General features: G+C 41.3%; 2 protein-coding genes across 2 annotated transcripts in view; one reads left to right on the top strand and one right to left on the bottom strand.

Moving 5' to 3' along the window:
• The first annotated feature begins 7,571 nt into the window (after positions 1-7,571).
• MAP3K15 (mitogen-activated protein kinase kinase kinase 15) lies at positions 7,572-113,502 on the top strand. Its single transcript, XM_018043632.1, is given in 18 exon segments — positions 7,572-7,601; positions 7,603-7,656; positions 7,658-7,716; positions 7,718-7,754; positions 7,756-7,836; positions 7,838-7,940; positions 38,530-38,669; positions 41,055-41,078; positions 60,115-60,308; positions 64,254-64,422; positions 66,429-66,535; positions 93,511-93,681; positions 97,816-97,928; positions 98,392-98,551; positions 103,105-103,255; positions 104,083-104,190; positions 111,278-111,327; positions 113,403-113,502. Coding segments are annotated over 18 exon segments (1,851 nt in total).
• Positions 113,503-119,584: 6,082 nt separating this feature from the next.
• SH3KBP1 (SH3 domain containing kinase binding protein 1) overlaps positions 119,585-121,093 on the bottom strand; it is a 237,624-nt gene continuing 236,115 nt past the window's right edge. The window contains 3 exon segments of the mRNA XM_018043705.1: positions 119,585-119,629; positions 119,887-119,961; positions 119,964-120,017. Of these exon segments, the coding sequence (XP_017899194.1) occupies positions 119,585-119,629; positions 119,887-119,961; positions 119,964-120,017 (174 nt within the window).

Genomic DNA, 121,093 nt, shown 5'->3' with positions numbered 1-121,093 from the left:
CCGCTTAAAAATTTATTTATTTATTTAACTTTTGGTTGCACTGGGTCTTCATTGCTGCCAAGGTTCTCTTAGTTTTGCAGGCGAGGGAGCTACTCTTCGTGTGCAGTGCACAGGCTTCGCATTGCGGTGAGCTTCTGCCCGTCGCCGGAGCATAGGCTCTGGGGATGCGGCTTTCAGTAGGTGTGGAAACCCGCTGTCCCCTGCGTTACGGCAGGCAGATTCTTAACCACTTGGACCACCAGGGAAGTACTAATGTTTAGAACTTTCTCAGTCTCGGCTTTAAAAGAATTTTTGGACTTTTCCAGAATAAAAGTTTGCAAAAAATCATATAGCACAACAGCAGAAACAGAGATCCTTGGAGAAAGGATGGGAACAATAGAACCCTATAAATTGCCCAGCTTAGTGGGCCTAGAGAGTTTCTAGGCATAGAAGGAGAGAAAGGGCAGTCTAGGAGCCTCAGGATCATCCCTGAGTTGATGAAGCTGGAATCCAGTGAGGCCCCCCTCAGAGGCTCCAGTTGCGTTTTTGGAAGGAGAGAGCTGCACCAACTCATAGAGGGTGTTGTAGATCTGAATCTTCAGCTAGAGTACTGACCAGCGCTTGGGGCGTAAGAAAACATTCAGGGGGTGGCGGCATGAATTACCTGAATGGATGAGAGGACAACCTTGGAGGTCCCACAGGACCCAAATAGTTTCTGTTTCACTGGCCAGAATGCGAAACAATCATAAATCATAGGATATCGTGTAGAATTAGAATAGCATCTGCCTCCGTAGTAGAGGATTAAACCTAGTTAAAGTCTGCTGTGGTGTGTGTTATCCACTTCATATTGTGTCCAACTCTGATTGCCGACCCCAGTCCTGTAGCCCACCAAGCTCGTCTTGTCCATGGGATTCTACCAGGCAAGAATACTGAGTGGGTAAGCCACTCCCTTCTCCAGGGCATCTCCGATCCAAGATGAACAAGGTCTCCTGCAACTGCAGGTGGATTCTTTACCCTGTGAGGCACCAGCGGCAAGCCCCAGAAGCGCTGCTCTGATCCCTCTGGTAAAGCTAAAACAAGCCTCAAAAGGATCAAACAGTTTTCCAAGCATAACTGTGTCCAGGTAAAGGCTCAAGAATATTTATGAAAGTAAAAGCTAAAGCTTGAAAGTTCATTCAGTCAATGGTCCAGGTGTTGTGACCCATGGACTATACCAGTCCATGGAATTCTCTAGCCAGAATACTGGAGTGGTAAACCTGTCCCTTCTTCAAGGGACCTTCCCAAACCCAGGAAATATAAAGGAATATTTATAGCGAATATAAAAATTGTCTATATATTCCCTATTATAGGAGACCTAAGAATATATAGAATATTTATAAACAATATAAAAAATTATACAGTATTCATTAAAGTTAAAATCACAGTCTGTAGCATCGAGATAAGAAGATCACGCCACGGCATGTGAGGAAAGTGGGAAAACATGCACCAGAATTGATGGAGAAAATCAACATGAGGAAAAGACCAGTAATAAAAAACATGATAGTATTCATAAACAAGCTTAGTAAACAGTTATTATAAATATATCTTCAGTTTCAGAAGGTGGAGGGCCACATGTAGGACTAAGAATGCGGACCATGTGCCTGGTGTCACAATGGGTGATCAATTTAAGGGGTGCACTTGTCAGTTCAGAGATGCAATGTTCGTACAAATTGCACTTTCCATCCTTATCTATCGTATAAAGTGTACTCTTGCTTCACATCATTGTATTGTTTCTATCTGCCAGCATGTTTAAAGGGGAAAATAACTATTATTCTTAGATAAATCTTATGAAGTCACATTTTGTTTCTTCATAACTCTACTTTGATGTTCACTCAGGGTGTATAATTAAAACAAGCTGTGAGTTTCACCTATATTCATAACACTATATCTTACACGCATTCTATGCTTAATGCTCCATCCAATTCTGTTTGGTTTTTGTACTTTATGGCAGATTACAATCATTTATGTCCATACAATATTTATAGCATCTATACACAGTATATCTGTCTATAAGCATATCTCTTATCCATATCTCTTAATCTTGTTTATAACATAATGGCAGACTTGTGTGTCTTGTTACATTCTTGATAACTTCTGCCCACCAAGGAAAATGCTGACACATATAGAGCATGCTCATAAATTCTTGTTGAATACTTGCATGTTAGAGTTTTTCCAAAACATTAATTATAGTGCAAGCCTGTTGTTTCCCTTTTGTTCACTATTTACTTGCGCCCTCAAGTACAATGTATTTTCTTAGAGAAAAGTATTAAGATACACGCAAATGGTAACTAAAATTTTTTTTCTAGATCAGGAAACTTAACTAGATAGAACTATAGTTGGTATGAATCAGTCAGGTTCAGTCGTTCAGTTGCTCAGTGTGTCGCACTCTTTGCTGACCCCAGGACTGCAGTCACACAGGCTCCTTCGCATCACCAAGTCCAGAGTCACTCTCAAACTCGATGTCCATAGCGTCGGTGTGATGCCATCAACCATCTCATCCTCTGTTGCATCCCCTTCTCCTCCTCTCAATCATTTCGACAGCATCAGGGTGCTTTTCCAAAATGACCTATTACTCTTGCATCAGTGGCAAAGTGCTGGAGTTTCAGCTTAGCATCATTCCTTCCAAAGAAATCCAGGTTTTATCTCTTCAGATGGACTGGTTGATCTCCCTTGCGTCCAAGGGACTCTCAAGAGTCTTCTCGCAACACCACAGTTCAAAGCATCATTTCTCAGTTGCTCAGCTTTCTTCAGTTCAGTTTCAGTGGCTCAGTCAGGGTCCGACTTCTTTGCGACCACCATTGAATGCAGCATGCCAGGCCTCCCTGTCCATCACCATCTCCCGAGTTCATTCAGACTCATCTCCATCGAAGTCCGTGATGCCATCCAGCCATCTCATCCTCTGTCATCCCCTTTCCTCCTGCCCCCAATCCCTGCCACATCAGAGTCTTTTCCAATGAGTCAAGCTCTTCGCATGAGGGTCCAAAGTACTGGATTCAGCTTTCAGCATCATTCCTTCCAAAGAAAATCCCAGGGCTGATCTCCTTCAGAATGGACTGGTTGGATCTCCTTGCAGTCCAAGGGACTCTCAAGAGTCTTCTCCAACACCACAGTTCAAAGCATCAATTCTTCGCCTCAGCCTTCTTCACGGTCCAACTCTCACATCCATACATGACACTGGAAAAACCATAGCCTTCTAGACGGACCTTTGTTGGCAAGTAATTCTCCTGCTTTTAATAATGCTGTCTAGTTGTCATAACTTTTCTTCCAAGGAGCAAGCTCTTTTAATTTCATGCTGCAGTCACCATCTGCAGTGATTTTGGAGCCCCAAAATAAATCTGGACATTCGTTTCTATGTTTCCCCATCTATTTGCCATAAGTGATGGGACTGGATGGCCATTGATCTTTGTTTTTGAATGTTTGAGCTTTAAGCCAACTTTTCACTCTCCTCTTTCACTTTCATCAAGAGCTTTTTAGTTCCTCTTCACTTTCTGCCATAAGGGTGGTGTCATCTGCATATCTGAGGTTATTGATTTTCTCCCGCAATCTTGATTCCAGCTTGTGCTTCATCCATCCAGCATTTACATGATGTATCTCTGCATATAAGTTAAATAAGCAGCGGTGACAATATACAGCCTTGACATACCACTTTACCATTTGGAACCAGTTCATTGCTTCCATGTCCAATTCTAACGTTGCTTCCTGACCTGCATAAGGTTTCTCAGAAGGCAGGTAGGTGTCTGATATTCCATCTCTTTCAGAATTTCCACAGTTTGTTAGTGATACACATAAGTCAAAGCTTATGGCAGTCATGAAGCAAGAATAGATGTTTTCTGGATATCTCTTGCTTTTTCCATGATCCAGCGATGTTTGGCAATTTGATTCTCTGTTCCTCTTGCCTTTTTAAACCAGCATTGAAATCTGGGAAGTTCATGATCCACGTTATTGCTGAAGCTGGCTTGTGAGAAATTTTGAGCATTACTTTACTTAGCATGTGAGACTGACTCAATTGTGCAGCTAGTTTTAGCATTCTTTGGCATTGCCTTCTTTGGGATTGGAATGAAAACTGACTTTTTCCAGTCCTGTGGCCAGCTGCTGAGTTTCCAAATTTGCTGGCATATTGAGTGCAGCAGCTTTCATACCAATCATCTTTTCTAGGATTTGAAAACAGGCTCAACCAGGAATTCCATCCAAGCCTCACTAGCTTTGTTGTAGTTGATGCTTTCTAAGGCCCCACTTGACTTCACATTCCAAGATGCTTGGCTCAGATTAGTGATCACATCATCATCATTATCTGGGTCCGTGAAATCTTTTTGTACAGTTCTTCTGTGTATTCCTTGCACCATCTTCTTAATTCTTCTGCTTCTGTAAGGTCCATACCATTTTGTCTTTATCGAGCCATCTTTGCATGAAGATTGTTCCCCTGGTATCTCTAATTTCTTGAGAGATCTCTAGTCTTTCCATTCTGTCTTTCCCTCTTATCTTTGCACTGATCACTGAAGAGTCTTTATTATCTCTCCTTGCTCTTCTTTGGAACTCTGCATTCAGATGCCTATTTTCTTTCCTTCTTCTCCTTTGTTTCTCCTCTCTTCTTTTCACAGCTATTGTGTAAGGCTCCCCAGACAGCCATTTTGCTTTTTTTGCATTTCTTTTCTTTTGGGATGGTCTTGATCCTGTCTGCCTGCTACAGTGTCACAAACCTCATTCCATAGTTCATCAGGCACTCTATCAGATCTAGGCCCTTAAATCTATTTCTCACTTCCACTGTATAATCATAAGGGATTTCATTTAGGTCATACTTGAATGGTCTAGTGTTTTCCCTGCTTTCTTCAATTTGAGTCTGAATTTGGTAATTAGAAGTTCATGATCTGAGCCACAGTCAGCTTCTAATTCGTATGAATAAACCAGTCTAAAATAAAATAGAGGAAATTAGAAAACACCTAGATTTAACCTTTAGCTATAGCGTGTCCACTCTATTCTTCAACTCTCCATTCCAGTCCAAATGAATCTCTCCATTGAGGCAAAGTATTTTCCAGGGTATGTGCTTAGTAAGGGGCAAGCAGAAGTAGAACGGAACAATTGTCAACTAAATGGAAAGACTAATCCAGAACTTTCAGTTTTCTCATCAGTGGGGCGGGAGCAGCGGAGGTAGGAAGGACATCAGAAGAAGGACTCGGGTATGTTTTAAGGCATTCAAATTACTGGAGACAATGAGAAGGTGGCTGTGTGTTCCACCTGTGGGAAGGTGCCTGTTAGCCAGGTCCTTATTCCACAGGGATTGCATTTAAAGAAAGATATTATTCAAGCCAGAATTCACAGCTCTTATGAGGCTGCGCTTAGTCATCAGGGCCAGTAAGAGCTGAAGAAACATGGAAGATTGAAGTGTGGCACAGCAGGATACTGGCAAGCAATTGTGAAATGGGCATCTCTGCCCTTCTGAAGGCTGCGCTAGTCATTGAAATAATCTCAGATGAACAGGCACATTAGGAAAATTACTATTATTATGCATTACAAGGTTGCAAAGAAAATGTGTCCTTTTATAGCATAGTATTTTTTAAAAGTCTTAGACAGAAATGTTGAAAGTTTTCTCGTAGCTTTCCTCTTCCTAATTCTGGTTTTGCTGTTCTTATAAGTTTTCCTTGGAGCCCATTTTCCATTCATTGGCCACAAAAGAAGGTGCACACTGACGTCACTTGTGAAATTGCTAGTTTGTATAGGCCAGGAATGAGGATCTCCAAAGATTTATGCTGGCAGTTTCTGCTTCCTGTTGGGGTGAAGTGGAGGAATGGACTATATTATTACTGAAAATGAAGAAAAGGCAAAGTGTTACTTTTATAAGTTCTATTCTCCTTGTGTCAAATGGCTTGTGATATGCTGCAAGGACACTGCAAGAACGTAAAAACATAGCCCATAGAAGAGAAAAAATATTTGCAAGTCACATATCTGATAAGGGACTTGTATCCATAATATATAAGAGCTTTTGCAACTCAATAATAAACAGATGATTACCCTATTTTTAAAAGGGCAAAAGGTCCAAATGGACTCTTTGTCAAAGAAATTATGCAAATAGAAGATAAGCACATGACAAAATGCTCAACATCATTAGTCTTTAAGAGAAATGCAAATCCAAACACAGTGGCTATCACTTCATATCCAGTAATCAAAAAGACAATAACAAGTGTTGGTGAGAGTGTGGAGAAGTTGGCACTCTTGTTACTGCTGATGGAAATATAAAACCATGGAGCCATGCTGAAAAGCAGTGGTAGTTTCTCCAAAGCTTAAACATGGAGTTGCCATGTGATCCAGAAATCCATTCCTAGGTATATACCCAAAGCGAAATGAAAAGCTTTATCCACACAGTGTATGATTCTATTTATGTGAAATGTCAGAATAGCCAAATCTACAGAGACAGAAAGTGGATTAGTGGCTGCCTGGGCGTGAAGGGTGTTGGGGAAGGTGGAGAGAGACTGGTAATGGGTACTTGGGTTTGGGGGGTGTGATGAAAATGTTCTAAAACTGAGTATGGTGATGGCTGCTCAACTCTGAGAATAAGCTAAAACCCATTTAAATGGGTTAATTGGAAGTTTGTGAATTATATTTCAATAAAGGTTTATTAAGGGATTCCCTGGTGGTTCAGTGGTTAAGACTTCAACTTCCAGTGCAGGAGGTGCAAGTGTTAGTCCCCGGTTGGCGAGCTAAGATCCCACATGCCTCACAGCCAAAGCATAGAATGGAAGCAATACTGTAACTAGAAATGGTCTATTCGAGATTTTTTGTATTTCCATACAAATTGTGACATGGCGGATTCATGCTGATATATGGCAAAACCAATACAGTATTGTAAAGTAAAATAAAGAAAAAAAAAGAAATGGTCTACAGGCCAACATAATTTGATGCTGGTGCATCATGGTGCTTCTGTCAAGGTCACAGTGAGAGTCAGGATGAGCAGCCTTCAGGGCATGGGCTCAGAAAGGCCCTGCTCTCCCACAACAGGGGACACGCAGTACAAAATCAGTAGTGTTTTAAATGAGCATCTTCTCATCTTGATTCTGAGTTGAAACTACGTCTGGTATTTAGTTTGGAGTTGAATATTGACATCCAACCGGCGCTTTGAAAGAGCTTTTTCAAGTCTGTTTGAAAAGCCTCAAATTGTTTCGAGGGAAAAAATCGGGACCCCCGAAGGCTGGAGCGATGGCAATAAACAACAAAATCCTGCAGTTCGTGAATCCGCCTTCTCAGAGCGCTGGCCGGGGGAGGCGGCAGGGGCGCCCGGCGGGCTCCTGCCCCGCCGCCCTTCCCAGACCTCCCCCCGCCCTGCGCTGGCCCTGACGTCCCGCCCCCCGCCTCCCGCCTCCCGACCGAGCCTTCAAAGGGCGCCCGGGGGCTGCGGGGCAGGAGCTTCCGCGTGCGGCCCAGGAGCCCGCCATCACCTGTCGCGTCGCGGGGGCCACCGGCGGGCGCTGGGTCCCTCTAACTCCCTTCCCGCGTCCGGGAGCAGGTGCCGCCGCCGGTCACTCGCGCCGAGGTGGGACCAGGAAGGGCGCGCCGGCGGCCACATGGAGAGCGGCGGCGGGGCGCCCCCGGCGGGGGGCGGTCGGGGCGGCGGCCGAGCCCCCACAGTGCCCGCTGCAGCCGGTGGCGAGGGCGTGGCGGGGCCGCCGGCCCGCTGGAGCCCGAGGGGGCGGCCGAGGGCGCCGGGGGTCGGAGGCGAGGGCGCGGGCGCGGGCGGGCCGCGGCGGGGCGCTGCGGGCAGTATACGTGCGCAGCGAGAGCCCCCGGGGCGGCGCGGCCGGCGGCCCCGAGGCGGGGGCGCGCCAGTGGCCTGCTGCGGGCCTGCGAGGCGGAGGGCGCCCACCTCATCTCCGTACCCTTCGGGGAGCTAGACTTCGGGGAGACGGCCGTGCTCGACGCCTTCTACGACGCAGGTGAGGCGGGTTCCCCTCTCTCTCCCACCCCACTCCTCCCAACTTTCCTTAGCACTCGCGCCGCCAGAGCACCAGCTCCTCCCTATCCTAGCACCCCCTGACAGGACCGGCCCTACCTTCTGGAGAGGCGAGAGCAGGGGGCATTGTACCCTTTTACACATAAGAAAACAGAGACCCCTAGCATTTATATTTCTTTATTCTTCAGTTTTCTTTAACAATCAGATGACCCAAGAAATAGCCTGTGACCCAGACGAGGCCTTGTCCCCTCCCCTCTAGGTATTCTACTCTTACTTTCTCCCTTCTATGGGTCCCAACCCTGGCTCCACATTAGAATCCCCTCGGGGCGCTTTAAAAAGCTTCTGTTGCCCAGACCAATGACAGCAGAACCTGAGGCCTCAGGATTGTTGAATGCTTCCCAGGTGATTCCATTTTGCAGCCAAGAATGGAAATCGATGTTACAGTGGGGGTGGGGGTGCATCTCTTGGAAATATCCCCCGTGTTCTTTTTTTTTTTTAAGAGTTTTTTTGGTGTGGACCATTTGTAAAGTCTTTATTGAATTTATTACAATAGGGTTTCTGTTTATGTTTTGATTTTTTGGCCACAAGGCATGTGGGGGTCTTAGTTCCCCCACTAGGGATTGAACACTGCACCTCCTGCATTGGAAGAAGTCTTCGAGACTGGACAGCCAGGGAAGTACCCCCCCCCCCGTGTTCTTTTGCACACTTATCACAGCTGTGCTGTACACCAGTGTGGCAGATGTATTTTGTTCTTTCTGAAGTGTTCCTGGCTTTAGGATCTCCTCCATTGCTGGAATGGGACCCTCAGCTCACTCAGCCTTAAATCTGTACTTGTGGTTGGCACGAGTTACTCCAGGTATAGAACGGATTGTTGCTTGGCTGTTTTCCTTACGTAACCTTTAGAAGCTATGTGACAAGCTCTGGCACTTGGGTGACATTCACAAACATTGCATTGTGAAGACAGTAGTTTACCTGGGAGCCTGTGCCTTGGTTTCTCCACGGGTCAGACAGGAGCACCATGCCTGCCCTAACCCAAAAGCACCTGAGAAGGGAGATGGAGAATCTCTTTAAGGGGCCAGCCACACTGTGCTGATGAGGTGGTGAGCTAGCTTTATTACCGTCCATTCTTTGCTGGGATCTGTTTTCTGGCAGAGCAAATGCTCCCCAGCTGGAAGGGGGGCGGGTAGCAGGCTTGTTCAAAACAAGTGGCAGCTGGGCCCTTTGAAAATGCTCCCTTGACTTTTCTGACCACTCGGAGTTGACTTCAGCACAGCATCTTTTTTAGAAAAGTTGTTCAGGAGCCACTTCACTGGGAACCACTCGGTTTTCTCAACTTCTGTTCATTCTCTTCTGAAAATGAAGTTGAACAGACTCTTCTCTGAATGGTTAAATGTCGCTTTGACCATTAGGCACAACTGTAGCCTCCTGCCTGCTGGTGCTCTGAAAATTGGCGTGCAGTGGCTTTGCTTCTCTGTGGTGTGGGTGTGGGTGTGGAGTGAGTGTGTAAAAAACAAGCCTCATCTACTACCAGAACTGCTTCTGTCAGGTTGGGTGTGATGGTTCATTCAGGCAGAGATCTTGGGCTTTCAATTCCAGAGCCACACAAAGAGCACATGGTCTTTTCTTGTTCTGGGTCCTGATTGCCTAGAATTTTCAGCTTCATTATGTACCCCCTTTCATTGACCTGGGCCTGGTCTTGAATAAATTATTTTTCAATACATCATCATAACTAATAATTTCTTCTCATAGGTTTGATGAACAGTACATAAAACTTGAGTAAATGGGTTCATGGATTTAAAACAGACGCCCCACCACCACTATCACCACCACCTTCCACTGGCGTCCTAATCTCTGCCATTCACACAACATTTTCGTGTCTCCACCAAAAAGATACAAATCTGTCACTGGCTTCTTTGTAAAATTTCTAAAACCTTGCTGTCTGATATGTTAGCCCCTAGCCACAGGTGGCTTTTTACATTTAAGTTAGTTTAAATGCAATAAAATAAAAGTTCCTCATTTGCCGCATTTTGAGTACTCCACACACACAGTGAGGAGAGTGTTTTCCTCATTGAGGAAGGTCCCACCAGACGGTGCTGTTCCAGAAAAATGCTTGTAGGAGAGGGGAACTACCGAACTGTCCTAAGTGTGTTTGGGGGGATCATAGATGTGAAATTGAAGCACTTCCTGTCTCCTGAGTCGGAGCAAGTCAAGGCTGGCTTGGATCATGTTTTCCCGTCTCCTTGTGCAGTTTTCTGTAATCCTTTGTGGGTCAAAAACAGGTTATATGTCACCAGTGCCTGGGTGATTTGATGGGCTGCAGGAGAGCCATCAACCTGCAAGGGCGCATGTGGGCACTGCTTCGAGAGACAGCCCCTGCAGGCCACGAGGGCTGAGGACCATCTCATCGGCTTTTTTTAAAAAATTATTTATTTAGTTTTGGCTGTGCTGGGTCTTTGTTGCTGTGTGCTTTTCTCATCGTGGCAAGTTGGAGCTACTCTCTAGTTGCAGTGCATGGACTTCTCATTGTGGTGGCCTCTCTTGTTGCGGAGAGTATGGGTCTGGAGCTTCAGTTGTTGCAGCTCCTGGACTCGAGAGCACAGGCTCAATAGTGTGGCTCAGCGTCTTAGTTGCTCCACGGAATGTAGGCTCCTCCTGCACCAGGGATCAAACCCGCGTCTCCTGCATTGGCAGGCAGATTCTTTACCACTGAGCCACCAGGGAAGCCCTCATCGCCTTTTTGTTTTTTTAATTATGGCAAAGTGTATGTAACATAAAATTTGCCATTTTAACCATTTTTCAGTGTGCATTTCAGTAGCATTAAACCCAGTTGCCCTGCTGTGCAGCTATCACCACTATCCATCTCCAGAACTTCTTCATCATCCTGAACAGAATCTCTGTACCCCTTAATAACTCACAACTCCTCACTCCCCCAGGCCCTGGTAACCCCTGTCCTTCTGTCTGTCTCTATGAATTTGGCTGCTCCGGATGCCTTGTATGAATGGACTCATACAGTATTTGTTTTTCTGTGTCTGGCTTATTTCAGTTAGCATGATGTCTTAGGGTTTTGTGAATGATGCTGTCATAGGTGGATAATTTCTATTCAAGTCTCTGCTTTCACATTTTTGGGTATTTACCTGTACATGAAATTGCTAGGTACAATATGGTAATTCTGTGTTTAACTTTTTGAGGGACATTCTTTTTACATTAACAGAAGTGGTGGTCATCTCTGTGTGCCTTTGACGGACCCTTTCTTGTTTTGTTTTTTAACATCCATCCTCAAAGATGAGAGTCTCAAGTGCAGTAAAACTATCAATTCAGCAAGTGTGGATCCATCACTCGATTACTTCTAGGATTTGGAGAGCAAAGCATATCTGGTTTTTTGTTTTATAGGAGAAACCCCTTCTTCTGGATATGCCTTGATGCCTTTTGTTGAGGTGCCCATTTCTGTACTTTAACAGAATTCATGATCATGACTTTGCCTGGCATACTGTGTGTGTTGGGTACCGAGCAGCCTCCCTCCTGGGGGTCCTCAGTGCTTGTGAACATACCAAAAACTCAGACATCCTGCAGGAAGGAAACCTGGGTAACTGTCTCAGGGTTTCTAAATGTTTCAACCAGGGAAACTGTTCTCCCACAATGCTGTCATTGGATACACTTATAGTGTGAACTCTTAGACTGAGCTCTGGCCCAGCAGAGCACAATGCCTGTATCTCCTGGGAATGCACCTTATTATTGATGTAGGTGTCCTCTCCAGTTAGTTTCATTAATGACCAGTCTAAGGACCTACACCTAGATGCTGAAATGGAGCTGTCTTGAGTTAGCTATTAACTGCTCAGATGACAGAACAGCCTGTTTACTCAGGCCCAGGGACTGGGTGAGCTTCCCATTCCTGGTGTGTCTGGCTCTGCCTACCCTCTGTCCACTCTGAACCTCACTTGCAAGCTACTTTCCTGACTCGGGGCCCTGCTTTTGATTTTTTGTTCAGCAATGTTCACAGTGATTTTAAACGTGAAGCAGTATTGTCACCTGTGACAGGAAATCCTTGCATTTCCTGGACATTGATTCAAAGACTACGACATCAGTATCCCAGTTAGTTATTTGACTTTGATGATTCCCTTGTTCTGGCAAGAGTCATTTGGAGGATATCAAGTGTGGCAGAGCTAGGCGAGGGGTCAGGAGATTGATTTTGCTCATTGTTGCTGGGAAGTGGGGACTATGTTTTCAGCACCCAGTGAGTCTATTGTGGGATGTATGAAACTAGCTTTGGCCAATGAGGTGTATTAGTGATGTCTGTCACTTTCAGTCAAGGCATGGCTTGTATGTAGATCTTCACATACTTTCTTATCCCTTTCTGTGGTCTCCATGGGGACCTTGGAGGTTGACTGCAGAAGATAACAGTGACACGAGATGGAAGGTACCTGGATCCCTGAACCACTCTTTTGAGGACAGTTGTTGGACCAGGATCATCCACTTTCGGATTTTCAATAAGCAAGAGAGAAGCTTTTATTTAGTCAGGTTCCTAAGACTTGGGGTGGTTTTTTGACAGTGATAAGAGAGTACTACTTGGGTTATGAAAATATAGCCCAACAGCTAGAAAGTTGTCTCCTAGGGCATGGCTTTCCAAGAGAAAGCCAAGCCATGTATCATCTCATGTAATGGATTGTCACTGGTAATAATATATGCCAGTCATGGGGCCCCTAACTGTGCTGCTGTGGACCTTGAAAATAGAATGTAAATGCTTGGACCGTCAGGTTCATGCCAGCAATGGGAGGAGACATTCTAGGTTCTCTCCTGGTTTCCCTGGTATTGGAGACGAGGTTATTTTTTCCTTCTGATTAAATGATACTGCACTGGAGAAGGAAATGGCAACCCACTCCAGTGTTCTTGCCTGGAGAATCCCAGGGATGGCGGAGCCTGGTGGGCTGCTGTCTCTGGGGTTGCATGGGGTCAGACACGACTGAAGCGACTTAGCAGCAGCAGTAGTGCTTCTGTTAGTTTGTATCTAACAGTAACATTGAAACTTTTGCAACAAAAAAGAACATAAAATGGTTTAAAATAAGGCCAGCTCCAGTTCCTTTCACTCCCCTTTATGTGGGTTGTGTCTTGCTTCACCTTCCATGATGTTACTCATAAATTTATTAGCTTTATGCGTTATGTAGCATGGAGAGTGCCCACCAGGCTTCCATAGATGTTTCCACATTGCCTGGTCTCCCCTGCAGTTAGCTGGGCTTCTTATGATGAGCGCTGCCCAATGGAATGTGAGCAGCATCAACAAGTGTCACTTGGAAAGCAGGCGAGTCAGATGATACACCACCACCAAATCTTTGCCTCTATCAGGACAGACTTGAAGGCTGTGTGTTCAGGATGGTAGTTAAGCCCCTGAAATGTGGGGGATTTGTCTGAGGTAGCAGCATCACCTAGCTCCTCCTGACTCAGATAGCTTGCTGTGTATTCTGCTAGAAATGCTTGCATGTTTCTCAGCTAACTTTAATCCACAGGTGCATTGGCTCCTGCTTGCGAAAGAGACTTAAAGATGTCTTAATACTTCTAAGAATTTGGTACACACTCTTTCCTCACTGGGCTTCCCTGGTGGCTCAGAGGTTAAAGCCTCTGCCTGCAATGCAGGAGACCTGGGTTTGATCCCTGGGTTGGGAAGATCCCCTGGAGAAGGAAATGGCAACCCACTCCAGTATTCTTGCCTGGAGAATCCCATGGACGGAGGAGCCTGGTGGGCTACAGTCCACGGGGTCACAAAGAGTCGGACACGACTGAGCAACTTCACGTTCACTTTCACTTTCCTCACTGTTCTGGAAAATGCATAAATTTCAAAGGAAGACAGTCCTCTGGGACACGTGGCAGTGTTTTTTCTAGAATGTGTGTCATCTATACCTGCCCAGGAGACTGGCCACATCTATTTCCAGCAGAACTTAAGGGCATGAAATCATTAGTTTAGCAGTTCAAGTCAGAAATCTAGGAATCAGTCTTGACTCCACCCTGTCCCTCATTGCCAAATCCAACCTACTGCTTCCAAATGGTTCTCAAACCCGCTTTACTTCTCTCTGCCTGCCCCCTCCCACCATCGTAGTCCAAGCATTGGCTTCTCTCATTCAAGTTACTGCCAACAGCTTTGTAACTGATCTTTCAAGGTTGGGCCAATCTTGGTGGATTCCAGTCCATGTCATCTGCTTAGAAGCCACTGTATCCTGGCAGCCTCCACTGTCCCAAACGCATTCAGCCTTCACATCTCAGGTCTTCAGAGAAGCCTTCATGGACTTCTATCCCTGTCTGTTCATTGTGTGCACACTGTGGTTTTGTTTCTTAGCAAGTAACACAATTGTGGTTACATAATTACTGACTCAATGTTAGATGTTCTGTCTGACCGTGAACTCTTCAGTGACAGGGAACCAGATGCAGTTTTCTTTGTGACTCTTTCCTAGGATTATCCATCCAGTTCCTTTTTAGACTGTCTCAGTGGACACAGACAACAGTTGGTTTCTCCTGTTGAGATAAAGCAGATCTGTCAAGGACTCCCAAAAGGAGTCAATGTAACTCCTTGTAGAAACTGTGTTGAAAATGGTGGCCAGGCCTGGATACAGTGCAGTTGTGATTTTGTTAAAAAATAAGAGATATCCTGATGACACATTTCTGGGTCTGACTCTTTCTCCTGGGTGGTACCTATGAAACAGAAGAGACTGGAAGGACTCTGGACACACTGGACTGGAAACAGTGGTTTGGACTGTGTGCTGTGAATACTAATTCTTATTGTTTGTCAACATTTTCTATAATGTTTATTTTCTGTGCCATGAATGTGATTTTATTTTAAGAAAGTGCAGTAGGAGATTAAAGATGTGGTTGTAAGTCAGAAGCCTTTTTCCACTCTCCCTTCCTCCTGACTGGCTCAGGCAGCAATGATTGTATGTCCAGGGACCAGAGCACACGAGCTCCTGGCTGGGCCTCAGCTGGATTTGACTGCTGGCTTGCCCATGGGGGCCCTTTGCTGACCCTCCTTCCTTTTGAACCACTTTTTCTGCTACTGACTCAGCCTTGAACCTGGAACTTTCCCCAACTCTTAGTCATGTGAACTGGCTGATGAAAAGCATCACACCTGTAGCATTGAACTGAGGCATTGCTGTGGAAGCCTGGAGTACGTGCAGTGGGTAGATGGATATTTGTGGGCTGGCCTGCTGTGTTACTGGCTGTATATTATTTGTTACAAGGGAAAACACATTTTCAATTCCCAGTAGTCAATTTACATGTTTTTGGAATACAAACCATAAACTATCTTTTAAAGCCTCCTAAGTATCAGGCTTTAAGAGAGGTGCCATGTAAATCTTAGGCAGACAGTACAGGTGGGAGATGACTGAACTTCTGCAAAGCAAGCTGGAAAACTTCTTGTTTCCCAGTCCCTTCAACAGGTTTTGAGCTCTTTGGTGTGACAGGGCTTGGCAGAAATGCCTGGTGGTTACTGGGGCTTGGCTGGTGGTGGAGAGTTGTAGAGCAGACAGGAGTTGAGCTGTGGCCCTTGGCAAGAAGCAGAGTTCACTCAGGAGTTGAGGTCTGTGAGAGGGCAGCGCAAGGGGGAGGCAGAGCTGGACACAGTGGTGGAGGAGTAAGCAGGAGCATTCAACATAGAGTTTTTTTTCTTCTCTTCAGTGTTTTTAATTATGGTAAATTTCAAGCATGTACATTACCCAACTTCAACAATTATTAACATTCTGCCATCTTTTCTTCTTGATCTTGACCCACCCCTCACCCCTTACTTGATTGCACTTTTAACCATTTTTAGTGCAGAATGTATGTACATTGTAATGCACAATCTTAGTTGTACAACTTTGAGAAATGACTAAACCCAGGTAACCAAAGCCACTCACAATATAGTTTCCATTTGCCCAGAGAGTTCCCTCATATCCCCTCCCATTCATTCCCCTTTTCACTCCCATTCATGGCCCCAGGTAATGACTGTTATGCTGTCACTTTAGATTAGATTTGCCTTTTCTAGTCGAGAAGGAAATGGCAACCCACTCCAGTATTCTTGCCTGGAGAATCCTATGGACAGAGAAGCCTGGCAGACGACAGTCCATGGGGTGACAAGAGTCGGACATGACTTAGCAATTAAACTGCCTTTCCTAGAGTTTTGTTAAATGGACCAAGACGGTGTGTACTCTTCAGTATTGGACTTCCTTTATTCAGCATGACATTTTTGCAATCTGTCCATCTGTATTGTTGCATGTTATCAGTAGTTTGTTCCTTTAGAATGCCAAGTGCTATTCCACTGCATGAATATTGGTTTAGCCATTCTCCTGTTGAAGGGCATTTGGGTTGTTCCCAGTTTCTGGAATAGAGCTGCTGTGGACATTTGTATATAGGTCTTCTTGATGGCAAATGTTGTCACTACTTTGGGGTAGATACCTAGGAGTGGAATGGCTAGATCAAAGGGTTGTTGTTGTTGTTTAGTTGCTAAATCTTGTCCAACTCTTTGTGACACTATGGACCGTAGCCCACCAGGCTCCTCTGTCCATGGGATTGTCCAGGCAAGAATACTGGAGTGGGTTGCCATTTCCTCCTCCAGGGGATCTTCCCAACCCAGGGATCAAACCCAAGTCTCCTGCATTGCAGGCAGATGCTTTACCATCTGAGTCACCAGGGAAGCCCCAGATTCCAGATCAAAGGGTAGGTGTAAGAAACTTCCAAACATTTTTTTTCAAAGGGGTACCATTTTATATCCCTTGCACCAAAAGCCACCAGAGTTCTGGCAGCTCACAACACTTTGTGCTAGTGAGCTTTTCTATTTTGGCCCTGCTAGTTGGGAAATGTGGTGGTTTCTCATTGTGGTTTTAAGTCACCTTTCCTTGACGATCAGTGATGTTGAACACCTTTTCGTGTGCTGTTTGGCCATGCAGATACCTTGCTTTGTGAGGTGTCTATCGAAGCCATTTACCACCATCCCATTCCCCACTCCACCCGCACACTGGGAGCCTGCCATCTTAACCACTCAACCAGCAGGGAAGTCCCCATTTACTGATTTAATTGCATTGTCATCTTATTATTGGATTAGAAGAGTTCTTCATGTGTTCCAAATTCAAGTGTTTTGTCAGTTTATTTTCTGAACATTTGGTCTCATACTGTGACTTGCTTTTTCATCTACTTGTGATATTGGATGAGCAGCAAATTTTAGTTTGGGTTAAATGTAATTAAGGATCTTTGCCTGTTAAGGTTGCCTTGTGTGTCCCCTCTAAGAAATCTTTGCCTATTTCCAGGTTGTGGTCTTGGAGCTACTCTTCTTCGTGTTCTTTTAAAAGCTTTATATTTTGAGCTTTTACTTCGGGGGCTGTCATTCATCTCAAATGAAGTTTGACACAGGTGACTTTGGATAGACCCATCCTGATACCTTGATTCAAACATCTGGGAGATGGGCCTTGCCCAGGAGGAGTACTTCAGGCACTTTGAGTCTAGTTGGCAGGACCATGGCTGCCTCCCTTTCATCTCTCCATCCAGCAACATATATGAAAGGCAAGTTGTCCTTTAGGCAAATTGCCTTTCTGACTTCTGGAGTAAAAACTGACAAAACAGATCCATGATGAAACTTTGCCAACATATGTTCCATCATCGTGTTCCACTGGGCCCGGCAGTGTGAGTGGCAGAGGGCAAAGAACATTGGCTTTACGGATCAAGTTTTCATTTCTGTCGTGTCATTTATAGACTGTGTGATCTTGGATAATTTACTTAACGTCTCTGAGCCCCATTAAAAAACAAATTGTATGTAGAGATTCAAGCAGAGTGCCCTGAACTTAGTAAGTGTTCAATGAATGTCAGTCCTGCATGTCTTTGCCTTCTTGCTCCCAGCGATAAACACATCAGAACCTCAGTATGGAAGGAAATCTGTATATTGAAATAATGAAGACTGGAGACTCAAATCCTTTGGACAGTAATCACATTGTAGGGTCATGTTACACTCCTGCAGTTGGTAAAAAATAAATTTTTTCCCTTAAGTTTTGAGGTTGGAAATTCCACTGTAACTCTGTTCCTTGTCCTGTGCTCCAGAATGAAGGTGAGGAGAAGGCACAAAGCCCTGCTTAGTGAAGAGCTCTTGATTGTTTCTTTCAGTTGAGGTATAGCATCTATACAGAAAAGGGCACAATCCTGTGTACTGTTCTATGAGTTTTCACTAACTGTATGGTAACTGGGGTAACCCAGTACCTGGATCAAAAAAGTGAATGCCAACAGCAGCTCAGGGTATGACCACTTCTGTTTTCCTGCCTGGCCAGGAATAATAACTGTTTCTATAGGTTTGTTTATTCATATAAATGAAATTATTATAATACTAGGTTTTTGGTGGCTGTCTTCTTTCACTTACTGCCTTTTCCAGATTCATCCATGTTATGGCATGTCAGCCCTTCATCGTCTTTTTATTACTGTACTGTGGATATACCACATTGCGTTTTCCCATTTTTCAGTTAATGGATGTTGGGGCTGTTTCCAGTTTGGGCTATTGTGAATAATGCTGCAAGTTATTGTGTGGACGTATCTTTGAATTTCTCTTGGGTTTATATCTAGCAATGGGATTTCTGGGTCATATGGTTAACTCTGATATTCTTTTAAAAAGTTTTTTTATTGTGATAAATAAACACATCATAAAGTTGACCATCTTAATCATTTCTCAGTGTACCATTTAATAGCATTAAGTACATTCATATTGTTGTGTAACCAATCTCCAGCACTTTTTCACCTTACAAAACTGAAACACTGGACCCTAATGGGTCCATGTTTAATAACCATGATTTAATAAATCATGATTCCCCAATCCACCCATTCCCCAGTTACTAGTAACCACCATTCTAGTTTCTGTCTCTGAATTTGATACTCTCAATGCCTTACGTGAGTGGAATTGTACAGGGTTTTGTGTGTGGGAGCTGGCTTTTTTCATTTAACATAGTGTCCTCAAGGTTCACACATGTTATAGCATGTATCAGAATTTCCTTCATTTTTAAGGCTTAGTAATATTCTGCTGTATGGATAAACCACATTTTGTTTATCTATCCATCCATTGATGGGTACTTGGATTGCATCCATTAACCTTTTGAGGAACACCTTTCCAAAAATCTTTTCCAAAGCAGTTGCACCATTTTACAGTCCCATCAGAGACATACAAGCATTCCAATTTCACTACATCCTTACTTGTTACTTTGTCTGTCTTTTTAAAATGACAGCCATCCTAGTAGCTTGAAGTGTTACATCATTTTGATTTCGCTCTCCATTTCTCTGATGACTGAGGATGTCAGATGTCTTTTCATGTGTTTATTGGCCATTTGTGTAGCTTCTTTGGGCTTCCCTGGTGGCTCAGTGGTAAAAGGACCAGCCTGCCAATGCAGGAGACATGGGTTTGGTTCCTGGGTCAGGAAGATTCCCTGGAGAAAGAAATGGCAGCACACTCCAGTTTCCTTGCCTGAAAGTGTTAGTCAGTCAGTTGTGTCCAACTCTGTACAATCACATGGACTGTAGCCCACCACTTTTCTGTCCATGGAATTCTCCAGGCAAGAATACTGGAGTGGGGTTGCAAAGAGTTCACCACGACCTGGCGACTCAACAACAGTATCTTTGTGGAAATGTCTGTTCAGGTCCTTTGTCCTTTTCTTCACTTGAGTTATCTGTCATCTTGCTATTGAGCTGTAAAAATGCTTTATTTAATCTGGAGACAAATCCCTTGTCAGATATATGATTTGCAGATATTTTCTCCCATTCTGTGGTTTATCTTTGAACTTTCTTGAAGCTCTTCTTTAACACCATGAGTTCTTAATTTCAGAGACCAACTTATGTATCCCATCTATTATCCCATCTATGCTGTTTCCTCTAAGTTTTTTTAGTGTCTTATTTATCCTTCCAAGAGTTTCTTTATGTTAGCTGTCAGCAAATTGCAACCTGCAAGCAAGCTGCCTTTATTTTGTAAGTACAGTTTTAGGAACACATCCATCCATCTGTAGCCACTTTGGGGCTGCAATGGTGGAGACTGTGTGGTCCACAAAGTCAAAAATATTTATTATCTGACCCATTACAGAAGTTTGAGCACTTCTGCTGTGTCAACATAAGCACATATGACTATGCATTCTTATTCTCCCTTTCTTACTCAAAAGGTACTGGACCAAACACACTGGTCTACACCTTGCTTTTTTAAATTAACAACTTAGCCTGAATACCTTTCCAAATCAGAATGTGGGAATCTTCCTTATTATTTTTTATAGCTGAATAGTGCTTCATTGGGTGGATGTATTGTTTATCAGTACCTTTTTAAAGGGACACTTGAATGTAGAGTTTTTTGCTACTAAGCCGCAATAAACTGTGGAAAATTCTGAAAGAGATGGGAATACCAGACCACCTCACCTGCCTCTTGAGAAACCTATATGCAGGTCAGGAAGCAACAGTTAGAACTGGACATGGAACAACAGACTGGCTCCAAATAGGAAAAGGAGTACATCAAGGCTGTATATTGTCACCCTGCTTATTTAACTTATGTGCAGAGTACATCATGACAAACGCCGGAAGAAGCACAAGCTGGAATCAAGATTGCCAGGAAAAATATCACTAACCTCAGATATGCAGATGACACCACCCTTATGGCAGAAAGTGAAGAGGAACTAAAAAGCCTCTTGATGAAAGTGAAAGAGGAGAGTGAAAAAGTTGGCTTAAAGCTCAACATTCAGAAAATGAAGATCATGGCATCCGGTCCCATCACTTCATGGCAAATAGATGGGGAAACAGTGGAAACAGTGTCAGACTTTATTTTGGGGGGGCTCCAAAATCACTGCAGATGGTGATTGCAGCCATGAAATTAAAAGATGCTTACTTCTTGGAAGGAAAGTTATGACCAACCTAGATAGCGTATTCAAAAGCAGAGACATTACTTTGCCAGCAAAGGTCCGTCTAGGCAAGGCTATGGTTTTTCCAGTGGTCATGTATGGATGTCAGAGTTGGACGGTGAAGAAAGCTGAGTGCTGAAGAATTGATGCTTTTGAACTGTGGTGTTGGAGAAGACTCTTGAGAGTCCCTTGGACTGCAAGGAGATACAACCAGTCCATTCTAAAGGAGATCAGTCCTGGGTGTTCTTTGAAAGGAATGATGCTGAAGCTGAAACTCCAGTACTTTGGCCACCTCTTGAGAAGAGTTGACTCATTGGAAGAGACTCTGATGCTGGGAGGGATTGGGGACAGGAGGAGAAGGGGACGACAGAGGATGAGATGTCTGGATGGCATCACCGACTTGATGGACATGAGTTTGAGTGAACTCCGGGAGCTGGTGATGGACAGGGAGGCCTGGTGTGCTGTGATTCATGGGGTCACAAAGAGTCAGACACGACTGAGCAACTGAACTGAAGCTGCAATGAATAACTTCACACATGGGCCGTTTAATACATGTATGGGCATATTTGTGATTGGGTAGCTAAAAGGTATTTGTGAATTAAAAAATAAATGCACCTATAATTTTGGTAAATAGTGTCAGATTCCCATCTGTGAGTTCTGCCAGTGTCTTTCTTTATAGCCTCACTAACAAAACAGGTTGCCAGTGTTTTAGACTCCTGTTAGCCTGATGGTTAAGAGATAAATCGATTAGTTTTTTGTTTTTTGATTTATTTTTAGGTGGAGGACAATTGGTACAATATTATGTTGGTCTCTGCTGTACATCAACGTGAATTAGCCATAGGTGTACATATGTCCCCTCCCTCTTGGACCTCCCTCCCACTTCCCACCCCTCTAGGTAGTCACAGAGCACTGGGTTTGAGCTCCCTGTGTTACACAGCAAATTCCCAACCATGGGGGGAAGCCTCCACAATTAAGAGGAATTACGACCTGCAGGCCTGCAGAAAGGAGACCCCAAACACAGTAAATTAAACAAAATGAAAAGACAGAGAAACATGCAGTAAGACCAAACAGGTGAAGAGGAAATAAGCTGCTACTTTCGCTTCCTTGGGTTAATTAGTTTTAGTCTGTATTTCTCCTATCCTGAGTGAAGTTGAGCATATTTCCTCTTTTTCTGAGAGCTGCCTCTTCATAACTCTCCCCACTTTTTCTTATTGGTTTATGGGCCTTTGGGAGAGGGTCTTAATTTCTAGGAGATCTTTATTCGGGCCTCAACCCTTTGTCTTTTGTCTCTTGTTTAGATTGTATCATTTCTATTGATCCATCTCTTAAGTTCACTGAACCTCTGTCACCTCCATTCTTCTTGTGAGCCAATCTAGTGAGTTTTTTCTTTTGTTTATTAAAATTTTCATTCCTAAAATTTCCATTCAGTTCTTTAGTTGTTGAGACTTTTTTCCCATTCTTTTCTGGAGTGTCTGCCCTCACTTCTTGGAGAATTTCTATAATAACTTCTTAAAGTCATTGTGAAATCATTCTGATGTCTGGTGATACCATCTTGTCACTGGAATCTGTTGATGGTCTTTTCCCGTGAGTCGAAACTTTCCTGCATCTTTGAATGCCAAGCAACAGGTTTCCCTCTGGAGCATTTTGAATATTATGTTAGGAGATTCTGGCCCTTCTTTATATCCTATGGAGTCTGTTGATATTTTTGCTTTAGCAGACAGTTGGCCTAGCTGGTTTAAGCTGCCAAGTTCCATTTCAGTTGTGGTGTCAGATAGGGTTTCCAGGCCTTGTTAGTCCTGTTCAGCATTGCACTCTCTGGTTTACTGAGGCTCCCCTTTTCAGTCCTGTGGCCGGTTACTCCACTCAGCCTCACACTTCCTACAGCTGGGCCCATGTCTGGGGCCAGGATTTCAGAAGGAGAAAAAACCAATGAAGAGTCACAACCAGCACCTCCCTTGGGACCACAATTCCTTCAATTAGAGCACAAGATTGCCCTCTCTCAGTTCCCGACATCAGAAGGCCCCTTTTGCCACTGACCTGCTATCACCGCTGCAGGATTGCAGGGGGCCTGGGGCTACAGGGGGACAAAGGAAACAGTAGAGAATTTCCCTCACTCTCTGAGCATTAGGAGCCTCCTTTCCTGCCTTTTTTTTTTTTTTTTTTTTAAGATGGTGTCTCCTGGTGCTTTTTGTGTCTGCATTTAGCACCCAGTTCTGAATTCATGCTGCCTTTAGGCCAGGCTGGGGAAAACCAGGGGAACTTGCTGTTGACTTGGTGGCACTCAGAAACCTGGTTGTCATCTCCAGTCTGCTTGCTTCCACTTACTCGTCACACTCCTGAAATAGCTATTCCATCCACTCTGTCTAGTTTTTGTAGCTACATTTGTGGAGAGACAGAGTGGAATGTATTTATTCCATCTTACTTGGAGCCAGAACTCAGACTTGTACCATTAAATTTTGAGATGATTTTTTTCATGCAGCAGTGGTAACCAGAATATGATAAAATATGTCTGCATCCAATAAGTAAAAATAGCCTCAGTGCCAGCTGCATTTTATCAGACCAGTTCTGTCCATACCTGATACTCTGTGTGACTAAAGGTTGCAGTAGGGGGGTGCAAAAGAAGTAGAATAAATGAAACGAAATGATTTACATGATAAACGTTCTTGATTGGCCTTCAATGTATCACTCCAAATACATTAGTTATGAGCTGGAAGCAAAGTCCATCTGGATGTTTAGAATGACTGTTGGATTGTCAGTTGGATCTCACAAGGCCAAAGTTTCAAGACTTATTGGATGGGTTCATTAAAAAAAAAAATGTGTTCTCTGTCCTGAGAATAAAAATCTCGCATCCAAAATACTTGTTCTTGCTAAATAATTTTTGTAAAGCTTCTGGCTAGTAAGGCATGCTTGATGAGAATCATAAGCTCTGCGTATTTCTTTTCAGAGAACCACCTAAGAAAAAGGAAATTGGTCCATGGAAAACAGGAAATTAGAAGGGATTAAAAGAAAGAAAATGGCCCCATATCTAGCAGTGAGTCACCATCACCACCATGAAATGAACTCAGTTGCCCCCCACAGAATGTGGTGGTGGACACCACTTGGGAAGCTTAGAACGCAGAATGGGGGAACAAATCAGTAAAAGTCCTGGCACCTAGCGATGACCTTGAAGGAGCAGTTGATTTTGTTAAAAACAAAGAGGGTATTATGGTCAAAGTTAATGTAGAAGTCAAGGGTCCTCTTGTGTTGACTGGTGGTCATTTTAAGGAGATGATTAGAGAACAAATTAAGGAAATTTCTGCAATTTTGCCACGCTAACAGAAAAGCTCAGCAGTACCCTCTTGGCAGTTTGCAGGGTGCGATAGCAGCTCATCTCTAAAACTGCCCACATCTTGAAGGTAATGTGTGACACAGACCTTTTAGACGACGAGGTCACTAGCTGCTGGTCAGAAAAGGTTTTAAGAAATAGGTTGCCCAAAAATCTGCCAAAGAAAGTCATGTCAAAGCAGATTCCTTTATAAAAGAGTTGAAGAAAGCTGCTAAAAATGACAGTATGAGGTAGTGTTTTCAAAGGGAACCCAAAGTCAAAACTGTGAAGTGTGAGATCACAGGATATTGTTACCATCTGAAGTGATGAATGCACCCTAGCTTGCAGTATAAAGCTGCACATTTTTTTTGCCTTGTTAGTTGGAAGAACAACATATGTGTGGCTTAATTCATGCTGCTGCTGCTGCTAAGTTGCTTCAGTCGTGTCCAACTCTGTGCGACCCCATAGACGGCGGCCCATCAGGCTCCCCTGTCCCTGGGATTCTCCAGGCAAGAACACTGGAGTGGGTTGCCATTTCCTTCTCCAATGCATTAAAGTGAAAAGTGAAAGTGAAGTCACTCAGCTGTGTCCAACTTTTCAGGACCCCATGGACTACAGCCTTCCAGGCTCCTCCGTCCATGGGATTTTCCAGGCAAGAGTACTTGAGTGGGTTGCCATTGCCTTCTCCGTAATTCATGCTACACTTGATATTATAAATATTTCACTGCAAGTGATCTGAATTTCAGCCCAGTGACTCCATTCACCTCTGTGAGTAAGCATACTTTGCTTATATATGGCATCTTTCTTTGGAAAAAACTGGTAAATGGACATATCTCAATCATACCTATAAAATATAAAAAACTGGTAAATGGACATATCTCAATCATACCTATAAAATATAAAAATGACTTATTTTTTGGTCATTCTTACCAAAAAAGATACTAGAACGCGAAATACAGGGGACCAGATATAAGTTATGGACATCCCCCCTCTTTCCCACCCCACAATCCCAGTTGAAACTTGATACTCCAAGCAACTAGTACCCATCCCACGTGGCACTTGATTAGGATTTGTTGACTTCCTGACCCTGAACTGATAGGCTGTCTCCTCCTTAGGAGATGGGAAAATTGGATTTAAATGACACTTTGCAACATTCTTTCCATTGACCTGCCCTCAGATATGTTGGTATTGAGCAGCAGTGGATAAAATTAGGTCTAAATTCCGGTTGGGATTAGTGAAGGTGCCTCCTGTCCAGTGAATATGGGCTCTGTTGTTTTTTAGGTAGTTTTTAGATGACCAGTGTTGCCATAAATCCGATCAGATTTTTTTTAATGTCTTTGGCAGAAATATTAATTCTGAAATCTCATTGTTTTCATTTTGGCACAGCCAACCTTAACTTGAATATTCATCATATCCTATTTTCTGCTGGGAGATAAGCTTATAGATTACCTAGAATGTATTTAAAGCCTGGCATGAGCCAGTACAATCTTACTATATGGTAAATCATTTGCCATCTTATTGTTGTACTGACTAATACTTTGCTTTGAAAATCAGATACTTTTAAACCACCATAGAAAATTTATAGTTTTACTTATTCCTTTTAAGGCATTTCACTGAAATAATATTCAAAAGTTTTTAGTTAACTAAAATCCTCTACATCATTCATTTTCTTATTTCATGTAAACATGTAATGAGGTCATTAAAATGGATTCTTAAATTGTTGCAAGGGCACTTTGCTTTTAAATTCAGATACTTTCCTGCTAAGAGTAGATTTTAATGGATCCTTGGCTGTTTGAAATCCCTGATGGGGTATCACTTCTTAAAGTTTATTAAGCCAAGATGGGGCGGGGGTGGGGGGGGGAGAGAGAGAGTGTGTGTGTGTGTGTTCCATGATCAAAGAGGAAGATTTATTCTGTATAGGCTTTTCCTCTGAGATTGAAAATCTGAATTTGACCTCTTTTTTTCTGTGATCTGTTTGCTTTTTGTTGTTATTCAGTCACTAAGTCATGTCTGACGCTTTGCAACCCCATGGACTACAGTACATTAGGCTTCCCTGTCCTTCACTATCTCCTGGAATTTACTCAGATTCATGTCCATTGAGTCGGTGATGCTATCTAAACTGTTTGCCTAAGATTGATAAGCTGTTTTGCCCCTTCTTCCCAGTGACTCAGTTTCAGAAAGTGAGTCTAGGAAGTTGTAAGCCTCATCTGGGCCCTGGGGAGCATAAGATTTGGCTTGTTTCGAGCCCTGAGTGCTGTGCCCTTGCTGTGTGACCTTGGGTGATTCTGTTACTCTCTCTGCCTCATTTTCCCACCTACAAAGTAGAGTCAGTTACCAAGCCTGCCTCATGGGCTAGTTCTGAAATTCAACACAGATGTCTATGACAGTGTTTTGTAAATAGCAAAGCAAGAGACCACTGTGATGATTAAAGCTTTTAGGTAATTTATAGTCTCTTGGAAATGGCAACCCACTCTAGTATTCTTGCCTGGAAAAATCCCATGGATGGAGGAGCCTAGCAGGCTACAGCCCATGGGATCACAAAGAGTTGGACATAACTGAGCAACTAACATACTTTAGGGGAAAAGCCTCAATTCTGCATATATAATAAAGAATTCCAATTTGATGTTTTATCCTATTGTCATTTATAAATCTGCTAACTTAGTGTCTTAAAAGTTCTAAAAATAAACTGGTCAAATATTGTGGTAGAACTTTTCCAAGTAAACTAACTCAATTGGGCCAACTGAAAAATGTCAGGCAAATGTCACCTTTGGGTTTCAGGTGTTTTTCCAATTGAACATGAGTTACTTGGAATTTTTTTTGTCAGTGGCAGTATCATTCTGTCCTTTTCTTAAAAAAATTTTTTATTCAAGTATAGTTGATTTACAATGTTGTGTTAGGTTCAGTTGTACAGCAAAGTGATTCAATTATCCATTCTTTTTCTGATTTCTTTCTCATATGTCATCAGAGAATATTGAGTAGAGTTCCCTGTGCTATACAGTAGTCTTTGTTGGATATCTGTCATATATAGTGGTGTGTGTATGTTAATCCCAAGCTTCTGATTTATCTCTGTCACCAAAGTTTCCCCTTTGGTAACTATGATTATTTTCAATATCTGTAAGTCTCTCTCTGTTTTGTAAATAAATTCACTTGTATCATTTTTTAAAAATTAGATTCCACAAATGAGTAATAACATATGATATTTGTCTTTGTCTGACTTCACTTAGTATGGTCATCTCTAGATCCATCTGTGTTGCTGCAAATGACATTACTTTGTTCTTTTTTATGGTCAGGTAATATTCTGTTATAATATGTACCACATCGTCTTTATCCATTAGTCTGTCAATGGACATTTAGATTGCTTTCATGGCTTGACTATTGTAAATAACGCTGCAGTAAACATTAGTGTACATGTATCTTTTTGAATTATGGTTTTCTCTGGATATATACCCAGGAGTGGGATTGTTGGGTCATATATGGTAGTTCTATTTTTAGTATTTTAAGAAACTTCCATACTGTTCTCCATAGTAGCTGTACCAGTTTACATCCCCACCAACAGTGGGGGTGTAAGAGGGTTCCATTTTCTCCACATCCTCTCCAGCATTTAGTGTTTGTAGATTTTTTTAATGATGGCCTTTCTGACCAGTGAGAAATGATATCTCATTGTAGTTTCAATTTGCATTTCTCTGATTAGTGATGTTGAGCATCTTTTCATGTGCTTTTTGGCCATCTGTATGTCTTCTTTGGAGAAATGTCTATTTAGATCTTCTGTCCATTATTTTTGATTGGGTTTATGTTTTTGACATAGAACTACACGAGCTATTTGTGTATTTTGGAGATTAATCACTTGTTGGTCACTTTGCTTGCAAATATTTTCTCTCATTCTGTGGTTGTCTTTTTGTCGTGTTTATTATTTCCTTTGCTGTGCAGGAGCTTTTAAGTTTAATTAAGCCTCATTTGTTTATTTTTGTTTTTATTTTCATTACTCTGGGAAGCGGGTCAAAAAAATTGCTGCAATTTATGTCAAAGTGTGTTCTGCCTGTTTTCCTCTAAGAGTTTTATAGTGTCTGGCCTTACATTTAGGTCTTTGATCCATTTTTAGTTTATTTTCGTGTATGATGTTAGAGAATGTTCTAATTTCATTCTTTCACATGTAGCTGTCCAATTTCCCCAGCACCATTTATTGAAGAGACTATCTTTTCTGCATTGTATTTCTTGCCTCTTTGGCATAGTTTAATTGACCATAGGTGCTTGGGTTTATTTCTGGGTTTTCTATCCCATTCTGTTGATCTATATTTGTGTTTTTGTGCCAGTACCATACTGTTTTGATGATTGTAGCTTTGTAGTATAGTCTGAAGTCAGGGAGTCATCTCCACTCTGTTTTTGTTTCTGAGGATTACTTTCGCTATTTGGGGTCTTTTGTATTTCCATACAGATTAGAAAACTTTTTTGTTCTAGCTTTGTGGAAAATGCCATTGGTAATTTGAAAGGGATTGCACTGAATCTGTACATTACCTCAGACAGTATAGTCATTTTGACAATATTGATTCTTCCAATCAAAGAACATAGTATATCTTTACATCTGTTTGTGTCATCTTTGGTTTCTTTCATCAGCATCTTTAGAGTTTTTAGAGTACAGGTCTTTTGTCTCCTTTGGTAGGTTTATTCCTAGATATTTTATTCTTTTTGATGTGATGGTAAATGGGATTGTTGTCTTAATTTCTCTTTCTGATCTTTTGTGGTTGGTGTCTGGAAATACAAGAGATTTCTGTGTATTGATTTTGTATTGTGCAAACTTACTGAATTCATTGATGAGCTCTAGTTGTTTTCTGGTACCATCTTGAGGACTTTCTATGTGTAGTATCGTGGCATCTGCAAACAGTGACAGTTTTGCTTCCCCCCACCGATTTGGATTCCTTTTATTTCTTCTCTGATTGCCATGACTAGGACTTCCAAAACTGTGTTAAAGAAAAGTGGCAACAATGAACATCTTTGTCTTGTTCCTGATCTTAGAGGGAATGTTTTCAGTTTTTTGCCATTGAGAATGATGTTAGCAGTGGGTTTGCCATATGTGACCTTTATTATGTTGAGGTAAGTTCCCTCTATACCCACTTTCTGGAGAGTTTTTGTCATAAATGGGTATTAAATTTTGTCAAAATCTTTTTATGTATCTAAAGAAGTGATCTTATGGTTTTTATTCTTCAGTTTGTTAATATGTGGTGTATCACACTGATTGATTTGTGCATATTGAAGAATCCTTGCAGATAAATCCTTTATCTCAGATAATTCCCTGAGATAAAGCTCCCTTGGTCATGTTGATCCTTTTAGCGTATTGTTGGATTTGATTTGCTAGTATTTTGTTGAGGATTTTTGTGTCTGTGTTCGTCAGTGGTATAGGCCTATAATTTTCTTTTCTTGTGTTATCTTTGTCTGGATTTTGGTATCAGGGTGATGGTGACCTCATAGAATGAGTTTGGGAGTTTTCCCATCTGCAATTTTTTTGGATGAGTTTGAGGATAGTGTTAACTTTTCTCTAAATGTTTGATGGAATTTGCGTGTGAAGCCATGTGATCCTGGACTTTTGTTTGTTGGCAAGTTTTTTAATCACTATTTCAATATCAGTGCTTGTGATTGGTCTGTTAATATTTTCCATTTCTTTCTTGTTCAGTCTTAGAATATTGTATAAGAATCTGTGCATTTCTTCTAGATTTGTCATTTTGTTGACATGTAGTTGTTTGTAGTAGTCTCTTATGATCCTTTGTATTTCTGTGGTGTCAGTTGTAACTTCTTTTTCATTTCTTTTTTAATTATTTTATTCTTAATATTTCTATATTTGGCTGCATCAAGTCTTAGTTGCAGTGCATGGGCTCTCTAGTTGTGGTATACAGGCTCCAGAGCATGTGGGCTCAGTCATTCTGGTGTGTGGGCTTAGTCACTCTGCAGCCTGTGAGATCTTAGTTCCCTGACCAAGGACTGACCCTGTGTCCCCTGCAGTGCAAGGTGGATTCCTAATCACTGGAACACCAAGGAAGTCCCTTCATTTCTAACTTTAGTGATTTGAGCCCTCCCTCTTTTTTTCTTGATCAATCTGGCTAAAGTTTTACCAATTTCATCTTCTTAAAGAGCCGGCTCTTAATGTCATTCATCTTTTCTGTTGTTTTCTGTATCTGTTTTTCATTTATCTCTGTTCTGATCTTTATTATTTCTGTCCTTCTACTTTATTTGGGGTTTGTTTGTTCTTTAGGTGCTTTAGGTGTTGCTTTAGGTATAAGGTTAGGTTGTTTATTTGAGATTTTCTGGTTTCCTAATATAAGATTATATTGCTATAAAAGAGACACAGATGTGAAGAATAGACTTTTGGACTCTGTGGGAGAAGGCCAGGGTGGGATGATTTGAGAGAATAGCTTTGAAACATGTATATTACCGTATGTAAAGGAGGTGACCAGTGGGAGTTTGATGCATGAAGCAGGGCACTCAAAGCTGCTGCCCTGAACCCAGCAGGATGGGATGGGGAGGGAGGTGGGAGGGAGGTTCAGGATGGGGGGACACATGTGTACCCATGGCTGATTCATGTTGATGTATGGCAAAACCCACCACAATGTGTAAAGTAATTACCCTCCAATTAAAATAAATTAAAAAAAAAAACTTCCCTCTTAGAACTGCTTTTGTTGCATCCCAAAGGTTTTGGACCGTTGTGTTTTTGTCGTCATTTGTCTCTACTTTTTGAATTCCTCTTTGATTTCTTCAGTGATCCATTGGTTGTTTAGTAGCATATTGTTTAGCCTCCACGTGTTGTGGTTTATTTTTTAAATTTTTTTTTACAGTTTTTTTTCCTGTAATTGATTTCTAATTTCGTGGCATTGTGGTCAGAAAAGATGCTTGATATGATTTCAGTTTTCTTAAATTTATGGAAGCTTGGTTTGTGGCCCAATATGTGATCTATCCTGCAAAATGTTCTGTGTGCACTTGAGAAGAAAGTGTATTCTGTTGCTTTCAGATGAAATGTTCTGCAAATATCAAGTCCATCTAGCCTAACGTGTTACGTAAGGGCCGTGTTTCCTTATTGATATTCTGTCTGGATGATCTCTCTATTGATGAAAGTGGGGTGCTAAAGTCCACCACTGTTATTTTGTTACTGTTGATTTTATATATTGAAGTGTTCATATATTGGGTGCATGAAGTGAAGTCGCTCAGTCATGTCTGACTCTTAGCGACCCCATGGACTGTAGCCTACCAGGCTCCTCCATCCATGGGATTTTCCAGGCAAGAGTACTGGAGTGGGTTGCCATTGCCGCCTTCATATATATTTACAATTGTTATATCTTCATTTTTGATTGATCCCTTAATCATTATGCAGTGTTTTTGTCTCTTATAACATTCTTTATTTTTTTTTAATTTTTAACTTGAGCCATTCTAATAGGCTTATCACCTCTTTTAAAGATTTTTTATTTATTTTATTTTTGGTGGTGCTGGGTCCTCACTGCAGTGCACATGGCTCTTTGTTGCTGTGCATGGGCTTTCTCCAGTTGCAGCTAGTGGCAGCTACTCTCAGTTGTGGCACATGGCCTCAGTTGCCCCATGACATGTGGAATCTTAGTTCCTAGACCAGGAATCAAACCCAAGTCCCCTGTGTTGGCAGGAGGATGCTTAGCCACTGGACCACCAGGCAAGTCCAGCATTCCTTATTTTAAAGTCTATTTTGTCTGATATGAGTATTGCTACTTGAGCTTTCTTTTGATTTTGATTTGCATGGAATACCTTTTTTGATCCCCTCATTTTCAGTCTGTATATCCCTAGATCTGAAGTGGGTCTCTTATAGACAGCATATATACAAGTCTTGTTTGGTTTTTTTCTTTTTATCCATTTAGCCAGTCTTTGACTTTTGGTTGGAGCATTTAGTCCATTTACATTTAAGGTAATTATCACTATGAATGTTCTTATTGCCATTTTGTTAATTGTTTTGGATTTGTTTTTGAAGGTCTTTTTTCTTCCTTACCTCTTCTGTTCCCTTGTGATGCGATGTCTGTCTTGAATGTTGTTTGGGTTGCTTTTCCTTCTGTGTGTATCTATTGCAGATTTTTGGTGTGTGCTTCCCATGAGGTTTTGATAGATAGTCTATATATATACAAGATTGTTTTAAGTTGCTGGTCTTTTAATTTCCAGTGCATTCTGAGGTCCTGCATTTGTACTCTCTCTTCTCATGATTGCTGGTTTTGATGTCATATTAGTGTGTGAATGATTTTCTGCCTTTACTTTATCTTTGCATTTATTGGTGAGATTTCCCTCGTAATTTTCTTGATTCTCACTGTGGCCTTTTCCTTTCCACCTAGAGAAGCTCTTTTAGGTTTTATTGTAAAGCTAGTTTGGTGGTGCTGAATTCTCTTAGCTTTTGCTTGTCTGTAAAATTTTTGATATTTCCATTGAATCTGAATGAGAGCCTTGCTGGGTATTCTTGGTTATAGATTTTTCCCTTTCATTACTTTAAATAAATCATGTCACTCTCTTCTGGCCTACAGATTTTCTGCTGAAAAATCAGCTGATAACCTCTTGGGAATTCCCTTGCATGTTATTTGTTGCTTTTAATATTTTTTCTTTGTCTTTAATTTTTGTCAGTTCGATTAATATGTATCTTGCTGTGTTCCTCCTTGGGTTTATCTTGTATGGGACTCTCAACACTTGTTGGACTTGAGTGTTTCCTTTTTCATGTTCCTTTTCATTTTTGGCTATAATCTCCTTAAATATTTTCTCAGGCCCTTTCTCTATGTTTTCCCTTTCTGGGATTCCTATGATGTAATGTTAGTCCAGTTAATATTGTCCCAAAGGTCTCTGAGACTGTCCTCATTTTTTTCCATTATTTTTTCTTTGTTCTGTTCTGTGGCAGTGATTTCCACCATTCTGTCTTTTAGCTCACTTATTTGTTCTTCTGCCTCAGTTATTTTGCTGTTGATTCCTTCTAGTGTGTTTTTCATTCCAGTTATTGCGTTGTTCATCTCTGTTCTTGAAATCTTCTAGCTCTTTATTAAACATCTCTTGTTAACTTCTCAGTCTGTACCTGCATTCTTTTCTGAGGTCTTGGATCATCTTTAGTATCATTAATCTAAATTCTTTTTCAGATAGGTTGCCTATCTCCACTTCATTTAGTTGTTCCTGTGGGTTTTTATCTTGTTCCTTCACCTGGAATACATTTCTCTGCCACCACGTTTTGTCTGACTTTGTGTTTGTGGTCTCCTTTCTTCAGGCTGGAGGATTGTAGCTCTCTTGCTTCTGGTGTCTGCCCTCTGGTGGGTGAGGTCAATCCTGAGACTTGTGCATCCTTCCTGATAGGAGGGCCTGGTGCCTTCCCACTGGTGGGCGGAGCTGGGTCTTGTTCCTCTGGTGGGCAGGGCCATGTCAAGTTGTGTGTTTAGAGGTGGCTCACAATTGCACTCATCTCACACGCTAGTAAAGTAATGCTCAAAATTCTCCAAGCCAGGCTTCAGCAATACGTGAACTGTGAACTTCCAGATGTTCAAGCTGGTTTTAGAAAAGGCAGAGGAACCAGAGATCAAATTGCCAACATCCGCTGGATCATGGAAAAAGCAAGAGAGTTCCAGAAAAACATCCATTTCTGCTTTATTGACTATGCCAAACCCTTTGACTGTGTGGATCACAATAAACTGTGGAAAATTCTGAAAGAGATGGGAATACCAGACCACCTGACTGGCCTCTTGAGAAATCTGTGTGCAGGTCAGGAAGCAACAGTTAGAACTGGACATGGAACAACAGACTGGTTCCAAATAGGAAAAGGAGTACGTCAAGGCTGTATATTGTCCCCCTGCTTATTTAACTTCTATGCAGAGTACATCATGAGAAACGCTGGACTGGAAGAAACACAAGCTGGAATCAAGATTGCCGGGAGAAATATCAATAACCTCAGGTATGCAGATGACACCACCCTTATGGCAGAAAGTGAAGAGAACTAGAAAGCCTCTTGGTGAAAGTGAAAGTGGAGAGTGAAAAAGTTGGCTTAAAGCTCAACATTCAGAAAACGAAGATCATGGCATCTGGTCCCATCACTTCATGGCAAATAGATGGGGAAACAGTGGAAACAGTGTCAGACTTTATTTTTGGGGGCTCCAAAATCCCTGCAGATGGTGACTGCAGCCATGAAATTAAAAGATGCTTACTCCTTGGAAGAAAAGTTATGACAGAGACATTATTTTGCCAACTAAGGTCCATCTAGTCAAGGCTATCGTTTTTCCTGTGGTCATGTATGGATGTGAGAGTTGGACTGTGAAGAAAACTGAGTGCCGAAGAACTGATGCTTTTGAACTGTGGTGTTGGAGAAGACTCTTGAGAGTCCCTTGGACTGCAAGGAGATCCAACCAGTCCATTCTGAAGGAGATCAGCCCTGGGATTTCTTTGGAAGGAATGATGCTAAAGCTGAAACTCCAGTACTTTGGCCACCTCATGCGAAGAGTTGACTCATTGGAAAAGACCCTGATGCTGGGAGGGATTGGAGGCAGGAGGAGAAGGGGATGACAGAGGATGAGATGGCTGCATGGCATCCCTGACTCGATGGACGTGAGTCTGAATGAGCTCCAGGAGTTGGTGATGGACAGGGAGGCCTGGCGTGCTGCAATTCATGGGGTCGCAAAGAGTCGGACACGACTGAGCGACTGAACTGAACTGAACAGAACTGAGCTCAGTATGGCTTTAGGCTCCCTGTCTGCTGTTGGGCCCGGAGGGTTAGGAGGGCTGTGTTCTATCCTGCTGGTTGTTTGCCCTGAGGCATTCCAGCACCGGAACTTGTAGGCTATTGGGTAGGCCCCATCTTGTTGCCAAAGTGCGGACCTCCAGGAGAGCTCACACTGGTCAGTGTTCTCTGGGGCCTCTGCCATCAGTGTCCTTGCCCCTGCCCTCACCACCCCCAGTCTCCTCAGAAGACCCTCTAAGACTTGCAGGTCGGTCCTATGCAGTTACTGCTTTTCCCTGGGTCCCAATATGTAGAAAACCTTGTGTGTGCCCTCCAAAAGTGAAGTCTGTTTCCCCCGTCCTGTGGAGTGCCTGCACTCAAGCCCTGCTGGCCTTCAGAGTCATGTGCTCTGGAGGTTCCTCCTTCCAGTGCCAGAACCCCAGGTTGGGGAGCTGATGTGGGACTTGGGACTCTCAAACGAACAGGAGAAACTCTGCAATATGATTTCTTTCAAGTTTGTGGGTCTCTCATCTGGTGGGAATGGGATTTGATTGTAGTGAAAGTGGCCTTCCTACCATCTCATTGTAGCTGCTTCTTTGTCTTTGAATGTTAAAAAAAAAAAAGTTTTTTGGTAGGTTCCAGTCTTATTTGTTGCTGCTTGTTCAGCAATTAGTGATTTTGGTATTTTCACGAGAGGAGGTGAGTTCAACTGCTGCTACTCCGTCTTCTTTTCTGGAGTCAAGGGGCTGCCTTTGGTTTGGGTGCTTGCTGCCTCTCACCCCAGTGTTTTCTGGTCATAATCCCCTTTATACAGGGTGCACAGGTACGGAAGCCCTTGCTTACTTCTGGGATCGGGAAATGCTTAGAGTGTTGTTGCAAAGGATGACACGAAACTGTCTTGTTCATTTTCCATCAAGCATGTCTTTGTTTCTACCCTTTTTCCCTTAGTAGTTCACTATGTAAAAGCTTTGCTGAGCCATGCCTCTTGAAAAGGATTTCCTTTCTGCAATAGCATGACAAAGTCTCATGCTGTCCTGCCGTCCTGGAATGTGTCCCGTGTCCTGTGTTCCCCTCCTGAGTCACCCAGTAGCCATTGTGCTTCATTCTGCCCTGTTTTAAGGAGGCACTGAGAAAAGTCTCCATTTCAACCCTTGGTGGAGCCCCAGACAAGCTCCTTAGTGGAGATGGTGAGGCCACTGTGCAGGTCTTAGCACAGAACATTGACAGGGCATGTTCCTCTCAAGTTTAAGTTTAATCAAGATTCAAGTTTAATCTGCTTAGCAACAAGCCGCTCTACCAAGTTGCAGCTTTCCTATGAAAATGGCCTGCATGATTTGGAGCTGATGTCCTTCATTCACCTCTGCTCTGCCCCTTCCCACTCTCGTTTGCTTCCTTTCCTTTAATTGCAGAACTTCCCATGGTCCTAGAATTAGCATCTGTGTTGCCACTTCTTAATAACATCACTGGGAAACACATTCTTTATCATTTGAATAGGTAATAGAGTCCAGGGGAAAATCATATAGGCAAAATGTCTAGTTAATTCCACTGCAGTGTGGTTTTTGAGCAGATGTCTGTGGGGGGCAGACATCCATTTGAGATAAATTAACCAGGTTGGGTTGTAAAAGTGTTTCCTTGGCATATGCATTTGTCCTTTCTTGAGCAGGAACCTCTAAAGGGTTAATTTAGATATGATAGTCCCCTGTTTGAGCCATTCATGATATTAAAAAAAATAGACTTTAAAGTGTTTGAGGATGAAATTATATGCTCTGAGGGATTTACTTCAAAATAATATGAAAGGGGTGGTGTGGATGGCAGTTGAGATGAAATTAGGGTGGTTGTATTGATAATTGTTAAGGGTGGTGAGGGGTACAGGGGTTTCATTATGTTATTCTGAACTTTTACATACAGACACACATATATTTTAAATTTTCCATAATAAAACAAAAACACCCTACTGTAGGTTTCCCATTGTCTCAAGCTAATGTCCAGCCCTCTTTAACATGCCCTTCAGACCCTGCTTGACACCTACTAACCTTTCCAAGTTCCTCTTCTCAAAGTGTTCTGGGCCCATAAAATGATTTGTAGTGGCCCCAACATCTATATCCCACCTGACCTCTGACCTTTGCACTTGCTAGCCTCTCTTCCTGTGACACTTTTTCCTTCCCTTTCCATCCCCACATCCTCATCCCAACTTGCCTGCCTCTTCTGCACCTTCAGGTCCCAGACAGCACACATCCTTTCAGCCTTCCCTGATCACCCTCCACCTGAGTGTGGGTTCAGTCCCCCAGGGGTGTCGCTGGTCCCCTCACTTTAGCCTTCTTTACCCTGATTCTAATCACTGCTTCCTTCCCATCACCCCTGTTGTATTAAACATGGTTTTGAGAAGAGGGATTATGCCTTGTTCACACTTCTGTCCCTGGCACCAAACACAATGCCTGGCATTTATATAGCAGGCAACCCATAATTTAGAGAATAAAAGGCCCACCCGAGGCTTACCGATGCTCGATCTCAGATCTCCCAGAGCCAGGGGTACCTGGTGCTGAGGCGGCTTCTCTCTGCCTTTTTGTTTCTTCATGCCCCTGCTCACCTCACCTCTGTTCTGTTTCATTGGGATTTGCAGTGACTTCCTGTGAGTCACAGCAGCACAAGCCTAAGTTTGGACATTATTTCCCCAAGTTTCTGCTGCACAGAGTGGGGAAGTCCAGTCGAACTTGGAGCTCTTGATACTGTCTGGAAAATGACTAGGTTTGAAATGGTGACCAATGCTGCTAGGCAAATTTTACTCTTTAAAAATTTTTTTAATTTATTTTTTAATTAAAGGATAATTGCTTTACAAAATTGTGTTGATTTCTGCCAAATAGTGTACTGATGTGCCATGTTGCTCCTCTGTTTTGATTGAAGTCTCTCTAGTTCACAACTCGAGGGGCATGTGATCTGTGTTGTCTATTATCTAGTTGATGGTAACATGGGAACTGGAAGCATGGTGCAGGAATGGTCATTACAACAGTTGGGAATAGGAAAAGAAACATTGAATAAAATGTCTGTAGACAGGGTGGCTAGTGAGATTGCCATCTAGTTATCATAGATGCTAAAGTGAAAATGTGTAAACTTAAAGCTAGACATATAGCTTGGTTGTTTTACACCAAAATCCAGCAAGTCAAAGAATATATATGGTGTAATACTACTTATATAAAGTTCAAAAACATGCAAAAATTAAACAATATACTGTTTAGGAATTCATAACTATAATAATCTATGCATATGTATATGCAGAGAACTGAAAAGTGCAGCAGTCAGGATAGAGACACTCTCCAGGCAGGAGGGAGAGACGTGATTAGGGGAGGCACATGGAGCTCTGACAGTACAGATAACACTTTGTGTCTTGGGCTGCATGCCGGTTGCATGGTTTTTCATTTCATTACACTTAATACTTTGTATATAAGCTAAATATATTCTTTGAATATGATAAATTTCTTAATAGAAATAACATTTAAAATAAATTCACAAGCAGTTTTTAAGTGATACTATATTTTCAGCACTTTGAATAAGGAAGAGAGTTTCAGTTTTGGGTGTTTATTCCTATTGCTTTTCCTCCACAGTTCATGGTGGTAATTTTAATCAAATCATTCCTTATTTTGGACTAATGGTAGAATACAGATTGCAGCAGCTCACCATTGGTGATCATCAGGAAATAGAAAGTAGATCACCTCTCTCTCTGCTGACCTTGTCTCCTTGTTCATTGTAGATGTTGCTGTGGTGGACATGAGCGATGTCTCCAGACAGCCTTCACTCTTCTACCATCTTGGAGTCCGTGAGAGCTTCGATATGGCCAATAACGTGATCCTGTATCACGACACCGATGCTGACACGGCTCTTTCTTTGAAGGTAAAGAGTATTGTTCACCTTCTCCTAAATACTTCATTTTGAGAAAGCAGTACTGTGAATACTGTGTGCTCAGTTGAAATGAACATGTAGCAGATGAGGTTGGAGGAAAACAATAAAGATTTCCTTGTGCAGTTCCTTCCTCCCCACCCCAAATTCTAGCTCATGCAGATAACTTCCTGACTACTGTGTGAGCATATGTGCTATTGATGTGTGTTTGCAGGCAATTTGAGTGTGTCTGAGCTCATTAGGAAAGTGAAGGCAAAAACTCCTGATGGTTTCCACTGAAGCAAACACAGCCTTTGGAATCCTATATTGGGCAATTTGATCCAAACGTATACATTCTAAAAAATTTCAACTTGGACGGCAATAGGAAAATGTTTAACATTTACCAAAATGGGTAGGAACTTTTAGGATCGCACATGTAATCAATGTTCAATCTGTTATTTTCTCCCCAGTTTAAATCCAAGCAAAACTGAAAACTTGTGTGTTCATGGGTAACTCAGTAATTATTGAGAAGTTTTTTAATGTATTTTTGAAAATTTGATACGAACTTTTTAGAATAGCGGTACTTTTTTCTTAAAAAAAAAAGGTTGCTGTTTGTAAAATTTGAAGGTTGAATGTGAGTTATTACAAAATTTAGCTAATACTAATATGTTTAGATGGTTAAATAGCATTACCAACTCAATGGGCATGAATTTGAGCAAACTTCAGGAGATAGTGGAGGACGAAGGAGCCTGGCGGGCAACAGTCCATGGGATCACGAAAAGTCGGACACAACTTAGCAACTGAACGATAATATTGTTTAACATCTTAACATCAGTCAGGAAATCCTGGTCTATGTTAAGTCATTTCAGGAATAAAAGATTAGTTTGTTTACAGCAGTGTTACTCAACCTTGACTGCACTTCAGAATCATTTGGGGAGTAAATGTCCCAGTACCAAGGCCACACCAAGACCAATTATGTCGCAGTCTCTAGGGGATTTTTTTTACCCCCAAAATGTGCATCCAGGAGTGAGAACCAGTGGTTCAGCCTTAACCTTCACAGACATCATTTCTAAATGTCCAGCTCCCTTAGCATTAAAAATCACTAGTATATAAATGACACAGTTTTGTGATGGCAAATTGGACATTTTTGTGTTTCTTAAGGTTAAATATTAACCAGATATGTGTGGGTTCTGTAATAATTTGGAATTATTCCTAGTAGAAATATTACCTGTCTCAGATGTGTGGCCTGTATGCGTTATATATCACATATGCCTGACACAGGATGTCCTCTGGCACCCTAGCACAGTACTGTATTTTAAGAGTCATCCGTGTGACAGTGGAAGAGGAAACTGTTTTGTTGTTACATTTTACATTGTAAAATAGTTTCCCGAAAGGCTATAAACCAATCTAAGTTACTTTCGGTATTTACATTTCTTTTCTTTACTGATTTTAACTAAAGTAGTTACGCTTAGTAATATTTAGAATTAGAAAATGTGAAAGGGTGGCTAATATTAAGCTGTATTTTGATGAAAAACATGACATGAAATCTGAGTGTATCATATTTTCCCCAATTCAATCCTTTTTTTCCTCTTTTGTGCCTTAGTGAACTCCTCTGGAAAGTCCCATGACCTAGATAAGTTTTAATTTTTAATGATACAGAAAAATACTTCCTAAAATGGAAATGAGTACTCAAAGTGATCTACACTTGTCAGAAAACAGAAATCTCAGAACACACAAAACACATTTTACAGGACAGCTATTTAATTCTGTTTTCTTTTGTCAGCAAATGGCTTGCAGCATATAAATGAAGCACAGCTGAGGGCTGCATAACGGTGATGCTAAGTTAACTGAAACGATTGTCATTGAATTTGAGTGTGAAAATTCCTATTGAGAAAATATGTAAATAAAATGCCTACAGTGCGGTGTCAGGAGTTCTTTCAGCAACACCTCTTCTGTCGGAAGGCTGACTGGGGGCGGGAGGGTGACCTGCAGCCTTCACATTGATGACACGAATGGTTCCAGACCCAAGGACACAGTGGGCCACCCGTGCACTTTGTTGCTGTCCCCGAGGAGGCAAGGTGCAGGGAATTCAGAGCCCTGAACTTAAATCTCAAAAGAGCTGGACAGAAGTATGGCCACTGCTACAGGAAAATCCTTATAACCATATATGTCCCCAGGAGTTCCAAAGCTAACAAATCATGGTAAATTTTCCTTAGAACGTGAATTTTACACATCTTGGAGCTCCATTCTATTTGAAGCTTTTTATGGGGGGCGGGGGGAGGTCTGAAATGAATAACTCTTGCTCTAAAGTGGGTTTCAAATGATGGCATGGGGACAGAGTGCTTTGGGAAATTAACTGTTCTGGAAAAAAGCTACATTGATCCTATCTTTTCTTTGCAGGATATGGTAACTCAGAAAAACACAGTAAGTATTGTATTTTCAGATTTTTAACTTTGTGAATGTGAACATGTAAAATGCTTGCCTTGGTTTATCTCTGGGCTTTCTACCCTGTTTCATTGATCTACATTTCTTTTTGGGTTTGTGCCTGTATCATACAGTCTTGACGTCTGTAGCTTTGTATTATATAATCTGAAGTCAGGGAGCCTGATTCCTTCAGCTAGATTTTTCTTTCTCAAAATTGTTTTGGCTACTTGGGATCTTTTTTGCTTCCATACAAACTGTAAAATTTATTGTTCTAGTTCCGTGAAAAAATACCATTTGTAGTTTAACAGGGATTGCATTGAATCTATAGATTGCTTTGGATAGTAATTTTCACAATATTGGTTCTTCCAATTCAAGAACATGGTGTCTCTCTCCATCTGTTTGTGTTATCTTTGATTTCTTTCATCAGTGTCTTATAGTTCACAGAGTAGAGATCTTTTCCCTTCTTAGGTAGATTTTTTTCTCGGTATTTTCTTCTTTTTATTGTGATACTAAGTGGGATAGTTTCCTTAATCTGTCTTTCTGATTTTTTGTTGTTAGTGTATAGGAATGCAAGAGATTTCTGTATGTTAATTTTGTATTCTGTAACAATACCAAATTCATTGATGAGCTCTAGTAGTTTTCTGGTAGCATCCTTAGGGTTTTCTATATGTAGTATTATGTCATCTGCAAACAGTAACAGTTTTACTTCTTTTCCAATTGAATTCCTTTTATTTCTCTTTCTTTGTGGATTGCTGTGGCTAGGACTGTATCTATTGGTTGTATTTCTCAGGGGGACAGCTGGAACCCCCTCCTCCTCAAGCTGCCAACTGGTTCATCCCCACTCAGCCTCCCAGCTCTGTCTCTGAATAACTTTGGTCAGTCACTCCATCCCAGAACCCAGTCCTCAGTGCCCTCATGGGTAAAATGAAAAGGTTGAACTCAGTCATTTCATTCATAGATAACTTCCAGCACTCATTGTCTGCGTCCCATATTTGTTGTACAAGTGAAAAGACGGGACTTGGATTTAATACACGGAATATCTAGGAAACAGTTATTTCTTAAAGCAAGAATTGCATTAAGGCCAGGTACAAGGAACACAACTCTTTCGCATCTTGACCGTTGGTTGTGTCAGAGCCTAGAAACCTTTTTGTTCTTCAGGAGACTTAGCAACATTCTGTTACCATTCCCCTATATAGTCTCCCTTTTGGTACATTCTCCCTTGTCTATAAACACCTAGGAATTCCTTCACATTCTTGGTAATTCTAATTAGACTGTAGCATCATTCTCCCTAGGTTTTTGTTTGTTTTGCTATTTTGTTTTAGGAACAAACTGATTCTAAAGGATTTGGCAACAACTGTCTCTGCTATGTTTGACATTACTTTAGAATTTGGTGCCCAGTCCTGGTTGTCATGCTTGATGGGGTGTGAAATTTTAGAGCATTCAGGAGAACAAAATAAAGGACCCAAGGTGACTGGAAGGGTTGAAAATAGCACCTAAAAGGAAAAGTTGAAGGGAGACAAATCTCAAGAGGTATGGTTCATGGTCTTTTTCAAAGGTTACCCCTTTTCATGAAGCTGGGAGGCAGTTATTTCTACTCCAGATGGCATGGAACTAGGGCAAATGGAAAAAAGGTTGGGATCAGCAGAATGGACATCTCACAGTAATGGTGATTAAACACTGAAATAGAATGTCAAAGTAAATCAGCTGACTTTTATGAAGAGTTTGTTCACTGGTCCCCTCCATATGGATGAGGGTAATGCTGCCTGAAAGCAGAGGTATGGTTTGTATGACACCAGAGGTTTGGAGAGAGAATCTGATGACGCTGTGGAACTGTGATAACTGGACAGCTTTAAGAGAGAGAGATACAACATAGTCGTGGTTGGTGAATTATAAAGTCCTATGAGTCAGGTACAGATTAAATGCCCCACAGTGAACATGGAGCTGGGTGCTTGAAGTGATTTATGAATGTATGAAAACCAAGATGCTTTGAGATGTCTGTCTTCAGGGAGTATTTCATGTGTTTAGAATTGTGCCTGATGATGTATGGGACTTGGCTTCACATGATAGAGGGATAGTGTATTTAGTAAGGGTTCTCTAGAGAAACAGAACTAATGGGAGATAGAGACATTTATTATGAGGGTGCCTGGGAAAGCCAGTCATGTAATTCAGTTTAAGTCCAAAGGCCTGGGAAGCCAATGAGGGTAGATCAGAGAAGATGATATGAGTGTCCCACACCAAGCAGTTTGGCAGGCAAAAGAGGCCGAATTCCGCCTGCCTCTGCCTTTTGTCCTGGTTAGGCCTCAGCGAATTGGAGGATGCCCACCCACAGCAGGGAGGGCAGTCTACTTGACTGAGTCCACTGACCCAAATGCTAATCACATTCAGAGACACCCTCCCAGACACGTGCAAAAATAATGTTTAATCTGAGCACCATGTGGCTGGTCCAGTTGACAGATAAAATTGGCCATCACAGATAGCTTACATTTGCTCCTGTTTCTGGGAGCAGTTGCTTTGCAGGAATGCAAAGGATGGGAAGCCAATCTGTAGTCTTCAGCCTGGACCAGACCTGCAGCCCTTCTGGGCTCTTCTGGTCTTTGGAAACATAGTATCACCTTTCGTGCTCACCTCTTTTTCAGATGATGCTCATAGTCTTGTCTTCCAGGTTTGTTTTTTAACTCTTTATTTAGGTATAATTAACATACTGTAAAAGTTACCTGTGTGCACAACATCCAGTGGCTTTTAAGAGTTGTGCAGCCATCACCACAATCCAGTTTTAGAGCATTTCCATCACCCTGCAATATACTTGTTTTCAGACAACCCTTATTCCTATCCTAGCCCCAAGCCACTAATTTGCTTTATGTGTTACAGATTTATCTTTTCAGGACTTTTCATAGAAATGGAAGGATACAATAATGTGGTCTTTTGCATCTAGTTTCTCTCACTTGGCGTGATATTTGTGAGGTTCATCCATGATGTAGCATGTATCAGTGGTTCCTTTTTATCGCTGAAAAGTATTTATTGTATGGATATTCCATGTATTTATAGCAATTATATTCTTCGATTGATGGACTTTTGGATTGTCTCCACTTTTTAGTTATTTTTCATAGTGTTGCTATAAACATTCTGGTGTTTGTGTTGGAAATATGTCTTCATTCCTCTTGTGTAGATACCTGGGAATGGAATTGCTGGATCATATAGTAAATATATGTTTAAGTTTGTAAGAAACTATCAAAATAATGTCCAGGGTGGGTGTACCATTTTACATTTCCTTCACCAATGAGAGATCTAGCTTCTTCACATCTTCATCAACACTTGGTATGATCTGTCTTTTTATTATATCCATTTTAGTATGAAGTGGTATCTCATTGTGGTTTTGTATTTCCCTAGTGAGTCATGATGTTGAGCATCTTCTCATGAGCTTATTAGCCATTCATACTCTTTTTTTGGTGAAATGTCTATTCAAATGTTTTGCTTATTTTTAGTTGGATTTTTTGTCTTATTATGGAGCTGTTAGAGTTCTTTGTGATTCTGGATGCAAGGCCCTTTTCAGAGACCTCATCACTTATTTTATGCCTCATGCTTTTGGTGTTGTATCTGAGAATGCTTAGCCTAACCCAAGGTCACAAAGAATTACTTCTATGTTTCCTTTTAAAGTTTTATAGTTCTGGCTCTTAAATTTATTCCTCTGACCCGTTTTGACTTAATTTTTCTGTCTGGTGTGAGGTCGGGATCCAACTTCTTTCTTTTACATGTGGCTATCCAGTCAAAGCTAGAGGAGGTGATGGAATTCCAGTTGAGCTATTTCAAATTCTGGAAGATTATACAGTGAAAGTGCTGCACTCAATATGCCAGCAAATTTGGAAAACTCAGCTGTGGCCACAGGACTGGAAAAGGTCAGTTTTCATTCCAATCCCAAAGAAAGGCAATGCCAAAGAATGCTCAAACTACCGCACAATTGCACTCATCTCACACGCTAGTAAAGTAATGCTCAAAATTCTCCAAGCCAGGCTTCAGCAATACGTGAACCATGAACTCCCTGATGTTCAAGCTGGTTTTAGAAAAGGCAGAGGAACCAGAGATCAAATTGCCACATTTGCTGGATCATGGAAAAAGCAAGAGAGTTCCAGAAAAACATCTATTTCTGCTTTATTGACTATGCCAAAGCCTTTGACTGTGTGGATCACAATAAACTGTGGAAAATTCTGAAAGAGATGGGAATACCAGACCACCTGACCAGGAAGTAAACTGTGAGACTGAGTTCAGTGAACAGGGAGTTTATTGAGGAGTGCCCTTGGGATCACCTGTGAGGGAGAGGAGGGCAGGAAGCAGGATTGGGCAGAAAGAGAAATCCCGCTGGGATGCAGGCCCAGTGGAAGCCTTGCCTGACCTCCGTGGGGAGCTGGAGTTTCCAAGTAGTTCTGAGTTGTGATGATGTGGTCAGGCCTTTATACTCCTACATCCATCCCTCACTGGAAGGAGAATGATACTGGGTGTGAGGTGCTCTCCGCACCTGAGGCAGTTCCAGAAGGGACTGACAGCAGGGCTGAGAGCTGCAGTGTTCTCAGTAGCTAGGACAATACATCTTTCCTTGAAAAGGGGAGTCTGGGTGTGCACCTAAGTGTCCGCTGCATTGTAATCATTTCATTTGAGAAATATATGAATCATATGTACCCTAAGACTAAGGCATGTACCTCGAAGGCAGAGATGCACAGAAATGATGTTTTCTTTTGAATTGGTGGATGATTATTCAGAAGCTGTATGTAGCCTCAGCAGAGAGGAAACATGGGGACATAAACCTTCCTTGACCCTCAGGAAAATGACCAGGAGAAGATGAGGTGTTCCACCCAGTACGTGGAGAAAAGATATTTCAAAGTAAACCGGACCTTACTTTCATTTGTCATGTCCTAAAGCCAGAGTTGAGAGCTAGTCCTTTAAAAGCAGAGTTAAATTTCCGAGCTAGGATCATGTTATTAAAAAAGTAATCTAGTTCTTGACCTCTGGACTAGGTGATTATTTTCTTTTCTGGAAATTCATTGAGATTTAAAAGACATTCATTGTTCCCATCAAAATAGTTATCTCTATGATGGCAATAAATTGGAAATTCTTTGAGAAACAGACATTGGTAGTATTGGGGGTATTGTCTGTGGTACTGCAAGTCTTGTACCTGGCTTGTAAGCTCACTGAGGCCTCAAGTTTCGAGTAACAGAATTTCTCCTAGTCTTTCTTGCCTTCCTCATTCCTTCAGTTTGCTTTGGCTTGGGATCCAAGATTATCAAGGATGATGTAGATTGCTTAGGGACACTGTGGTAAAAAGGCAATTAAATTTATTTTCTCCTTTCTGCATCCTTTGGGTTTCCTGAGTTCAGAGTCAGAATTTCTACCATTTTTGTTAGTGAAGACTCGATTTCAAATAAGAAGGCTAATTGTCATAGTAGATGGAGAGGGAGGATTTTATTCATTGAATGTGATTTATGTAAAAAAAAAATCTCTGCTATTTGAATATTTATTTCATTTGTGTAGCTATTTTGTATTTCTACCTCATCTTAAGTTCTCCCTTCAAGTCTTTTTGTCTTTTTTTCCCCTTCATGCCTGTGGTTGTGTTCTCTTTTAAATTGAAGTACTCTGGAAAAAAATAAAATAAATTTCAGAACTCTGGAGGTGTGAACCAAAAAATCTTTTCTCTGTATCTCTTGAATATGACAGGAATAGTGTCACATGTCACAGGGCCAATGTCAGAACCAAAACAGAAATATTTAATTCTGCCTACCAACTGAATGAGTCTTTAGTGTGCCATTTGTTGTTGTTGAGCCATTCATTTGTGTCCGACTCTTTGCAAGTTGGACTGCAGCATGCCAGTGTTCCATGACACCCATTTATTTTCTTTAAGATGTAATTCACATACCATAAACTACACCATTCACCCATCTGTTAGTGTTGGGCACTTGGTTTTGTATATCATGTCTATCTTGATATAAGAGTGTTTCAGGATTAAGCAGGATTGGCAGTTAGTGGCAGCAAGCCTACAGGAAGGGAGAGGGAGGACATGAGATTTGCCTGGCTCTGTGGTCATCTGTGGGCCAGTGGGTTAACCTTGCTGGGAATCAGTTTCCTCCCGTATAAAATGAGATGATTATTAATAAAGTGATCACTGCCATTTGTGCCAGCTCTGAAATAATTCTCTGATTTTATGATAGCCATTCTGTTATTTGAACAAAGCAGATGGACTGTTGGAATAGCTCAGTTGGTGCTACATGGCATGTTTCCAGCAGGGATGTCTTCATTCACCTTTCAGTGGCACAGTAGTCTGATTATCCAATTGAAATTGTTACTTAGCTTCTGTATTTTCCTCTTATGACCAGATAAATATAGAAAGCTAGCAATGTACATAGAATGCTGTTTGCATTGATCTTAAAAAAAAAAAAGCTGCATTTCCCTGATGTGCATGTGTGCTGATTTTAAAAATCCTCCTTTAACTGACTAGACAAAGAATTATACCTTGTTATCATTTTTTAGAGCAGTGCTTGATTTAGGTCTTCTTCCTTAATAAGTTGACTTTGTCACACGTATGGTTATGTTAAATAATTTTTAATTGACTTAAGTTTGCTCAGTTTCTCCATAAATTTTCTTGGGAACAATTCTCTGTGCTTTTTAAATTCCAGTTTTCACCAAGGGTTTGCAGCCCTTTTCTATTACAAGAGTTAAACTCCAGAGTGGCACGTTTTCCTAGCAATCAAGATATGCATTCTCCCATAAGTGCTTGGAAATCAGCTTATCATGGGTAGTATTAAACCTCCTTCCATTTGCCTTAGATTTTCCCCTCTTCTTTTGACTAAACATGTATTTAATCGTTATTTTAGAAATGTTCCCTGGAAGATCAAGCTTAAAGTCTCATGTTGAAGTTGGTTGGGATAAATTCTTACACATTTTTTTTGCTCCAAAGAATTAGTTTATATAAAAATAATAATAATAATAAGCTTGTGCTATTACTGAACAACTTTGTGACCTGCTATTGTTGTTCAGTTGCTAAGTTGTGTCCACCTCTTTGCAACCCCATGGGCTGCAGCCTGCCAGGCTTCTCTGTCCTCCACTATCTCCTGAAGTTTGTACAAACTCAGAGTCGTTGATGCTATCTAACCATCTCATCCTCTGCCGCCCCCTTCTCCTTTTGCCTTAAGTCTTTCCCAGCATTGGGGTCTTTTCCAATGAGTTGGCTCTTTGCATTGGATGGCCAAAGTATTGAGTTTTAGCATCAATCCTTCCAATAAATATTCAGGCTTGATTTCCTTTAGTATTGACTTGTTTGATCTCCTTGCTGGCCATGGGACTCTCAAGAGCCTTCTCCAGCAACACAGTTAGAAAGAGCTGCTGCTGAAAAGTGAAAGTTAGTCTGTCAGTTGTGTTTGACTCTATGCAACACCATGGACTGTAGCCTGCCAGGCTCCTCTGTCCATGAAATTCTCCAGGCTGCTTGCCATAAATAAAAAATAAGTGTTAGTGTAGTGAGGCCCCTTTACTTGTGTTATTGTGCTGGCCTTCTTGCATAGGGCACCTTGCACAGGGCACAGAGGAGCCTGCTGGGGAACTCATCCTAGGTGTCCTTGGGTAGTGGCCATGACTGAACCTGATGGACAGTAAGGTTGAGACTACAACATGCTCTGCTCTCCTGGCAGCTGTTTATGGCTGGGACTCGCCTATTATCATGTAACTGTTCATACATGAAGCCCACTGAAGAAACTCTGATGTTTTAGGGCTGCAGGTAGTTTGTTCTATGTGCAACTTCTGCCTAAAGTCCAGAGCAGGGGCTCTTAGATTTTGGGGTCCTGGGACTCTTTTGTCAGTCTGGAAGAGCCTATGGACCCCTTCTCAGAATAAATCTTAAAATGTCTTAATAAATACAAACTACTACAAAAGAGACCAATTATACTGAGCTATATAAGTGGAGTTGGTGGTAAAGAACCTGCCTGCCAGAGCAGGAGACATAAGAGATGTGAGTTTGATCCCTGGGATGGGAAGATCCCCTGGAGGAGGAAGTGGCAACCCACTCCAGAATCCTTGCCTGGAGAATCCCATAGACAGAGGAGCCAGGTGGGCTCCAGTCCATGAGGTCGCAAAGAGTCAGACACAACTGGAGCAATTTAGCATGCGTGCATGTAGTTATCAAAAATATTTTAAAGTGATATATTGTAGTCTATGTCCTCCTTTACTAATGTCTCAAATAATAAGATCAAACAGCAAGTCGAAAAACTGCCATAATTCTGGTGTAGTGATAAGTATAAAAGTTATTTTGAGATCTCTTCAGGAACTGTAATGTCACATTAAAAATTCTGTGATTTGTATTAGAGACAAAGTCCCATGCCCTGCTGAAAACAAAATGTATTGCCTACATTCCTGATCAAAGGCACTGTTATATTTCAATGAAAGGCGAATGATGAAAAAGGTGAACTTTTTTTTCTCATTCACTTTCACAGACCCCCAAGAATTAATGGGCTCCAGGTTCAGAATTCCCAGTATGGTCTAGTCTAGAACTGTCAAACATAGCTAATCTTTATTGGATGTCCACTATGTGCCATGACCATCTTTAAGCCTCTGTCACTTGATGAAGTTGACAGTATTATTGTCCTCATTTCAAACATGAGAAAACTGAGGTTTAGATGGACAAATAACATTTTCCAAGGTCATCCATCTAGAATGGGGTGGAGCTGAGATACCATCTTTGGCCATCCAGATTCTCCACCATCTTGCTGTGCTTGAACTGGGATGATACTGACTTTCCATTTCAATAATTGTATTATTTCTTTGTTACCTAACTTAGCAAATGTGGGGGGAAAAACCCCACTACCCAGCTCTTCTGAGACAATGATGAAATTGAAATGTCTTTGTATGTACTACTGGTGGGAGTATAAATTGCTCCATCCTTTTTGACAGCAACTTGGCCACACATGGAGAACCTTAAACTCGCTCTAATAATCTCACTCCTGGGAAGCTATTCTCAGGAAAAGACCAGAGTGGAAAGATGCCATATGCAGGGATGTTCATCTCAGTGTATAGTAAGAAAAAATTCCAAAGTTATATAATAAATGAGAATGATGAAATATGAAGTATACGCTATATATATATTCACCAGGTGGTGTATTAGATAGGCATTAAAAATTATAGCATTTGAGACTATATATCCATACATTTGTAATGAGAGCTTTTATTTTATTAAAATATTTATTTATTTGGCCATGCTGGGTCTTAGTTGTAGCATGTAGGATCTAGTTCCCTGACCAGGGATAAAACCCAGGCCCCCTGCATTGGGAGCTTGGAGTCTTAGCCACTGGACCACCAGAAAGTCCCTGTAATGAGAGTTTTTTTTTTTTTTTTTAAAACAACCTCTTATTTAACCTAGTGATGCTATGGGATGAACTGTTCATTGTGGTGATGTTCGTAGATGGTCGTAGTTCCACTGATTCCTCACCCGCACCCTCATAGTGTTAGAGACCAGTGGCTTTTACTGTGCTCTCTGACCTCACTTACTATATCAGAATCATCCTTTTGGAAATGCTTGAAGAGTGTTTGGAATAAGGGTTTACATGTTAATGTGCCTAGCATACTGGTTCTAATGCCCCTTTATGTAGGAAACTAAGCTGTCTTTGTTGAATTTGTTTTAATGAGTTGGATTCTTGAGATGTTTCTGTTTATAAATGTAACAATTATAAATATCCCAGCCTGGTTTGCTATTGAACGTGTGTTATGCTAATCAATGTTTTTCTTTTTAATTTTGGGTCTCCCCACGAACAAAAGTCTTCAAGTCATCACTTGAAGATGTTTGGGCCTATTCTTTGTAAGAACAAAAGTACTGTACTCAAGAGCCTGTGCTTTCATTTGGAAGTTCATGAATTGCTTTTTTAAATGTAGTCATTAGTCCAAATTTCTTTCTGTAGAATTTCTTTAAGTTTTATATACTTTTATGAAAGATTTTCTCAAAATCAGTAGTTTTACTTTGCCAAGATTCCAGATTCCTGCTGTCTCCTCTGTCCTGTTCATTAAACTCACCCAGCTGTTTTCAGAATTCATGCATTCCCCTTCTTTCTCCTTATTTTCTCAAACTAAGGCTAAATGTTTGCTCAGAGGATCAGGATCCGTTCCAGCTGTGGGCAAGCCTTCACCAGCCTCTCTTGCTACTGTTCTGCTCACTTGAGCCATAACCTTTGACAGCACAGAGCATGTATTTATCAATGTCTTATTTTTTTTACACTTCATTATTGAGGATTTGAGCAGAACTGGGGCAAAGTTAACTCCTGTGCTCTCTGGGAAGAATAGATTTGCTTAAGGAAGACTGTCAACAAGATTTCAGCACAAATATTTGTTTTGGAAATATTTTTTAAACTTCTAACAGTTCCGTCCAAATAGGTTGGACTCTTGCACCTTCAGTTTACCTACCTCTTATGGAGACTTGGGATTATTTAGTTGTAATGTTTGTATTTTTGTTAGAATTCTTACTCTGTATAATATCATCTTTTAACAAAGCTGAGAGAAGAAAGGAAAATAAGTATTTATAGAGTTACATTAACCTGTTTGTTTACCTTCCTAATTCTTTTCATTTGTTTCTGTGGATTCAGGTTACCAAATAGTGCTATTTCCTTATTCAAGTACAGCCTTATTTCTACCTACATCTTTTGTACTGTTAGTGTCAAATATGTTACATGTCTATTAATACATGTTATAGGCCCCAACATGTGATTATATACGTCATTTTGTGCTATTTTCTTTTAAACCAGTTAAGAAAAGAACAGAAATTAGCAATTATATTGTTTCTTACAGTTACCTATATAACTAACTTTATTGCGTATTTTTAAAGAAGATTTATTTGGCTGTGCCAGGTCTTAGTTGCAGTAAACAGGATCTTCAGTTTTCATTGTGGTATGTGGGATCTTTAGTTGCGACATGTGAACTCTTAGTTGCTGCATGGGGGATCTAGTTCTCTGACCAGGAACCCTGGTCTTCTGCATTGGGGGTGCAGAGTCTTAGCCACTGGACCACCAGGGCAGTCCCCATATTTTGTTTTTATTGTGTGAATTAAAATTACTGTCTAGTATCACTTGCTTTCAGCCTGAAGAACTTCCTTTAGTATTTTTTTTTTTTTATGAAACATGTCTTCTAGGAACAAACTATCTCAGTTTGTGTTTACTTAAAAATGTCTTTATTTTCTCCTTTTCTCCTCACATTTTCTTTCAGATCCTTTATTAGGGTGTTGAAATTTTCTCTAAAGATCTTGTATACTTTAGGTAAAGTTAGATTCTCCTTCATTTATAAAAGATAGTTTTGCTAGATACAAGATTCTGGTTGACTTTCTTTTCCTCATCTCTTTGAATATGTTTTTATACTGCCTTCTAACTTTCATTGCTTCTGATGAAAAGTCAGATGTTTATTTTATTGAGTTACCCTTGTACACAGTAAGACACTTTTTTCTCTTGCTGCTTTCAAGACTTTGTCTTTCACAGTTTTGACTACGGTGTATCTGGATGTGGCTCTCTTTGAGTTTATCCTACTTGGAATTTAGCTTAGCGTAATCAAATGTTGAATTTTTCAGCAATTATTTCTTTCAGTGTAGTCCTGCTCCTTTCCTCTCCTTCCAGGACTCCCATTATGATCTGTTTTTGTTGGTATACTTGATGGTGTCCCACATTTCCTTGAGGTTCTATTCATTTTTCTTCGTTCTTTTTCCTCTCTCTTCAGTTTGCATAATCTCTGTTGATCTGTCTACAAATTTGCTGATTCTTTCTTCCACTGTAATTTCCTGTTGAGGCCCTTCAGTGAATTTTTAATTTTGGTTATTATCCTTTTGGGACTTCCTTGGTGGCTCAGACAGTTAAGAATCTGCCTACAATGCAGGAGACCCAGGTTCGATCCCTGGGTTCTGAAGATTCCCTGGAGAAGGGAATGACTACCCACTCCAGTATTCTTGCCTGGAGAATTCCATGGACAGAGGAGCCTGGCCGGCTATAGTCCATGGTGTTGCCAAGAGTCAGACACAACTGAAAGACTAACACTATTTTTTTATTATACTTTTTAGCTCCAGGGGCTTCCCTGGTGGCTCAGACAGTAAAGAATCCACCTACAATGTGAGAGACCTGGGTTCAGTCCCTGGGTTGGGAAGATCCCCTGGAGGAGGGCATGGCAGCCCACTCCAGTATTCTTGCCTGCAAAATCCTCATGGACAGAGATGTAAAGAGTTGGACATGACTGAGCAACTAAGCAGCACCAGAATTCTCCTTTACTTTTTTTTTTTTTTTTTTTGGTAATTCCTAACTCTTCATTGATACTCTGTATTTGATGATGCATTGTTTGTTAAGTATGGTTTCCTTTAGTTTTTTTTTTTTTTAGCATATTTATAGTAGCAGTTTTCAAGTCTCTGTCTCCTGAGTCCAATACCTGGGTCCTTTCAAAGGCAGTTACTCATTGCCTGCTGTTTTTCATATATATGGACCACACTGCCCTGTTTCTTTGCATTTTTTGTATTTTTTGTGGTTGAAAACTGGACACATTAGGTAATGTAGTAACTCTGGATACTGATTTCTCTCCCTCCTGCCTCTGCAGTTTCTTCCTGTTTATTGGTTTATTTGTTGAGTGACTTCGCTGGACTAGTTCACTGAGGTCTGTTTCCTCCACAGTGTGCAGCCTCTGATGTCACTCCTTAGAAGGTGCAGCCTTGGGCATGCACACAGCTACCCTAACTCTTCATCCCCACCTGGGGATGACAGTGATTATATAGCTGGGCTCTCTTGGACTATATCTTTCCCTAATTTCACTATTAAGTTTGTCTTCTTGCTTTTTTTCTTTTTTTGGTTGCATTGGGTCTTTGTTGCTGTGCATGGGCTTCTCATTGCAGTAGCTTCTTGTGTTGCAAAGCACAGGCTGAAGGCATACTGACTTCAGTAGTTGCAACACTTGGGCTCAGAAGTTGTGGCGCATGGGCTTAGTTGCTCCACATTATGTGGAGTCTTGCTGGATCAGGGGTTGAACCCATGTCCCCTGTGTTGGCAGGCAGATTCTTAAACACTGGGCCACTAGGAGAGTTCCCTGGTGGGATTTAAGTTCCTGATTGATCTTCCTTTATTGATACCACATCCAGTTGTTAGCGTCCCCAAGTTGGTAGCTAATCGCTTTATTGTTTTTGCCAATAACCTGAGACATAAATGTTCCACAGACTAATATCATTAACATTGGACTTCTTTGCAGATGTGGTTTTTTAAGGCTGTTCTTTAATGTCTACTCTGACCACAGGAAGGCTTCCATAACTTTCTCTTCCCCTGTTCCTTTTTGTTAAACTTCTAGCTGGTCTACCTTTCACCTGTTGCTCTCATGGAGCTACCTACCAGCCTCCTCTTAATTTCTTGCTACAAAAGTCTTCGTTGTCTTTAACAGCTTCCATAGGTTTGAACTTCCCCATGCTATATTCCACATAAAACCAGTGGGAGAGCTGCAGAACTCTGTGTTCTTACCTCATGCCTTGACCCTAGGCAGAGCTCTGCACCACTGCTCCAGAGCAGGACAAGGGGATAGCAGCCTGCCTCTTTCAGAATGATACACTGCTGTGAGTGGGCTGCTGGCCAGAGCTGGCAGCCCCTGATCTCCTCAGCTTGCCTCTCCTAACATGGGACCTCCATCCAATGTGAGCTGGGACATAGATGATCAGGGCCCAGTATTCTTGGCATGATTCACCTAAGATGCCATACAAGTGGGAAGTGGGTGAGGGGATGGAACCCTGGTTCTCTTAACCATGCTTACCTGGAAGACCATGGTGAATAAGGATGCTGGTGGCCTAGCCTTCCTAGGGAGAAACTTTCATCCTCGACTTGAGATTGGGGGTGGCAGGGGAACGCATCTTCTTGGCTGTACCCATCCAGAGTAGAACTGTCACTCTGGGCTGGAGGGTAGGGGAAGAGCAGCTTATAGCTCACATGCTAGAGCCTCACTGTCCTTATCAAGATTTAATTGTTTTTTTGAATAAAGATCTCTTGTCCATTTGCTATTTGCTCTTAAGATATTTTATACAGACTTAAAATGGTTTTTCTAGAAAAATGTTTGTTACCAGTTATGGTTGATTTTCTGGGAAGGGAATCTGAGGAGCTCCACATTACCTCCAGTCTAGCCCTAACTTTCTGAAAATAACAAACTCCATTTCTTCAAGGATTTTTATTTTTTACCTTCTAGACTTCACTGATTCACACAGCTCTTTTATCCTTCTTAGTCTAAACTAGGAAATCTTTTACCATAAACTCAACCAACTTTAGGTAAAAGAACAAGCAGATTAATATATAAATGAATGTATAATGGCATTTAATTTAATTAACTTTGGCACCATGACTTTCTTGATATAGATGATGGAGAAATGTGTCTCTAATCTATCAAAAGCTTACTTTGTTGGGCACTTTGAATCGATCTTTGAGAATTTGCAGATATTACCAGAGGGGGAAGGGTCTTTGTTCCTCTGGTACAGGCCTTGTTCAGTGATTGCTAGGAAGTAACCATGAGTCTTCCTCCTGTTCCCCATTTATCACCAACATACCCAAAATGTTGCCACCTCTCTTTATAACACACCAGCATTTGCAGTGAGAGGTGTTAAACTCCAGTATCTAGAGTCCACAGGGACAGTCTCCAGCTGCTATTTTGTAGCAGGCTAAGTACTTTCATAAAATCTGTTATCAGGAATCATGAAACATCAGGAAGGTTAGTGTTAGACAAGTGTTGGCCCACCATTTGTTTTAGTATGACCTGTGAGCTCACAATGGCTTTTACACTTTTTAACGATTGAGAAAAAATCAGAAGATGAAGAATATTTTGTTGTTGTTGTTGTTTAGTCACTAAGTCGTGTAAAACTGTTTGCAGCCCTGTGGACTGTAGCCTGCCAGGCTGCTCCGTCCATGGGATTTCCCATGCAGTAATACTGGAGTGCTTTGCCTTTTCCTTCTCCAGGTAGTCCTCCCAACCCAGGGACTGAACCAGTGTCTCCTGCATCGGCAGGCAGATTCTTTACCACTGAGCCACTGGGGAAGCCCAAAGAATTTTCTAGGACATGTGAAAATATGAAATTCAGATTTTTGCCCATAAATAGTTTCACTGGGCACAGCCATGCTCATGTGTCTGTGTCTTGTCTGTGGCTGCTTTCGTGGTTTAACAGCAGAGTTGAGTACTTGGAGAGTAGAGATTATATGGCCCACAAGACCAAAAATATTTACCATCTGGCCTTTTACAGAAAAAGTGTGCTGATGCAGTCTCAAGTATGACTGAGTGGAGCAGCACTAGTCATTTTTCCTTAACAAAGTATTTTAGGGCCTACAGACATCTCAGCAGGGATATAGATGCCCTAGGAGGTACAAAAGAGGGAGAAAATTTCAAGACAATCATTTATATTTTGAATTTAGATAGAAAGAAGAATACCACCTGTCCTTATGTAAGCAAATCTTATTCAAAAGGAAAACTAAAATGTCTGTCACCTATATGTTTGAAACTAGTTCCCCAGTGTGGAGTTTTCCCAAGACTTCTGTTTGATCTGAAATTGTAGCATTCTGACAGTTGTCTCTGGGGTGAATGAATTTCTTTTTAATTTAGAAGAAGCTGTATTGCTCATTTGACTTCTCATTCTTGGTGAAAGTGTGCTTCCCAAGGTTATGTGTTATGCCAAATTATACCATCACTTCATGGCAAATAGATGGGGAAATAGTGACAGACTTTATTTTTGGGGGGCTCCAAAATCACTGCACATGGTGACTGCAACCATGAAATTAAGACACTTCTTGTAAGAAAAGTTATGACCAACCTAGACAGCATATTAAAAAGCAGAGACATTACTTTGCCAACAAAAGTCCATGTAGTCAAGGCTATGGTTTTTCCAGTAGTTATGTATGGATGTGAGAGTTGGACTATAAAGAAAGCTGAGTGCCAAAGAATTGATGCTTTTGAACTGTGGTGTTGGAGAAGACTCTTGAGAGTCCCTTGGACAGCAAGGAGATCCAACCAGTCCATCCTAAAGGAAATCAGTCCTGAATATTCATTGGAAGGACTGATGTTGAAGCTGAAACTCCAATGCTTTGGCCACCTGATGCAAAGAACTGACTCATTGGAAAAGACCTTGATGCTGGGAAAGATTGAAGGCAGGAGGAGAAGGGGACGACAGAGGATGAGATGGTTGGATGGCATCACCGACTCCATGGACATGAGTTTGAGCAAGCTCTGGGAGTTGGTGATGGACAGGGAGGCCTGGCATGCTGCGGTTCATGGGGTCGCAAAGAGTCAAACACGACTGAGCAACTGAACTGATGACTAATTTCCTAGATAACTCCTTTAGTTTAACAAGTTAGGGGGAAAAGTCAGATGTATTATTGCTGGCATCAAATTCTTTAAAACTTAGTGAAGATAGGAATTAACAAGTCAGAGATTTCAACATAGTGGCTTTTTGTAACAGTACAGACAAAAGATAGGCTGTGATAGTAGAATTTCATTTAAGAGTGTATTGTAGTCATCCAAATATGCTAAAAACTGAGAATGGGATTGAAAAAGTGAAAAGTGAAAGTCTCTCAGTCATATCCTACTCTTTGCAACCCCATGGACTGTATAGTCCTTGGAATTCTCCAGGACAGAATACTGGAGTAGGTGGCCTTTCCCTCCTGAAGGAGACCCTCCCAACCCACGGATCGAACCCAGGTCTCCTGCATTGCAGGTAGATTCTTTACTAGCTGAGCCACAAGGGAAGCCCAAGAATACTGGAGTGGGTAGCCTTTCCCTTCTCCAGGGGATCTACCCAACCCAGGGATCAAACCTAGATCTCCCACATTGCAGGCGGATTCTTTACCAGCTGAGCCACAAGGGAAGCCCAAGAATACTGGAGTGGGTAGCCTATCCCTTCTCCAGGGGATCTTCCCGACCTAGGAATCGAACTGGGGTCTCCTGCATTGCAGGCAGACTCTACAAACTGAGCTCTCAGGGAGCCCAAGCATGGGCTGAATGCTATTTAAAGGTAGAGTTTCTTTTTCTATTTCATGTTCAGTGCTCCCATTTCATTTAGTTTATGTTTTCCAATTTCTGTGTCTCTTTTCTGTTTTTCTTTCTCAAGCCTTTATCAAGCATAGTAGAAAAACTTTTGTATATGTGTACATATATGTGTGGGTGTGTATATATATATATATATGATATATATTTTAGAAATGTTATAAATTTTTGCCTAGCTAAAAAATTTATGACATTTTAATTCCACTTGTTGGACTTAGTATAAATAGAATGCTAGATTTCTAATTAATATTCACTCAAAACTTTGATATAGTTCCATATATTTTGGCATCTGATATTACTGCTAAAAGACTAGAAAGTTCATTATCTTAGTGATCTTTTTTACTAAAATTTGAAGCTCAAAACTTTTAATCCAGTTCTGAGAATATCAAGAAATACTATGTTGTAAAAAAAAAAAAAAGAGAGAAAACGTGATAACAGTATTATTAACTAAAATACAATTTTGTACACATTTCACAAGATTTTATGCTAATGTCCATTATTTATTTTCATACCTTATTCAAGATTCTGCTTTGTATTTAGTTGCATTGAGCAGTTTCAGCTGCATGCAACAAATTCTGGTAAATTCTCTTTTCATTTTTATTCTGTTACAAATATTTTCTAGTTTTCCTTGTTAGGGCTTTTTAGATACACCCATCATTTAAAAGTGGACATTTAATTTCCAAATACATAGGGTTTTTTAATATCTTTGATATTAATTTTTCATTTTAATATTTCTCATTTTAATGCTTCCTTCTCTGTAATCACCCTCTGTGTTTTTTCAGTCTTCTAAGTTTACTGAGGCTTTCAATGGCTAAGTCAGAGATCTCTCTTGGTAAATGTCACATTGCACTTGAAAATATGTGGGTTATTTTCAAATATCTTTTGATACTGATTTCTAACGTAATTCCACAGTGATAAGAGAACCAACTCTGTATGATTTCAGTACCTTTAGACCATGAATTTTTTGCACCTGTTTTATGTCCCTGGCTATGTTCCAGTGTCTCCTAGTTTATATATAGTCTATGGGAACTTGAATAGAATTTGTATCCTACTGTTGTGTGAAAATTGTATTATTTTGAATTGGTTCATGGTACTTTCCTTCTACTTTTCTGTATATTCATTCTATTAATACTTGAGAGTTTGATAAAGAAACTCCAACTAAAAATTTATCTATTTAAAATAATTGTAATATATAGTAGAACTATATGTAACTTTGTTGTATATTTTCCAAGTCTCCTGTAAATATGTTATCATAACTTCATAATTTAAAAGCTGAAAGAGTAAAAAAACTAAAGGAAGCATTTATGCTTTAAAAAATGGTTGCAATTTGACTATGAATCATGATTATTCCATAGAAAAAGCATAGTTTTACTTGAGTATTATTTGACAATGAACAAAATTTTTTCCCAAAACATCTCTGGGACTAATCATATCTGTTAATATCTGCTTCCTGCAAAACAGTTTCTACTCAACAAAGTTTATAAATAATTCACCTGTGGTTAAATTATCAAATAATAAGGCTTTTCCAGCCATGCCAAAAGAAAGAAATTAAACCTTTACATTTTACTTCTTGGTTATCATTGGGCTGAAGTTCCCTCTGATTTGGAGGATATGTAATGAAATAGAATTTCTTTTTTTTTAATTTTTTTTAATTTTTAAAAATATATATTTATTTTAATTGGAGGCTAATTACTTTATAATATTGTGTTGGTAATTTCTGAGAATTAAAAACCTAAAATCTCTGCCAGTGAAATTCAGAGATGTATACTGCTCAGTTCAGCATTGAAAACCAAATTTTTGTTGTATGCCCATGTGTTAGAGCTTGTGAAATGGAGTGGTTTCCTGTTTGCATCTGATAGATTCATAGTCATATTGTGCAAGTAGTTGTTCATCGTCAGGCATTTTCTCCTTTCCTGTCCCACCAAGGTTCCACCTGCCCAAATCCACAGCTGTGCTTCTGCATTGCTTATTTTGTGAAACATTTTTGTTTCTTTTTTTCTAGGCATCCAGTGGAAATTATTATTTCATCCCATACATCGTGACACCATGCGCTGATTATTTTTGCTGCGAGAGTGATGCCCAGCGGCGTGCCTCAGAGTACATGCAGCCCAACTGGGACACCCTCCTGGGTCCACTGTGTGTGCCTCTGGTGGACAGGTTTACTAGCCTCCTCAAGGACATCCATGTGACCTCATGGTAATTCCCATCAACTGTCCTCAACCTGGGGAGCTTGACCAAAATTTTCCCTTCGTGTCCATGGAGGTGATGTACCTTCAAGAGACCATAGTGCCCAGAAAGTGGGGAACTCCAACCAGTCACTTTAAAGTCATCCTGGAATCCAGGGTTTCACACTGGCTCACTGCATTGGGCTGTTGAGGTGTAGCTGAAAGAGAATGAAACTGGAGTTGAGGTCAGGGTTCAGTTTGTGTTTGGTTCCAGCTCCTTACGCAACCTTGACAAATAGCTTTTCTGTAGCTGTTTTTCCATTTAGAAAATAAGGAACTTAAATCATTGATTTTCTTTAATGCACTTTCAACTCTGACATTCTGTGTTCTAAGATCATTTCTGAAGGTGAGCTCCTGCCCACCGCCAATCAGCTGTTGAAGTTGTTAAAATGTGTCAGCAAGGTTATTCCAAACATTAGCCCCTATGCTGTACAAGTCAGGGTATATTGAGTCAAGCTGAAGCCATCCTGACCACAGTGTGCCCTGGGACATGTTCTTGGTAGATTTATGTTGGAGAAGGTGTGGAGCAGTAATTCAAGAGCTGACAGGTTTGGGTTTGAATCCTGGCTCAGGCGGTCCTTCCCTGTGTAGCCTTGGAACAGTCAGCTAACCTCTTGGAGCCTCAGTGCTCAAGAAACCAGTCCTGGAAATATCCCTGTTTTGAAACTTGAAGGCAGAAAAATTATTCCACTTAAAGGAAGAATTCAGATTTTCTTTGCCTGTAACCAGTTTAAAGGATTTACTCCTGAAAGTTAAGTCACAAGGAGAAGGATTTGTCTTTCCAAAACAAATGAAAATCCAAAGCACTGGCAGAACTAACTTGAAGTATAAGGGCCACACGTCCCTCTGGCTTGCGCTGTGGTCCCCCAAACTGTGGAGCATTACTACTGTGGGGCTGGTGGGAGGTGCATGCTTGTTCATAGTCTGTTCTCCTTTTCTATCCTGTCACCTCTTCTCTGGACACACAGTTTCTGCTACAGGTTGTAATGGGAAAAGAAGACTGGCAACTCAGGCATATGTGACCACATGCCAATCTAGAAAGTAAACGGGGCACCTTTTGCAGCATATCCCTCAAAAACCTCATTCGGACCCAGCTTGCTAGCTATTGTCTTACTGCACAGTGAATATTCTAGCGAGGTTCAGGGAGAAAAGTCTCCCAGGATCATTCTTTCAGGTCTGACGAGGAAGTAGGCTAGCTTGAGTCTGCCAGATGAGCAAGGTATCTGCAAGAAGTGGCCTCAGGTTTGTTTCTCATTCACTTCATGTATGTTTCAGTAGGAAGACAAGTCTTTCAATTCGGTTTAATTTCAAAGAACTTGAAATACCTGTTGGTTGATTCCACCCCTTGAACTCCCAGATACCTGGCAAGGGTTAGTGAGAGGGTAAAAGATGCTAATGGTTGAAAACATCTGTAACAGGGATGGCAGACAGATTTTCGGCTCAAGTGCCAACTTGCATAGATTGATGGCCACCTGGAGCCCTGTGCAGAAAAGGGATTTGAAGCCATTTCCAAGTTCACACTGATCAGCAGTATCTTTCTTGGTTACCAGAGGCAGAAATGGCTGCATGTTTATTACATACATGTTGTCTCCAAGCCATACTTAATTCAGTGTTTAATTCAGTGTTTTGTTTATTTACTTACAGGTTGCCATGCTTATTAGGTTTCTTAGTTTATTGAAACTATTTTTCAGAGTTCCCTTGAAAACAAGACTAAAGTGTGTATATTTTTACTTGACAGGTGAAACTAATAACACTTTAGTAGCTTTTGATACCTTTATAGTCCAGCAAATGGACAGTGGCTATCACCCAACTTAATTATTCATTTGATTAATCATAGAATTTTAAACATTAGTAGAATCTACTAATTTGCTCATCATTGAGGTAATAAGCAAGAGACAAGGAAATAAAAATTAAAGCAATACACTGATACTTTTATTTTTATTTATTTTTTTATTCTTTTTTTTAATTTTTATTTTTACTTTATTTTACTTTACAATACTGTATTGGTTTTGCCATACATTGACATGAATCCACCAGGGGTGTACATGCGTTCCCAAACATGAACCCCCCTCCCGCCTCCCTCCCCATAACATCCCTCTGGGTCATCCCCGTGCACCAGCCCCAAGCATGCTGTATCCTGCATCAGACATAGACTGGCGATTCGATTCTTACATGATAGTATACATGTTTCAATGCCATTCTCCCAAATCATCCCACCTCTCCCTTTCCCTCTGAGTCCAAAAGTCTGCTATGCACATCTGTGTCTTTTTTGCTGTCTCGCATACAGGGTCATCATTGCCATCTTTCTAAATTCCATATATATGTGTTAGTATACTGTATTGGTGTTTTTCTTTCTGGCTTACTTCACTCTGTATAATCGGCTCCAGTTTCATCCATCTCATCAGAACTGATTCAAATGTATTCTTTTTAACGGCTGAGTAGTACTCCATTGTGTATATGTACCACAGCTTTCTTATCCATTCATCTGCTGATAGACATCTAGGTTGTTTCCATGTCCTGGCTATTATAAACAGTGCTGCGATGAACACTGGGGTACATGTGTCTCTTTCAATTCTGGTTTCCTCAGTGTGTATGCCCAGCAGTGGGATTGCTGGGTCATAAGGCAGTTCTATTTGCAATTTTCTAAGAAATCTCCATACTGTTCTCCATAGTGGCTGTACTAGTTTGCATTCCCACCAACAGTGTAGGAGGGTTCCCTTTTCTCCACACCCTCTCCAGCATTTATTGCTTGCAGATTTTTGGATCGCAGACATTCTGACTGGTGTGAAGTGGTTATATCAGAGCACTTTCACTTTACTTAAGTGAAAGTAAATTAATTTCACTTAATTACTGAAATGTTGAGATTTATTATAAGCATTGGACCAGGCAGTGTACTGTAAACACTTTTTTGGACAGAGTTTTGTAACAATTAAAATCAACATTGGTTATTCTTTGGTATTGTTTCTCATTCTCTGAAGACTATTACTTGTTAAACTTGCTCTTTTTAATAAACAACCTGATGTTACTGTATACGGTTAAATCGTTTCAGCTGTGTAATGGGTTGACAGTATTATAACTTGGTCATGCTCAGTCTCCATAGGAAAAAAAAATTGCTTGGAAAGTAGACAACATATTTAAATCCATCTATTTTAAACCAAGTACTGAATACTAGCATTGGTTCTTAGAGGGGCTATGGTGAGACATTCCAGTGTGATTTTAAACTGCTTTAAATGTTGTAATACATCCCTGTTATTATCTGGATGCCCACATAAAGGAAGTTCTGTGTCTTCCATTAGGAAAGCATTCTGGCTATCAAAAATGACACAGAGAATAGGGGGTTAGAGGCAGAGGTGGTCTGCAGGCGTCCAGGCATGGCTTCTTGTATTGCTCATGGACACATCCAGATTTTGTTTCTCGACCAAGTGTAAAAAGCTTTGTGATTAGTAGCTGGGGATACCTGAAAGATACATCTTAAAGACACTCATCTTACTGTGTTTCATGGCTTTGGAGTTTTGTTCGGCTTTGTGAAAAATCTCTTAACGGTGGGGAAATTACTGTTCAAGTCAAGTGCTTTCTTGTCCTCTATGTGTTTGAAAATACCGGAGGAGAGGGGATGGGGTGGGGTAGCTAGTGAGTCCTGTGTGTTATCCAAATACATCAGGGGTCAAGTTTGAAAATATTTTCAAGGTCATAATGAACTGATTTTCTTTGTAACTGTTGAGTGGTTAGGTTTTTGCAAAGTGACACTCACAAGTACGACGTGCTCCCCGTTGGCTGATCCTGGGAGGCTCAGGTGTGGGCGAGGCTCCCGTGTGTTAGCCTAAGTCATATCCATGAGAGCTAGGTTTGTTTGGGCTGCAGCACAGTCCTGGATGCTTGTAAGCGTGACTGGAGCTTTTATTGTTTCCCTCTCCAGTGCTTATTACAAAGAAACCTTGTTAAATGACATCCGGAGAGCCAGAGAGAAATACCAGGGTGATGAACTGGCCAAGGAGCTGGCTCGGATCAAACTCCGCATGGATAACACTGAGGTTCTGACCTCAGACATCGTCATTAATTTACTGCTGTCCTATCGCGATATCCAGGTATGCCATATGCTTATCTGAAGCTAACACGGTTCTTCCCTGACATGGAGAATTCCTCGTATGAAGTACTCATACACTAGATGTATGGTTAGGTAGCTGTTTTATAGCCAAAATAGGAATGTGGCTGGGTCATAGGTCACCTCGCATATCTTTTGTGGTAGAAATGTTGCAGAAGGTTTCGTCATGTCAGAAGGGTGCTCCAGCAAATTCTTAGATATGGTACTGCTTAGTAAAAGGAGTTCAGAATTTAACAGTTTATATGCAGTTTGTGCTAGGCGTTGTTCCAAGCCCTTTGTAAGTCCTAATTCACTTAATCCTCTTCAGAAGCCTATGGGGCGCACAGTCTGATTATTCCCATTTTAAAAACAAGGAACATGAGGTACAGAGAAGCTAAATAACTTGCCTAAGGTCACACAGTAGTTGGCAAAAGTCAAGATTCAAACTGAGGCAACCAGCTCTGTTGTCCTTGCTCTTAATGCCTCTCTTCTTCTACTTCCTTTAGGCCTTTGTCACTTCTTTGTTTAGCACTACCTGTTAGTGAAAGGGAGAGCAGGAGTAACAGAGGCATCTCCAGGAATCAGTGGCTGCAGGGCTTTATTCTAAGACAAGGGACAGAGACTTCTGAAAAGTCCTGAAGACAGGGTTTGTAGAACATGGTACCATGGAGGAAAGCAATCATTTCCCCCCTCCAAGTTTAATGCTGTGGAGCCATTTCCAAGACATCTTGTCTTCCTTCCCTTTGGAGGAACAGAGCAGTGTACATAACCTGTAGAATTCTGTCAGTACAAAGCCATGTTGGAGGTTGTTGGCCACAGGTCTTTAGACGAGAGAGGCTTCCATTTATGACCTGAGCCAAGAACAAGAGTCAACCACTTACGGAACTCATGCCCCTGGTGACAAACAGATGCATCTAATTGATTTTAATAGCAGATGCTATTAGAAATTATGCTGACTGAGCGATGTCCCATGGAACAAGAGAATGGGAAGGACCTTGTTTGAGGTCTTTCTTCTGTTGAGTGGCTGGCTTCCTTCTGCCCGTGCTTTCACGCATCTCTCCTCTTTATAACCTTCCCTTGGTGGGGCTCTCAGGCTCAAAGACGAGTCAGAAGCTTCTTGCAGTACTCTGCTTTCCCTTTCCTTGGGCAGCAGCATCAAAGTGCAATGCCACAAAACAGGCGTGAGATTTCAGTGGGAAGTCCTCGTCTGCTAACTGTGGCCAGCTGTCAACAAGTTGGCCAGTAACAGTGATTCTGAGTTGGCTGAAAGGGTAACAGATGGCACTGCTCACAGGGGATACAGCCGAGACGAACACGGTAGCAGTTTTTCCCTGGGTAATTATGCAGTTTAGAGCCGTGGTTCTCGAGCGGGGGACATGTGGCAGTGTCTGGAGATATTTTGGGTTGTCACAACTTGGGGTGGGGGGCCGGAGTGCTACTGACACCTAGTGGGTCAAGATCACAGGTGCTGCTTAATATCCTACGATACACAGGGCAGCCCCCACCATAAAGAATGATCCAGCCCCCAAATGTCAATAAGTGCCAAGGTTGAGAAACTGATTTAAATGAATTGGAATGTTTCTGACAAAATGGGAAGCCTTGGGATATTTCCTCCCTTTACATGGCAAATGACTGTAAGATTTCTTATATATTTACATCCAGTTCATTTTAACCCACAACCCTGCCAGTGGTGATAACTCTCCTACACTAAAAATGTGGTAGCTTTTCCTAGCTGCTTGGCTCATTCGTTTATCGTCTCTGAATCTAACTTCCTTTCCTTGGTCCTTTCGTGACCTCCGAGAGCAGGGATTCTTCCTCTGACTTCTCTCATCCATCTTGTTGTTGTTGTTAATCTCATTGCTCTTCTTTTAAGGACTTTAACTTCACTAAATGCTGCCTGTAGGGAAGGGCCTATATTTAAATGCTGAGGTGGTCTCGTGTTTATAACTGTTTAAGAAACCCTGCAAAGAGCTGCGTTTCCTCTTTCACCTTGGGACCTCTTGCCAACAGGACTATGATGCAATGGTGAAGCTGGTAGAAACACTGGAGATGCTGCCTACGTGTGATTTGGCTGACCAGCATAACATTAAATTCCACTATGCATTTGCACTGAATAGGTAAGTGATAATATATGGATAGAATTTTGAAGCAGGCCAGCTGTTAAATTTTGCTTCTTTTTCTTCTTTTTTGAAATTGTAGTATAATTGCTTTACAATGTTGCTAGTTTCCACTGTACAACTAAGTGTATCAGCTATATCTATGCGTATATCCCCTCCCTCTTGAGGCTCCCTCGCACCCCCTAGCCTACCCCTCTGGGTCATCACAGAGCACCGGGCTGAGCTCCCTGTGTTGCACAGCAGCTTCCCATTAGCTATTTTACACGTGGTAGTGTGTATATGTCATTGTTATTCTCTTCAATTTGTCCTGCCCTCCCCTTCCCCCACTGTATTCACATGTCTTTTCTCTACATCTGTATCTCTGTTTCTGCCCTTCAGATAGATTCATCTGTACCATTTTTCTAGATTCCACAAATATATATTAATATATGATACTTGTTTTTCTCTTTCTGACTGACTTTACTCTGTATGACAGATTCTAGGTCCAGCGACATCACTGCAAATGACCCAATTTCATTCCTTTTTAGGGCCAAGTAGTATTTCATCATATATATGTCTCACATCTTCTTTATCTATTCCTCTGTTGATGCACATCTAGGTTGCTTCCATATCCTGGCTATTGTAAATAGTGCTGCATTGAACATTGGGGTACATCTGTCTTTTTGAATTATGGTTTTCTAAAGGTATATGACCAGTAGTGGGATTGCTGGGTCATATCATACCTTTACTTTGAGCTTTTTAAGGAACCTCCATACTGTTCTCCATTGTGGCTATACCAGCTTACATTCTCACCAACAGTGTAGGAGGGTCTCCTTTTCCCCATACCCTCTCCAGCATTTATTGTTTGTAGACTTTTTGATGATGGCCATTCTGACCAGTGTGAGGTGATACCTCATTGTAGTTTTATTTGCATTTCTATAATAATGAGTGATGTTGAGCATCTTAAATTCTCTTTCATTCAACCCTTGTTGAGTATGAGCCAGATCATGACTGAATGCCAAAGTTAAGAAAATAGACATGACATGATCTTAACCTTTAGGGACTTTGTCTTCAGAGCATATATTCTAGCTGTGAGGTCAGACGTGTACCTAAACCCCGACAGCTCAGAGTGATAAATGTCTTCATGAATACCGCAGCATAGTAGAGGGAGGAAGTCATTCTGCTTTGGGGTTTTCAAGAGGCTTCTTGGGAGTCTTTCGGACTGGGGTTTGAAGATTTAGTAAGAATTGCCTCATGGGCGGGAGAGACCGCGGGATGGGGGTGAGGAAGAGGCCACTCCACGTGGCCAGGAGTGTGAGCAGAGAGTTCTTCACGTGCATGTGCTTTCAGGGGACCTCCAGAATACGAGCTATAGGTGCAGCAAATGTGTGCAGTGAGGCAGAGTGTGGAGGGTGGGACTGTGTTGTGACAGGACTGGTATATACCAACGAGGAGCTGAAAATGTCTCATGGACTGTGCAGGTAGGGGGCTAGTTTAACAACAGGATGAACACTGAATGACGGGAAAGAGGGCTGCTGTCTTCCTGTACTGGTGTAATCTGATTTACTGGGCTAGGTAGAGTATGTGAGACTTGAAAATTCCTCTCTGGAGACCCTGAGCCTCAAAAGCTTATTGCTAGGGGTGTCAGCTAAGATGCTGTAGTATAGAGACCCCAAATGCAGTGATTGAAATTTCTCCTTCACATAGCAGTCTAGAGGTGAGTGGACCAGGCTAGTGGCATAAGAGTTGTTCAGGGACCTAACTTCTGCCCATTTTGTAGCTCGTTCATTCCCAAGAGTGTTGTTGTCTTCTAGTTGAAACTCGGTCACTGCTTTACTCTTTCTTCCAACCTGATGAAAGAAGTAGTGTGGAAGCCCAGTTAAGCCATTTTCTTTAAAGCAAGTAGAATTTGCATGGGCCACTTCCACTGACATTCTGTTGGTGAGAACACAGTCATGACCCCTATCTAACTATAAGGGAAGCTGGGAAATAGTCTCTCACTGAGTGGCCATGTGGAGAAGAACTAGGAGTTTGATGCATCTAATCTCACAAAATCCAAGCTGCCTAAACATCTTAGTCCTACAGTTACTCTTCCTCCCTGATAAGATACAGGAAGTGGGGTGGCATTGGGTGAACATAGTGAGAGCTACATGCAAATCCACTTGCTGCTGGGGCTAGGAATCGCTCATGTTTGAATCACACCGCTAAAACTTGAGGATATTCAAATGTGGCTTGAGAATCAGAGTTCTGGCACCTTCTTATCAACCCTCTGTGGCAAACATCTTCCTTAGGGAATGAGTGCAGTGAGGGTTGATGGGGACCGAGTTAGAGGACACTTGCATCTGATTTCTCAGAGGCTTGGCTTTGCTGCAGCAGCTGGATTAAGCTGTAGATGGTGGACTTGCCACTGGCAGCACCTGCATGGCAGCAGCCACACAATCTGTGGCTTCAGGATTCTTGTAACGCATATGAGGGAACATCTCTTTTTTGTGTTGGAGTATATAAAGCACACAGGCAGTGAAGTGTGTAGATCTTTATACAACATGAGTTTTAATAAATAGATATACACATGTAAACAACACGCCTATCAAAATATGAAGTAGTTCCACTCCCACCCCGGAAGTTCCTTTGTTCCCCTTTGCAGGTAGTCCCCACCCCTCTACAGGCCCCCACTCTTCATATATTGCAACCTCTGTCTCCAGAGATGAGTTTTTTCTGTCCTTGAACTTTGTATAAATGGAATCACACAGTATGGGCTTCCCAGGTGGCTCAGTGGTAAAGAATCCGCCTGCCAATGCAGGAGACACAGGTCAGGAGGATCCCCTGGAGAAGGAAATGGCAACCCACTCCAGTATTCTCACTGGAGAATTCCATGGGTAGAGGAGCCTGATGGGCTACAGTCCATGGGATCACAAAGAGTGAGACACGGCTGAGCAATTAAACAGCAGTCACGTAGTATGTACTCTTGTGCCTGGCTTCCTACACTCGGTGTCGTGTTTCTGAGATTCGCCCACGCTGTTTATGGTGTCAGTGGTTCATTCCTTCTCCTTGCTGTGGAGTATTTTGCTGTGTGGATGTGCCGCAAGTGATTTATGCATTCCACAGCTGGCAGACGAGGTTGTTTCCAGTTTGGGGGTACTGAGAACAGTGCTGCTATTAGCATTTATATGTGGCCTTTGCACACCTCTGGGCACATTTCTGTTGGGCACATAGCACATGCTTGTGTCCTACTGTACTAGACACCTGCAAGCAGTGCTTAAGAGAAGTCGCTCAGTCGTGTCCAGCTCTTTGCGACCCCATGGACTGTAGCCCGCCAGGCTCCTCTGTTAATGGGATTCTCCAGGCAAGAATACTGCAGTGGGTAACCATTCCCTTCTCCAGGGCATCTTCCCAACCCAGGGACTGAACCCAGGCCTCCCACATTGCAGGCAAATTCTTTATCAGATTCTGAGCCACCAGGCAGCCAGCAAGCAGTGGTAGTCAGGATTTTTACTCATTTTGGTGGAGGAGCTCCATGGTCTCTATGAAAATATGCCTTCTCTCTCCCCAGCAGTCTTTTTTTTTTTTTTAAATTTTTTATTTTTTTTAAATTTTAAAATCTTTAATTCTTACATGCGTTCCCAAACATGAACCCCCCTCCCACATCCCTCCCCACAACATCTCTCTGGGTCATCCCCATGCACCAGCCCCAAGCAAGCTGCACCCTATGTCAGACATGGACTGGCGATTCAATTCTTACATGACAGTATACATGTTATAATTCCCATTCTCCCACAGCATCCCAAGGCAGGGAACATGGGGATGGGCATCTTCCTTAAGCCTGAAAAGGAAGTTCTATAACTCTGTCCCCCCAGAGTAGTGGGGAGATAGATATAATTTATACTTAATTATATATTAACTATATATAATTTATTGTTATAATTTATTCTTAATATATAAATTTATTTAAGTATAATTTAAGAATATATTTAAGATATATATAAATTATATTTAAGTATAATTTATCTTAAATATAATTTATTCTTAAATTATACTTGGTCAATCCTTGACTTAAAAGAATTAATCAGTTATCCCTGGTGAAGTTTTTGGAAGAATGCCTGGCATACCATAAGTGCTATTTTTTAAAATGGCTCGTTAAATTGAAACTAAGAGGGCTTTTTAAATCACTCACCACCAAGTCTTTTCATGGACCAAGTAGAGGTACCAGTTGTCAAGCAGAATGAAATAGTCTGATTACCATCCACTCAAAGTAATAAAAGAATAAAACGTGTTCTGAAATGGAAAATCAGTATCTAGGAGAACCCGGCATGGCAAGATAAAGTGATTCCAAGATGATACACATTTCCCATTTGGAGGTGGAATGGCTGGGATTATTCTCTGGACAACCACCTTTCTGATGATCGGTCTTCTCCTCCTAGTCTGATTGTCCCCTGTACAGTGGTCCCCAACCTTTTTGGTACCTAGGACCCATTTCATGGAAGACAACTTTTCCATGGAGCAGGGTTGGGGGGTGGTGGTTTGAGGATGATTCAAATATATTACATTTATTGTGTACCTTATTTCTATGATTATTACATCAGCTCCACCTCAGATCATCAGGCATTAGATCCTGGGCGCTGGGGACCTCTGTCCTGTTAGACAGTGGTTCTCTTCACTGTCAGGAAAAAAATCACCACAAATATGTATTGAGGCTGGTCAGGCCCCTCATTGCCAAGAATTTCATTTTCTCCAACCAAAGAGGGATTTTCTGTGGAACTGCAATATTTGCCTCATGTATCCATGCAGTCTGGTCCTGAATCTTTGCTTTAGCTATAACTTGGCCACCCATCAGCAGAGTCACAGTAGGACTTGGCATCATGTACTGTTTTGAGAAAGTGTATGGAGGTACTGTGTGTTTATAAAGGGGAATATCAGTGTTGAACAAATAATGAATTTTCCTGCATTACAGTTGACCTTTAACTCTTAGGAAGTGGAACAAATCATGACCATTAGCGTTACTAAAGGTTGACAGTGATGAATGACTGCACTGTCAGATGCCAAGGGCTCCTGTATTATGCTGCCTTGAACTGGCATCTTTTCCTGACAGCTTCCCCTTCACTGCATTCAGAAGCCCAGTCAAAGGTACTTCCCATTTCCACTGAGCACTTAAATTGCTTGCCTCCCAGTGGCACAGAACCTTTATGAACAGTTTTTACTGGCTGTTGCTTTTACAGACGGGACTTCATTAGATATGCTAAGGCAGCTAGAAGATCCAACTAGGGATCAAGGCAGCAGGCAGATGCATGGTCTGGAAGAACAACTACAGAATCAAAGTCCAGGGTTTGAAAACAACAAAATTGGCCTGTCAAAGAGCGGGAGTATACTCTTATTCTACTCTCTGCATCTTTGGGTCCAGACTGCCAACCCTGGCAACATTGAACTATTCAGCAAAGTGGAAGGGGAGACTGAATGTGTGATACGTGTATTGGAATAGCTGATGTATCACTCTGTGAACAAGTTAAGGATGGAGAGAGGAAGAAACTCTGTGGGCCCTAGAAACATGTGTGGGGGAATATAAGATGAATGATACCGAATCCAGCACACACCAAAGGGACTTCAGGCTTGTTCCAGAACCTACAGCAGTCAGCTCATCCTCAACCTCTGGGCTACCCAGCCAGGCCTCTGCTCAGGTGGAGGGATGGAGAGAACTTGTGTCTCTGCAGTAACCGCCAGCCTCCTTTTCTTTCTTTTGTTTATGTTCGCTATGTGAACTCACCATATTAATTCATGTGTTTAGGTAAAGAACCATTTTTGTTACATGTTTGTAAAGGGTAGGAAAATGATGACATCACCCTACTTTTTTTTTGTCTTTTTTAATTGAAGTATAGTTGGTTTACAGGGACTTCCCAGATGTCTCAGTAGTAAAGAACCTGCCTGCCAATGCAGGAGATGTGGGTTTGATCCCTGGGTCGGGAAGATCCCCTGGAGAAGGAAATGGCAACCCACTCCAGTATTCTTGCCTGGGGAATCCCATGGACGGAGGAGCCTGGCGGGTTATAGTCCATGGAGTCGCAAAAAGTCGGACCCAGTTTAGCGACTAAACAACATGGTTGGTTTGCAATGTTATGTCAGTTTCAGGTATACAGCAAAGTGATTACATATTACATATATATTCTTTTTCAGATTCTTTTCCATTATAAGTTATTATAATATGTATAGTTCCCTGTTCTATTAAGTAAGTCCTTGTATCTATTTTATATATAGTAGTATCTATATGTTAATCCCAATCTCCTAATTTATCCCTCCCCCCCTTTTCTCTTTGGTAACCATAAATTTGTTTTCTATCTCTGTGGGACTATTCGTGTTTTGTAAGTAAGTTCATTTGTATCATTTTTTTAGACTCCACATATTAGCGATGTCATGCGATAGTTGTCTTTCTGTGTCTGACTTACTAGCACTACTTTCCTAGTCCATTTGCCTCCAGGGACCTAAAACCATGTTGCAAAAAGAAGGATACGTATTTGTGGTGACTGTTTTCCTGGCAACGAAGAGAACCACAGAAGCTATGCATTTATAAGGAATCATGTAGTCTCGATCCTTTATTTTAGAGAGGAGAAAGAAAGGCAAGGGCCCAGAATAAAGCAGCTGGTCAATAAGAGCTTGGGAACCAGAACTCCCCAGTTTCATCCCAGTTTTCTACATACACTGGTTTCATATCATGGCATAATCAAGGGAACTCTGCCCAGAAAGCTTGAGCTTCTATTTTCTTTGGCATCTAAAATAAGCCATAGGCCTCTTGGAATTGTAGGGCCATACTTTGTGTGTGTGTGTGTGTCCATGCATGCTCATTTGTGTGCGACTCTTTGCAACCCCATGGACTGCAACCTGCCAAGCGCCTGTGTCATGGGATCCTCCAGGCAAGAGCACTGGGGCAGGTTGCCGCCGCCTCCAGGAGATCTTCCCAACCCAGGGATCAAACCCACATCTCCTGCATTGGCAGGCGAACTCTCTGCCACTGCGCTACCTGGAAGCCCCATATAATGTTAGGCCAAAGAAGCAAGACATAAAAATAACATATAAGATAATTCCGTGTATCTTATTTCTTCCTTTAAGATGCAGAATTTTTTATATTTTTAAAGTAATGCTGAAATTTGTTATCTTATAATTGGTGACCTCATAATACTTGGTCATGATTTAGTTAATAGAGTTTTTTTCTTTCTTATTGAGCCATCAAATGACATCTTAAATTCTATAAAATACAAAAAAAACATGCAAAGCTAAACTATTTGCTTTACAGATATAGAAACCTTTAACTATATAGAAAAGCAAAGGTAAGATATGATCTTAAGTATTTAAGATGCTAAGGATGGTGATATCATCTTAGGTGTTTAAGATGCTTTGGAATGTTCTAGAGGTCTAGCTGGCAAGGGTACCAGGCACTCCTTGATCCTTTGGGAAGGATATATTTGCTCTATAAAACCTATAGATGGAATTCAACCTAATTTACTCAGCATCTGTTGGGCCATACTTTTATGTCTCATTTTTTCATGTATGATGAGGGCATTAGACAGTAGCTGAATATTAAAGCCACTTTCATAGTAAACACTTTTTATACCAAAAGACCAATTGCATTTTTTTCTGAGAAATAGATGATCTTATATTTTCTAAGCAGTGGCCTGGCTGATAATACATATTTTCCTTTTGAAAAATTTTTATCCAGAGAAGTTATCTCTTCTATCTGTCCTCCTTCCTCCCTGCTGGTATCCTTGAGTGTATGTTATCTTCCTTTTCTGTCAAATTCCTGCTGTAATTCCCTTTCTTTTGTCCTTCCTTCAATTAATGACTTATTCGTATGTCAGTGGAGGGGCTTTGTGCTAAAGAAGGAGAGAGCTCATTACCAGTGACTCAAGTTAATGAGTGATTTAAAAATGTGATCACATGTGTACATATTACACACTTGAACTTACATAGACAAGTGAACTTGTTCTCTTCAAATTAATCATGCTGCAGTACTCTGCCTTTGACAACGCTGCCATTATTCAGAATACCATTGTATCATTGGGTGGGGGGAGATTTTTCTCCTTCAGCATTGTTTTGTCAGCTAACATGGCCTATAGGAAATTAGTATCATTACTTTGGGCTTTGAAGGAAAACAGATTTGGATTTGAATTCCAACTCCTATACTTAAGTCTCATGGCCATGATCAAGCCACTGAATCTCCTGAAGCCTTACCTTCCTCATATGTAAGATGGGCACTAACATTTACCATGTAGTAAGCATTCCAGAGAGTAATCCTGGCATGAAGCTAGTGCTTGGCGGTGACTGACGCTTACTGTGTAGTTTATTCATCTGTATTTTTACTAAGTTTAAGAGAAAATGTTTGACCATTTCTAAATATCAAAACCACTTGGAAAATGCAGAGATTGTGCCACCAAAGAAGATAGTTTAAAGGGAGAAATTTCATAAAGCAGTGCCGATAAAAGTGTTGTTAGCATGAAAACGTTGCTGGGGTAAGTACATGGTCCTCTGAGGTGATGATTTTGAATGAGACAAACTTTGTTTGAATGTAGAGATTTGTAGGGGAAAGAATAATGTGTTTAGTCAATTCAGAGTTGATTAATGTACAGCAAGTTTCTCAGCTTTGCATTACTGACATCTGAGGCTGCATAATTCTGTTTGGGAGGCCGTCTTATGTATTGTAGGAAGTTTAGCAACTTCCCAGTCCTTCTATACTAGATGCCAGTAGCCACCCCCCTCAACCAAAGTTGTGACAATCAAAAGTGCCTCCAAACATTGCTAGGTGTCCCCTAGGGACAAAACCAGCCTGATGGGAGACCACTGCTTTATAGGGAGTCATTCTGGGTTGTGAGAAGAGCATTTGCTTTGATATTTGAATCACTTACCAGCAATATGATGTTGACAAGGTACCAGGATGACAATCCTATGGTGTGGATTAACATAGATAAACCATATGCAAGTGGCCTGCATAGCTCCCAGCAGCTAGATGGCTGTTAATAAAAGTTCAGTTCCTTCTTCATTTATCTTCTCCTTTCACTTCTTAATTCAAATGGGGAGGTTACCTAGTATGATATAAAAATATTATAGAATCTCTGTCAAAATCCCAACTGTGTTTTCCACAGAAGTAGGAAAAAAAAACTAAAATTCATATAGAATTTTATCACACAAGACCCCCAAATAGCCTAAGCAATCTTGAGAAAGAAGAACAAAGCTGTATCATACTTCCTGATTTGAAACTATATGTATTACAAAGGTATAGTAATCAAAATGGTATGATACTAGCAAAATGATACAGACACACAGACCAGTAGAGCAGAATAGAGCCCAGGAGATAAGTCCATGCACACACAGCCAACTAATCTCTGACAGGGCATCAGGATTACATAATGGAGAAGAGATAGTCTTTTCAATAAATGGTGTTGGGAAAAGTGGGTGAAAGTGGCTCAGTCGTGTCCAACTCATTGCGACCCCATGGACTATACACTCCATGGAATTCTCCAGGCCAGGATACTGGAGTGGGTAGCCTTTCCCTTCTCCAGGGGATCTTCCCAACCCAGGGATCAAACCCAGGTCTCCCACATTGCAGGCGGATTCTTTACCAGCTGAGTCACAAGGGAAGCCCAAGAATACTGGAGAGGGTAACCTATCCCTTCTTCAGGGGGTTTTCCCAACCCAGGAATTGAACCGGCGTCTCCTGCATTGCAGGTGGATTCTTTACCAACTGAGCTATGAGGGAAGCCCTTTAGGTACAATATTGCAAGTGAACGTGACTCAGTCGTGTCTGACTCTTTGTGACCCCATGAGTTATACAGTCTGTGGAATTCTCCAGGCCAGAATACTGGAGTGGATAGCCTTTGCCTTCTCCAGAGGATCTTCCCAACCCAGGGATAAAACCCAGGTCTCCTGAATTGCAGGCAGGTTCTTTACCAGCTGAGCCACAAGAGAAGCCCGCAAAAGTGGATATTTACATTCAAAAGAATAAAATTGGACCCTCACCTTACATCATAAGCAACAATTAACTTAAAATGAATCTAGGTCTTATATCTAAGGTCTGAAACTGTGAAACGCCTAGAAGAAAAACATAGGGAAAAACTCTTTGACATTGGTCTTGACACTGATTTTTTTAGCTATGACATTAGAAGCACAGACAAAAAAGCAACGTTAACAATAAAATAAACAACTGAGGCTATATCAAACTAAAATGCTTCTGTACAGCAGAGGAACTAATCAACAAAATGAAAAGGCAGTCTACAGAGTGGGAAAAAAATTACTTGCAAACCATCTATCTGATAAGAGATTAGTGTCTAAAACATAAAGAACTCATGCAACTCAATAGAAAAGACAATCTGATTAAGAAATCGGCAGAGGACCTGAATAGACATTTTTTTCTAAGTAGACATCCAAATGGCCAAGAGATACATGAAAAAATGCTCACCGTAACTGATCATCAGGGAAATGCAAATCAAAACCATGATACCTCCAAGTGTTGGTGGAAGTGTGGAGAGAGGGGAACACTGTTGGTGGGAATGTGTTCTCAGCACACACAAAAAAGTATGTGAGATGGTGGATGTGTTAACTAACTTAATTGTGGTAATCGTTTCACAGTGTATATGTATATAAATCATCATGCTGTACCTCCTGGGGAAACAGATTGCAGGAGACAGTATAGCAAGTGACAAAGTGACTTACTGGCATAGTCTGTAGAAATTATGACTAATAAGAAAAACTACTCATAATTTAGCCCCAAAGTTGCCAATTTGTTGTTGTTCAGTCGCTAAGTCATGTCCGACTCTTTGTGACTTCATGGACTGCAGCACTCCAGGCTTCCCTGTCCTTCACTCTCTCTCAGAGTTTGCTCAGATTCATGTCCATTGAGTCAGTGATGCTATCTAACCATCTCATCCTCTCCTGCCCTGTCTCCTTTTGCCTTCAGTCTTTCCCAGCCCATAGCTCTTAAAAAAAAAAAATTTGGAATACAGTTGGTTTACAGTGTTGTATTAGTTTCAGGTGCGGGGCTTCCCAGGTGGCTCAGTGGTAAAGAATCTGCCTGCCAATGCAGGGAACCCACGTTTGATCCCTGGGTCAGGAAGATCCCCTGGAGAAGGAACTGGCAACCCACTCCAGTATTCTTACCTGGGGAATCCCATGGACAGAGGAGCCTGGTGGGCTACAGGACATGGAGTCCGACAGAGAGACAGACACGACTGAGGGACAAAAAAGAAAAAACAGTTAGTTTCAGGTGTACTTCAAAGTGATTCAGTTATACATATAGTCATTCTTTTTTCATATAGGTTATCACAGAATATTGAGTAGAGTTCCCTGTGCTATACAGTAGGTCTTCGTTGGTTATCTGTTTTATATATAGTAGTGTGTGTTAATCCCAGGCTCCTAATTTATCCCTGCCCCTCCCCTATGCTTCCCTTTTGGTAACCATAAGTTTGTTTTCAAAATCTGTGAGTCTGTTCCTGTTTTCATTCTTTTTATGGCTGCGTAATATTCTATTGTACTTATGCTGCCCATAGCTCTTAAATGACTGGGAGTTGGTTGTCTAAAGCATTTAACTTTGTCCAAAGCATTTAAATTTGGAATGGTTTGAGAAATATTTCAAAATGACTCTGCTGTTTATAGCCCACAAAACCATGGATTGAACCACTATGGAAGAAATGAGGTTGATGGGAATTAATGAGATGGTCTTAAAAATTAAAAAAGAATATCATAAGGAAAAAAGCATAGTTCCTAGGACACAGGAGATGCTGCATAAATGTTAATTGTCCTTCTACTTCCCAGCAGAGAATCCCAATCACCATTGTTATGTCATCTTAAACGATGGTATTTGGGGAAGGCTTCTTGGGAAGAACTAGAATCTGGGAGAGCCATTCAGAGTAAAATGGGAAACTTAGTGACTTCTCAGTAGAAGTCCCTTGATTGAGAAGCCTGGCCCTGCCTTTCCTCCCATCCCGCTTCCCCTAGTTCACAGCCCTCTAGCCATTGTCACCTGCCTTCAGCTGTTAAGAGCAGCAGCCTGTTATCCCCTGTGGGTGTTTGTTAAAGCTGTTTCTTTGGTCTGGAATGCTCATTGTTACCTGAGTCTGACTATCCTTCAGGGTCTTGTTTGTTTGTTTATTGACATTTGATCTTTTCTTTATTTTTTTTTGCATTTATTGTCTTCTTTCTAATTTTACAGTCAATATGTGTTCATTGCAGGCAACTAAAAGCATAAAGAATAGGAATCATTCATAATCCCCACCCCCCAGATATAACAACCTCCATTAGCATTTTGATGTGTTTCCACCCAGTGTCATTTTTTAAACTGAAGTATAATTGACCTAGAACACTGTTATTTCCGTGTGTACAACATAGTGATTCAATATTTCTGTATGTTACAAGATGATAAGCATGATAAATCTCGTTACCATCTGTCACCATACAAAGATATTACATAATTATTAACTATATTCCCAATGCAGTACATTTCATCCCCATGACTCATTTATTTTGCACCTGGAATTTAGTTTGTACCTCTTAATCTCCCTCATCTATTTCACACATTCCCTCACCCCTTTCCTCTGGCAACCACCTGTTTGTTCTCTATATCTGTGAGTTTATATCTATTTTGTTACATTGATTTGTCTTCTTAGATTCCACCTGTAAGTGAAATCATACAGTATTTGTCTTTCTCTGACTTATTTTACTTATCATAATACCCTCTAGGTCCATCCATGTTGTCACAAATGGCACTTCAAGATCTAGTTTAAATGTCTCTTTCTGAAAGAATACCAAACCTAAAAACGATGCTGCTATTCATTCTCATAGCACTTGCTCTTTTCCTTCATAGCACTCACATTTCTGTGTTTACTTGTTTAATATTTATCATCCCTTCCCCGATTGTAAGCCTGAGGGGAATAGGGGCCATGGTATACTAGGTCACTATCTACCCTGTACCACATAGTAGGTGCTGAGTAAGTATTTATTGGGTGGATGAATAAAGATATGACTAAATGATCACAACTGTGGTATATAAGTTGGAAGAGATCCATGTGAGTATTTGGGTGCTACAGTTAAGGATTTGGTGATATAAAGCAGATTGATTTTTTTTCTTTTGCATAAAAACAAAGACAAGTAAGTAATACATCTTCAGTGTATAGAGGTACATAAAAACACAGTTACTGGTAATACCACCATTCAAAGATACACTAGTTGAAGTAAGGAAGGGTCCAACACAGGGGACTGAGGAAATTCTAGGGCTGCATAGGCTAGGTCAGGGTCAGCAGTGAGGAAGTGAGATCTGATGCAGATTCAGAGGGGAGTTGCTCTTTCTCACCAAGGAAACCCATGCCTTCTTAGTGTTGGTGACTTGTCAGTTGGTGTATCAAGTCAGGGTAGGGTAACTGCTAGAACAAATGGAGTCACAGCTTCATTGACTTAACACAATGAAACTGTATTTTCATTTACACAGTGTTCCAAGGTGAGTGCATCCTCTTTTGGCAGTCTCTTCTTTTGGTGATTGCTTGATAACCCAATCTCTTTCCATCTTCAGGCTCTGCTCTCCTTAGTTCCTCAGATCTCCTTTCAGGCAAATGACAAGAGCAACCATGGTGAATTGCCAGGGATGTTTTGTGGGTTTTGTAACCACTTTACTGAGACACAATTCACATACCATACAATTCACCCATTTAAAGTATACAAGTCAGTGGTTTTTTAATATATTCTCAGAGTTGTATAACCATTATACTAACAAGTTTTAGAACATTTCCATCCATTGAGTGGCTGAACGAGTATATGACTAAATGATCACTACTGTGGTATATAGTTGGACGATACCTATATGAGTATCTGGGTATTGCCCCCCAAACCCCGAATCTATTACCAGTCACCCCCCCCCATTTTCCGCTAGCCTCCCTCCCTGCCCTAAACAACCACTAACATATTTTGGCCATCCATTAGCAGTTGATTCCTATTCCCCCACCTCACTCCCTAGCCGTCAGAGACTGCTCAGCTACTTTCTGCTTCTAAATTTGCTTATTCTGGATAATTCATATAAATGGAGCCATATAATATGTGATCTTTTGTGACTGGCTTCTTCCACTTAGTAAAATGTTTTCAAGGTTCATCCATATTGTAGCATATGTCAGCGTGTGTGTATGTGTGAAAGTCGCTCAGCCGTGTCCAACTCTCTGTGACCTTGTGGATTATACAGTCCATGGAATTCTCCAGACAAGAATACTGGAGTAGGTAGCCATTTCCTTCTCTAGGAACATATGTCAGTACTTCTTCCCTTTTTATGGCTGACTAATATTCCATTGTTCTGACAGACAACATTTTATTTATTCATTCATCAGTTGATGGACATTTACATTTCTGCTTTTTGACTGTACCAGGAAAATCTGTATGAGTCTAGTCAGGAAGTGATGATCATTAGTTGTTAGCATATTTCATTGACCAAAATCCAGTCTCATAGCCCAACCTCACTTCAAGGGAAGTTGGGAAATGTAGTATGGCTGAGTGTCCAGGGGAAAAGAAATAGATGGGGTTTAGTGAGCACATCCTAGTCTCTGCTACAACTTGTAAATAAGGAATAGAGTTGAACTGGATCCATCTGTGTGGAGATCACTGGGAGTGTATCAGAGAGAAAACCACAAGTTCAGGCAGGAACACACTTCAGCCTCTATGGCCTCTGTGAGAATGGGAAAGCCAGCCTGAGAATGCCCAGCTCCTCATCAGGGCCTGCCAGCCCACCTAGAGCCCAGTCTTCACAGATACTGTCCTGTGGTCCCAGAAACGGAGAAAAGTGGGATGATGGGAGCACAGGTGAGATGACTGAATAGTGGTTCTGCCCTGCTACATAAGTAGGTCGCATTTGTAGAGGAGAAACAACCATTCCGGTTCGTATCTTTCTCTGGCTCTAGGCATTGCTCACACTAAAACACAGGTTGCCTCAACTGATCCTTCTCTGTATGTAAATACGAGGCATCTGGCTGGAAGAGGGCACTTGCTTTCTTGTGGCAGTTGTGCGTCTGTCAGTATACAACCAGGAAACAGAAACCACTCTAACTATTTAGAATATAGGAAACATAATACAGGAAACTGGTTATACAGGTGACAGAAGAGCTGTGAAGGCAAACAGGGAACTGAGGCAGCTGAGAAATTAGCATCAGCAGGAAGCAGGTCCCATCTCTCCCTTGGCCAGAGGGACACAGGGAAGAGGTGATGTTACTAGAACCCAGGAGCCAGGATCACCTGGAACTGTTGTGAGCCAGCATGTTGGGAGTTGGTGTAAAGAAGAGATGCAGCTGGTTGCTAAAACCACCACACACAACACAGAAAGAAGGAAAAAGGGCTCTGGCTTCTTCACCTCCTCTGGCTGCTCATCCACCAGTTCCTCCCATTGGCTATTCATTCATTGCTGGTAATCAGCCAACTTGCGGGCCTGGGAAGGGCCTAGAGGAGTCAGCCCCCTGTGATGCAGAGCACAGCAGAGGAAAACAGAAGTGTATATGAGGGCAAACAGGCCAGTGAGTGGCCTGCAGGACAGAGCTATCAGAAACACAACTCCGTTTCTGTGTAGTTTTAAGTCAACTTTATTAAGGTAATTAAGGAATAATTTACATATAATAAGTTCCACCCATTTGAAGGGTGCAATGTTATGACTTTGGCCAAATAAATACACCCATGTAACTACTGCCACAATCAAGATATAGAATGTTTTACCCACCCAGCTTTTTTTTGGGGGGGGGGTGGAGTTGCCCTTTCATAGTCACTTCCCCTCACCATCCAGCCCCATTTGGATAATTTCAATTGACTTGTGTTTTAGTTCACTCATCCTTTCTTTTGTAGTGTCCAAATCTGATGTTATGCCCATTCAATGGTTATTTTTAAATTTTTCTGAATTTTTCAGTTCTAGGACTTATATTCATTTGGTTTTTGAGAATTTCCATTTCCCTTACAAAATACCTTCTCATTTCACATGTACACATGCATTATATTTATATAAATAGTATATTTACAATAGTTGCTTTAAAGTTCTTGTCTATTAAATTCAGTCATAGTCAATCCTGGATCTGGTTCTGGTAATTATTTCATGTCAGTTATGGGCCACATTTTCTTGCTCCTATGCTTATTTCATAATTTTACTATATTCTGGACATTTTATCTACAAGAACAGCGGAGACTGACATATAATTTCAGTTTGTTTTATTAGCCTGAATGTCTGAGCCCTCTCTTAGGTCTGGCAATGAACATGTATGACTGATGTTTTTCATATTTCTCCTGAAGGGTAGCTGGGTTGGGAATGGACCTTCCTTTTTGTTTTCCCTAACTTATTTATTTTTAATTGAAGGAAAATTGCTTCACAATGTTGTGTTGGCCTCTACCATACATCAACATGAGTCAGCCATGGGTATACATGTGTCCCCTCCCGCTTTTACCTCCTTGCCACCTCCCCTCCCTTCCCACCCCTCTAGGTTGTTACAAAGCCCTGGTTTGAGTTCCCTGAGTCATACAGCAAATTCCCATTGGTTATCTGTTTTACACATTGTAGTGTATATGCTTCCATGTTGCTCTCTCCATTCATCCCACTGTCTCCTTCCTCCCCACGCCCATGTCCATAAGTCTGTTGTCTATGTCTGTGTCTCCACTGTTGTCCTGGAAATAGGTTTACCAGTACCATCTTTCTAGATTCCATATATATGCATTAATATACATTATTTGTTTTTCTGACTGACTTCATCTGCCTCATTAGAACTGACTCGCATGTGTTCCTTTTCATGGCTGAGTAATATTCCACTGAATGTATGTACCACAGTTTCTTTATCCATTTATCTGATGATGGACCCTCCTTTTAGCTAGACTCAGTTTACTTGTGGTTAGCCCAACCCAAACCTCTTGCCCCTCTGCTGCCTTTTTGATTCTCTCAGTATTTGAGCAGAGAAGATGTGGGGCTGCTTTCTGGTATCTTTGGATTCAGTGTTGGCAGAGCCCCAGAATCAGTGCTGTGAGAATTTCTGTGGTGTCCTTCTACTTTGGGGCCTTTCATTCACTGTGGCTTTCTTGGCAGAATTCCAGGGCTGGGTGTGAGGCCAGAGCATTATCACACTAAGTGATCTGTGTTTGCTTGGGGACCCTTCCAGATCCCATTTTGTCCCATCAGCCATCATCTTGTTCAAAGCTTGGCTGATGGTCTCCTCGTCTTTGTGAAGTTTCTCTATGAAGGCCTCTTTCTTCCATTCATCAGTACTTGGAGCAGGCTCCCAGCTATGGAAGCTATCTCAGCTCTCTGCTCACTCTGAAAGGTCCGTTTTTCTCTGGAATTTATTTAATTAAGGTAGTTCTTCCTTTCATTCAGTATAGTTTTTATATCATCTGTGTTTGTATTGTTACCCTAGGAGTTGAAGGCCTGTCACATTCTCCTACATCCAGATAAGAAGCAGAAGTCTCTGAAAAAGGTTTTTCATGGGCAACCTAAGGAAAAGTTTGTTCTGAAAAGCATACCACTCTAATGAGACCTTTTGCTTTTAATTCTTAGAGCTGGCTTAGAAGAAAGTTATTTTGGAACTCTGTCTACCACTCTATAAAATTTCTCTCACAGACACACAGTATAGAACACAGAGAGGCAGAGAGGACGATTCGTGACAAACCAGTGCTCTGGCAGACCTCTGGCTCACAGTAACCTGTGAGGCAAGCAAAGCCGAACATACTCTTCAAGCGAAGAACTGAGGTACAGAAAGGGCAAGTACCTTGTTCCAAATTCAGATGGATAGTGCATGGTATGAAAATAACTGGAATCTAGCTTTATATATTTCCAGTGCAGTATTCTGTTTTTACTCCATGCATTTTGTTGCATCAGTAATACATGAATATGTTTATGTATCCTTATGAAAAATTGAAAAAATACATTTAAAGCAGTTGTCCCGTGTAATTCTAATCTGTGATCCCACTTGTATTCCAGAAATAACCTCTCTTGTCAGTTTGGTGTATGTCCTTTCAGATAATTTTGTCAGCTTTTACATGCTACTAAACTGTCATACCACAGGGTTTTTAAAATACAAGACCATGCAGGAGATGTTCTGTTATTTTCTTTGTTCACTTAGCAGTCAGTGCTTGGAGATCTTTCCATGTCAGTACATTTAGTCCTGCTCAGTTTATCATTTCTTTAATAGACACTTTTTCTTTTTAGCAGATCCAGTTCTAAGCCCTGGGGCACAGCAGAAAATAGACAAAATAACAAAATCCTCCCATCTTGGAGCTTATATTCTTAAGTAGGGGGAGATAATTTAAAAATAAGTAAAATTATGAAAATAGGTTAGGATGATAAGGAGGGGCAGTGAGTCCGGGAGATGGCAATAAGTTGAGTGCTCAGAGAAGACCTCACTTATTAGAGAGCAACTTGGAGAAAAGATCAAGAAGAGATGAGGGAACATATCATGTAAACTGTGGGGGAAGAGCCCTCCAAGTTGAGGTATCAGCATGTAGAACATCAGAGCAGCTAGAGCAGAGCAAGTGATGGTCGGGGGAGAGGGTAGTAAGAGGTGAGGTTGGAGAAACAGCGGGGACCGGATCTTATAGAACCTTGTCAGGCCTCATAAGAGAATTGACATTTGCTCTGAGATGGGAACCACTGGGGGGATTTTTTTTTTAAAAGATGTAATTGACATATATATATGAGTTTCAAGTGTACAACATCATGATTCAATATATGTATATTGTGAGTGGCTTCCCTGGTGGCTCAGACGGTAAAGCGTCTGCCTACAATGTGGGAGACCTGGGTTCAATCCCTGGGTCAGGAAGATCCCCTGGAGAAGGAAATGGCAACCCACTCCAGTATTCTTGCCTGGAAAATCCCATGGATGGAGGAGCCTGGTTGGCTACTGTCCATGGGATCGCAAAGAGTCAGACATGACTGAGCGCCTTCACTATCACTATATATTGTGAAATTATCACCACAGTAAGTCTAGTTAACATCCATCACCTTACATAAACAATCTTTTTCTTGTTATGAGAACTTTTAAGATATCTCTTAGCAATTTGCAAATATGCAATATAGTAGTAGTAATTATAGTCATCATGCTGTACATTATATCCCCCAAACTTACTTATTTTATACTTGGGAGTTTGTGGTCTTGACCCAGTTTACTGTTTTGCCCACCTCTCACCCCCTCCCTCTGGCACACCAATCTGTTCTTTACACCTGTGAATTCAGTTTTTCATTGTTAGATTCCACATATAAGTGAGATTATACAGTATTTTTCTTTCTCTCTTTGATGTACTTCACTTAGCATAAGGCTCTCAAGGTCTATCCATTCCTTACTTTTTTATAGCTGAATACTAGTTCATTGTGAACATGTGTATGTATGTGTTTGTGTGTATGTATATGTGTGTATACACACACACATCCCATTTTCTTTATTCATTCATCTGTCTGTGGACACTTAGGTTTTTCCATGTCTTTGCTATTGTAAAGTATGCAGCAATGAACACAGGAGTGTGGGTATCTTTTTGACTTAGTACTTTTGTTTCCTTTAGATAAATGCCCAGAAGTGGAGTTGTTGGGTCATAGAGTAGTTCTGTTTTTAATCTTTTGAGGATCTCCACACTGTTTTCCATAGTGGCTGCACCAATTTATATTACCACCAACAGGGCACAAGAGTTCCCTTTTCTCCACATCCTCACTAACATTTGTATCTCTTGTCTTTTTGATGATAGCCATTGTAACAAGTGTGAGGTAATATCTCATTGTTTTTGCATTTCCCCAGTGACTAATGATGTTGAGCATCTTTTCATGGACCTGTTAGCTTATCTGTATGCCTTCTTTGGAAAAATGTTTATGAGATCCTCTGCCCATTTTTAAATCAGATTTTTGGTGGGTTTTGTTGTTGTTGTTCTTTATATATTTTGAATGTTAACTTCTTATCAGATATATGATTTGTACGGAAAGTTTTGAGAGACATGTTCAGACTTAGAGTTTAGCAGAGTCACTTGGACTGCTGTGTTGAAAATAGACTGTAGAGGGGCAAGGGTGGAAGCAGAAAATGATGGTGACTTGGACCAGGGTGGTCATTGTAGAATTCATCAGGAGTAGGCCATTTTTTGATATGGTTTAAAATAAAAACCAACAGATTTTGTTGAGTGAACAGAAGGTGTTAGAGTAATGAAACTTAACTCCAAAGTTTTTGGCTTGAGTAACAGGAAGAATGGATCAGCCATCATTAAATGAAAATGACTGTGAGAACAGATTTGATGGGACAATTGAGAGTTTTGTTTTGAACACACTAAGTTTGAGGTATTAGACATGCAAGTGAGATGCCTAGAAAGCAGTGGATATATAAGTCTGGAGTTTAGGGAAGTGCTCTGGGCTGCAGATAGAAATGGGGGCATCGTCAGAATATATATAGATGGCTTGAAAAATCCTGATGCTGGATAATATCACCAAGGGATCTGGTGCAGTTACCGATGAAAAGTCCAAGCATTGTGCCTAGGGACACTCCAGTGTTAAAAGATCAGAGCAATGAATGGGAACTAGAGAATTAGATTGAAGTAGAAGGAAAATTTAGGAAGTGTGGTATTCTGCAAGCCAAGGAAGAAGGTGGTCCAAGGAGCAGGGAGTACTCAATGGTCTAATGCTGCTGGAAGGTCAAAGACAAGGGCTGAGAATTAATCAGTGGATTTAGCAATGAAGAAGACATACTGAATCAGACTGTCCAGTATTAGATACTGATGCCTGAATCCCATCTCCACAGATTGATTTAATTGGTATGAGGTACAGCCTGGACAGCAAGATTTTTAAAGCTCCCCAGGTCATTCTAGTATGCACCCAAAGTTGAGACCCTACTGTCTTCATTAACATCCACTCTTAAATTGTGAAATGGTCTTGTTATCAGAAACAGATGTGGCTGGACTGATTATACACAGAACTATTTATCTGTAGGCTTATTCTTGGATACTTTGGGATGTGAAAATAATAAGCAGATCTGAAAACTGATTATTAACCACCAAAGAGATTAGCTATTTAGCACCTATCTGAAAGTGGCTTTTAAGCTGAAAATCCCTTTGCTTTTTACTTTTTGCAAATGTTTGATTCTTTGTTTTGTTTATCCTCAAAAGACCTTTTGTTGTGAGTAACAGGGTTAAGTTTCAAGTTAATGAAAAAGTTCAAGGGAAATCTTGATGTAATTGATCTAAAGAAAACCAACCAAACAAACTTGGACTGAAATCAATAATTAAGCATTTAAAAGAGTTAAGTACATTCTTTTCAGAATCTGAACACCTCAAAAGTTGGCTCATAACAGTTATAGAAATTTTGTGCTACATTAAAGCTTTAATTGTTTTCATTTTCTCACAACAGACTCTAGAAATTATTTAAATGCTTTAGTAAATTTGAGTTGAGTTGGTAGCTGTTGGCTCTTAAAAATTAAAGCATATCATGGGTAGGCTGTTCATCATGTGATCTAGTTCTTAGGCTGGTAAAGTTGGATTCTATGGCCAAAGAGAGGAAGGATTCAATGTATTAGGACAAGACCAAGATAGAAAATAGAGAAAGTCGGAGTTGAAATAGAAGCCTAATTATTGCAGGCTTCCAGAAGGATGTCAAGTGTCTAGATTAGCCCTTCTTAGCCCAGGCTGGGTTCCAAGAGAATTAAGACCTAAGGCATTCATTGTATTAACTGAATAAACTCATACATCTTTAATGGTGCTATGTATCATCCTTGGGAGAATGGAGAAAATAGTCACTCAGATAATCAAATAATTTTCTCTAGGGTTTCTCTAGCAGAACCCCAGTTGAGAAAGGCTGTTTTAGGTACTAATCTGTCTTCTTGGATGGCATAAGTAGTCTTTTGAGGTACGGGTCCTCAGGAAAGAAAGCATAAAAAAGAGCCTGTTGTAAAATTGCCCAGAAATTAAAAAGAATAATCTCTTTATTAGAATAGTTCTTAGTAACATAAGCACAGGAACACCTTGAACAAATCTCAGCAGTGATTTTTTTGGACAATTTAATGTGTATCTTTCCAGACTTTTGTCTCTGCACATAAACTTATGTGTAAATAGTGTTTACTACAGAGTGTGATTGTGCTATTCATTTAGTTCAGCAATTTTTTTCCCCTTGAGCTATTATGGATGTTCTTCTATATAATTACATATGGATTTGCTTCTCTCCAAGGGTTTTATGATATTCTGTAGTTTGGTTGTTACAAAATATATTTTACCACTCTTCTGTTAATGGATATTTGGATCATCTCCAGTTTTTCACTATTGTGAACAATGCCATAATAAACATTTGTTCAAAAATTCTTTAAAATATATATGTATATATGTTTCTATTTCTATAGTATAGATTCCAGAAGTATAATTGTTAAGTCAGGATTATTACCGTCCCTTTTTTTATTATATAAATTTCATGTTTGGGAACGCATGTAAGAATTAAAGATTTTAAAATTTAAAAAAAAAATAAAAAATAAATGCTGAAAAAAAAAATAAAATAAATTTCAAATATATTCAAAAGTAGAAGGTAACATAATGAACCCCCGTTTATTCCTTATCAACCTCAATAATTACCATCACAAGCCAGTTTTGTTTCCCACTCCCACTGACTCCCCCTACCCCAACACTGGGTTAATTATGAAGCAAAGACATGACATTTCAATGATAAATATTTCATCTATAAGATATTGTCCTAAAGATTAAGAAATTTTTGTAAAATACCATCACAGTTATCATGCCTAAAAATTAGCAATAATTCCTTAATATCAGTGTTCAGATTTTCCAAATTGTGTGTCTTTTTTCTTTTTAATAGTGAGTTTGTTTGACATGATCCAGACAAAGTCTACACATTGCATTTTGTTGATAAGACTCTTAATTCTTATCAACTTTTCTCCTCTTATTTTTTCTTTTTCTTCTTGTCAAAGAAGCATTTGTCATATAAAGTTAGAAAATTTCTGGATTTTGCTGATCATATCCCTGTGGTATAATTTAGTAAGTCCCTCTGCTGCATGCCCCCCAACCCCACAATTCCTGTAAGTTGGTAGTTAAATCTGGAGGCTTATTTCAGATTCTGGTTTGAATTTTTAATTTTTATTTTATATTGGAGTATACTTGATTTATAATATCATGTTAGTTTCAGGTTTACAGCAAAGTGAATCAGTATACATATGCATATAGCCATTCTTTTTCAGATTCTTTTCCTGTATATGTTATTATAGAATGTTGAGTAGAGTTCCCTGTGCTATACAGTAGGTCCTTGTTGGTTATCTATCTCGTATATAATAGTGTGTGCATATTAATCCAAAGCTCTTATTTATCCCTCCTCCCACCATGTTTCCCCTTTGGCAACCATAAATTTGTTTTCGACATCCGTAAGTCTGTTTCTATTTTGTAAATACGTTCATTTGAATCATTTTTTAAAATTGAATTCGGCATATGAGTAATATCATATGGTACCTGTCTCTTGCTGGCTACCTTCACTTAGTATGATAATCTCCAGGTTCATCCATGTTGCTGCAGATGGCATTATTTCTTTCTTGTTTATGGTTTGCCAGCTAAGGTCCATCTAGTCAAGGCTATGGTTTTTCCAGTGGTCATGTATGGATGTGAGAGTTGGACTGTGAAGAAGGCTGAGCGCCGAAGAATTGATGCTTTTGAACTGTGGTGTTGGAGAAGACTCTTGAGAGTCCCTTGGACTGCAAGGAGATCCAACCAGTCCATTCTTTTTTTTTTTTTTAATTTTATTTATTTATTTGGCTGCTCTGGGTCAACTAAGTAGCATGTGGGATCTAGCTCCCTGACCAGGGATCGAACCTGGGCCCCCTGCACTGGGAGCTCAGAGTCTTAGCCACTGGACCACCAGGGAAGTCCCCAACCAGCCCATTCTGAAGGAGATCAGCCCTGGGATTTCTTTGGAAGGAATGATGCTAAAGCTGAAACTCCAGTACTTTGGCCACCTCTTGTGAAGAGTTGACTCATTGGAAAAGACTCTGATGCTGGGAGGGATTGGGGGCAGGAGGAGAAGGGGACGACCAAGGATGAGATGGCTGGATGGCATCACTGACTTGATGGACGTGAGTCTGAGTGAACTCTGGGAGCTGGTGATGGACAGGGAGGCCTGGTGTGCTGCGATTCATGGGGTTGCAAAGAGTCAGACATGACTGAGCGACTGAACTGAACTGAACTGAATATTACATAGTACATATATAGCACATCTTCTGTATTCATTCCTCTGTTGATAGACATTTAGGTTGCTTCCATGCCTCCGCTATTGTAAATAGTGCTGCAGTGAATATTGGGATGCATGTATCTTTTCAAATTATGTTTTTCTCTGGATATCTCTCCAGAAGTGGGATTGCTGGATCATGTGGTAGTTCTACTTGTAGTTTTTTAAGGAACCTCCATACTGTTCTCCATGGGGGCTGTACCAATTTACATTCCCACCAACAGGGTAGGAGGATTCCTTTTTCTTTACACCCTCTCCAACATATATTGCTTGTAGCTTTTTTTGATTATATCCATTCTATCTGCTGTGAGGTGATACCTCATTGTAGTTTTGATTTGTATTTTTCTGATAATGAACGATTTTGAGCATCTTTTCATGTGCTTTTTTCACCACCTATCTGTTCTTTGGAGAAATGTCTATTTAGGTTGGTTTGGTTTTTTTAAAGACTACTTAATAGTTGATTGTGTACTTCATCTGTTTTTTCTTTTTGTGGTGCTAGTGGCCCTTGATGATCATTTCCTAGATCCGTTACTTCGTTAGAAGTTGTAAAATAGTGATATTTGAATTTTATAATTAATTCCTGAGTTAGTAGCACAAAAACTTTATAAAGAGAAATTTTCCCTCATCAGTGACTTCGTTACAGTTTGTATGGGAAAAGGAAGCTGTATGCTTAATTTTGTCTTGATCATTTTTCAAAAACAGTGAATTGGTTTGTTAGAATCCTCTAATAGTGACCAGTGAGGATCTTTATGAACTCACAGTTTTAGTGATAATTAATGTATTTCAATGCTTTATAGTTATTTTTCTTCTTAATGCTCAAATTGTCCCCTCTTTAGCCAAAAACTTTCAAGTTGGCTGCTGAGTCTTTGATAAGAGTTTAGTAGCTTCTTTGTTTCTTTGTGGGTTAAGATGTTCCAGGATCATCTTAGACATATGTTGAATCAGTGATTCTGTCACGGAGTCTTGGTTTCTTTAGTGAGAGATGAAGTTTACAGACCCCAGTCAGGGCTTGAAGGTTCTTATTGCTACTGAGTTGGTCATTGCTTTGGACCTTTTTGGTAGATAGAGCTGGGGAGACCACCTCATGAATTCCTACTGATATTCCAATTCAAATTTAGGAATATAGGATTTTTGCTTCTTTGATTTTGTATTTATTTCTCCTATGCTGAAAATTCTGGTTCTTAATGATACTAAATTAATATTTTTGTATTCTTTTTCAAAACACCAGTACTGTCTCACCACTTGGACTTCCCAGGTGGCTCAGTTGTAAAGAATCTGCCTGCTGATGCAGGAGACACAGGTTTGACCCCTGGGTTGGGATGATCCCCTAGAGGAGGAAATGGCAACCCATTCCAGTATTCTTGCCTGGGAAATTCCGTAGGCAGGAGAGCCTGGCAAAGAGTCAGACATGACTGAGCACACACATACACTATTATCACTTATATAGTATGCTTACTGGAAACTATATAAGATTTCTTTGCATTTATATTTTTTCCTTAGGTTATATAGTCTTAGGAAAATACAGTTGGATTGTTGTGTTTGTAAATCATGTGATAAATTAGTTTCTCTTTTGTGGGTAAGCTGTCAACCAGATGCATAGGTTCATTTGTTTTGCCCCAGCCACAAATTCAGATAGTATGTTCGTTAGCAAACTCTCTCTTTAGGCAAAATTTTAAGAATTGTCTCATTTTTAAAAAGAATCATGTAAAAATCTTATATAGTTTCAAAGCCAAATTCCAAGACGTATTAATGGAACTTTCTATCTGTCTCTGCCCTTTTCATCATGTTTTTTTTTTCCCCTCAACCTATCAGTAGCCATTTTTCTTACCTTTTTATTTTCTATTTTGAAGAAATGAAAGGAGATACATTTATTATTCACATCCCCCCCTTTTTAAATAAAAAGGTAGCATTCTGTGCACAGTATTCAACACCTTGCTCTCTTGTCTTAACAGGATGTTCTGGAGACTTCTCCATAGCAGTATTACATAGAAGCTGCTTCATTTCTTTTTAGAAATGTTTAATATTTTATATTATAATATGAATAGCATTAACCATCATTGACTTAATCAGTCCTCATTACTGATGGACATGTGCTTTCAAACCTTCACAGGAACACTTTTAATATTTCACAGCCACAAACTCAAGATATTTTGTGGCAAAAAAATTTAACAGCTGTCTAAGGAATCCATTTCTTGTGTATAAAGTGAAAATTTTACCATATAATGTACTAATAAAGAAGACTGTGATCTGTGAATATATAAATAATTTCTGATTCTGATGAGTATAACAGGAATTACTGGTGGGGTCATTCCCTGTTGGAGGATGGCAAGACATTTCAGGTCAAGGAATGCCAAGATATATTCCTAAATTCATCTTGGCTTTCTGGATTCAGGGACCCTGCAGCTTTTCCAAAGGAACCTTGTGTCAGACTATCTCATCCTCATGATTCAGGCTTAGCTTCTGAAATCTTTACTCTCCATCCAGCAACAGGAAGATGCCATATTTTTTTTTCTGTCTTTCCAAATACATTGATCTGCATACACTTTCATCCACAGTCTAGGTCTAACTTAGAAAAGATCAGGTAAGGACTGAGTATGATTTAATGAGACTTACTGGTGTGGATCTTAAGCACTTGTTTCATTTGAATATGAAAAATGAAAGATAACTTAAATTTTTTCCTGTTAAAGTACAGCATCCTTGCACCAGCCTTTCACAGAATGAATGCATATATAGATATAGGCATAGATATATACACTCTGTGTCTTGAGTCAGACGTTTGTCATCTTATCACTGAATCTTTCAGGAGAAACAGCTCAGGTGATCGTGAGAAGGCCCTGCAGGTCATGCTCCAGGTTCTGCAGAGCTGTGACCACCCGGCTCCCGACATGTTCTGCCTCTGTGGGAGGATCTACAAGGACATCTTCTTAGATTCGGACTGCAAAGATGATGCCAGCAGAGACAGCGCCATCGAATGGTAAACTGGCCGCCTTTGTCAGTAACACATGCATCTTTGCAAAGAATAGAATTGCACAAGCTCAGGGTCCAGGTCTTTTCCCTACATATGTGTATCTGCCTGTTTGCTGGCAGTAAGAAAGATGCCATACACATGGTCTGGGAATTTCCAGATTCTTTTTTCCAAAAGGAAACCATTAGAAACAGCATTTTCTGCTGGTGACAAGTTCTCACAAGTTCATGCATTTATAGGGGCAAGGAAGCTCAACACCCTCCTTCCCAGCTCCTCCTTCCAGAACCTTGTTCCACCACCATCATGGCTTCCTCCTCTCAGTGAGCTGTTCATTTCTTATTCATTTAATCATTCAACAAATGTTTTCTGAGGGTTTACTGCATGCCAGGAACTCTTCTAGATGATGGGGATAAACAGCAGATCTGAAGCCACACCCTCAAGGACCTTGCATTGCTGGTAAGGAAAGTCAGACAAACAAATACAGTAACATAGAATATCAGCTGATGGTGAGGGCTTTGGGGAAAAGTTAATCAGGGACAAGGGAAGGGAGGGTTGGGAGTTGTCAGCAGTTTTATATAGGATGCTCAGTGAAGGTGAATAAGTTGTAGGTGGTGAGGGAATGAGCCTTGCAAATAACTGTGTTCCAAAAGTGGGGTGGGGGACAGCAAGAACAAGAGCTGAGGGGGATCTCCTCAGCAAAGACCCTGAGAGGAAGTAAGTCGAGTATGTGCAAGGATGATGAGGCAGGAGCAAAGGGGAGAGTGGCAGGAAATGCAAAAGAAGAAGACAGTTTTACTCAGAGTGAGACGATACAGTGCTGGATGTTCTGAGCAGAGGAGTGACAAGATCTGAGCTGCATTTTAACCAGAGGACTCTCACGGTTATGCAAAGAATACATGTTAGGGGGTGTGTCAGCTATCATTTACAAGCATCTCCAAAACCTAGTGGCTTAACACAAGGGTTTATGATTTCTCATGATTCTGTGGATTGCCCAGGCAGTTCCTCTGCTGATTCTAGTCCTGAAGTGCTGAACTCATCCCTAAGGTTGTAGTCATCTGGAGAGTCAGCAGGGCTGAAAGGTCCAGGATGGTCTCAGTCACATGTGACAGCTGGTGCCGGCTGTTGGTGGGAGCCTCCATTCTCTAGCAGTGGTTTTAGTCCTGCCAGACCAGCTCCCTTATGTGGTGGACAGCATTCTAACAGAGTGAATGTGGAAACCAGAAAGCTTCTCAAGGCTCAGGAACTCTCACAAGGTCAGTTCTGCCACATGTTCTTGATCAAAGCCAACCACATGGTCAGCCCAGATTCAAAGGGATAGAGACACAGATTCCACCTGTGAGAGGGAAACATGACAAAGGCATGTGCTTAGTGGTTTGGCAGGGGTTGTGGTTAAGTAACCTACCACGTGGATGAGGGATGACACAGAGAACAGTTAGAACCTCAGAGAAGAGCTGATGGTACCTTGAACCAGGGTAGTAATGATGAAAACAATGAGATGTCAGAACCTGGGTGTATTTGAAGATAGAGCATACAGCCTGCATCATCCATTTCCATCGCAAGAGCTCTTGGTACCGCTGTTTGGTCTCATTTCATTCTGACTGCTCCCTTTCCCCCTCTTCTTTGCTTTCCTTCTATGCAGGTTGGACTCTGTCCTCTCCCCTCTTCTCTTCATCTACGCTGTTCCCTGGTAATCCCAGTCACTCCCACACCTTGGACTGTAATCAGTCTCCAGCCCAGCCCCTATCCTAAGCTTTGGCCCCACGTTGCACTCTTTGATTACCTATTCTTTGAAGCTGGTGCTGGTGTTTAAAACTCAACATGTCTAAGACTGAAGCTATTCCCTCCTCTCCATAAGGGATGGCTTCTATTGTCTCGCTCTCTTACCACCATTCTTTAGCCTTCTCTGCATGTACTTTTGCTTAATGTTTGGTGACTTCCACTTACTTTTCTCCCCATATAGTCATTTCCCAATTCCATCCCTTCTGTGAGCCTTCCCTTCCTCCCTAACTTTCCCATCAACACCACCCTCAGTCGGTGCCTTTTTTTTTTTTTTTTTACTTTCTTTCCAGGAATGTTCTAACAGTATCCCAGGTAGGTTCTCTGCTTGGTGTCTGTAAAGTGTATCCTTCATAGATTAATAGCTTACTTTTCCTGAAGCTCAAAGACCCAAAATACCTCTCCACTCCCTACTAAATACAACTTCAAACTCGTAGATCACTGTTCTGGGTGCTCTGCAGACTTTCTCCAACCTGCCCCTAGCCCTGTTTCTCACTACTTGATATATGTCCACATAAACTGGAGTTCCTTAGGAGCTCCCCAAACTCCCATCTCTGCTCTTGCCATTTTCTGTGCTGGGGATTCCATTTCTAAATCGCTGCTGTTACGATTCTGTCCATCTTCATGCCGCATCTCAAGCCTCTCTGTCTGCTATGAGTCCCTCTAGATGGATTTGTGTGGTTTTAGGTTATTTGCCACCCATGAAAATCAGTATTTTCACTAATTGTGTGTAGATCTTACCTCTTTCATGGTATAGGTTCTTAGAGGGCAGGGACCTTCTTTTAGTCTTAGTTAATCCCCAGTAGTACCCAGTGCACTGCATGGTCAAGAAGAATCACTCGGGGTGTTGAAGGGAAGGGAAACAGAGGAAAATAATCGGCAGGGGCAAAATAGAAAGCTGTGTTCCCACCACCGTGGCCAGGAATTCAACCCCCAGGTCAGGAAATGACTGCCTGTGGCTCCCTCAAGGAAGTCATCAGAGCCCTCTCCGTGCAGTTCGGAAGGTAGTGCTGTGGGTACAGGAGCACATGAAGCTTGATCTTCTGGTCAAGGCATGCTGGCTCTGGTGAGGCCATGGGGATCGTCTCACTCTCAGAGATGTGGAACGTGAGGCTCGGGAGGCAGGGAGCCAGTCCAAGGTCATGGGGCTGGATAGACACAAACCTGGGACTGTAGTCCTGACTCTGAATTAGAGACTTGTCTGTCCCCAAGCTGGGCCTATTTGATTTATGGATAAGAAACATAGAGAAATCACCCTCTCTGCCCTCTTCCCAGATAGCTTTCCATAATAAAAGAAAATGGAAAAAAAGTCACATACAGTAGGATATGGAATTTAAAATCCCCAAAACATAGCAGGAGTGGGAGGGAGAGAGCGTTCAATTTTATTGGAATTTTGTTGACTGAGGTTGGAAGAACTTTCTTGATGTCCTCGGCTCCACTTGAGGGTACTTGTATCATGCCACAAAGTTCACAGAATCGGATTTTAACTGATATCATGATATGATCAGATTTAACTGATAAGTTCTCCCTTTCACAATGAATGTTTTGTTGGTGCTTAATCCTCCTGTTGTCACATGAGTGATAAAGTCACTGCTGGTTTACAAAAAAGCATTTTTGTGTCATTACTTCATTGATCAGATTCTTTTTTCCCTGATCTTGGTAGTCATACTTGATCATGGAAGAGAAATACATTTTTTATGGGTAGACAAATGATAAATAAGAAAATTTTAAATGGCATGGTGAACCTTTCAGTGTAAAAATGGTGCTCACAGTTTAGGGTCTTGTTCTTTATCCTAATGTAAACCATCACTGCCCCTTTTCTCACTTTATGCCACTGCTCTTTGGGATCCAACATTTTGGCAGAACTGCTTCTTACATGAAAAAATAATTCCATTTTGTGATACAAACAAAGAGACGGCCTATAGAGAAAGGGCCTATACCTGTTGAGATTTCCATGAAATAAAAAATGCTCAGTGTGCAAATGGAGTATAACTTTAAAAATGATAAGTTGACATTGTGGCTCACTTTCAGGGGTAGAATTATAATAAGTTTTACATTTCTTTTGTACACTTTAATATACTTTCCTTATTTTATACAATGACCACAGCTTTTCTCTAAAAGCTATCTGATGAAGAAAGATTTTAAAACTCCCTAGTGCTATTGTGTTGCTATTATGACATTTTTAAGAAGCTATCTGATTGGTGCATGTAGCTATCTGTAAAGATGGGCAGGGAGGGACAAAGAGTTGGAAAACAAATTAGAACAGTAAAAATTCTCATGAGAAGATTGATATGTGCTATTATTTACACTTTTTTTCTTCCATTATAATCTGATATAAAGGGAGTTTTGGTGCTTCTATAATTACAGGTATCGCAAAGGGTTTGCGCTCCAGCCATCTCTTTATTCAGGAATCAACCTTGCGGTATTGCTGATAGTCTCTGGACAACAATTTGAAACTTCCATGGAACTGAGGAAAATAGGTAAAACTGTTCATGACCGCACATGTTGATATGCTTTGACAACACAAGTCCAGCATTCAAAATTATGCTCAAATAACCAGCATTAGGGGACTTCCCTGGTGGATCAGTGGTAAAGAATCTGCCTGCCAATGGAGGAGACGTGAGTTTGATCTCTGGGTTGGGAAGATCCCCTAGAGAAGGAAATGACAACCCACTCAAGTATTCTTGCCTGGGAAATTCCATGGACAGAGGAGCCTGGTGGGCTACAGTCCGTGGAGTCACAAGAGTCAAACAGAACTTAGCAACTAAACAACAACAAAAACAACCAGCATTATATCGCAAAAGGAACAGTTACTCTCTGATAGCACACACGAGGCTGCAGCCCAAATACAATGCCCAGTTTCTGCTCTATCTAAAGGCTTATATGATATGATAGAAACTAGGAAGATTTGTCTTAACTTTATCTAAAATTCAAATTATTCAGGTGTCCGGCTGAACAGTTTGTTGGGAAGAAAAGGGAGCTTGGAGAAAATGAACAGCTACTGGGATGTAGGTCAGTTCTTCAGTGTCAGCATGTTGGCCAGTGATGTGGGGAAGGCTGTCCAGGCAGCAGAGAAGTTGTTCAGACTGAAACCTCCCATCTGGTGAGTCATGCCTATGCATTTTTATCACCCATGTCAATATCCAGTCTTGTTCTGAAAAGTTAACCCAGGAGTAAAAGGTGTGAATACAAAAAACAATAACAACTGCTGTGTTTTTCCTTCTGACTTCTTCATTAAAGCAAAGTTAAGGCAGAAAGGCTCACTTGGTTTTATGTGAAGGAAGGGAAAAACAGACAGACACCCCCACATAGAATATATCCTTACATGCTATGTCTCCAAGACAAAACTCTCAGTCCCGTTAGTTTTTTCAGATCATGTAGGTTCTCAAGAGCAAAGCATTCTTGGGAACCAGTCCATATTGTACATTTGTGAGAAAGCAGATAGTAAAGCTCAAAGTACACCAAGTAAATGATTTCCATCACAAATGGAAGCGAACTAAAACACCCATCATAGATATGGTCAGGAAAATGGAGGCCCAGGAGTGCCTCTAGTTAGCTCATTATGCAGCCATTAAAATGTGCAAGAAAGAATACTTGGAGACATGGAAATGTGTTCATGGTTTATCACTGAATAAGAAAAGCCAGATGCACCATGTATTTTTTTGTATCAGTGACATTATCAGAATCACCTGTGTTGATTAAAACAGATTGCCAGGCCTAACCCTTAGGATTTCTGGTTTAGAGGGTATAGGGTAGGACCTGAGAATTTGCATTTAGAAATTACAAGCTGACGCTGCTGGCCTGGGGGCCACACTTTGAGAACTACTGTTGTATATGGACTCATTTTCATTAAAAACCTCTGTTTTGTATGTGACTTGGAGGAGGGTCTGGGAGAGTTGGGCAATAGCTGATTTCCCAATAGACACTGAGCTCCGCTAGAAACATGGTTCTGCCTTTGATTGCTATAGTCTCATAAAATCAACAGATGCTCAGCAGATATTTGTATAATGAATAAATGATGAGTTATGAATTTTCCCAAAAATATTGATAGTGGTTGTCTCAGGGAGGTAGCCAATGAAGAAGTTTTGAATCTGCTTTTTAAATCTATTCTCTGATTTGTCTAAAATACATTTGGATCACTTACATAATTAAAACATTTTTGCTTCTAATGATCCATGTTTGTCTGTCCCCTGCTGTGTCTCCTCTCAGTGAACCAATCTGGACTCTAGGGGATAGGAATTTCAGTGGCCATACCTAGGGTTGACTGTGTTTCCTCCTCATCTAGAGGGCTTAAATTTGATCCTGAAACCCTATGAACTTCTTGAAAGTTTTCTGAGGCTGAGAGAACACAGAGGTAGGCTGAGCTTGCAGCTCTCCTGGAGTGGCCGCTATTTGAAGTACTCTAATGTTATGGTGTATTGCTGCATCTGAGGCAGACAGAGCTGACTCTCTGGAGATGGGCTCTGAGGCTTGAATACGTTCCCATTACATCAGAACCTGGACTGACTTACAGTGTTCATACCTATTGTGTGTTCAAGACCACCCTGAGGTTCGTGATTTGCTCAAAGAATTCATAGAATTCAGAAAAGCTGTTATACTGTGGCAGTGGTTTATTGCAGGTATACGGATTAGAATCAGCAAAGACAAGAGGCACTTAGGGCAGAGCTCAGGGGAGACCAGGAACAGGCTTCCAGTTGTCCTCTTCCAGTGGAGTTGTATGTAGTTGTTGTTACTTAGTTGCTAAGACGCCTCTGACTCTTTGCTACCCCAGGGACTGTAGCCCCCCAAGCTCCTCTGTCCATGGGATTTCCCAGGCAAGAATACTGGAGTGGGTTATCATTTCCTTCTCCAGGGGATCTTCCTGACCCAGGAGTTGTACCCACATCTCCTACATTGGCAGGTAGATTCCTCACTGCTGAGCCACCAGGAAAGCCCAGTGGAGTCATGTGGACAGTGCTTAATTCTCCCAGCAGTGATGTATGACAACATGTACAAATTATTGTCGACCAGGGAAGCTCACTGAGCCCTGTTGTCCAGGGTTTTTATTAATTGTTTTTAAAAATTATTTATTTTAATATTACTTTATTTTGAATATTATTTGAAATTAACTTCATTTGAATATAAACTTTATTTTTTAAATGTATCGGATGCTATTCCATTTTCCAGTCACTGTTTATTACATGCTATTAAAAATTTTTTTGATATGAATTTATTTATTTTAATTGGAGGCTAATTACTTTACAATATTGTGCCCGGGTCCAGCCTCAGCAGAGTCCAGGGATATCCTCAGGGTGGACGATGTTGGCAAATGAAGAATGACATGGGGTAACCAAGCTTCAGTGAGCGAAGCCCATTACTTTATTTTCAGAGAGGGCTTTTATATCCTGAGTTGTACATACAGCAAGGTGAAAAATGCAGAGTCAACTCAACATTCCATCAATGTTAACTTTTATCGATATCAGGTTCTTTCCTGCAAGAGTCTTATTTTTTGTACATTATCTTCTGGCCCGGAGGCCTGTTAACATTTTATGACCCCTTTTGGATAAAGATTGGTCAGCTAAAACACTTACTTTCCCTTGAAATGTTTTTTCTTAAATTCCTTAGCCTGCATCACCCTTAAAATACAGAGTTACATTTTTATGGAGCAAAGATTCAGCGGGTTACAGCAAAGAAAGAACTTATTAACTCAAAGTCTAATGTTGCTAATGCTAAAGCTGCTGCTTGTTTTTCTACATCCTGACTATATGCACTCCCAGGAACACAGTGGATAAGGGATGTGAGAACTTGGCAGCAAGCATTGGCTCAACAATGTTGCAAGAGTCTGGATAAACCTGCCAAGTAAGCTAGAATGCTAACAGGGGGTTTGAAACACTCCTTTCATGCCCAGGAGATTTATCAACTAGAGCCCTAAGTTGATTTTTTCCAGAGAATGGTGGTCGGGGAGAGCCCCCTGTTAATGTCAGAAGAGTTGGTGAAAGACATAAAATAGTAAGACAGACAGATTCTGGTTTTGGGGTAGATGCTCGAGCAGGTCCAGGGGGTCCCTCGAGTCCTGATCCGCCTTGCTCGTCAGGTCTCTCCACATGACCTTGTCATGGGTGGGATCTCCCGTGCTGGCTCCCGGCAATGTTGTATTGGCTTTGCCATACATTGACATGAATCCACCACAGGTGTACATTTATTTTTGATTGTGCTGGATCTTCACTGCTGTGCGGATTCTTCCCTAGTTGTGGTGAGTGAGGGCTACTCTCTAGTTGCAGTGCACCAGGTTCTCCTGTTGTGGAGCTCAGGCTCTAGGCTCACGGACTTCAGTAGTTGTGGTTCCTGGGCTCTAGCACACAGGCTCAGTAGTTGTGAAGCATGGGCTTAGTTGCTCCTCAGCATGTGGGATCTTCCCACACCAGGACTCAAACCTGTGTCTCAGTTTTGATCCTGTGTAAAGAATCTGCATTGGCAAGCATGCGAATTTTTTACCACTGAGCCACCAGGGAAGTCCCAGGGTTTTTATTGAGCATCAGTTATGTAGGCATGAAGCATGCAGGTAGCTGACCTGAGTCCCCAGCCTCTCCAGAGATCACACTGATACAACATGGCCCAAGACCTCCACCGTGAATCATAATGTTAGTGTAGACTAGCTGGCCTGGCACAAGGCCTAAGGTGGACAAAGACTCTTACCAGGCAGGATATCCCAAGGGCTTAGAACTGATGCTTCAGAAGCCAGTCAAAGGCCAGACCTTTCTCTGGAATATGTAGTTTGGAAACCCAGGCCTGCCAAGTTAATCCTTTACAACACCGTACCTTCCCAGGATAGCTCCAGACTTTATCCTCAAAGGGCAAAATAATGCTCTGATACTATCAGTGTAACCACCTCGCCTCAACCCCATTCCCTACCAGAGAGGAGACCACCACTGCCTGGCAGCTATGTTTAAAAAGTTCAATTTGCCTAAAGATAGTAAAGATGTGGTGAGACTGAACACCTCATAAATTAAAGATCCACCAGGTCAGATTTGATTTTTTTTAAGAGACCTTGAGTTTAATATTAGTGATGGCAAGAAGTCAAAGAGGAAATAGGGTAGGAAGGAAACTGGGTTAGCTATAGAAGAGAAACATGAGGGATCCTTTCAGATGGAAATCTTTTCTATCTTGACTGTGTCGATGTCAATATTCTGATTGTGATACTGTTTTAGAATTTTGCATGATGTTACGATTGGTATAAACCAGGCCAAGGATACATGGGATATCTCTGTATTGTTTCTTACAACTATATATAAATCTATAATTGTCTTGTTAGAAAAAAAAAAGACACTGAGTTTGAAATTTTGTCATTTTGCAGTTCCTTTGAACTTCAAACCACTTGCTCTTATTAATTAAGATAGCAAATGTTTGCCAGTCTTTGTGCTTTGAACAAGATGTACCAAAATTGAGGTCTAGCCCAATGTTAGTAAAAAGGCATGTTCTATGATTTTCTTGGACAAGCTTATTTTGCTCCATTTGGGTTTCTTATAATTAAGTATGTGGCTGCCAAATGATTAAGAAGTACTTGCTACACAATATGAATTTAAGAAATAAAGCTTTGGTGAAACTTCTTTTAAAGGGAGGAGGATTGAATACTGTTTCCTTGGAAATCTAATTTATTGGTACTTGTGGTCTTTCCAGGTACCTGCGGTCACTAGTTCAGAACTTGTTGTTAATTCAGCGTTTCAAGAAACCCATTATTGAACATTCACCCAGGCAAGAACGGCTGAACTTCTGGCTAGATATAATTTTTGAGGCAACAAATGAAGTTACTAATGGACTCAGATTTCCAGTAAGAAACGCTAAATCTTGAAGATAAAATAAAAAGAAAGTGGGATTGGTACTGTCAAATTATTGAATACTCTGAAAGGAAGAAAGCTTTGGAATAATTGAAAATGTTAAGAGATTCATCAATCTTATGCAAAGTCAGCCAGTGAGAGATCAACTCACTAGAAAAGATTGGCTATATCCTTTAAAATAGTGGTTCTCAACTAGGAGTTGAGGGCATTTGGCAATGTCTAGAGACAGTTTGGTTGTCATGGCTGTGGGGAAGGTTTTGCTACTGGCAGCTAGTGGGGTGGAGGCCACGGATGCCACTAAACCTCCCACTAAGATAAGACAGCTTCCTGCCCCCAACACACAGTTACCCAGCCCCAAATGTCCATAGTGTTGTGGGGGAGAAACGATTCTGCAACAATGCAGCACTAATAGTAAAATTTTGAAGTTTTACTGCTCCTCTCCTCCTCTCCCTCAGCACAATAAAATGTAACTCATGAACTGTCGCTTCATCCTGCATCCTCTTGCATTTTTTGCAGACTTGGGTACCTACCTGTGGATCCTCCAGTTTACTTCCTCATTTCTCTCAAAAACTGTAGCCTTCCTTGTTCTTCTCTGTGACCTCCTCAGGCAAGCTGTTCTTGGCCACTTTATCTAATAAACAAGTGTGTCCCCCACGCCACCATTATTCGTCCTTATTTTCTATATGTTCCCTTATTGCATATCCACCAGTAGGTGCTCAGAGAGGGTCTGTGGAGTCCAGAGCTCCCCACTTGCTCACTGGGCAGGGTGAGCTCTGTGACATGCTCCTGTGCATCACAAGAATCTGTTCTGTTCTTTTAGGTTCTGGTGATAGAACCAACCAAAGTCTACCAGCCTTCTTATGTCTCCATAAACAGTGAAGCTGAGGAGAGGACCGTTTCTCTGTGGCATGTCTCACCCACAGAAATGGTAAGAGAACAATCATGAACAGCTGTCTGTTTATTCTGTATCATTTAGTTAAAAATTCAGTTTTGATGTAGGAGAGTTAACTGTATTGTAGTACTTGAAAGAACAGGCACCTGTGCTTAACTTCTGAGTAACAGAAGTATATGAGAGAGTGTAATCACAGTTGGAAAAAGGAAGCAAGGTATTTATATATGGGGGTGTGTGTGTGTAATTATTTGTATTATATGGTACCTGTATGTGTATATGTGTGTATATATATGAATGAACGCAAGCTTGTTGATAAAGAAGTTAAAACATGGATAAGGAATAAAGTAAAAATCCCTTCAGATCCCCCAAACCTGTTCTGTATTCCCACCAGTGATGATTTGATGGATGTCCATGTATACTTTTCTCTCAGCTCAGTTATATATGTATACTGTGTGTGTACATATATCCATTATATACATAATACACATATAGACAGCGTGCGAAGCATTTTCATTAAAGTGAGATCATATGGTGAGATTTGTTACTTTGCAGCTTACCCTTTTTAAGTGATGTGTACACCATGGAAAGTTTTCATTCGGCACACAGTGATCCACCTGATTTTTTTTAATGTAAAATCCCCTATATTCCCATGTCACAGTGGTGCATTTCTGAGTATTCATGAGCCATAGTTTATTTTACCACTTTGCTGCTAATGCACACTTAGGTTTCAATTTTGCATTCTAGCCTATTGTAAATACGCTGATGTACATCTTGGTGGTTACATCCTACCATGCACATGTAGATTTTTCAGGAGCAAAGAGTCCCAGAATTGGACCTGCTGGATTCAAGAGTACATATGTTTAAAATTCAATAGCTACTGTCCAGCTTGTACCATTCTAGTTCATACTCAACACCAGCAATGCAGGAGAGAAAACATTTACATTGCCCCTTAAAGATATTACACAAATGCTGGGCCAGGCCTCATGTTTTCTTTCATGATGTATATTTTCATCTCTATGTGTCTAAAGTACTTCATCACAGTTTTACTTTAATAAAATATTTTGTAATAATAAGTAGCACTGTTGATAAGCTCATTAGATAGGTCTGTTTTCTGTCTTTGTTTCCATAGAGTAGGGGGAGAGTTCTGCCTTCAGCTTGGCAAAGAAGGATTCCCTCCCGCCCCAGAGATAAGAGTGTGAGCAATTATGTCTTAATAGTTTTAAAAAAATCTGTATCTTTAAAAATAAAATAGAACATCAGAGAATAAGAAGAGTTTCAAAATCATACCAGAAACTCTTTATCAGAAATAGTCATGATACAACAACTTTCCATTGTTCAGTGGGTATAAAGTTTTAGTTATGCTAGATAAATAAGTCACAGAGAGCTGCCATACAGCACAGTGGCTATAATTAACAGTATGGGGTTGTACACTTCCAAATTTGTAAATACCATGTTGTGTGGTCTTACCACACACACACACACACAAATAAAAACACCCCAAAGCCCTACTCATTTTCCCTCCTCCAGGTTCCACTGCCAGGAAGCCCCCTCTCCTTGCTGTTGGGATTCTTGTACTAGATACCAACCTTGCTTATATTCTTTGTGTCATTGATGCCACTGTGATACAGGAGAATTTTAAAAATTCTGATCTGTAATCTCACTATTCCGTTGATAGAGGTAGCAAAACACCTCATATTTTTAAATTAATATTTTATTGGAATATAGTTGATTCACAATGTCATCTTAGTTGCAGGTATACAGCACAGTGAATCTGTTGTACATATAGATATGTCCATGCTTTTTTAGATTCTTTTCCCGTATAGGCCGTTATAGAGTATTGAGTAGAGTTCCACATGCTGTTCAGTAGGGCCTTATTAGTTATCTGTTTTATATATAGTAGTGTATATGTGTCAATCCAGTCTTCCAATTTATCTCTCCTCCCCTCCTTATCCCTCAATAACCATAAGTTTATTTTCTACATATGTAACTCTATTTCTGTTTGGTAGATAAGTTCATTTATAGCCTGTGTTTATAGTCCACATGTGAGTGATATATATTTGTCTTTCTCTGTCTGACTTGCTTCACTCAGTATTACACTCTCTAGGTCCATATTGCTGCAAATGGCATTATTGCATTCTTTTTAATGGCTGAGTCATGTTCCATTGTATCTGTGTACCGCATCTTCTTTATCCATTCCTCTGTTGATGAACATTTAGGTGGCTTCCATGTCCTAGATATGATAAACAGTGCTGCAGTGAACATTGAGGTGCATGTGTCTTTTTTTTTTTAATTAAAACAATATTTATTTGTTTTGACTGTACTGGGTCTTCCTTGCTGCACATGGGCTTTCTCTAGTTGCAGCAAGCAGGGGCTCCTCTGTAGTTGTGGTCTGCGGGCTTCTCATTGCAGTGGCTTCTCTTGTGGGATATGGGCTCTAGGGCCTGTGGGCTTTAGCAGTGGCAGCCTGCAGGCTCTGGAGCACGGGCTCAGTAGTTGTGGTGTGGCCCAGTTACCCCAGGGCATGCAGAATCCTCCTGTTTCATGGATCGAGTCCGTGTCCCCTACATTGGCAGGCAGATTCTTAACCACTGGACCACCTGGGAAGTCTGCATGTATCTTTTTAAATTGTGTTCTCCAGATATATGCCCAGTAGTGGGACTGCTGGATCATATGGTAGCTTTAGTTTTAGTTTTTTAAGGAACCTCCATACTGTTCTCTGTAGCGGCTGTACCAAGTTACATTCCCACCAACACTGTAGCAAGGGCAAGGTTCCCTTTTCTCCACACCCTCTCCAGCATTTGTTGTTTGTAAACTTTTTGATGATGGCCATTCCAGCAGGGTGTGGACACCTCATTATCTTGACAAGTATTAATAGTTACGAAAAAAGCTGATCCTATTAAAGCGAGTCTTCATACTTTTAGAGCAAAAAGGTTTTGTTCTCGTGGAATTCTAAATGGTTGCAGGTCTTTAATGGAACTTTCCATCGGTACGTATAACATCTCACTAGTTGTAAATGTTTTGCTTTGTTTGTACATAGTCTGTAATAAGAAATGGAAAGAACTATATAAGCAGCAAATGCTAGTTTTCCTTGACTGATGAAATGTTTTGCACAGCGCTTGGTAGTTGTCAGAGCAAATGTCTGAGAGAAATATAAATTGCCTTTTTTCTTTGAGAGGAAGGCTTTGCTTTTGCTTTCATTTACATTTTTGAAATTCTGCAGATTGTAAAAGCAAGCAGATTAGCCCAGAGTGAAATGAAACTTCTCTACATGGATTTGCAGTTTTTCCCAGTGGGCTGTGGGTGGTGGGAAGCGATCGCACAGAGGCACACGTTCACCTGCAGACAGCACCACTGTACCATGAGATGAAGCTCTGGTTCATCGGCCAAGGATTCAGAAACTTAGGCTGGTTAATGTTTAACCACCAGCTCTCCAGGGGATGTAGGAGCAGAGGGCGATTTGTCATGTTTACTGAGCTCTGTGGTGCAAATACTCCCATCCTGGCCAGTTTCCAGCAACCATGGTCGAGTCACCACACACAGGGTTAGGAGATGTGCAGGACTGGCCTCCCAAGCTGGTGTGAGCTGTGCCCAGCACAGCAATGCAGGGGGGCTGCACAGAGCAAGAACGAATGCAGTGTTTCTCCTTCGACTCCTCTTGGGCCCTGACAGATGCATCGTGGCCCCATCACTGTCCATGTGGGTAGGGCTGCTGGTTTTGGAAAGCTCTTTGGGGGCTGCTGTTTATACTTATATTAGTGACTGGAACATCTTACACAAAAAGTCAGTGCTTTTAAGAACAGCAACAAAGCCTATGCTTTTAACACAAAAAGCTCCCCTCCCCTCTGAGGGTAGGAAGGCAGAGGCTGAGTCAGCTCCTAGGGGATCCTGAAGGCACCCCCTCTCTGACTTCCCAGCCTGTTTCTCCAGAGCCAACCCTGGCTCTGCCTCCAGTGTGTGCTTACTGGGGGCTTCAGATGCGGTGAAAAGCTAAAATTGTGAGTCTGCTTCTTCATCATGGTTTGGTGAAATATCCCTTCTCAGGAAGGACTAAGATGCCGCCGAGCAGGAGGCTCGGGGCAGGAGGACAGTCTCAGCTGTCCTGACTGACCTGCCAGGACCCCGGGTCAGGAGCCACGTACACAGAGTAGCTGTTGCTTTTGGGTCAACAGGAGTGACTGGGTACAGGGGTGTGAGGGGGGCTTCTGGGCTGCTGCTGAGGTTCTGTCTCTTGGTGTAGATGCTGGTTACAGTGGGTATTCATTTTGCGGAAATTTGTTGAGATGATCACTGTACCCTTTTCTGAATGTATGTTGTATTTCAGCTTAAGAGTTTAGTCATAATTTAAAAAACCCTTGTAGTGACCTTGTTGATATTCCCAGATCATTACTGGATCCTGTGACTTGCCAGATAAAGCTCAGACATTTTTTTAAGGTGGACTATTTTTAAAGTCTTTATTGAGTTTGTTACAATATCACTTCTGTTTTATGTTTTGTTTTTTGGGGCCCTGAGGCCTGTGGGCTCTTAACTCCCTGACCAGGAATCAAACCCACACTCCCTTGCATTGGAAGGTGAAGTCTTAACTGCTGGACCGGTATGGAAGTCCCCAAATTCAAACTCTTCTCCCAAGTGTCAAGCGCCTATATAACCCTGCCCTGCCTTGCTCCTCCTCCCCCTCCCCGACCCTCAGCCCAGCCAGACCGTCATCCATCATTGCACGGGCCAAAGCTGGCCCTGTAGGGGTTCACATGTGCTCTTCTGTTATCTTTACCCCTTCCTGGAGTTCATTCTTCCAATTACCCAAGTTCTAACTTCTGCAAAGGTGTCTCTAAGCACCCTTTCCCTTCTTGCACTGAATGTCTATTGGCTACCCAAATGTCTGTATCATGTACCAAGTACATCCTGTCTCATTTATTCACTTCCCAAAGTGTCTACCCAACTGCTGGCAAGCCTGTGCTTGACTTCTATATTTTTATATCCATAGACCTACAAAACAGGAACCCCCTCTAATGCCTGTTGATAATGATATAAAGGGAAAGATGGGAGGTCTGTGTGTTTTACTTCTTAACCAGTAAATCTTCCTCCCATATTGAGAAGTTCCCTAAAGCTACTCAGAGTAAACCTCCCATCTGTGAGTACTTTGAAAACTTGCATGGCTGAGCTTTCTATATACATGCAGTCTCTTGCCGGTGTATGTGGGTCAGACAAGGTTCTCCCAAATCTGCCAGGGTTCCTATTTCTGTACCTAAATCCAGAGCAGAGGCCTATTCTTCACCACTGCTCTCTTTCAGTGACTCAGAACACACCTCGCCTTTGAAATAATGCGCAGGCTTCCTATACAGATAGCTCTGTGATTGGCTTTCATGTTTCATCCATGTTCACATCGCTCAGTGATTCTCACACAGGTGGCGGCTCAAGTCCTAATGATGACCTCCAAAGGCCCGTGTGATCTCTCCAGCTTCCTCTCTCACTCCCCTCCAGTCTCACTCCCCTCTGTGCTGGTCCCCAAACATGCCAAGCTCACTGCTGTCTCAGGGCCTTTGCACTTACTGTTTTCTCTGCCTGGAACTGGCCCCCCACTTATCTGAATGGTTCATTCTCTCACCCCCTTTGGCTTTCTGCTTGAAAAATCATGATTTCTTGCCCCACCTTACTGGCCTTTGCTGTGTTATTTGTCTTCATAGCACTTTTCACTCTCCACCAAGTTCTTCACTTACAGTTTGATTTATTACCTACCTATCTCCCCTCACTCGAATGTAAGCCCCATGAAGACAGGGGTTTTGTCATTGCCTGTCATGTCTTCAGGGCTGGTACGTTGCATGGAGCATAGTAGGTGCTTCATCAACGTGTCTAAACTGTGCTCCTCCCATTGGGAACTGTCCTCCCAGCTGTGCCTGTTGCTGTTGCTCTAGGACAACAGGAAGCTGGCTCTCCTGGACCATATGCTCATTCACTTGCCTCTCACTTCTCTGTGAGGCTTTGCTGGTCATTTAAGCCAGAGGTCCCCAACCTCTGGGATCGAATGCCTGATGATCTGAGGTGGAGCTGATGTAATAATAATAGAAATAAAGTGCACAATCAATGTAATGAGCTTGAATCATCCCAAACCATCCCTCCCACCCCAATCGTGGGGGGAAAAAAAATGTCTTCCATAAAATGGGTCCCTGGTGCCAGAAAGGTTGGGGACCACTGCTGTATGGCATTCCTCAGGCTAGCCACATATATTTTCTTAGTTAAAATGGCTCTCTGTTATATTGCTGTGGTAACCTGTGACTCTTCTAAATCTGAGAATTCAGACATTCTTTCTGAGGCTCAACTTTGTTTAAAGTTTAAGGGCAAGGGACATTGGTGGAGGAAGAGGACAGAGTTGTGTATGTATTTCTTAAGTGCTTCTTGTACAGATTGAAATCCCAGTTAGTCTTTGTATTAATCACGGCAGGTTAGATACTACCAAATATCCCCCAAATGGAAACTAGCCCCCCAAATAGCAGTTTATCTATGATGATAAAAGTTTATCTATGCCTCGTGTCATGTCTGGGTTGGCAGGGCTCCCATTGCATCTGGTAGTGGATGGGGAAAGAGAATGGAGAGGAGAGAATTACTGTGGAGGTTTTATGGGCCAGGCCCACAGGTGGCACACTCTTGTTCACATCCCATTGGTCAGAACTCCATCGATATGACCACACCTAGCCACGTAGGAAGCTGGGAAATGTAGTCTAGCCAGGTACAGGGGGTGGGGAGAGACTGATGAATACTGTCTGGTGTCTCCCACATTCTTGCCTCTCCAGACATCTTTGTCAGTCATTCAACTTGGGTGGGCTGTTCCCAAATTTCTGTTAGAGTTTTCCTGGTATGGTGACAGAAAATGAAAGGCCACTCACTGTGTACGTACAGTGTGCCTATTGTTTCTGTTTCAAATTTAGTTTGTTAGTTAGAGATACAAATGAAATTTTTACAATATAGAAAATGTTTCTGGTGTTCCAAGGTATGCAAACGACTTTGCTTTAAGTGCTAAATTCTACTGAAAGTGAAAAATAGCAGAAGTGATTCACCATACAATGAGACCAAAAATGATTTTTTACATGGAAAAGATCGAAATACTGACTTTTGTCCTTGAATCTTGCAGAAACAAATTCATGAATGGAATTTTACAGCCTCTTCCATTAGAGGAATAAGGTAAGAGCATAAAAGAAATGTAATTATTGTTTTAATACAAATAATGATGTTTTAATCACCTTAATGTTTCTATTTAGTTATAATATGTGATGTTCTCATTTTCAACAGAATCCAAAACGGACTTTTCTCATGTGTTGCCCTGCCCAAACTTGTTTATAATTTGCTGCTAGTAATGGCTTCTTGGCTTGTTTATAGCAGAGCAGCTGCTTTTGTATCCAATACACAAAACTCTCGTGTCTCAAACTTATTTTAAAAATGAAGTTATGTGTGTAGAGAGAGAAAGTGTTTCTTCTTTAAACCAATGATGTTCAAGTGCTCAGAGACCCCCCAGAACTGCAGCTGGGAGTTACATGGTAACTTGGCTCTCCTGGGCAGAGTAATGGAGCCAAGGGCATTGCGATTAGCAGGTGGGTAGGGCGGTGTATTCCCAGGAGAGGTCTGCCGCTTGCTATTTGGTTCAGGAGTGGTAACCATTTGGGTCTGAACTGTGTGGCTACACTCTGAGTCTGAGCCTGCCAACACCCCCAAGGGTGGGAGCAACTCTGGAGCAGATGTGAGTTCTAATCCCTCTTTTGCTGTTTGACCTTGAGAAAATCACTCAGCCTCTCTGGGTTTCACTACCTTCATAGTTTCTCTGATTCTGAGACCACAGGCCACTGAATGAATCCCTGTTACCTCTAGATGTAGCATGATCCTTTCCTAGACATTGTTGTTGTTTAGTCTCCAAGTTGTGTCCCACTCTTTCGTGACCCCATGGACTGTAGCCCACCAGGCTCCTCTGTTCTTGGGGTTTCCCAGGCAAGAATACTGGAGTGAGTTGCCTTTTTTTTCCCAGGGGATCTTCCTGACCCAGGGGTCAAACCTGCATCTCCTTCATTGGCAGGCAGGTTCTTTGGAGTAGTATTTATCTCACTTTTAAAGGGAGGGAAATCATTTAAGAACAGTCATGTCTTTGAATGACACTGCTCAGAAAATTTAAGATAATTCAAAATGTGTTGAACATTCTCAAAAATGTACTACTCAGGAACTAAGTTGTATGTTAACATACAGTCAAGAACCTTCTGTTTGTACCATCTCATAGAGATACCTCTTGCTGCCATTTCAGCCATCAACAGGGATGTGCAAAGGGCCTGGGGTGAACCAAACCCTGGAACCAATGTGACATGAAGAGCATGTGTTGAGCATTCCCAGTGCTATCCAAACAACTGTGGTAGTCCTTTAAAAATTGGTTTTCAAAAGTTACTTGTGTGTAACCTAGTTCTAATTCACGTTGAATCACCCTGTACTGTTAATTGTGTCTACTTCTTGTCATGTAATCCATAACATGTAACGGATGGTCAAAGATGCTATGACTTTAGGAAGAGATGACTTAGAAAGAACAAGATAAAGTGGCCTCATTTATTCAAAGGGCTAACCATAGAAGGGAATCTAGCCTTTTGCACAATCTTTGGCACAGTGCGGATAAAGAACTTTCTAGCTATGAAACCCATCAGGAGATGGACTATAATAATTTTCTGTCACTGGGGATTCCAGGCACGGTGAACTTTGCCTGTTTGAGAAGCTGTAGAGTCAGATCCAGGCCTTTGGTGTGGATGGACCAGATATCATTTAAAGGCCTTTCTTGAGCTAAGTGGCCATGTTTATTTCCATTTGCTTTATGTGACCACAGATGCTGTGCCATTTTTCAAGTCCAGAAATTTCTTTGATACCATAATAAATTATTTCACAGTTACCTTTTTTATGACCTTATAAACTCTTGAAGATAGAGACCGTATTTTATTCCCCTTCTTGCTTCCCATATGCTTTGCTTAGCACTGAATATATAGTAAGTTCTTAAAGCATAATAAAGTCTGTCAATGAATACAGACTCAAACATAAGCAAGATTAAATGCCCCTCTGATTTAAATTTCATGGAGAAATTGGAGTCATTTTGGTGTGGGGGAGATTTGTTGAAACTGTAATGAAACTTTCAGATTTGTAAACTGGAAGAAAAGCTGTTACTAGATTTTTCTCCAACAATTTAAATTGATATCAAACTATATAAATAAGCATTCTTGTGTTTTGAAACTTTATAGCATATCCAAGTTCGACGAACGGTGTTGTTTTCTTTACGTCCATGATAATTCTGATGACTTTCAAATCTACTTTTCCACTGAAAACCAGTGCAGTAGGTGAGTTATAATCTGATTCAGATATTTTCAGTCTGATAACGGTGGGTCACTTTTAAAGGGTCTCTGTTGTGAAAAGTATTTGCTATACTGCCTTCCCTGAAGTTTTACCTTCAGTTCAGTTCAGTCGCTCAGTTGTGTCCAGCTCTTTGCGACCCCATGAATCACAGCACGCCAGGCCTCCCTGTCCATCACCAACTCCCGGAGTTCACTCAGACTCATGTCCATCGAGTCGGTGATGCCATCCAGCCATCTCATCCTTGGTTGTCCCCTTCTCCTCCTGCCCCCAATCCCTCCCAGCATGAGTCTTTTCCAGTGAGTCAATTCTTCGCATGAGGTGGCCAAAGTACTGGAGTTTCAACTTTAGCATCATTCCTTCCAAAGAAATCCCAGGGCTGATCTCCTTCAGAATGGACTGGTTGGATCTCCTTGCAGTCCAAGGGACTCTCAAGAGTCTTCTCCAACACCACAGTTCAAAAGCATCAATTCTTTGGTGCTCAGCCTTCTTCACAGTCCAACTCTCACATCCATACATGACCACAGGAAAAACCATAGCCTTGACTAGACGGACCTTAGTCGGCAAAGTAATATCTCTGCTTTTGAATAAAGTTTTACCTTATGGGAAACAATTTTTACAGCTTTATTGAGATGTAATTCACCTAGCATGCAATTTTCTCATTTTAAATTGTACAGTTTCACCTTTTTTTTTAGTATGTTCACAGTTTTGCAGCCATCACCATAGTCTAATTTTAGAATATTTTAATCACCCCTAGAAGAAACCTAGTATCCATTAACAGTCTCTGCCCATTTCCTCTCAACTTAAACCTCCAATCTCAGTCCTGTACAGACACTGAATCTACTTTCTGTCTTTATGAATTTGCCTATTCTTGATGTTTCATATATATATATATATATATATAAAATCATATAATACATGAGCTCTTGTGACTAGCATCCTCCTTTTGTCATAAAGTTTTCAAGTATCATCCATGTTGTAACATGATTCAGAACTTCATTCCTTGTTTTGGCTAAATAATATTCCATTGCCTGGATATATTTGATTTGTCTGTTCATTACTTGAAAGGCGTTTGGGTTATTTTCACATTTTGGCTATTGCGAATAATGCTGCCATGAACATTCACGTGCAGGGTTTCATGTGAACTTAATGTTTTAATGTCTCTTGGAGTCAAATTACTGGGTCTTACAAGTAATTCTGTATTTAACTTTGAGGAACAGCCAGACTGTTTTCCCAGTCGACATTCCCATCAGCAACATATGGGGGTTCCAATCTCACCACATCCTCCCAATACTTGTTATTGTCTGTCCTTTTTATTGTAGCCATCATACTGAGTGTTAGGTAGAATCCCATTGTGGTTTTGTTTTGCATTTCCCTAACGACTAATAACTTTTCTTCCAAGGAGGAAGCGTTTTTTAATTTCATGGCTATAGCACCATCTGCAGTGATTTTGGAGCCCCCCAAAATTAAGTCTGTCACTGTTTCCACATATTAAAAATCAGAGACATTACTTTTCCAACAAAGGTCCATCTAGTCAAGGCTATGGTTTTTCCAGTAATCATGTATGGATGTGAGAGTTGGACTATAAAAAAAACTGAGCAGCAAAGAATTGATGCTTTTGAACTGTGGTGTTGGAGAAGACTCTTGAGAGTCCCTTGGACAGCAAGGAGATCCAACCAGTCCATCCTAAAGGAGATCAGTCCTGAGTGTTCATTGGAAGGACTGATGTTGAAGCTGAAGCTCCAATACTTTGGCCACCTGATGCAAAGAGCTGACTCATTTGAAAAAACCCTGATGCTGGGAAAGATTGAAGGCTGGAAGAGAAAGGGACAACAGAGGATGAGATGGTTGGATGGCATCACCAACTCAATGGACATGAGTTTTAGTAAACTCCAGGTGTTGGTGATGGACAGGGAGGCCTGGTGTGCTGCAGTCCATGGGGTTGCAAAGAGTCAGACACAACTGAGCAACTGAACTGAACAACTAATAATACTGAGCATCTTTTCAGGGTCTTATTAGCCATTTATGTATCTCCTTTGGAGAACTACCTACTCAAATTCTTTGCCGAATTAAAACAATTTTTTAACTTTTTATTTTGGAACATATTCAGACCTATAAGAATGGTTCAAAAAATAGTACAAAGAATTTCCATGTTTCACTAAGAACGTCCCAGTGTTAACCATTTGTGACCATGTTTGTTTTACATTCTCTCTGTAGACAGATGACTATCTTTTTCTGAACTGTTGAAGAGTAAGTTGTAGACATGATGATCCATCACCTCTCAGTACTTGACTGCATGTTTCCCTAAACACAAGAACATTCGCTTATGCAATCACAGTGCAGTTATCAGAACAGGAAAGAGAGATTGATGTGGCACTGTCATTTACAAACCTTATCCAAATTTTATATATTGTCCCACTGATGTCCTTTATAGTGAAACAAAAAAGTATTTTTTCTCTGGCTCATGATCTGATGCGGGATCATATGGTAACATTTAGCTGTCACGTCTGCATAGTCCCCTTCAAAGAATACAGTTTATCTTATACAATCCTTCAGTTAGGGTTAGTTTGCTGTTCCCTGATGAATACGTTAATGTTTTGCATTTGGGGTGGGAATACCATGGATGTGATGCCATATCCTACTCACTATATCACACTGGGAGACATCCAGTATCTTTGTCTCATTACTGGTGACATTAAGTTGGCTCACCTAGCGAAAATTTGACAAGTTTCTCTGAACTTTGCCCATTTTTAATTGGGTGGTTGGTATTTTTGTTAATGAGTTTTAAGAGTTCCTTTTACATTCTGGATACAAGGCCCTTATCAGCTGTATGAGTTGTCAGTGTTTCCTCCCATTCTGTGGGTTGTCTTTTTACTCTGCTGATGGTGTCATTTGCAGCATGAAAGTTTTAAATTTTGTGGCAGTCCAATCTATTTTTTCTTTTGTCATTTGTGCTTTTGATGTCATATCTAAGAGGGCTTTGCCTAACCCAAGATTTTCTCTGGTGTTTGTTTTCTTCGAAGGGTTTTATAATTTTAGCTCTAATATTTAGGTTTCTGATCCATTTTGAGGTTTCTTTTTATATGGTATGAGGTAGGGGGTCCAACTTCAATCTTCTATATGTGGATATGTGGTTATCTCAATACTGTTTGTTGAAAAGACTATTTTCTTCCATTGAATGGTATTGGCCCTTTAAAAAAAAATTAGTTGACCATAAATGTAAACATTTATTTCTGGACTTTCACTTCTGTTCCATTGATCTGTATGTCTATCCTTATGATGCTCCCACATTTTCTTGATTATTATAGTATTGTAATAAGTTGTAAAATCAGAAAATGTGAGTCCTCCAATTTGGTTCTGTTTCTCATAGTCATATTAACTATTGCCAGTACTTCCATGTCTGTGTGAATCTTAGAATCAGCTTGTTGATTTCTTCAGGAAAGGTCACTGGGGTTTTGGCAGGTATTACCCTGGATATGTAGATCAATTTGAGAGGCTTTGCCACCCTAACCATATTAAGTCTTCCATCCATAGCATTTCTTTCTATTTGTTTAGGTTGCAGGATTGGAAGAGGTGGAGAGAGGGGGGAGGACTCTTGGGGCTGAGATGGAGAGTGAGAGAGGGGATGGAGCCAGACCAGAAGAGGGCCCCCTGGAGGACTTCCAGAGGTGCTGAGAGCAAAACTGAGGGAGCTGATTGCTGGAGCCAAGGAAAGAGAATTCTGGTCAAGGCAGGATGGCAGCTGAAGGGAGGTGAGGGGCATGGCCTGCAGATTTAGAACTCCTTTTGCAATACTCGGCTGAGAAAGGAAGGAGAAGCCTCAGGAGATAGGATCAGAAAGGGTTGGATTTGCTTTCAAAGACAGGGGAGACCCTGAGCTGGAAGATTTCTTGAGGGTAAGAGCCCAGCATGAAGATGGAAGAGACAGACAGGGAGGTCTGATTGGAGAGGTGTCTTGAGGGGGCCAGGAGGGCACAGGGAGCATGAGAGACATGGGTGGGAGGGAAGAGGGCAGGCCACAGGCCTCTGGAGGTGAGATCATAGTGGGGGTTGGGGAGGGAGTAGACAGGATGGCGGGAGGTGAGGGAGTGAGGCTGCTGCTGACGCTGGGCAACACAGCCGGGACTCCCTCCAGCAGCGGCGCCCAGGGCTGGAGCCAAGATGGGGCTGGGCTGGCATGGTGAGGAGGCTGAGCCTGGACTCAGGCTGTGCTGTAGGGAGAAACTGGGCAGAGTCGCCAGAAGCAGATGGGCCATCATTCCCAGTCTTTCTGCTCGCCTTTTCTCTGCAAGTTATCATTGAGAAAATCGCTTTCTGCTGCCAGGGAGAATGCGCCACCATCCTGTGCTGATTGTTAGTAGGAGTCAGAGTAAGAGGGGCGAGGGGCTGACATTTACAGAGCACTAATTATATGCCAGACATTGGCTGGACAACTGAAACGAGGGTCAGCTGGCACACAGGCTTTATGGAGCAGGAAACTGAGGCTTAGGGATGTGGTTGAGAAATCCCCCACGTCTCAGAGCTCATGAGTGGCAGAACTGAGCTTCACTACCCTCCCTTGATATCAGCTGGACCCTCAGGCTTGGTAATGTGACCAGGGCTGCCTGTGCCGAGTCTCAGGGTCCTCTCTCCTGGCCCAATTTTCTTTGCTTCTTTTCTACTCCCAAGTCATACCTTTCTCATTTCCCACCCTGCATTCTCACATATGTCCCTCAACCAACCATGTCCTCACAGTGACTTCCAGACATTTCTTGGATCGATGCTTCTCTTTGCATTTCCTACGTGACTCACCCTCCAAAATCACTTCAGCTAACATGTGTTTGTTATAAGCCCTCACAGAGTACAGGCCACCAAATGTCCTGATCAGTTAGTTCAAGAGGAATTTCTAGAAGCAATAAATAAGACATGACAACTCCAGGAAAGAAAATGAACAGAACAGTGAAAACTCAGAAATGTGAAGAGCCAATGCCCACCAGTAGATGTCGCTACAGAGATGTGGGAGAGAGGGCAACTCTAGGCATTCCTGGTCACCAGAAAAAACGGATCTAAATCCAATTTCTACAAATGGAATCCTTTTATAAAGGCAGACTGCTTCAGTTTTGTGAATATTACAATTGATCTGCTTTATAGGATCATATTTTTGCTGACTATATCAACTTTTTAAGAAAATCTATACATGTAAATCCGTAAATCTATGAGAAGGAAAATTTCACACCACCTTTGATTTCTTTGTGTTAATTCCTGCTATGAGTGCCTTAAAAATGACTTCTGTTTTCTGTTTTTAGACAGAAAGTAGTTGCTAATGTTTACCGAAAATAACTTCAATTGACAGCTTCTCTCAGCATGAGAACGTGACATTTTAAAATCATACCTCACAATCACAGGATGAACGGAACTTGTTTAGGATAACCTTTAGAAGCCACACACAGTTGCTAAACAATGTGTTCTTTGTTTCTGCATAAGCCAATAATAAAAGAGCTATACACATCCCTGGGCATGCAGTGAAATTAAAATGTTTTTAGACTATAAATTTTATCCTAATAAAAATGAATCCAGATAAGCTTTTATGTAAGAAATCCATTAGTTATTCAAATTCATGAACTGCCAATTGTAATTTGTGACACCACCAGTTTTTGAACATAAAAGTCACAATCTGTAGGCAGAGGGCACAGTATTTAACGTATTTCATGTAATCTTTGTGAAATGTTTTGGTGGTTGTGATGGTGGATGGTGTTGTGAGGAAATATGTGTGTGTGCATGTGTGTGTGGTTGCTGGTATGAAAAGGGGATCAAGCCATAAGAGAAAACATGGGATTATGCTCAGTTTTGGAGACCGTAACATTCCTTGGGGATTTTGATGACCAAAGTCATCACTGTCACCAAAGAATGACAAAAAAATTTGTGCTGTGTGTTGTAATGGACTGAATGTGTCTTCCCAAAGTTCCTATGTGAAAACCCCAACTCCCCTTGGGATGGTATTGGAGCAGGGGATATCTGGAAGGCGATTAGGACATGAAGGTGGAGCTCTCATGAATGGGTTGTTGCCCTTTAAAAGGGACCCCAAAGAGCTCTCTCACCCTCTTTCTTCCATATGAAGATACAAAGCGTAGTCATCAGTCTGCACTCCTGAAGAGATCTCTCAGCAGAACCTAACCACACCAGCATCCTGATCTCGGGCAGCCAGCCTCCAGAAATGGGAGAGACCAATTTCTGTTGTTTCTATGTCACCCAATCTGCGGCACTTTGTTTCAGCAGCTCCACATGACTAAGGCATCTGTTTCTCTTTGTTTGGTTTATAAGTGCATCATCAGAGCAGACACGAAAAGGCAGGGGTCCCGTGCTGTCAGGATACCCTCGCCACAGCTGGCCACTCACTTGGGATATGGTAACAGTCTTTGACGTTTTCTTGGATGCGTCCACTCCTCTGTGTGGCAAGCGAAACGTGTTCTCTCTTTGTCTTCTTCAGGACTTGGGGAGTCAAAGATGTCAGGGCTTGAAAGGGAAGACTGGATAAAGCCAAAAGAAAATGCTTTTGTCAGAGTTACACCTTAGCTGACATAGCTTTTGTTAACATAATGCAGTATGCTTTTCAAAGCACTCGACACTTATATTTTGTTTGTTTCTTTATTATAATGCCAGGCAGAAAGTGTGCTATTATCTGTGTGCTAGAGAGAGGGCAGAACTGGGACTAAGACGATTTCCTTGACCAGAGATCTTTCTTTCTATGGGATCTTTCCACTGATGGCTGTTGGTCATTTCATCTGTGGCAAGTATCCACCTATCCATCTATCTTTTCCAGCTCCCTCCATCCCTAAGAGACCCTTCTTTTTTGTAAACATTTGCTACCATGTGCCAAGCACTCAGCTTGGTACTGAACTTGACAGGGACATGGGGGGCCCTGCTCTCACAGGCGGACAGTCCAGTGGGGAAGGACATTCAGGTTGAGAGGAAGCTGCCTCTAACCCGCCTCTCCTCCTTCCCTCCTGATCCTTTCTCAGAACCACTGAATCTGCTGCATAGTGAAGTGCCTAAAAGGACTTGTCTGAGAGGAAGCCATCTCTGGGAGTAAGGGATCAGCGGCCCTGCAGCCCACTGAGCAGTGTCATCTGCGGCCCAGAGAACCGCCCTGCCTGCCAGCACACCACGCTCATGTCTAATCTGCTACCTGCTGCTAAAATGCTGCCCTCAGGGCCATGGACGATCATTATCCATTCTGGATTCCATCTTTGCTAAGGCGTATTTACAGAATGGCAGCATCTCTTGGTGAAATATGAGGAAACACTCCTACCCTTTCTGCCTTGCTGTGAAGATTGAAAAAGCTGGATGAATAAAAACCAATTCACTTGAATCACCTCGTCAAAGAAGATGACTATGTTAGAATTTCCTTATTTTAGGACAAAGCAAAGAAAAAGAAGAGTTCCTGTGGCAAGGAGGAATCTTCCAGAGATGTTGCTGGCTGAGCTCCTATTCAGCCTTGCATCTGCACCTTCCACCTCTGCAGCGGAAGAATAGCCATGTGCAGGGTCACCGTGTGGCTCCATTATAGAAAAATCAGACCTATAAGTACTATTCAGTTTCTTCA

Source organism: Capra hircus, assembly GCF_001704415.2.
Source record: "Capra hircus breed San Clemente chromosome X unlocalized genomic scaffold, ASM170441v1, whole genome shotgun sequence".
NCBI classification, from domain to species: domain Eukaryota; kingdom Metazoa; phylum Chordata; class Mammalia; order Artiodactyla; family Bovidae; genus Capra; species Capra hircus.
Note: the sequence above shows the minus strand (reverse complement) of the source record. Positions and strands in the feature narration are given on the sequence as shown.